The following is a 144,179-nucleotide window of genomic DNA, read 5'->3' as shown; positions in this document are numbered from 1 at the left end:
ACCTTTTGTCTGTGAAGGTCATTCTCTGGGAACATTTCCTCTGAATGACTTAGAGAATTTGGATCCTTCTCACAGCTTTGCCAGTGGCGCACTGGGTCTCCCTGAAAAGCCACCACCCCTTCTTTGGCCTTTGTGCCTTCCTTTGTCAAACAAGGGAGCTTCATTAGATCCCTTGTAAGGCCCCAGTGCAGTTCTGCCACCCAGTGTGTGGGCTGACCGTGCCCCAGGTCTCCAAGGGGTCTCTGGCTGATAAAAGACTGCCTGGTACTCAGGGTTGGAGCTCTGCCTGGGTGGAAAGTTCCCTTTCCAGGGAAGATTCTGAATTTATGCTCTGGACTGACAATGCTCACCTCCACCTCCACTCTTCTTCCCCTGCCCCAGGACACTTTTGCCTGAGAGAAACACTGGCTTAAGAACATCTCTGTGTGTTTTCTGCTTCTCCAAAGTCCCAAGATCCACTCTCAAGATGTGGCGGCTGCCCTCTGCGTGAATGAGGATCCAAATCTGTTGGGGGAGGCACCTCCCTGCTGGATCAGGACCTCCACATTCACAGTCATGACAAGTCTGGGACAGCAGAGGGTGCTGTGGGAGCAGCGGGGTGGTCCCCACAGCCCTCCTTTCCCTCCACAAGTCATCTCAGGCCACCCCGCCTTTAAACCAGACTCTGCCTCAGCCAGCCCGGTCTAGCCTCTGCTTTAAAAAAATATTGTCATCCCACAGTGCACTGTACATAGAAGGTACTTGTCAAATGAACGAATGATAGAAGAAAACAGGAATCTTTTCTTGGTTCCTACCTTCAATGGACCAAGGATAGATGCCCTGACCCCAGCTGGTCACCTGTGCCTCTTCAGCCTTGTTGACATACTGAGGTCTCTAAGCCCTGATGTTTCCAAGTGGCTAGAGATCATGGAAGCAGGCAGTGTTGAGTCCTGAATCACTGTTCTGGTTGTATGCAGGTCCTGTTCTTTATTTGACTAAGTCCCAGAGAACTCCATTCAACTTTAATAATATCCCTGAGAGGGAGACAAATAGAGAGAGGGGGCCAGAGAACCTCTGACCAGGACCATGCACTGGAGGGGAGGTGGAGATGCCCTCTTACTGTCTCTGATGGGCGAGTAACCAAGAAACTGAGGTCCTGGAAGATGGGGGGTCATGGGGCACCATGTCCTCCTCCTCTCTGGGTGGTTCTGGGGCTCAATGTTGGGGTGAGGCCTGATGTGGAGAAGGGTTGGTTAACGGCCTGAGCTCTGCAGTCTGGTCCCTTGGGGCAAGAACTCAGTCTGCTAAGAAGGAATGTGTCCAAGCAACAGTCATGTTCTGTTGTTAGGGGCACTGACACATCGGTTCTCTCAAGTCCATGCCCTCCTATTTGTCCTCATTGTCACTTCCTAAGGCCCAGCTTCTGTAACTTCTTTGTACCTCCTAGCTGGGCCTTGTCTCCAACCTTTTCGTCCCTCATAGTTTTGCTAGAATGATTTTGAAAAAGCATATCAAACCAGGCCTGCTTTTTTTTTACTTTAAAAATTCTTGTCGGCCCATTACCTGCAAGATGAAGTCTAAACTCTTAACATGGCATTAAAGCTGTAAAGAAAAAAATAGCCCCTTTTCAGAGAATTCTGAGAAAATGGGGCAGCTGTGACATATATTTAGAGTTTTTCTGAAACTCCACTTAAAAAACACAGTAACTAGATAGCAAAACCCCAGACCCGTGGACAACATTTACAACAAAACTAGGTGATAAGTATTCTTACAAACCCCAAAATACAAGGGGAGTGAGGGAAGGTCACCTACGGACACAAGAGTGTGTTACTGATGTCTAGAAGGGAGAGAGCAGAGACCAGTGACAGGGCCCTGAACCATATTTTCCTCTAAAAGTTCAGTGATACTAATTTCATGTAAAAATGAGCAAAAGAAAAGTAATGAGGTCAAATATAAATTACCTTTTACGAAAAAGAAAACAAAATGGAGTAGCATCCTTACAAAGAAAGCATGTCGATGACACATACCCACAGAACATATCAAATCTTTTATTTTATTTTTAATTAATTAATTAATTAATTTTTACAGGTCAAATCTTATAAGCTTTTATTTCAAAATAAGCTAAAAGGCATTAATAAAATGATGCAAGACACAGAAGAACACTATAAATAAGAATTATGAACTCATAAATGAGGTGACCAAGCTCAGGAAAGAATGAAAAATAAAAGGCAAAAATATTTTCAGAATGAGCTTAATGAGGAGGAATGCAAGAGAGAATTAACGAAGCAGATTATGCCTCAGGTAATGACAGTGAAAAGTAGGAAGAATTTAAAAATAAAAAGAAATTAAGAAAGATAGGATTCAAGAGGAAGTGGCAGATATTGAAAAGAGGCAAAGGAGAACCACATACACATAATAGAAGTCCCTAAAGGAGAAAGCCAAAGAGGGAGTAGGACAAACTAAAAACCATACTTCAAGAAAACTTTCCTTAAAGTAAAGGACATTATTGAGATTTTTTTTTTTTTTAAAGAAAACTTTCCTGAAGTTGGAAAGATACGAAGCTACAAATGGAAAGAGCATACTTGAAAATATCAGTCTGGAGTGACCAACATCAAGACAGAAAGTAATAAAGGTACTGGGCTTCTGAGTAAGATAAAAGCCTTTGGGCTGTAGGCAAAAACAGTAAGTTTTCCTTCAAAGGAGAAGAACATTAGATTATCATCAGACTTCTTTGACAGAAAGGCTTTGTGCAAGATGGAAATGAAGTAACATATTTAAGACTGCAAGGAAAGAAAATGTGATCCAAGGATTTTATATCTAGCAAAACTGATTTTAAATTATAAAGTCACACAATGTTATCAACCTGCTCTTACTGAGGAATCTAGAGAATGAGCTTCAGACAGTCAAAATGACAAGAGGGATATCACCATAAGGAATGGTGGCGAACATTAAAAATATAGTTACATGTAGAACTATAACTAAATGAGAGTTCAAAAGGAGAGGATAGCATGAAATGGTTATGTATTCAGCCAATCGAGATGTGAGGTTATGAGAATGAGGAAAGCGCATAGGCAATTAAGAGAGACTCTTCTGAGGTTCAGGGGTGGTAGTATTAATATTGTTATTTTCAGACTGTTGTATAATGCAGAATAATATAAATGACTAATTATGGGACTGTTCAATCATTCTGTGTTTTTAAGCACTAAGTTTATTTTCTCCAGGAGAAAAATACTTGCTGGGATTTTTATTGGGATAACATTGAATCTATAGATCAATTTGGTGATAGTAGACAGCTTAACAATATGGAATCTTTCCATCCCTGAATATGATCTATCCCTTAATTTATTAAGTTATTAATTAGTAATACAATATTAAAATTTTAAAGTCTTTACCCGAGGACAATTTTTTCATTGCTTCTAGAAAGAGAGAGAGAGAGGAAAGAGAGAAATATCAATGGGAGAGAGAATCATCATTTGGTTGCCTCCCATACACGCCCAGACCAGAGATTGAACCTAGGTATGTGCTACGACCACGGAGTATTTGTCTTTCTATGTCTGGCTTATTGATCATCTTTGGAGGATGATAGGAAATTAATTCATTATCTTTAAAACTAATAAGTAAAAGGAAAAACTCAAGCATTTATTCTTTCTATATGAACTGTACCACTGGGTAACCAAATAGTAGATAAAGGAAGTGTCTCAGTAAATACATTCCCCTGATAAATTTTAAAAAATGTTGGACTATCACCACCTTGCAACTCTCAATTAATTAATAGATTTAGACATTGGACATCAATAACTGCTAACATCACACAGCCAAAAGAAAGAATCAGATATTTTCTTCTCTTATTAAAAGAACATACCACACCTACGTAGTCTTAGTTTAAGTGTCAAACATCAGTCTGACCCAGGCTCTGGACTCAGCTGTCAGTTTTCTGAAAAGAGAAGAGAGAAACATATTGATCTGAGTCATGAATATGGAATCGACAATAATCTAGATTGTCAGAAACTATACAGGTCAAATGTCTATCTCCAAGTCAAAGGTTATCTTCAGCAGCTGTATCCAAAAGAAAAGCAAGGGATTGAGGGGAAACCTTTAGGTTAAATGGGATTTAAAAAGCACTAAATTTTTTTTACAAAAGGAATTTTAAACTATGGCAGACAGGGATGCACACATGGGTGACAACATCATAAACAAACACAAGCAAAATCTTATCAACATCAAGAATGTGGCCAACTTTCAACCTTCCAACTTTTGGTTGGAAGGAGGCAGTTGTGATTGGGATAAGACACTTGGATAGGTTTCTACTGTGGCCAGCAAAGTTCTATGATGTGTGTAGCGGGGTAAATGGGTGTTTTAAAAATAACTCAGTAAGCTATGCATTTATTTTGAGTGGTTTTCTGCATCTGCATTTTGTTTTATAATAAAAAGTTTCAAATAAGTCTAGTCCTTTTCTAGAAAGTTCTCCTCATATTCCAATCTCCTTGCACCCTTTGATTTCCCCATCCTGAGCGGTAATGTCTCTGAAAGGTCAGTGCCCTTTTCTCCTCTACCACTTTGCCTAGAATAACCCTTTCAGGTCGTTCAGCTAATAAATTGCAGAGTTGGCACTAAATCCCCAGCTGGCTGATTCTTAGTCCTCCTAAGGACTAAGCTCTCCTATAATAGACTATTCCTCTTTTGTTATTCAAATTGATTCAGAAATCTGTCATTACCACTTCTTAGGCAATAAGTCTCCTGGCCTTCGTAGAGTTCTTTCATACCTACTTAATTCTTGGGGACCCTCATCTTCTTTTAGTCTGGTTTTGGAACTTAGGACTACGTTCCTTCTACTGATTTCCTTATGAGTTTATGGTCTTTGGCATTGCTCTCCTTCCTCTTGGCAACCTGGGACATTCTAATCTTAGTCTTAACTTCAGATACGATTACACCACATATAACTTGGCCTCTTTTTCAGTCTTTAGTTTACTTATTTAGCACTTGAGAAGGCTAATGAATAAAAGAGAAGGTCAGTACTTGGCTTCTTGCATTAGAGAGGCAGCCAGTGTAGTGAATGAAGAGCCAGCACAACAGTAGTGCCAGGCTCAGGTGCAAGGTCATTGTTCTTTCTTTTGACCTCATGTCCTGTCCTTGTTCCTAAAACCCAAGCTAGAGTTTCTGGGTAAAAGGTTTTTTTTTTTTTAAATTTTACTTATTTATTTTTTTAGAGCAGGGAAGGGAGGGAGAAAGAGTGGGAAAGAAACATCAATGTGTGGTTGCCTCTCATGTGCCCCCTACTGGGGACCTGGGCAACTCAATTAAAATAACTATTTAGTGTTCCCTCCTGTAATAATGAAAATCTACTCAGAGTTGATTCTCTTTTCTTTAGATATAGAAGAGGCTGGTGAAATCTGATGTTTTGTATTACTAAGCATTCTATTACTTAAGTAATAATCAATTCCAGTATTTGTATTAACTAAGACACATAACTTGATTGATATAAGCTAATTAGAGTTGTCACATTGGTCTTATATAATTTAAAATAAAATGAGTGGTATATTTTACATTTTGTTTTCTATGTGTCATTAGTTACATGTGCACTAATTATTATTAGAATTATTGAAGGGCTGAAAATAGTTAGCGGCCCTACATCACCACCCTCATGGACCACCAGGGATCTGGGTAAGCCAGGCAGGGAATCTTCATTTTATATGACATAGGCCTAGAATATGCGCTGTCTCAGGACTTTCTAAAGGGTGCTGCACTGGGCCTGAAAGGACACATGTCCTGCTCTGCATGTTTGTTCATGTCTATCATGAGCTCTGCTGGGGTTTTCTTCCTAGATACACAAGCCCATGTGTGTTTATGTGTGTGCACACATGTGTGCATGCACATGTATCTCCACATGCCAGAAGGCTCATGAGAAGGGCATTACCCACATGGTTGAGGTGGCAGGGATTGTTAAAGATCCTCTGGAAACCAAGAGGCTCATGGATGAAGATTCTCTTTATTTCCCCATTTGTTTCTCCCACAAATGGTGTAAAATTATCGAGCTCCTACTATATACCAGACATTGACTTGGTCCTGGGGATTCAGAGAAAAAAAAAGACTTATTTTTTTATCTTAAGAGTCATAGTCTTAGTGGTGAAGACAGAGAAGAAAACTCATGGTCATAGTAGCACTCGAGAGACTAGTGGTAAGCTATTTAAACCACGTAGGTCTGCATCCTGGCTGTGCTACTTACCAGTTAGGCAACCTTAGACAATTACTTAATCTTCTTAATCATTATGCCGATGAGAAAAATATATATCATAGTTGCATGTACTTCTAAATGTTTATTTCCAAGAGTGGAATAAAATAATGTGAATAAAATACTTACCAGAGTACCTGGCACACAGTAGTGCTCAATAAATACTAGGTGTTATAATACATGCTAAGGTACAGCTAGGGTTATACAGGAGCGTTAAATTATGGGAAGTCAGGGAACATGTTTAAAGTGAGGCTATACTTGGTAATTCTTGAAATTCATTTGTTCATGGCCAAGTCATCTAACTTTAGCATCTCAGCCTTGTCATCTATAACATATAGGGAAGATGCCCATCCCATTAGTGGTGTTTTGCCACTTAAATGAGGTAATTAATGTTATATCTGGCCAAAGTAGGTGCTCAGTACATGTCAACTTTTTCCTATCCTGATCTCTTTTCTTCTCCTTCTTTTAGGAAGAGACTCCTGGAGTTTGTGGGGATGGGAACTGTGGAGGTGGGGGCAGGTGTCTTGAGGAGAGAGGTTTTCATCCACTGTAGCTCAGGTAGCAACAGCTCAGTAACCATAATGCAGGAATTATGGTACCTCTGACCATGTAGAAAATTCTGGAACTGTTGTGAATTTCTTCCTACTTACTACTATTATCTTTACTTCTATTTATTCATTGAGTAAAATCATTTAAAAAAGGGATTTAGGTGGCAGCAAAAAAATGGGTAGCTGGGGAGATGGGACCCCTTCCCAAGGCCAGAACTGGGGGAAGGAGACTAGGCCTGTGATGGTGCCTGGAGAAAGAGTCCTTGTGCCTGGAGGAGCCTGCAGAGTGTCAGGGACTAGACCAGAAGGAGGCCCATCATGTGGGTTCCCCACACTCCTTACCTCCCCAGGTTCCTGAATGGCATTTTGTTGGAGGAGAGGCCTGGCCGTAGGGATTCATGTGACTTGGAAGAAACCTTTATTATTCCCCAACCTGTGTCTCTACCACTGCCCACCCTCCCACACCAGGGCTGCTCTGACCTTGGCCACAGCCAACCACAGGACTGAGGGAATGCCAAGGTAAATACCAGACTGGTGCTGGTCTTGGGGCCTAGAAGATAACATACTTGGCAAAGAGCAAAATAAGTGCACTTGAGTCAGCAAGAGGTGAGTCAATGGATAATTTTGAGGGTGGTAGAGGTGGTGGGTGAGACATAGAGGAGAGGGAGGAAGGGAACAGCGGGGAGGGCTCCTGTGTCATCTGGTCGTTGTCCCTTCTGGTCAGCAACAAAGTCCCTGGGAAGATTCTCTCAGGCGTCTGAGGAACATTTGGTAATGAATGTGTGTGCTCACAGCAGGAAATGGTTGAAGGAACCAGGAGATAAAACATAAACAAGGTTTGGAGTGAGGGTGAGTGTCAAGAAGTGCGGATGGGCAGAAACATACAAAGAGCGAGACACCTGCAGAGAGAGAGAGAGAACAAGAAAGGCAAATGGATAAAATGAGTGAGACATGAGGTGATGGAAAGAGATGGGGAGCTCAGAGGCAGAGATTCAGCATGGAGAGGAGTAAAAGGAAGATCCTGAGAAACATCCACCACTTCAGGCTTGGCTTTGTGATGGGGATGTTGTAATTTGCCCCTAGGGTTTCAGTTGTCAAATGCTTCCTAAGTTCTCTGGAAATTAGGACAGAACTGGAGGATGGAAGAGATCTCATTCAAGGCTTTAGAGGCTGGAAGAGGGAAGACGGAGTTGGGGAGAGGTGAATCATTGCACTTAGGGTGAGGTCCTACTTCCCAGTCCCCAGGGGGACAACGTTAGAATAGAATGTGGTTTTAAGGAATATACTTCCTAAGTCCCTGGCTGGTGCAGCTCAGTGGATTGAGCATGGGCCTGTGAACCAAAGTGTCACTGGTTCAATTCCCAGTCAGGGCACATGCCTGGGTTGAGGACCAGGTCCCCAGTTGGGGGCATGTGAGGGGCAACCACACATTGATGTTTTTCTCCCTCTCTTTCTCCTTCCCTTCCCTTCTCTCTAAAAATAAATAAATAAAATCTTTAAAAAACAAACACACACAAAAAAATGCACTTTCTTGTGTTGATGACAGGGTGTCTATAGACCCTGATAGACCCTGGTGGTTGAAGGGGTGATGATAGCACTTGGGGTGGTGGTGGAGGTACTTAAAAAGTTGTTCTGTGTTTTCCCCCTTTTCTTTAGGCATTCTTGGGGACAGCTGACAATAACCAGTGATCACTGTGTATGTAATATGTGCCTATGCCTGTGTAATTTACCTGCCTGTGCCATTTGTAACCTGGATCTGTGTGTAACACAATTAGCAGGCCTCCTCACATTCTTGAGAGAGACAGACTGATGAGGCACCAAAGGGAAAAGAGCCTATTCCAGGGGAGTGCGGTGAAGTACTGGAGCCTGAGTCTCATTTTTTGCCCAGTCTTATACTTCAGGACAGTGCAAGCAGGGTTTAGCACTAGCTAGTAAGTCAGAAAGGCAGGCACGGCAGGCAGGGCAGAATTCTGGGCACCCTGGCTCTGCTCACAGTCTCCTTTCCACCCGAAGTACTGACCTGTCCTTCTTGGCTTTATTATGTATAAGAATGATCTATTCCACACTCTTATCTCAGAGGTCCTTGACATGTGGAACTCAGATCTATTTTAGTTACACCAGCAAGACAGATAATTAGCTTGTTCTTTTTTTTTTTTTTTTTAGCAGAGTTTGTGTTTTTGGAACCACAAGGTTATCTGACAAGTGGTGAACAAATTCCCAGACCTCACTTAAACCAATCCATTTGGGGTTTTAGTGAGGACGTGGGATTCATTTTGTGTTTGAATGGTTATAACCCACTGACTTCTTGGTCAATCCCCCAGGTTCATCAAAATCTTTAACATTTGGTTCAGAGTCTTCATCTGTATTCCTCTGAGGCCATTTTCCATTTGGATGTCCAATAATTGAGAAATGTGTTTCCCAATCCTCCTTCCCCACCCCCCCACACACATACTTAGTGGCCTCTGTTCCCATACTTTCTCCTCTCCCCCCACCCTCATCCTATCTCCCAAGTCTCTGAGGATAAAGCATTGTTCCAAAACCCTTGATTTTATTCCCATATTTTTTGCAACATTTTGAACTTATTCCTCTCCTAGCCGTTTCCTCTCAGCCCACATTTTTTTGCTTGTAGAGAAATCTTTTTTAATCCTGTGCTCTCCTCTACTTGCTCTGTCATTTTTTAATCTTTTACCCAAACATCTACACACTTTTATTCTCTCTCTCATCTCTCCATTTAACTCCTATATCAATTTATCTAGATTCTATTCCAACACTCCTTCAGGGGGGAAAAAAACCCTTAACTCTTTATTTGATATTTCTTTTATGAATTTAATTTTTCTGACTAGTTCTTTTTTTACAAATAAGATTATTCACTACTATTCATTATACATGTTCATTTAAAATATACAAGGATAAACAAAATAAAGAAAAAATGCATCTTTAAAAATATTTATTGAACTCTGGAGGAAGTACAGGGGGGAAGGTAGATTGAAATAATGAATTTGGTTTCCAAATGTTGAATTGAGCTGGCTGGGTTTTTTCCCACATACTATTTAGACAGTTAAATATGTAGGTATATAATCCTGGAGAGCATTTTGGGCTGGCAACATAGAGATGACAAAAATAATAAGATATGTATCAGATACTGTGCTAGAAGTTTTATAGTTATTTTTTTATCTAATCCTGTTAACATCTGTATGTTCTTACAAATTGAGAAATTAAAGCAAGACCATTTTGCAATTCGTCTAGGTTAATAAGTAGTATCAATGGCATTTGAGTCCAGGTTGCCTGTCTCCAGAGTTCACACTCTAAGCTCTCTATTGTACTTCCTTTCTCCATCTCTCTTCATTTCAGTCTCTCTTAGTCTTAATTTGGATATGAGGCTATTTTGGTTTATTTGTCTTAAGGGATGTTTATATATTGATTAATGCATGTTTTTCTAGCCCCTGCCCAGTCCATTAAGAGATTCAGTCATAGTCTTAATACCTCATTTGTTCTCTCCCTTCTGGACCTTTTGGCTTGACTCTTTCTCTATGGGCTTTCCAAAGACAAAAATAACAATTCCAATCACATTCCATTTAAACAAGAAAATAGTTCTTAGTCTTGATTGAAAGGAAACTTTAAACCTCAGGAATTCCCTGTGTATTGGGTGAGGACCATGTGCTAGGTGGTGTTCAGTAGACCATCTGGCCTCCCTGACACTCCTCTTCTGTGACTGCAGTAGTCAGTTTGGGAAGGACATCTGACCTCTGAAGTGTAGCCAAGAAGGGAAAATTAGAGGTTGGTGTTCTTCTGGTGAGTTGATAAAGGGGTCAATGGGAAATGAAGAAGTGAGGACAGTGATTAGAGGCACTTTTGAGAAATTTGGCCTGGGTGAGGACAGATCCATGTCCTCAGGGCTATGGTTTGGAGGGAGGATTTTTTCCAAAATGAGAGAGACTTGACTATATTTAAATGCTGATGGAAAAGAACTTGCAGATAAACACTGTTAATATTTCTTTTTTGCTTACCCATCTAGATATCTCAAATATTTTTCACATATATTATGGTAATTTTAGACAAATAGAAAAACATTAAAAAGTCAAAAGAGTTTTTTAAAAATCACTTGAAATGTGATACAGAGATGGCTGCTGTTAAACTTCTCAGTTTTTTATGGGTAGATACATATATATAACAATTCCAATTCCATGTGTATATATATATGGCAGGGCTCAATCTCCTCCAGTTTTGTTACCAGTACCACAAGGACTGTTTCTGTCTCTCTCCTCTCCCAGTCCATACCGAAGAAGACACAAAGATTTAAATCTCATTTTAAGTTCAAGACAGAAAGATTCAGATACACGCTTGCAGAGCTACGGTTTCCAGATCAGACAAGGCAGAGCTGGAGGGGAGAGGAGGAGTTGGAGTGGAGCTGGAGAGGAGGAGAGATCAGGGTCTCTGACTGACATGTAGAAGATCTTCCGTGTTTGGGACCTGGAAGTAGCCTGTAAAAACCCAGTGCTGAAGCAGTCCTTGAACATGGACCCCCGTATTCCACTGATCCTGTAGACAACTGTCCCCCCCAAAACCCTCGACTCTCAGAGCCACCCTGAGCAGAGAGTGGTAGACGTAATTATCTAGGACGAGGCTGAGCCTGAAGAGAAATCCTGGCCTGCAGTCCATGGGTGACTGTGCCAAACAGCCCAGAATTCTTCGGTGTGTTGGAGAGACAGAGGAATTGGCGCCACTGTTACGTGTATAAATGGTGTGTTGAATAAGTTGGACATTGTGGGAGGAAAGAAGAGAAACTTAATATTTTCTCACCGCCATCTTTGGAAACATGCTTTGTAAAACCATTCTTCCACCCAGTTTTTATACTGTTGCAAACACTGTCAGTCAATAAAAACTCCAGTTTAGTGTAATATCAAATTCTATAAACTTGCATCCATTTAAAACCTTTCCCTTCCCTTAGAGATTATTCTGTATTGGAAGCATATGGGGGGAAGGCGAGGCATGGACAATGTTAATCTCTCTTTTACCACCCGTCCTTCTACTCCTTCCCCATGCAGGAGCCTGCACCTGACTCTTCTGGAGTTGGAATAGAGTGGAGGAGAGGTATGGGAGGAATGGACTTCCCAGACTGGCACAGTTGTAATCTGGTGTTGGTAGCTCTAGATGTAGCAGATCCCCGTATGATTTCTTCCTGCAGCCTGTCTCCCCACATCACAGAGCATCTCTCACCTGTATACCTTTGGCTTGTCTGTCGATGCTCCCCTCTGTGCCCCTGACCCCCTCTCTCCTGTGTCACTCTATGGGATGTCCTCCTGGTAGAGTCCATCTCAGTGAGACTCAGTGGACCCCTCTCCCTAAGGCACCCTACCTTTGGCACTTGGGAAACTCGTGCAACATTCGCCGTGCCAGTTTCTGGGAAACACGGGTTGTAATGAACTCAGCCCTTTTTATCCCGCTGTTCAGAGTAGTGTGACAGGCACGGCTTCCTCCTTTTGGAATTTTCTGGAGAAAGGCTATTAGTCCCCATTCTTTCAACCCTGAAAGACATGTCATGCTCCCTAGATGCTCCATTGATGCCTCATTTAGCTTAATGTGAAGTGAGGAAGCACACTCTTCCTCTCAGCCCGCTGACATGCCTCTCCAACTGAATAACCAACAAATGTTCCATGAATGTTCCAGGTTCTCTCATAGAATCTGGAGATGGGTGGTGGTGATGGCAGAATCCTTTGCCCTATATTTGTGCTGCTATAGCAACTTTCCTGAGAAATGAGCGCCCTCGACACCTATCATTTGGGCTTCCTTCTTGGGGCCTTTTGCCAAAACACAGACAAAAAGGTCTCATTCAAACATCCAGTTACACATTGTACATGGGACACGTACATTCAAATATACTGCTTTTCTCAATAAATGCCATATTGTAATATTTTTCAATGTGAATAACTATACATCCATATGCTTACCTCAATGAAGTATATTTTTAATTTCAATTATTTAAAAATCCAAAGGCAATGTATGGTCTTGTAAAAATGTAGATAATATGGAAAAGTGAAAGTTCCCTTTTATTGTACTATTGAAATTCTGTCTATGGGAAGCCACTTCAGTTTCTTGTGTATCCTTCAAAATCTTTTACTACCAATTTATAAACATATAGAAACCTAAAAATTAAAGTGAGGATTTTATAATCATTTTTATATTCAGTTCAGTATCTTAATGATTTGACTTATCTTATGTATCTTTCTTATTTTATTAGTACATATAGCCTATTTCATTTCTTTATTAAACCATAATGAAGCAGGGTGCAGCCAAGAGGAGGGCCCCAAGAAGGGATTTGTAATGGGGTCCAGGACTCAGGGTGTCCAGGAAATATTAGAAAAATGTATGTAGGATGTCTTCACCCCCACAGGCCTGAGCCAGGGGGGATGGGACACATGGAACAGGGCCATTCAGAGCTGTTTTGGGTAGCAACAGCTTTGTAGCTAACCCCTGGCAGTCATTTAACATATCTATAACCTTTAACTGGTTTCATGGATATGTTAAATAGCTGTGGCCCTGCTTTGAGCCAGGGAGATGGGAGTGATTTCCATCCATGATGGGACTGGGAAGCAACTCCCCCTGGTTACAGGGCCTGCGTGAGAGCGTGGAGATGATTGGCTCCATGCCATGGGGCCACACCTGCCCAGACTTACTATGGCAGCCCAGTAAAGCTGGAAGAATACGGGGATGCTGGCAGGTGTAGCTGACTGTAGGAGGAGTCGGAAATGGGGCTGCAAAGGAAGATGGGTGCTGGGATTTAAACCTAGGCCCGGCAGCCATAGGAGGAGAGACCACGCGGCTCCAAAAGTAGTAGGGAGGACCACAAGGTTTTGGGGGAGAAAGAAGAGACCATGCGGCTCTGAAGTGAGAAGAGACCACGCGGCTCCAAAGTAGTAGGAGGAGGACCACAAGGTTTTGGGGAAGGAGAGGAAAAGGACCACGCGGTTCTGAAGGAGAGTAAAGAGGACCACGAGGTTTTGGAGTGCTTCTTCTTGCCACGCGGCTTAGGCAGCAGGAGAGACTTTGCAGCCATAGAGAAAGGGGAGAGAGGACTCTTGCTGCTGGGCCATGAGAAGGTGCCACATGGCTTTGGATTAACTGGAGATTGCAGCAGCCACACAGCTGATGGTGCCGGGAGCCTGAATCACGGACTTCTACATCTTTTCCTGAGACACGGTACCCCGGACTGGGCACGGGGAGAGGGAAGGACTGTGCATCTGTGGGTATTCTAGAGGACTTTAGTATCTTATTGAAGACATTAGGTCATTATTCTAAGCTTGTGTAACTTTTAAATAAACAATTCCTTTCCTTTTCACCAGTCTCTGGCATTGAGAGACGTCTTTCCTCTGGCGGCGGGCATTGCGAACCTAGCAGGTGGGCGTGGGGGGAAGGAACCTCCAGAGACAGAAAGGGGGAATCCTTTCTGTAATAATTTATCGTGAACCACCCCCCCTCTGCTCTGTAACAATAACATACTATATTTCAAAGAATAAATGCACTCATTTTGTTTAGCCACTTCCCTATTGGTGGCTTTTTTGGGGTTATTTACAATTTTTCCCTATTATAAGTAATGCTGAAGTAAAATTTTTGTGTAACTGTGAATATTTTTGAGGATAGATTCTTACAATTCAAATTGCTGGCTCAAAGGACACATTCACTGAAAATCTTGATAGGTATTTGCTAGACACTGTGTTCCTAAAAGTTGTTGCAGTTATGTTTCCACCAACAGTGTGTGAAAGTGCCTGTTTCCCATACTCTGATCACCACTGGATACTGTCAATTAAAATTTTGGCCAACTCAGTGAACAAAAAATAACATTTTGTTGTTACTTTAATTTGTATTTCCCAGATTCCCAGTGAGTTTGAACATTGTTTGATAGGATTATTAGTCTTTTGTGTTTTCTCTCTTGTGAATCACTTGTTTATACCCTTTAGCTTCTTTGCCATTGCTTTTTTTTTTTAACTTCATTATCTTTCTGAGAGTAGCTCCTTAAATACTTTTGTTATGAACCTTTTGTTTGTCATATGCTGTTAGAAGATTCATCAGTTTTCCCCCACTCATAATATTTCTTTTCAGGTTGAGAAAACTCCATGCATAACACTCATGGCTTCAGTTCACTTCTAAGTAAGAGTGATTTGAACTGAGTGGGGAGTTTGGAAGAAGAGAATGGGTGGGTGTGGCCTTGTTCTCTTCCTCTCCTTTAGACCTAATCTGCCCATAGAGAGCATGTGTTCTGCTGTTCTCCTCCACGCTAGGAACCTCCTGTGTGGGTGGTGTGTGGTGGTCCAGCCTGTCTGTGAGTAGATGGGCAACTGTGTTTAATCCTGAGATACAGTGATAGAAAGTTTCTTTCATAAAGATATGAGCCTTATTCTCTACAATCAAATTTATCAGTAGGGAAGATGACATCTTGATCAGCTTTTGCCATATTCTCTAAAAAAAAGGGTTAACTTTTAAATTTTGAAATACTTTCATACTTCAGGAAAACTTACACAAAGAACTTCTGTACATCCTTTACCCAGAATGCCCAATTATTAATAATGTCCTGCATTCACCTTATAATTCTCTTGTTATTTTCAGCAAATTGTACTTCCTAAAGATAAAGACATTCTTCTAAATAACCATAGTATATCCATCACAATCAGAAAAATAACACTGATACATTACCATATAATCCATATTCAGATATGTCAGTTGTCCCCATTATATCTCTTATAGCGAAACAAAGAAAAACCAAACCAACAACAACACACTTTTTTCTCTTTTATGCCTTGACTTTCTTTCCTGGATTAAATCCAGGATCATGCATGATATTTGGTCTTCATATCTCCTTAGCATCCTTCAATCTGGAAAAGTTCACTGCTGTATCTCCAGCAAAAATATTTGTTGAATGAATTAATACCAAAGTCTTTCCCAGTTAAAAAGCTAAAAGGAAAAGAGACTGTCTAGGACAAGGTGGTGGAGAAACTCAACCAGAGACAAAAGCAGAAGAGGGCAACTGCAGAAACCAGATCTGCTCTCCTCCCAGGAACCCTGGAGAGTCTTGAAGCCTGAGGAGAAACTGACCAATGGAATGATCTAAAGGTAAATAAACAAATGGCTCTTCTTGAATATCCAGGCTAGTCACTACCCCTCCCCCAACCAGTGCCTCATGTTTACATAATGATTGGCAGAACAGTTTGCCCTGGAGTGAGCAGAGGAGTGGACCAGGACCTGCGAGAACTCTGGGCCTTCAGATGGTTACAGAAGAGAAAAGAAAGGAAGGACTGTTCTTTGGAAGGAGACACCAGCTTGACTGTTGACTCCACTTTCTTAAACCCACATACCTTAAAGGAAAACCATGGTGTCAGCATCCTCATCCTGTTTGGCCCTTAAGGCCCTCCAACAGAATGAGAGAGAACTGATGTGGAGGCAGACATACAGAAAGTTGTAGAAACTTATCCCAGATATCTGTGGCATTATAACGTGCCAAGAGAGAAGGTCTAAAGGTATCTCATTTAAAACAATGAATTACCAAATATTTGAGGAAAATGAACAATTTGAAAAAGAAAAACCAAGATAAATAGACAACTGATTCACAAGGAAGCAAACTTTCTTTTCATTTAATATAAAAATTATAATCACTTAGAAAACATTGAGTGGATGGATATTAAATCCACAAAACTAGGGCAGCTTTTCATGAAAAAGAGGCAATAACTAAACAAGAAAGCTTCATCATTTTAAAAGATGATCATAAAAAGAAAGCAATAATAGGAGGACTGAATAACTGGAAGTACATGGCTAAAGAATAAACTGGTGATTTGGAAATTTTTTTGTAATGTTAAGCACAAAGACAATAGACATTATGAGACTAAAGTGAAGACATATAGAGGATATGCCCAGGAAAATAAATATTCATGTAAGGGGCATTAAAGGGAAAGAAAACAGAAGGGAGACATAAAATCAAAGAAATAAGAGAAAAAGATTTCCCTGAAGGTAACATATATCAAGAATTTGAATCCCAACTGCCCATTAATGACTTGGTAGGAGTATTGCAAGGAGACACTTACATGAAACACACCAAGGTGAAATTTCTGAATTTCAAGGATAAAGAAAAATCTTATCACTTTATGGAGATAAAAGACACTCCCAAAGGAAAGCAAGTCAGATTAGCACCAGGTGTCTTTTCTACTACACAGAAAGCTAATGGACAATGGATCACAGCCTGTCATGTTTTTAAGCTAGAGTTCCTTTTTATTGTTGTTCAAGTACACTTGTCTCCTAAGCTAGAGTTCTGTAGTCAGTTAAATATTGTGAAGGAACATAAAGAGCTGTAAAAGAATATCACTCCTTTCTGAGAAAAATTTTTATATAAAATACAATTTCAAGAAAGGAAAACATGATGTATAAGAAAAAGTGGTAAGCAGAGAAACACAAATGTAAAAAATTCTTATCATTGTGTTCAATACAATTATTAAAAATGATTTTAAAGTAGAACTATAGTCTCAATTATCTTGACAATTATATTATTATCTATTATATAGATGTTTTAATGTGTAACTATATATAAAATTATGCATCAACTAATGTATTACTATATGTTACATAGTACCAGAAAATTAACAAGATCTGAAATAAAATAATAGATAATTTTATTAAACCCTTGGAAGACTGAATGGTTAAGAAGGGGAAATTATACATAAAACAGGTCTCATCTTTTGGGAAGGAAAGTCATGGATATTAATTGTTGATACTGACACAAAAATAGATTTAAATAGTTTTGTTAGAAGTGTAAACATACTAGCAGAGTGAGTACAGTGTGTAGATTGTGGCAGAGTGTTACTTCTCTACTCAGTATCCATTGGCTTTTTTCCTTCGTAATAGAGTTCTGATTTCATTTAGGGAGGTACCATCTGTTGAAAAGACCACATGTCCCAGCCCCGCTTGCCATAAGTAGTGGCCATATTATTAAATGTGAATGGAAGTGCAGAGTGAAATGTGAGGAAAAGCTTCTTAAAAGGTGGTGACTCACTCGACACCTGCTCTTTATACCCTTTCTTCTTGCTGTTTGGAAATTGGCCATGATGGCTAAAGCCCTAGCAACTGCATTATGACTCTGAGGAATAGGAGTTATGTACAAAGAATGGTGGAGCAAAAAGAGAAAAGGGGCTGGATTCCTGAGGCCAGTGGAGCCTCCATACCAGTCCTGGACTTTATCTAGACTTTTTTTTTTTTGGCGGGGGCGGGGAGCAAAAAAGCTTATGTCTTTAAGCTGTTTATTTTGGAATTTCTATTCCATGCAGCTGAACTAAATCTTAACTGATTTATAGGTCTTCCAAGCAGGTAAAGGGGAAAGAGGAACAACAACAAAAAACTTGATCAATCCAGAAAAGGTAAAGAAAGCAAGGACAAAAAGAAATAAATAACAAGGAAAATAAGTAAATGCCAGGGTTAGAAAGTGAACTGAAGTTACAGATTTATTTTGAGACACACACACACACACACAAGTTGCAAATAAAGGGATGGCTAAAGAAATGTCAGGTGAATGGGATGGCAATGTCAATATCTGTCAAAATAGAATTCAAGGCCTAAATAAGTAAAGGAAGCATAAAATGCTATTTTAAATAACATAGATAGAAAAAAGGTAAAATTCTCCAGGAAAATAGAATAGCTACAAACCTTCATGTACTGAACTTGTATTGAAACAAAGCAAAAACTGTTATAAATGTGAGCATGCTCTAACAATACCACAGTCTCTGTAGGAGACATCGATCCATACGTCTTGGGAAGTGACAATTTATGTGGACCAAATGTAATTTTGTGCAGAGGATTTGAATAACACAATGGACAAGCTTGCTTTGAATGTTATATTCAATGAAAATAGAATACACGTTCTTTTCAATACCCACAGGGCTTTACAAAATCGATTAAATACTATGTACCAAAGAAGATCTGAAGCAATTCTCCAAAGAAGAAATAGGGCACATTCTCAGAAATTAAAAATGAAATGGAACTATTAATAATTTACAAAAAACTAATTACTGGGGAAAAAGAACAATCTTCTAAAACATTTTTGGGTCAAAAAGAAAACTGAACCATAAGTTATGACTGTTTGGAAATGGACATTATGTGAATGCTACACATCTTTACCTGGATTGCAGCCAGTGCAGTTCTTAGATGACCCCAGTTGTTTAGTTTATTTTATGAGGAAAGAACAACTAGCAAAAATAAACTCAAGTTTAGTAGCTAGAAAATGGCCAGCAGAATACCCTGATAAAAAGGGGAGAAGAGGGAATCAATAAATATAGAAACAGAAATTATTTGACTAAATTTAAAAAGAAGCAATCCCAACAGAAAGCATAGCTCTCCCCAGGCATCCCCCTTTCCCTCTGAAGTGTGGCACTCCCACGTTCCCACGGCTGTGCTCCTGAGGTCGGACAGTGGAGCACACAAACACGTTGATCACCTTGAACTCTACTGCAGTGTCCACTGACAACCTCTCCTCCAAGGACCTGTGGGTCATCTATGCACCCTCACTGTTTCATCTACTGAGCTCTCAGTTACTCCCCTTCCTTCATGGAAGACTGACTTCTGGACAGTGGCCTTCCCTTTTGTCTCATGATTCTGGACAACTTTGAGGATCATGAGAAGCAGTCTGGGTAGCCAGTTCCTCATCATGACTTCCACCCCAACTTCTATGGCCAATCACAGACCCAGTCATTACTTAGAGCTACTCCACTTCGAAAACTCTCACTCTCTGATCACAGCCTCCCATCCTTCCAGCTCTCTCAGTCTGATGGTTCCTTTATATTTATATCCCAAACTTCATTTGCCTGACCTTTTAATTCTCTCTATTTACGCTTCCTCCAGTCTTCTCTTGCTTCTCTGTGCAGGTTAAATCACATGGTCTACCTCTCACACAACTCTTGCCAACATACCCCAGACCCCGGCCATATTTTTACAAAGTATGGCAAAATTCTAACCCTTAACGAATCCAGTTATTTACTTTCTCTGGTATATTCCAGGTTTATTGAGCACATTTAGAAAAGAAAAGATACAAAATTGTAAAGATGATACATTTAAATTTCTGGACCATAACCTTAACTAGGCCCTCAGCTCTGCCCCAGCTAGCCAGTGCCGTCTCCCATTCTCCACTGGAGCCATAGCAGAGCTTCCTTTAGCTCCTTAAACCACCCATCCCACCACATCCTGCTTCAGCCACAGCAGGTAACCTCAGCAGCTTCACTGAAAAAAAAAAATAGAAGGGTTTTGATAAAGATTCCCTTTATTTCTTGGTCATGTCTACAATCTTACATGTATTTACATCCATCCTGTTTCCCTTTTCTATGGCTATGATGCGAGTTTTTTCTTCTGTTGTCTAAGACTTAACCCTTCATCCAGGCTCTGAATCCCATCTTTTGCCTTCTCAGAAACCTTGCCCTGTTGATTATCTCTAATCTTTCTTGCAGGTTAATTTTTCCTGTCACTTTAATAACAGCAATTAAACATGGCTGCAAGGTCCTTCACAATTTCGTCTCTTACCACCTCAATAGCTTTTAACTCTCCCACTTCTCACCTCCCAGCCTACATCCTAGCCATGTAGGTTTTCTTTCAGGTCCTTCAGCCTGCCTTGTTCTCACTTGCCCAGCGATTTTGCACACGCTGATCCTTACATCAGGAATGTTGCCTTCCCCTTCCCCTCCAATCTCCATGTTTGAGTAGTGCTTTTTACATCTTTCATTGTATATCACTTTTCTCTGGGAAATCTCCTATCCTTTACGTTTCGATTAGGCATAGTTCTAACAGACCTAACTTGTATTCTATAATAGCCTATCATAGCACTTACCATTTTTGAGATATTTATTTTTCTAAGAGATTTATTTTTCTGACCTTCCTCACTCTTATTTTTCTCCAACTAGACCAAGGCTATCTTATTTGGTGTTGAGTTCCTGGTGTCTTGAACATGTCTGGAATGTAAGAACCACTCATATATTTTTTTGTTGGAGTGATTCAATACTTTGACTGATTTTTTTTTTTTGGCTTCAATGCATAATGCAGAACTTTAGGAAGCTTCATTGGACCACATGGGAAATGCATTTTGTGCATTTAGAGTCCTAAATGGTGGCATTTGTTAAGCCCATATTTAAACATTAGAGTTTGTTAATCAGGAAATGAAATCCACAACCATCAAAGGAAAATGAGCCAGAGAGAGGTTTTCACTCTCTCACAAGTACATAGTTGTATTTATCCTGTCCTGCCTCCCACCCCACCTAGAAAATATGGCCCGAGGAGGGGCTGCAATCTGATCTGGCATCTTCCTCTGCTCATTCCTCTCCTTGAGAAAGAGTGAAGAAGGATCTTGAGCTTCTTTCCCTAGAGACTAATACAATGATATACTTCAGTGAAGAAGCTTAATCAGTGAAACTGAGAAATAGTATTTGAGCTCTATTAATGCTCTTCGGCTTGGGCTTCTTATCCAGTTTGGGTATCTTACACAGTTTGTGTACATTAACAAGTATCTTTTATTTGAATAGATTTTTTAAATTGAGGGGTTTGATTATTACTGTGGAATTTTATATTTTCCATGGTGGAAGCAGAGAGTATAAAATGCTGAAAGTGGGTATTGATTAGGGTGGCTATATGTCCTTCTTTGCCTGGGATAGTCTAGTCTAGGCCTGTGTTTTCCAGTCCAGTCTATGTTAGTAGGTCACCTGGATTTTTCATATTTTAACAAAGCATTAATATTATTATTAATGGCTACATTACAATAAACTGAGATAGTGTGGTAGAACTTCACTTTCTATTTTTGCCATGGTCTCATTAGTGATGTGAGAAACCCATGCTCTCACACCAACATATGGTTAAATTTGAAAGACAGCTAGTGATAACCTTTTCTCTACTTGAAGCGTTTTCTGGAGTTCTCTGAACCTTCCCTGTCCTTTCAAGTCTGGGTCAGAGATTTTGCCTGTGGGTTTTCATGGTACCCTATGGGGTGTGGCTTGTGTGAGGTTCCCTAGGATAGGCCCTGTGAGGTATGTCAGAGGGGGGTTATGTCACCATACGTGGCTTAGTGGAGAGTAGCCCTATGCATCTTGTAGGAGCTGGTATGCAAGAAGGGAGACCAGGTAGGTCTGCAGGAGACAGTAAGCTCAATATGAGGTAAAAATAAAGTGACCAGGAATTGAAGGGACTGGTGGTGGGGAGGTGGTAGTTTAGTTGGTTCTGTGATCAAGAAGAAGGACCTGGCCAGCTAGCCTAGTTGGTTGGATTGTCATTCAGATTCGCCAAGGTTGTGGGTTCTATTCCCAGTCAAGGTACATATAAGAAACAACAGATGAAAGCATAAAGAAGTGGAACAAGAAGTGATGTTTCTTTCTCTCTCTCTCTCTAGTAAAAAAAAGTGCTCAGAAGAGATTCCCGGTGGAGAGGGGTAGAGGGGGGAGATAGTGGGAGATGGGACAGGATAGGGAGGTGGTGGGTCCCACTTACACATCAGAAAAACTAAACATCAGGCACTAGTTATAGAGAGATGAATTTGGTAGATTCCTATACTCAGGGGAGTCACAGGCTTGGAATTGAATTTGAGATAAAGCATTTCACATTCCAAAAAGTTTTTGCACAGCAAAGGAAACCATCAACAAGACAAAAAGGCAACCTAATAAAAGAGAAAAGATATTCATCAATGATAGATCTGGTAAGAGGTTAATATACAAAATTTACAAAGAACTCATACAACCAAACACCAAATTAAAAAAAAAAAACAACCCAAAGAACAACAACAAAAACTCTAACAAACCAATTTAAAAAATGGACAGAGGACTTGAATAGACACTTCTCCAAAGAGGACATACAGATGGCCACTAGACATATGAAAAGATACTCAATGTCACTAATCTTCAGAGAAATGCAAATTAAAACCACAATGAGATACCATCTCACACCTGTCAGAATGGCTGTCATCAATAAATCAACAAACAACAAGTGTAGGTGAGGATATAGGGAAAAGGGAAACATCATGCACTGTTGGTGGGATTGCCAATTGATGCAGCCACTATTAAAACAGTATGGAGTTTCTTTAAAACATTAAAAATAAAACTACCTTATGATCCAGCAATTCCAATTCCGGGTATTTATCTGAAGAAATCTAAAACACTGATTTGAAAAGATATATGCTCCCAACAAACAAAAGCCCTGGACCAGATGGCTTCACAGGTGAATTTACCAAACATTCCGAGAAGAACTAACACCTCTCCTTTTCAAACTATTTCACAAAATTCAAGTGAGAAGAAGGCTCCTGAACTCATTTTTCAAGGCCAGCATTATCCTAATTCCAAAACCAGTTAAAGACACTACAAAGAAATGAAATTGTAAACCAATATCCCTGATTAACACAGATGCTAAAACCCTCAACAAAATATTAGCAAACCGAATACACGCATTAGCAATGCATCAAAAAAATCATACACTGTGATCAAGTGGGATTTATCCTGGGAATGCAAGGATGGTACAACATTCACAAATCCATAAATGTGATTCACCACATAAACAATATGAAGGATAAAAAACCACATGATCGTATCAATAGAAGCAGAAAAAGCATTTGGTAAAATCCAGCACCCATTTATGATAAAAACTCTTAGCAAAGTGGGAAGAGAGGGAACATACCTAAACATAATAAAGGCCATGTATGGCAAACTCACTGCCAGCATCATACTCAATGGGAAAACACGATAAGTGTTCTTCTTAAGATCAGGAACAAGACAGGGATGTCCACTTTCACCCCTCTTATTCAACATAATAGTGGAAGTCCTAGCAGCAGCAATCAGACAACAAGAAGAAATAAAAGGCATCCAAATTGGAAAGGAAGAAGTAAAACCATCTTTATTTGCAGATGACATGATACCATACATAGAGAACCCCAAAGATTACACCAAAAAACTACTAGAACTGATAAATAAATTCAGCAAAGTAGCAAGACACAAAACCAATATCCAGAAATCAGTTTCATTTTTATATGCCAATAATGAAGTAGCAGAAATGAAAATTAAGAAAATAATTCCATTCACAATTGTTTCAAAAAGAATAAAATACCTAGGAATAAACCTAACCAAGGATGTAAAAGACCTGCACATGGGAAATTATAAGACTCTAAAGAAGATACAAATAAGTGGAAGCATATACTGTGTTCATGAATAGGAAGAATTAACATCATTAAAATGTCCATATTACCCAAAGCAATCTATAGATTCAATGCAATTCCTATCAAAATTCTAATGATGTATTTCACAGAACTAGAACAAATATTTCAAAAATTTATATGAAACCACAACAGATCCCACAAAGCAAAAGCCATACTGAGAAAGAAGAACAAAATTGGAGGACTCACTCTACCTAGTATCAAACTATACTACAAGTCCATAGTAATCAAAGCAGCCTGATACTGGCATAAAAACAGACACATAGGTCAATGGAACAGAATAGAGAGCCCAGAAATAAACTTACACCTTCATTGTCAATTAATATATGACAGAGGAAGCAAGCACATACAGTGGGCTGAAGATAGTTTATTCAATAAATGGTGTTGGGAAAATTGGACAGATACATGCAGAAAAATGAAACTAGACCACCTTCTTACACCACATACAAGAATAAATACAAAATGGATCAAAGATTTAAATATTAGAAGTGAAACCATAAAAATCTTAGAAGCAAAATCTCAGACATTGCTCATAGAAATATTTTATTGGATATATCTCCCCAGGCAAGGGAAACAAAAGAAAAATAAACAAATGGGACTTCATCAAACTAAAAACGTTTTGCACAGTAGAGAAAACCATCAACAAAATCAAAAGACAACCCATAGAATGGGAGAACATATTCACCAATACATCTGATAAGGGATTAGTATCCAAAATTTATAAAGTACTTACAAAACTCAACACCAGAAAAACAAACAACCCAATTAAAGAGTGGGCAAAGGACCTGAATAGACACTTCTCCAAAGAGGACATACAGATGGCCAATAGACATATGAAAAGATACTCAATGTAACTAATCATCAGAGAAATGCAAATTGAAACCACAATGGGATATGATCTCATACCTGTCAGAATGGCTACCATCAATAAATCAAGAAACAGACAAGTGTTGAGGAGGATGTGGACAAATGGGAACACTTTTGCACTGTTGGTGGGAATGCAGACTGGTGCAGCCACTGTGGAAAGCAGTATTGAGATACCTCAAAAAATTAAAAATGGAACTGCCTTATGACCCGGCAATCCCATTTCTGACAATATATTCAAAGGAACCCAAAACACTAATTTGGAAGAACATAAGCACTCCTATGTTCATTGTAGCATTATTTACAATCGCCAAGATATGGAAGCAGCCCAAGTGTTCATCAGCAGATGAATGAATAAAACAACTATGGGATATTTACACAATGGAATTCTAATCAGCCATAAAAAGGAAGAAAAATTTACCCTTTGAAGAGTACGGATGGACCTGGAGAACATTATGCCAAGTGAAATAGCCAGTCAGAGAAAGACAAATACCATATGATTTCACTCACATGTGGAATCTAATGAACAAACTGAACTAATAAGCAAAATAGAGACATTCCTAGATAGAGAGAAGATGATAGGTAGTAGGTGGGGAGGTTAGGGGTTGGAGGAATTGAGCAAAAAGGAGAAAGGACTCATGGACATGGACAACAGTGTAGTGATTGCTGGGGGGGAGGGAGGGTATTAGGGGACTAAAAGGTAATGGAAAAAATATAATAACAATTAAATAAAAAAAGAAAAGATATGTGTACACCTATGTTCATTTGCAGTATTATTTACAATAGTCCATATATGGAAACAACCTGAGCACCCATCAATAGACGATTGGGTAAAGAAGATATGGTACATCTATAAATGGAATATTACTCAGGTTTTACAAAGAATAAAATCTTACCATTTGAGACACATGGATGAACCTAGAGGGTATTAAGCTAAGTGAAATAAATCAGACAGAAAAAGACAAATACCACATGATTCCATTTACATGTGGAATCTAAAGAAAAAAAATAAGTGATCAAACAAAACAGAAATAGCCTTATAGATACAGAGAACAGACTGATGGTTGCCAGATGAGAAAGGTGTTGGGGGATTGGCTGGAAAAGTTGAAGGGATTAAGGACTACAGATTGATAGTTAAAATATAGTCGGAGAGTTAAAGTACAGCACAGGGAATATGGTCAATAATATTGTAATTACTATGCATGGTGCCAGGTGTGTACTAGACTTATTGGGAGATCACTTCGTAAGTTATATAAATGTCTAACCATTACATCGTGTACTTCAAATTAATATAAAATAACAATATTTAATGTCAACTATAATTTAAACATTAAAAAAGTTTGCAATTCAGTTGGCTGCTAGTGGAATATATCTCAGAAAAGATAGAATGAACGTTGGATGTACTTTAGGGTCAGTGGATGAAGAAAGGAGGATGTGTTGGAAAAACACTGTGGTGCCTGCAAGGACAGGACTTGGCAGCTGACTGGACATGGAGTGAGGGAGAGGGAGAGATGTTGCCTGCCCAGGGGTCTCAGTGTCAGTGAGCAGGAGGGTAGCGTGGCATTGACAGCTGTGAGTGGAGGACAAGAGTCCAGGTGGTGTGCGTGGGTGCACATGTGAATGCGCATCTGTGTGTCTGGGGAATGTATAGACAGAGGTGGATACTCTCATTCTTCTCGATAGATGATTAAAAAACACAACAGGGGCAGGTTCTGCTATTTGCACCAGTTTTTTTCTCAGATGGAAAATGGCCCTTAGGGTTTCTGACTCTGAGGTTCAGGAATTGAAGGGAATGAACTCAGAGGAATGAAGGTGAAGGGCAGGGATATGGGTGGTAAAGGTTTTTAAAAAGATTTTTTAAATTTATTTTTATACAGAGGGGAAGGGAGGGAGGAAGAGGGAGAGAAACATTGATGTGGGAGAGAAACAGCAATTGGCTGCCTCTTGCACACCTGCAGCTGGGGACCTGGCCCACAACACAGGTGTGTGCCACGACTGGGAATTGAACCTGTGGCATCCTTTTGGTTTTCAGGATGATGCCCAATCACTGAGCCATACCAGTCAGGGTAAGACTCTTTTATTAATTAGAAAGAAGTGACCCAAATTTAATGTTAGTCCTAAATGGGGTCAGAATGGGAAGGCATAGGATGGGACAAGTAGGGGCTACTCAAGAGAGGTTTCTTTTTTCTCCTGAGATGGTTAAAACACATACCCCTTTGTGCCTGGGTGGCTTGAGAGGCTGTCCTCTATGGATGTCCTGTGGGGGGTCCTAATGATTGTATGTGTGTCTGACTGTCATCATGTCTGGTATGTTTTTTCTCTAGTTCTTGTACCTTTGTGCAGGGTCCTGTTCCAGAAAGTAGGGAATGGGGAATGCAGAATACAGTGGGAAGGGATGACCCAGATTCCTCTAGGGATTCCTGCCCCAATGGGGGAGACACCTTGCATACCCAAGACACCACTACAAAGTCTCCTTATGTGAGCCTTCTCGCACCGGGCACTTTAGCTGCACCCGTCTTTCTGTCAAGCACCTGTTGACACTGCAGTAACTAGTTGTTCTCCTGAGCGGATTCAAGCTGTCCAGTCACCTTGGTCAAGTGCACTAGGTATGAAGTTGCCTTACCAGAGATACACCTTAGAATAAATGTCCCAGGCTTTGAATGGTCTCAGTGTGATACATCATGGACCTTTGAAGGCTCTGTTGATATTTGGAAACAGTCAAATATCATTAAGATAAAATAGTTAGAAATATTAGGGGGGAGATTTAAGCTGAAAACAGGGTTTTCTAGTTTGTATGGGATAAAAAAAGAGATTCTAAAAGTCATTTAAAAAGGGAACTTTCCATAAATATTCTGAAATAAGTGCTTTGCCTCTCAGAGAGACCAGTATAAGGAAGATATTGGCCACCTAGATGTAAAAGTTCTGATTTATTCACCTTGTAATCACATATCTTGGACTCGGCCTTAACAAGGCCACCGACATATTTAGTGAAAGCTAAATTGCTTTGTACCAAAGGGATGGAAGGCTGAGGCTTGCTGAACCCTGGTAAATTGTGAGGGAAGCAATATATTTCAGGGGATTTCCCAAGGGAAGAAATCTAAGAGCCAGAGTTAGAAAGGAGGGAAGGTAAAAGAGTTGCCAAGCTAGAGACTGTTTATTGTGAGTGTTGGATGTAGAAGGTAAGAGGTAAAACCAGGACAAGTCAGCTTAGTGGAATTGATTTGGGGGACCCCTATAAATAAACCGCATAGATGTGAGGTGGAGGATGTTGTGTGAAGGCTGGATGGTTTTTATGGGAGACTGTGATAAGATGGAGTCCTAAACAGGAGGAGGGGGGCTACCTGTTTGACTCTGCATTTACCTACTTTTGGCAATTGGAGCCAGTTCTAAATTACTGATGGGGCCTGAATTGGATCTGGGTCCTCACCAACCCCTAGTCTTCCTGACTTACCCCTTTATTCCCTGGAGGCCCCAGGGACGCAAGCCCAGATAGGTGAATTGCCAATTCACTCATGGAACTGACTGGGACAAATAAGATCTTTATGTTCCTGTTAGTTCATGTGTGAGCAGAGATTGGGAAAAAGTTGCTGCCCAGTGGAGTATGAAGGACACAGGGTTCCTGTTCCCTGCTGAGATTCCAGGAACCTGAGGAGGCTGTTATGTCCTCAAATGCCCCAAATGGCCACAGTGCCTGGTTCCCTCTGGTTCTCTCTTGGGTAGAATTCCACTTTCTCCCTCACTTCCTGTTCTGAGTTGGCAATAAGGAAGGGGCTAGCAGGTTACACGAGGTACTTAACAATTTAGAATACTTACAGGGGAAGGGGTTTAAGTGGATGCCATTCCATCCAGATCTGTTAGACTGGCAGGAGGACGGGAGCAAACTATACCATGTGGACCTGGGGTGGGAGAAGAATTCTTTCTTCTGGCTTTGCCTTTTTTTTGTATGTAACTTTGCTCTATATGCTGTGGTTGTGTATTTATAAATATATCTGTCTCAAGGGTGGGAATTTCCTTGTTCTCCAACCTTCTTTAATACCTCCTTTTAACACATATGGGGGAAGTTCATTCCTCCAAGTACCAGTAGATCCCCAGGGGCTTCTATCCTCAGGATCATCTCTTCCTATGATTTCATTTTTATGCAGAACTGCCAGTCTCATAGGCATCTGGTTCCCTGTAGCCATTCTTGTGGCTTTGAATCTCCCCAAACACATGACTTAGACATCTTGGGGGGTGGATTCCCCCACGTACCACCAACATGAAGCTGCTGTATACGAGGCTTTTGCTGAGGGTTGGGGTTGACATCACAGGGTGACAATTTTGTGTCAACTATTCATTACCCACAATGCATGTTCATTGGCTATGGCTGACACAGTCTCTCCCTATCCAACCTTCTCTGCAGATCTCTGCCCTCCCACAGTGCTTCTCTTCCTGAATTTCACTGTTCCCTGGCTATTGTCTTTCTCTTCAGGCCTCCTCCTAATTATTTTCACTCATTCACTTATTCACGAATCAAGTTTTTTATTTTTTAAATTGGTTACCATGTGCCAGATACTGTTCTGCAGGTGGGTTAGTTTAGTTCTCCTTGTACAGGGGAATCTTATCTTTTCAACAAAAGTTCTTTCAGAGGTTCTCAGGATATACTTTGAGGCAAGAAAACAAAGACTATCTGGTCCTGGATGAAGTTGTCCCTCTTTTATAAAACAGGAGTCAGTTATTTTTGCTGTAGAGTTGTCTTTTTCTCTGGGGTCTATAATTAGAATAAAGTGTGAGTGCATGTGCGTGTGCATGAGAGTGTGTGTGTGTAAGGACTGGGGAGAACAGGGAGGATCCCATGGAAGGATGAGGTGATTAAATATGTCACTTCAGTGGCAGAGCCTCAGGCCCTGGCTCACCCTCCTTCCCTCCCTGGCTCCCTGTGGGCTCCCTGTACTCTGGCCAACTGCCTCACGGGGACCAGTGCTGTGTAGCTGGTCCTACGTGGGGAGACAAAGGAGTCTCTTGACAGTTGGAAGGTTGTGTCACTGTCAAGCTCCAGGGTGGAGGGGTGTGAGAATTCCCAGGCAGGAGTGGACCAGGATTGGGGAGATTCCTGCCCATCCTTTCAGGGCAGCTGGGAGCAGACATCCAGGGAGGCAGGAGGTAGAATGGGGCAGCCTGTGAGCTGCAGCGATGAGCTCCCCACGAGAAGTCAGGATCCTGCTTTTCAAGCAGCTTAGAAAAGGTTCCAAGGTTAGAGTGACTGGGTGTCAATCCCAGTTCTGCCCCTTATTTGTTCACAAACCTTATAGAGATCCTGGGCTCTGTTGTCTGAGAGATGGCTATGACAGGTTTCTAATCTAGTCCTGATTAAAGTGAGATAAAAGAATGGAGGTTAATCTAGCCTGTAATGTAAGAAAGAAGGCCAGAAGGGAGAGATTAAGGGTCTGATACGCTCTGAGGATGGCAGGTGTGCAAGGTGTGCAGAAGAGGGGATGTGTTAGGTAAATACTCCAGTGTCAGGACAGGACTTGGCATCTGACTGGGCGCGGGGAGACAGGGAGAAGGAGAGGCACTGCCAGCCTGAAGCCCTCAGTGCAAGAGCGTGTGAGGGAGGTGCTGTGTGTGCGTGTGGTATGGTCTTTCTGTGTGTGGTTTGTGTATATGTTGTACTTGCTTTGCCTCTCAGTTTGTGCACAAGTTGTATGTTTAATTTAAGTTATACTTTCCAGGGCCAGTCTTAGGGGAAGAAGTGTCTAAAGGAGCAGTACAGGTTTGGGAGCCTAAGTGAGGGTTGTAAACAGTCCCATGGTCCAGGGGGGCATGAAGAAAGGGCCAGGGACCGAACCCAAAGGCACATCATTCACATGGTTTCCCAACACTCCCCTGCCTCCTTTCTGACATTCAGGGATTAGGGCTGGAAGCCGTGTGGGTCATCTATTGAGGGGAGGGAGGCACCCAGGTGACCTGGGAGAAGCTTCTCTTACAAGATCCATGTCTCTACCACTGCCCCCCGCCTCCCCAGCCCACTTGCACTAAGACCTTGGGAGTGTGTCCTGCAGGGCAACAGCAATGCCACGATAAATACCAAGCTGGTGCTGGCACAGAATCCTGGGAAAACACTTGCAAAGAGCAGAGTAAAGGCCCTCAGGCAGCAAGAGGTGGATTAGTGGATTTGGAGACTGTTGAAGGATAGAGGGAGAAAGGTAACTGAAGGGGGATCCTTTTGTCAAAGTGGTCTGAGCCCTGTCTGGGTAACTGAGGATGGTCCCCCTGAATTTCCAGGATGAGGCCCTGGGTGGCATACTAAGGTTTCACAGTGAAGATTTTGGAAATGACAGTAATGCTTATAGCTAGGAATGTTTGAATCAGGAGAGAAGAAAGGGCAGGGTTTGGCGTGGATGGATGGGCAGAGACACACAGAGATGGAAACACATGCAAACATGCAAAGAAAGATAGAAAGAAAGAGACCAGTAGGGAGAGGGAGAGATAGAGATGATAGAGGTAGAGATAGAGATAGAGACAGAGATACGTAGATGATAGAAAAGACTATATTGAGAAACTCCTTCCTTCATGTTTGGGTTCATGGAGAGAAGATTGTGGTTTGCCCTGAAGGCTGCAGCTTGGAAAGGCTCCCGAAGGTCTCTGGGCATGAGGATAGAATGGCAGCCCACCAAATGCAGTGAGATTTATCTAGCTGGAGGAGAGGAGCTGGGGTTGGGTTGGGGTGGGGTGAGTCATTCTTCTGAGTCATGTTGCCCTGTTTCTCTACCTCCAGGAAGAGGTCTGAGGTTTCAGGGAGATAGCTCCCTACTTGGATGGCGGGGACGTGTGGGCTCAGGCAAGTGAGGGAGGCCATGGAGTCCTTTTCCTTGGCTCGTGTTGAAGTGGAGTTCTAGATGGTTTCTTCTTCTCTCAGGGTTGGTGAGGGATGGCTGAGCAATGATAACAAACACCTGTGCATGTGAGCACTTGTGTCTGCACACCTGCACCTGTCTGTGTGATCTGGAACTGAGGCTGAGTGTGGTGTATTCAGCAGGCCTCCTCCAGATCTGGAAGAGACACACAGTGTGGAAGAATGTAAATAACGCTACTGACATCCCACTTGGACCCCTGAGGGGGGCTGGCTCCTCCAAGGCTTTCTGTCCAGCTCCCTCCCTGTGAGCCATGGCCACAGCCCAGGGGCTAACTCACTGGCAACACCCATCCTCTCGGGTATTTTTACCTTCATCTTTCCCTCTCACTGTTCTGTGGGTGGTTTCTCAACTGCTTTCTCACCTGTGTAACTGTTCCCTGCTTTATATTCCCTGTGTTTGAAATAATCAGTACTCTCTCTGTGTGTCTCTCTCAGAAATACACATTCTAGCACTGTAAGAAGCCACTGTATATTTATAAAACACCATTGTTGTCATGGTAACTAAGTATCAAAGCCACTTGATCTCCTGCCACCTTCCTTGCTCTCTACCTGTACTTCTTCCCACATTACCATTAGTGATAATTCGACTAATATGATGCAGTGAGCTAAAAACACGGATTACTGGTGTCCCAGTTCCCCACAGCAAGGAAACCTATCCTGCCTTCTGCTGAGAAAACCACCAGCCCTGAGTGACCTTGCCAGTCCTGATGCACAAAACCTCAAAAGAGTGAGAAATAGACAAAACTCTAATTGGAATTCAGTGGGTGAGATATCGTAATAAATGATACAAGAATATTGGGCTTTTCGACTAGAAGAAAGTAGTTTCTTACCTTGCTGTATATATGAAGTATATGCCACATGATCTAAAAATCTAACCCCCCCAAAAAGTACATGACCATTAAAGAATATGAAAATACCTGGGGTGTGCAAAAGACCTTACGTGATAGATAAAAACAAGAAAACCTTAAAAAGAAAATAAATATTCATGATTACGTATAAATTTAAATGTTTATGTCAAAAGACATTACAAGTGTCAAAAGATAGAAGACAGGTCAGAAAATGTTTTTGTTATGCGTGCGACAGTCAGAGGGTTACTGTCTTTCTTATACAGAGAATTACAGAAAATGGCAAGAAGGGAAAGTAACAGCAACCACAAAAATGGCTAAGATTGTGAAGAAGTCTGTTGAAGGGAAATACAGATTGTCAATAAAAATTTAGAAATGTTCTCTACCTCGTTAGGGGAATGAAAATTAAAGCACCACTGAGGAACTATTTTCAACCATTCTATGGGCAAAAATTAGAAAATTATGGGAAAATGGGCACTCGTATCCTGTCATTGGGAACACGGCTTCCCATACCTTTTTTGAAAATAAGTTGACAATATCTGTTAGAATTAAAAAATATATAAATCATTTTCCTTAGTATTTGGAATTATGGGAATCTGTGCTATAGGAAAGAAGTGCCTGTACAGATAATGTATGGACACCAGTATTTATCAAGACTTGCCATAACAAAAATACATGCATATATACAAATATTTCATAAAAAAGAAAAACTAAAATGACACCAACAAAATGCCTTGTGACTGTCAGCAGAGAGGGTAGTTGTATAGATTATGGTACAATCTCAATATGGAATATTATGCAGTTGTTAGAAGAATGAATTTGACTGATATAATGGACCTGGAAGGATTTTATACCAAATTATTCAGTGGAAAAAACCCAGTTGTAAAGGCACCAGAGTAAGATTCTGTATTTGAAACAAAATGAAACAGCACATATTTTTGTATAATCTGAGAGAAATATGTGGGGAAAATATACTATTCTCATATATATATGTATGAGTGAAACTATTCTCATACATCACCTTAGGGAATGTGGGAGAGGAGGGCTGATGAGATGTTTCCATCTCTGTAGTGTTGACTTGTTACAATAAAGTGAGCGCCACAAGCACAGGAGTTTTTATCTTGTTCATTGATGCCTGTTCAGCACCTAAAAATATGACAGGTATATTAGATTATTCAATAAGGTTTATTGAGTAAATAAACACATATTATTTCTTTAATAATACAAAAGAAAGAATATGGAATCATGTAATGGAGAAATTAGGGTAGAAATAAAAACAACCTGGGAGAGCTGTGGAGAAGGCAGTTACAGAAATGAAAGCTCTTTGCAGAGGAACTTGAATGAGACTTTAAGTCAGGAATCAGAAAGTATAGGGAGAGAGAGCTGGCCACAGGGGTGATCATAGGGCATTCAAGCACATAACTCTCCCTAGAACTGCTGGGTCACTGTTCCCTCACTTGTTCACAGAGTGGCTGGTTCAAGGGTTTACTCTCAGGCCCATGTGACAGGATCAGCTGGTATCTCATCAGAGAGAGGCAAAACACAATCTGATGTAACTCTGGATCTCCAAAATGGTCACAGAAAAAAAAAAAAGGACTCTTATAAAGGAACCAGATATACTAAAGCCAGTTCCTTAGAGCAAATTCATCCCCAGGTTGTCTGCTGGTTCTCCATCCACACACCCTCTGCAACTATGCCATCCCTCATATCCTGAGACTGCAGTTAGTTAACTCCAGGGAGAGACAGTCCTCCTGTACGAATTCTGAAACATCCAATGGCTGGTGTCTGTAAATTCAACTTAGTCCATCATTTGAAGCAAAGCTTTAGCAAACATGTGAGGAAAATCAAATCAGCATTATAAAAACTAAGGGTCAAGAAGAATTAATGACATAACTAGCTAAGGATGAAACACAGAAAACTGAAAAAAATCTTCAGAAATTATAATTACTATGCAGCAGTATGAAAAGAAAGAATTCTTACTTTTTGTGACAGCATGGATGAAACTGGAGACTATTGTGCTAATTGAAATAAGCCAGTCAATGAAAGACAAATACCATATGATCTCACCTGTAAGTGGAATCTAATGAACAAAATAAACAAATGAGCAAAATAGAATCAGAGGCATGGAAACATGGGACAGACTGACAGCTGTAGGAGGGGAGGAGGAAGATGGGGACTGGTTGAAAGAAGGTGAAGGGTCTGGTCAGTATGGTGCATTGGTAAACATGGGTTGTCTCCTTGCATAACCACATCAAAATTACAACTAAAATACAGAGCAACCATCACTCAGAACTGTCAGAAATCGAGTTGACTGGAGGTCTGACAACTATGAAATTAAAGAAACCACATCCATCCAGACTGGTAGGAGGGGCAGAGATGCAGAATGGGTTGGTCCCACACCAACATGTGGTAGGTAAAATTCAGGAGTGATATCTCAGAAGTGAGGAGTCCCAGCCCCAAACTAGGCCACTGAGCCCAGGGTTCCAGAGCCAGGAAGATAAGTCCCCATAACTTCTGGCTGCAAAAACCAGTGGGGATTGAGTTGGTAGAAGAAACTTCTGAAGTCCCAAGCAGTTCCTCTTGAAGAATCCGCATGTGGACTTATACAGATGCACTCCCTCTGAGCTCCAGCACCACCGGGTAGCAGCTCGAAAGGCACCAGTAGCATACAGGGAGGAACTGAGGTGTCTGGCATCAAGGCAGGAGCTAGGAGACTGCTTTCTCTTAGACAGAAAGGCAGGCAGAGGCCATTGTCATTTTTCTGAGCCCTCCCTCCACAGATCCACAGACCTGGCAGGCAGGTGTCATATCTGAGACTCCATCAACCTGTCTAACACTGTTTCCCCTACCCATGAGATCCCCCAAAACTCTCTCCCACCCAATTAATGGGCCCATCCCAATTGTTAACCATGAATTTTCCCTATGAATGGCTGGTCTTGACTCATGCCGCACAACAACTTAAATCTTATCAAACAAGCAACAACTAAGTGTCCCCTGGATTGGCACTAGCAGCAGCCTGCCTAGATTCACAGCTTGACTTTGCCTGGGAATCTCCAAGCCCAGTACAAGTGGTAGCCATCTCAGATTACTTTATAGCTCATTCATGGTGGCTGTAAGCAGAACACAGTTGGGGGCTGACTTTGGCCTGCACTACTCAGGAAACCCAAGAGCCTGCTTATCCAGTGGAGAGCTACAGAACACATCAGAGCACCGCCGCCCTGTCACTGCACAGCTGATCCTCCACAGAGGACAGAGGTTGGTGGTCAGTGGTCACTGCCAGTCCTTGCAGCTGACAGGCCTGGGTACATCCCTTCCATTGATCTGCCAACAGCAATCAAGCCTCAACTACAAGAGGAGGGTATACTCAGCCCAAATGAAGGGCACACCTTGAGTACCTAGCTTGGGTGATAAGGGAGGCTGTGCCTCTGGACCCTACAAGACACCTACTACATTAGGCCACACTACCAAGACAGGGAGTCATAGAAGCTCTACCTACTACATAGAAACAAACATATTAGGAGGCTGCCAAAATGAGGAGACAAAGAAACATGGCCCAAATGAAAAAAACACATCAAAACTCTGGAAAAAGAACAAAATGACATGAAGATAAGCAATCTATCAGATGCAGAGTTCAAAACACTATTAGGAGGCTCATGGAACTTAGTGAGGACCTCAGCAGCATAAGAAAGATCCAGTAAGAAACAAAGGAAACACTAATTTAAATAAAGAACAACTTACAGGGAAACAACAGTACAGTGGATGAAGTCGAGAATCAAGTCAATGATTTGGAGCAAAAAGCAACCATGAAGAACAACAAGAAGAAAAAAGAATTAAAAAAATGAGAATAGTGTAAGCAGCCTCTGGAACAACTTGAAGTATTCCAACTAGAAGCATCGTAGAGGGGCCAGAAGGAGAAGAGAGAGAGCAAGAAATGGAAATCTATTTGAAAAAATGAGAGAAAACTTCCCTAATTTGGTGAAAGAAAAAGACATGCAAGTCCAGCAAGCACAGAGTCCCGAACAAGATGAATGCAAAGAGGCCCACTCCAAGCCACCTCATAATTAAAAGGTCAAAGGTTAAAGATAAAGAGAGACTCTTAAAAGCAGTGAGAGAAAAGCAGTTAGTTTCCTACAGGGGAATTCCCATAACACTGTCAGCAGATTTCTCAAAAGAAACTTTGCAGGCTAGAAGGGATTAGCAAGAAATATTCAGTCATGAAAAGCAGGGACCTACAGCCAAAATTGCTCTACCCAGCAAAGCTATCATTTAACATTGAAGGGCAAGAAAAAACTAAAGGAGTTCATCATCACCAAACCATTATTATATGAAATGTTAAAGGAACTTATTTAAGAAAAATAAGATAGAAAGTATGAACAATAAAGTGGCAATAAATGCTTATCTATCAACAATTGAATCTAAAAAACAAACTAAACAAATAAGAAGAACAGGATCATGGATACAGAGAGCGTTTTGATGGTTGCCAGAGGGAGGGGTGTGTGGGGGAATGGGTGAAGAGGTGAGGGGATTAAGAAGTACAAATAAGTAGTTACAGAATAGCCATGGGGATATAAGGTACAATATAGGAAACGGAGCAGCCAAAGACCCATGGACATGAACAATGGTGTGGAGATTGCTTGAGGGAGTGGGGGGTGCTGGGTGGAGGAGGGACAAAGGGGGAAAAATTGGGACAACTGTAATACCATAATCAATAAAATATAGTTGAAAGAAGAAAGAAGGCGAAGGGATTAGACAAGGAACAAATACATATAACCCATGGATGTGGACAATGGTGTGGGGATTGACTGTGGTAGTGGAAGCGTGGGATAGATGGAAGGGGCATAGGGGAAACATTGGGAAAACTGTACTAGTATAATCAATAAAAATTAAATAAAATGTAAAAAATTGTAATTACTATCACCAGAAAATGTTGAGAAGATATTATATTCAGAAATCAATGGCTCTTCATAAACCAAAAAATGTTCTTACAAATTAAAGAATGGCTTATCAAAAGACAGTTCCAAAATAATTGGAAGACATGACTGTAAAATGAACCACTGACTCAGAAATCAGAGTATGTCCCCATCACAGACCCAAAAGACAAGGAGGTGGAAATTATGAAGATAAAGATAAAAGACATGATGGATAGGTCCAGAAGATCAAATAAGTACTTAAGAGAAAGTTAAAAGATTATGAAGAAGAAGAAGAAGAAAAATTTCAGAAGTGAAAATATACTTCATGTTTCCTATCAAACTTCCTGCTGAGGGTAAGAAAGAACAGCTAGATATAATTTCTGGATTCTGAATTTCAGGGGGGCTGAACATAAATTACAAGTTTCCAGAAAGAAATTACATGCAAAGGAAAACTAACTGGAATGGCATAAGACCTGTTGTCTACAAGATTAAATGCCAGTGAACAGGAAGCAAGAGTTACTTGGTTTTGAGGGGAAAGAACTAAGAAACTGAATTTCTGTAGTTAGAAAATATCATACAAGAATTAGGTACGAATAACAGGACCACTCATATACCATTTCTGAAAAAGTTACTTTCAACAGATGAAAAATTCAAGGAAAAAAGATGATGTACATTACTATAATAGTTGGTAAGCAAAGAGAATATTATAATATAGTTAAATTTAACAATGATTTAATCAATTACTTTTAATATAACAGTTAATTTTACTAATCAAATAATTTAATTTAATGATTAATTGATTTAACATTTAATTGTTAATATTGTATTTTATACAATTATTAAGAATTGATTCCTATAATAACAGAGTATATACTATAATAATAATGGATCATAATTTGGAAGTTATATTTCACTATTATTTTGGAGGAATGATTGGGGAAGACAGGAAATTAAAGAAATGATATATATCTGCCCTGGCTGGCCTGGCTCAGTGGATTGAGTGTCAGCCTGCAAACCAGAGGGTTGCCGGTTCAATTCCCAGTCAGGGCACATGCCTGGGTTGCAGGCCAGGTCCCTAGTGGGGGCCACCACTTGAGAAGCAAGCACACATTGATGTTTCTCTCCCTCTTTCTCCCTCCCTTCCCCTCTCTCTAAAAATAAATAAATAAAATATTAAAAAAAGAAATGATATATATCTTATTTTGAAGGGAAATCATAGTAACTAATTATTCATTTTTGTTGAGAAATACTTGTTTAAATATCTTTGTTAATATTAAATGTAATAGCTAATAGAATGGCTAAGTATTTAGATTTTGGCAGAGATTTCATTTGCCTATTTAATATACTTTATTCTTTTCTTTAGAATAGCATGGGGTGGTGCTATACTCAGCTAAAAGGCCACATTTTCCAGCCACCCTTGCAGGTAGGTGTATATTATTATATACTAAGTAGATGCAGTGACATCTACAGACCATGTCCTGACCGATCATTTATTAGTGTGTGGAATTTCAGGGAAGGCTCTTCCAGGGGAATGGATTCAGCTGATACCGGCCCTGTTTTGCCTTCAGTCTTTATTCTTCCTACCGCATGGAACTTGGGCACCATGGCAGGAGCCCCGGCAGCCACCTAATTACTCTGGAAATGGGAATTACTCTTGATGAGTGGTGGGGCGGAAGGAAGTGGGAGTCTACACTCTGGACTGCCTTCCTGCAGACTTCTGCTATGTGCGAGAGAGTAAGTTCCTAAGCTCCTCTCTTTTAGGGTTTCTGCTTTATTTAGTGGAGTCAAATACTAACTGGTATATAGATTCCTGAAACCACTAGAAGAAAAATAGAAGCAGCAACTGAAAACTCAACTGGTTTTGGGAACATCAGTAAGAGAAAAACCCATACAAAAAACAAGGGAATGGTGCCCCCCCCAATAGATGAGAGTCAAAAAGTAAAATTTAGTTGTGTGCTTTTTATGAGAGATGCACCAAAAATGAATGGACACCAAAGGTTGATCAATAAATCTATGAATAAGCACATGTGAGGTAAATGCTAACCAAAAGAAAACAAGGTCAGCCATACAGGTATCAGACAAAGTAGAAACAAGGTCAACAAGATCTTTAAGTGGAATAAAGAATGCCTTTTATATAGGGGAAAAAAGGTACAATTTGCCAACAGTCACGAACTTTTATGTATCAAAACCACTTTGCACTGAGACAAATAAAACAAAATCTATCAAAAATATAAAGAAAAAACCAACAATCATAGTAAAAAACATTTAAAATTCCTGTCTCAAAAAATCCCACAGACATAGGAGATTTCAGTACCAGGACGAAGAAGTTTTATTATGGCTTTGCACACAGTGAACAAAGAATGAACATTATTTTCAATTCCCAGGGGGCATTAAATATGGGACATTGATCAATACTAGCTAGGCACTAAAGAAAAATTTCAACAAATCCTTAATGTTGAAAATGTACAGGTCACATTTTCTAAAATAATGCAATATAAGTAGAATTAAAAATGTTTTTAACCACTTGGAAATACTTTTCAAAAGCAGGTTTCTAAATATCTCATGGTCAAAAGGAAAACAGAATATTCAATTACTGGTTATTTGGGAGATAATTATGTGAGCTCTTCACATCTTAACATGGGTTGGAATCGAAATAGTTCTCAGAGAATTCTTAATTTTTAGTGACTTTTACTGCAAAATGAGACATATTAAAAGTAAAATATCAAAACATTTAACTTTAGAAACTAGAATATAGAAGCCAAATATAGAATATAGAAGCCAACAGAACGTTGGAGGGAATTAGTAGATACAAAAGCAGAAACTGTTTAAACTGAAAGCTGCACACAGAACAACCCATGGTCCTTAGGGCCCCCCCTTCCCAGGCAGGCAGCTGCAGGGCCGCCCGCTGTCTGTGGAGCCGGGAGACTTGCTGGCTCCTCCGTTTGCGTCTCCCGAAGTGTAGCTCACTAACATCCCTGCTCCCCTGAGGCTTCACAGATTCACCTCCTCATGACCCGCCCTTTCCTTCCTTTAAGACTTTGGCTCCTAGATCATAGTCTTGCTTTCCGTCCCACATCTTGCCACCATCCTAGATAATTTTCATTTTCTGGAGCCTCCTAGTTCTTTGACCTCCTCATTTCTAATGTGTTTCATCTCAACTGATTTGGCTGGACATGGACCTAATTCATTACCTAAATTAGCTCAATTTATGAAATTCTTAGTTGAAATAGCCCCCTTCCACTGACTTCCTATTCCTGTCTCTGACAGATATTTCCTTTTGTCTCTTCTTTCGTCTCCACCCTCCCAAGGGTCCACATTTTAATTCCCATAACCTGTGAATATTGTTACATGGCAAGGGGGAGTTAAGGTTGTAGACAGTTAAGTTTGCTCATCAGCTGATGTGGAGATGGGGTGGTTATCCTGGATTATCTGGGTGGACCCAGTGCAATCATGAGGGTCCTTAAAAGTGACAGAGGGAAGAGAGGAGTCAGAGTCAGAGAAGGAGATGGAGGCAAAGGTTGGAGCGATGTGATTGCTGGCTTTGAAGAAGGAAGAGGTCCACAAGCCAAGGAATGTGGGCAGCCCTGAGAAGCTGGGGAAGACAAGGAAATGATTCTCCTCTAGAGCTTCCAGAAGGAATTTGGCCCTGCTAAGGACTTGGTTTTACCCAGTGAGACCCATTTCAGACATTGGATTTCCAGAACTGTAAGATTTGTGTTGTTTTACATCACTAAATTTGCAGTAATTTGGCTCTGGCTGGCATGGCTCAGTTGGTTGGGCATCGTCCCACAAGGCAAAAAGGTCACCCGTTGGATCCTTACTTGGACCACATGCCTGGGTTACAGGCTAGTGCCTATTTGAGGGGCCTGCGAGAGGCGACCGATTGATGTTTCTCTCTCACATTGATGTTTCTCTCCCTCTCTTTCTCCTTACCCTCCCTCCTCTCTAAATAAATAAATAAAATCTTTAAAAAATTTGCAGTAATTTGTTATAGCAGTAAAAGGGAACACACATGAGGTATGTCTTTTTGGTGGACCACTTTGCCTCTCTTTTCTAGTGCAAAACCCTAAGAAGTTCTGAGTTTCCAGGTAATATGGGAGGACGATTCTGTTATAGCTCCATCATGCACATGAGGCTGGTGATGGTGAGGATGCTGGAAAAGGGAAGCATGTTAATCGACCTTGAGTGCAGAATCATGGAAATGGTAAGGGAGGTTGATTTCGGCTCATGCACAAGGAAAGAGTAGCATCATGTGCCTCCTTACCACTCTCCCCCAGTGCTCTTTTTCACACGGCTTGAAGTCACTGGGTGACCCAGGAAGAAATACCCTTCTTCTTTGAAGTCAAACTCCTCATTTGTAAATAAAGAGATTGGACCAAATGTCTCTCAGGCCATTGGAGCTGAGATTCCGGTCTTGACCTTCCCTCAGCTAGCGTCCCCAGCCCTATATTCTCTTGCCTTAGACACACTGACAGACACACAGAGGTCCTGAGCCAGGCTTCTTTCCAGGCACGTGTGTTGCACAGACAACTTACTCAAGCTCCTGGCTTCTCATTGGACTGGGAGAAACCCCCACATAGCATATTTTCCACAAACTGTATGTCTTTTCAATATTCTTTGGATCCCAGAACATGATAGTTCTGATGCAGAGGATGCTCCCTGCTGGAGTAGAAGTGGGGGAAATGCGTGGGGAACCTCTCTTGGCTTCAGAGTTGATTTTTGCTGCAAATTGTTGCCATAGACTATTTGGAACAGCAGAGGGCGCTGTTGCACAATTAATATTCATTTGTGACCTGAATGTCTGTGAGAATTTCACTTTGGATAATTCTGTTAGATATTCAAATCTGATTGTGGTTAATATAGTTTGTAAAATAATTCACATAAAAATAGGAGAATAGAATAACATAATTAACACCTATGTCACGTACCCACTATCCAGCTAGATCATGTTTTAATAACATAAGTATTTAATTAAAAAATTAAACAGTAAATACTGTTTAATTGCACCTGGATGCTTGCTCTCCCTTTCCACCCAAAACTAGCCACCGTTTTAATTTTTCATAAATGGTTTCACACTTTTGTTTCCTTATGGAAATTGTTTTTATCCCACTTCACATCACATTTTTGAGACTTATCTCTGATGATAAATGTACCCTTAGTTCATTATTTAAATCTCTGTCCAGGGTTCCACTGTATGAGCATATTTCTATTCCCTGTTGGTAGATGTTTGGCTTTCCATTTCTTTTTCTTATGAAGAACAAAAATACCATCAGGATATTTTTGTTCACGTCTTCTCGTAGACCTGGGTTGGAGCCGTAGGGTTTTGCAATGTGAGCGCCTTTCACGTGAGTGCGCACTGCCATGTAAGGAGCCGCAACCTTCAGCGGGCCAAATGCTCTGCAATGGTGGACCGCTCCGCCGAGTGCTCGCATTTGATTTTCTCCTTGCTCCAACACTCCACATTATCAGGCTTCTAAGATTGTGCAAATGTGTTAGATATAAAAGTGGCTTTTATTGTTTTAATTTGCATTTCTCTAATTATCAGTGAGGTTGAGCTTTTTTCATGTCTACTGGTCACTTGCCTTTCTTCTGTAAATTTTTCTAATTAAACTTTTTGTTGTAGTATGAGTGCGTAACATATCTACCCTCTTAACAAATTTTAAAGTGTATAATAAAGTATTGTTAACTAAAGGTGAAATATACAACAAAGTTTTAGAATTCATCATCTTATAATACCTGCTCATTTTATTTACATTTTCCAAGTCTCTGTTCAAAAGTCGTTCTCCAAGATCCTCGCCAACACTTGTTATCTCTTGTGTTGTTGATACTAGCCATTTCAGCAGGTGTGAGGTGATTTCCCAGGTTTTAATGTGCATTTCCCTGATGATTAGTCACTGGATGGGTTCCTGGGTGGGTAGGACTGACCCTGCGCTGTGACTGAGAGGGACTGGAATTGAGCCCCAGGCTGTTTCAGGTTCCACAGCCAGGACTGAGATCTTCAGACCTGGCTCTGGAGGCGCTGAAGCGCTTGTCTCCATCCAGGTCTCTGGGTGGGCTGGGCTTCCTCTTGACTATGGTTGGAGGGGTTGGAGCTGAGTCCCAAAACCTTTCAAGATCTCTGGTGATGTAGACAGGAGTGTCTCCTGCTGGGTCCCTGGGCTGGGAGGTCTGCTGACAAATTGGCTGGAGCCAAGTATAGGATCCTTTTGTGATTTCCAGGTGTGCAAATAGGTGTGTCTCCTGCAGGGTCCCTGGGCCAACGAGAATTCGGACTATGACTGGAACAGGCGGGAGCCCAGTTTTAGGACACTTTCTAAATTTACGGTCCAACCCAGTTTGGTGGGCTTACCTCTAGGGGCTTGCAGACCTTGGTGGAGAGGGGCTGGAGCTGGTTAATGGGCCACTTCAGGATCCATAGCCAGGTCTAGCTCTATGTGCTTATGACCTGACATATGAGTAAGTGTGACTCCTCTGGGGTCCCTTGGTGTATGATGCTGGTGACAAGACCAGGTCAAATGGGGCTGCAGCTGACTCCTCAGGGATATGAAGCTGTTTCTGTCTGGAGCTGGGACCATGGCTGGAAAGTCAGCCCCCCAGGTGTGGGCCTGAATGCTTAAAATGGCTCCCCTAGAGCTTGAACAGCACCGGAGATTCATAGCCTCCTACCTGGGTCCCAGAGCTCCCACAAAGGCGCTTGTATCCACAGATAGAGGCCAAGTTGTTTCTGAGAGGGGCTATGAGAGGGGGGTGTCTTATTTAGCCATGTTGTTGGTGTCACTTATAGACGGGCTTCGTCTTGACTCTAAGCCCCTGAACTCCCTTTTCTTAGAGTGTGATTTAGAAAATTGTAATTTTTACAATTATAAGTTCTTCTTCCACCTTTGAGATGTAAATATTTTAAATAAGTTTTTGTCAGTTTTATAAGCCAGGACTCTCAAGGACCTTGGAACCACCTCTTTGAAATGTAATCATTAAGGGAGATAGAGCCCCTACCTCCCTGTCTCTGGAAGGGAGGAGCCTTCGTGAAGACTTGAGAAGACGTACTTTTCTCTGGGCTAAGGTCAGGAAACGAACACATAGATGGCCTGCCAGCCCTTAAAAACTTTCCAGGCCTTTGTTTCAGTAGATTTGAGCTCAGGCTGAATGCTGGCCTTCCTACCATATTGCCTTAAATCAAGTCATCCTTGCCCATTTTACTTTGTCCAGGGTGGTTTTTAAATTGGTTACTTAAAAAAAAAAAAGATGACCAAATGAAAACTACATGATAGCCAATTTGTGAAGTTATACATGTATATATACATGTGCATAAATACATATATGAAATATGATTACAAAAATGAAAATAATAGCAATCTTAAATGGTGGGAATGGAATTTCTGTTGCTCTTTAATTTCTTATTCTTGCTCACGTTAATTGAAATTTTTACAATGAACATCTATTACTTATGCTACCTTGAAAATGGGTCAAATAAATAATACTGTTGCTTTATGGGCATGGGTTCTGAATCAATTAAGAGACAGACAAGACCAAAACAAAGTAAGCTTTATCACTGATAAAATCGATATTGGAGTATGTCACACACACACGCAGGCAGGTGGACTTCCTAATTTTGGTCTCCAGGGTTAGATCTACACCCAGTCAGAGGCAGTGTTGGACTCTCATGGGTCTCCCTGTTGTAGAATACTTTTACAAAATTTGGTACAGGAAGGGGCAGAGTTTATTGTGAATTTTATGCAAGCAACTTAATTTCAAAAGAGAGGTGAGAAGGAGGGGGTAGGTTAAGCATGCCCTGTTATACTGTTTAAACTCATGAATCCGATTAAATCGCTCTACCCACCCCTCAGGAGTGAGTGAGAGTGTTGTGAAAGGCCAAGAGTGTTGAACAAACAGAACCCCGTCCATACAAGAGAAGATAGCAAAACAGGAAAGAAACATTCCTCTTGTGCTAGATGTTCCCAATATCCATTCTTTCTTTCTTTGTTAGTATTAAAACTCCTAAATTTAGCTGAGTCCATGGCCACTCAGAAGAAAAGTTACATTTCTCAACCTCCCTTGCAGATACGGTTTGTCTACATGATTAATTGTGGCCAATGGGAGGTAAGTGGAAGAGGTATTGTGCAATTTGTAAAAAGTTTCCCTGAAAGATGGCCCATACCTTCCTCCTTTCTTTTCTTTTCTTCTTGCTGCTTGTAATATGGGCATGACAGCTGAGGCTGGACAGTCATTTAGGGACTGTAAGTTAGTCTCTAAATGCATGGTGAGGACCGCAGGGTCAAAACACCTTGGGTCTTTTACGATGAAGGATTGGTGATGAGAGAGAGAGAAAGGACATAAAGGTCATGTCTGCATGTTCAGGCCGCTGTTTATTTTTTATTTGTTTGTTTATTTCATGCTGGTCCCAGTCCTGACTAATTTACATTTTGGTACTTGGAGACGGGAAGATGGCTCAGGCAGAAACGTGACATTGGCTTGATGATTGACAGTGGGCAGCAAGGACCTAAATTTTGCAAGATGAAAGTCTGATGACTACTGTTACTTAGTGACAACAAATTTGAAAAGAAAAACTGCCACAGCTGGAAAGCTAACTGCCTGCCAACTAGGGCTGTGGTGTTGGGGACAATGACGGCAAATGCAGTGTTAGTGTGGGTTGGCTGCAGCTTGCCACTTCCATCCAAGTCCCAGGAGAGGGATGAATTCAGGCTAGAGCTCACCATTCTGCAAGCAGAGAGAGGAGGGGCTGCAATTCCCTGGGAGATGCTCTTTGCCTGAGGCTTTTAATTTAAATTGACTGAAGTCTGGAACTAGGAGTCTTGATGTTTGGAAAAGATAATCACTTGGTATCCCCAGATGAAGCAGTTACACGCCAGGGATGTGAAGAGACAGCCTAAGCAGGAGATAAAACCACAGCCCCAGGCCTTTATTAGCACCTCTCTTACACGCTTTCTGCTGGACCTTGGAGCCAGTGCAACAGCAAAGATCAGGTTAAGGATGCTGCCTTTATGCTAAAACTGTTGTGTGTGTGTGTGTTTTTTTTTTTCCTGAGGCCTGCACATAGTTGTCATTAGCTTGATAGAGAGAGGCATGGACAGAGAAGAGAGGCTAGTGGGTATAGACCAGAGTCTTCAGATTTAAAAACTATGTATAAATATGCTTGGTTGTGGGATTTTGGCATGTGAGATATGTGGAACCTACCAGATGCAAGCAGATCAGATCTCTACTAAGTTCTTGAAGGAATTATATTGATTAAAAAAAAACCTTGTAAAAGCCCATTATTGTTCCACCACAGAGCCCACAAAGAGTGGGAAGTGGTGTAGCTCCCAAGAAGGCAAGGCAGTAATGCGCAGCGGAATGGTGTTTAGGTCAGTAATGAACTGCACATCCCACGTGGTCCCATGAAATGATCACAGAGCAGGAAAAGTCCTATCACCTAGTGATGTCATTGCCATCACAGCATGTAGGGCACACATTACTCATGTGTGTGTGGTGATACTGGTGTAAACAAACCTATGGCACTGCCAGTCATATAAAAGTGTAACACTTACATTATGTACAGTACATAATACTTGATAATGATAATAAGTTACTAGTACTGGTTTATGTATTTACTACACTACACTTTATAGTTATCTTAGAGTGTACTCTTTCTACTAATACAAAATTTTTGCTGTGAAACTGTGCCGTGTTGTGCTGCCTCACACATCTCGTGCTTATTGTGTCTCTTGATGGCAGCATTTCCTCTTGTGCTTGATTGAAGCTTCTGTTGTTTTGTGCGGTAACATGCTGTGTAGGCTTGTAGCCTAGAAGCGATGGTCTGTACCATATAGCCAGGTGTGCACTCCACGATGTTCGCAGAAAGACAAAATCGCTTGAGCACTCAGTTCTCAGAAGATATCCCCTTCGTTAAACAGCGCATGGAGGTACTTTCGAACGTGTATCTTGGCTTTGGCTGGGGAAGATGATGAGTAAGGAAGAACAGACTGAATAGGACCGTGGACAGGGAGTTATTCCATAAGAGTAGAATTAGGGGAAGTCAGGTGATCAAAATAAGGACTTACTTTACTACCAAAGAACAATGGAAGTAGTTAATTGTTGGACTAGTGACTCTGCCTTTTTACCAAATCATAAATTTAATTGCAGTTAATCTATTTTTTAGATTAACTCCATTGCCCCCAAGGATGTTTGGAGGAGATGAGGTCCTGTAGTTTATAGGTCGCCCGATCACTGAGAACCACATCTAGCCTAAGTAAGAAAAAGTGCACCGCCCAGAAATCCTGGACTCTGATCTGGAAGCTTGTGCATGATTGGGGCTTGACTGTTGTCTTTTTTGAGGAGGGTGTGTGTGTGTGCCCTTTAGGGAGAGAAAGGGTGTACACAGGTAGTTGGGTGGTCAAACAGACAGATGGTGGTAGAGACTGCAAGTTACGTCCTAATATCCATTCTTCCCTCTTCCTCAGTCATAGAATCTTCAATGTTAGCTGGACACTTGGTGACTGGACCTAAAGATGATTTACCAGCTGCCATTGCTGCTGTTATGGCCACAAGACTAAGTTCTGGCCAAGAGTGTATACAGGGAAGTGGTTAGTGCATCTGCTGAGCAATGTCCTTCCAGGGGAGAGTGGGAGTCCCTCCTTTTCCCCCTTTCTCCTTCCTATTGGCCAAATGAAAGCATGTCAGCTGGAAGTGGGAGAGATATCTTCAACCAGGAGGGAATGTAGACTCCACAGGATGAGACAGTAGTGTAACAAGAGAGAAGGCAACGGGGTTGCTGGTAACTGTGGAGCCCTGCACAGTCACGCTTAGTTAGAGAAAAGTGTACTTTTGGATATAGTCCTGACTAATATACATTTCTCCTCAAATATATATAATTTTTTAAAAAATCCACTGCAGGATTTAAAAAAATTACCAAACAACCAACTACCAGCACCATCACCACCACCACCACCAGTGTTTAAAGGAACCAATTTGGAAAGGAGACAATTGAGGAGGTGAAAGTAAGGATTTTAGAGCCGTGTATGTTCAATTTGACTCTCAAGAGAGACAACAAAGCTGTGTTTTCTTTTCTCTCAGAGACCTTCTTATCTGAGTAAAGGCGCTTGGTTTATTGTTTGGGATTTGAGTTGCATTGCAACTTGACTGGCAATTGCAGAGCAGGTCCGTGTCCCTGGGGTTGGCTTGATCTGTCCCAAATAATACACATTTTCTCCAGTGTCTGATATTTATTGTAAGCAAGCTTTTCTTTTCCTCAACATCATGCATACATTGAATAGTTTGATTTGATGTTATATGGCAGCACATAATAATTTAAATGCCACATAAATGTCATGTAAAGTGTATTTTAAACACGTTGCAATTATTCATCCAATTATGATGTTATATAACAGTAGATGTCATAACAATATAATACTGGGTATTTTAATTACAGATGTGTCTAATATTTTGTGTATACTAGAAATTCTCTATGTAGAATACATTATTCAAATGAAATTACCATACCGCATTGAAAAGTCCAATGTTAAAAAAAAATTGAAGCATTTAGATGTCATAAACATTTTATTTTATTTTATTTTATTTTTTTATGCTATGCACTTAAGATGGGTTTGGGGTTTTATTTATTTATTTATTAACATTTTTTAAAAATTGTTGTTCAAGTACAGTTTTCTGCCTTTTCCCTCTACCCCTCCCTGTTATTCCAGCCCTCCCCACCTCCCTCCCCTGTTTCTACCCCTCTTGTTATTGTCCATGTGTCCTTTATAGTTGTTCCTGCAAACCCTTCACCCTTTTCCCCCATTATTCCCTCCCCTCTCCCCTCTGGTCACTGTCAGCCTGTTCTCAATTTCAGTGTCTTTGGTTATATTTTGCTTGTTTGTTTTGCTGATTAGATTCCTGTTAAAGGTGAGATCATATGGTATTTGTCTTTCACTGCCCGGCTTATTTCACTTAGCATAACGCTCTCCAGTTCTATCCATGCTGTCACAAGAAATAGGGGTTCCTTCTTTCTTTCTGCTGCATAGAATTCCATTGCGTAAATGTACCATAGTTTTTTGATCCACTCATTTACTGATGGGCACCTAGGTTGCTTCCAGCACTTGGCTATTATAAATTGTGCTGCTATGAACATTGGGGTGCATAGGTTCTTTTGGATTTGTGTTTCAGGATTCTTAGGATATAATCCTAGCAGTGGAATTTCTGGGTCAAAAGGCCGTTCCATTTTTAGCTTTTTGAGGAAATTCCATACTGTTTTCCATAGTGGTTGCACCAGTCTGCATTCCCACCAACAGTGCACTAGGGTTCCCTTTTCTCCACAACCTCTCCAACACTTGTTGTTTGTTGCTTTGTTTATGATGGCCATTCTGACCAGTGTGAAGTGGTATCTCATTGTGGTTTTAATTTGCATCTCTCTGATGGCTAGTGATGCTGAGCATCTTTTCATATGTCTCTGGGCCCTCTGTATGCCCTCCTTGGAGAAGTGTCTGTTCAAGTCCTTTGCACATTTTTTAATTGGGTTGCTTGTCTTCTTAGAGTGGAATTATGTGAGTTCTTTACATATTTCGGAGATCAGGCCCTTGTCTGAGGTATCATTGGCAAATATGTTTTCCCATATGGTTGGTTCTCTTTTCATTTTAATACTATTTTCTTTAGCCATGAAGAAGCTTTTTATTTTGATGAGATCCCATTTGTTTATTCTTTCCTTTATGTCCCTTGCTCTAGGGGACATATCAGTGAAAATATTGCTGTGTGAAATATCTGAGATTTTCCTGTCTATGTTTTCCTTTAGGACTTTTATGGTGTAGTGACTTATATTTAAATCTTTTATCCACCTTGAGTTTATTTTTGTGTGTGGCGTAAGTTGGTGATCGAGTTTCATTTTTTTGCACGTAGCTGTCCAGATCTCCCAACACCATCTGTTGAAGAGGCTGTTTTTGCTCCATTTTATGCTTCTGCCTCCTTTGTCAAATATTAATTGACCCTATAGACTTGAGTTTATTTCTGGGCTCTCTGTTCTGTTCCATTGGTCTATGTGCCTGTTTTTATGCCAGTACCAGGCTGTTTGATTACAGTGGCCTTTTAATACAGTTAGATATCAGGTATTGTGATCCCTCCTACTTTGCTCTTCTTTCTCAAAATTGCTGTAGCTATTTGGGGTCATTTATGGTTCCATATACATTTCTGAAATGTTTGTTCTATATCTGTGAAATATGCCATTGGTACTTTAATAGGCATTGCAGTGAATCTATAAATTGCTTTGGGTAGTATGGCCATTTTGATGATGTTAATTCTTCCAATCTATGAACACGGTATATGTTTCCATTTGTCTGTATCTTCCTTCATTTCTTTTTTCAGTGTTGTGTAGTTTTCTGAATACAGGTCTTTTACCTCCTGGGTTAGGTTTATTCCTAGGTATTCTATTTTTCTTGTTGCTATATCAAATGGGATTTTCTTCCTGATTTCTGCTTCTGATGTTTAATTGTTGGGATACAAAAATGCCTTTGATTTCTGAATATTGACTTTGTATCCTGCTGTTTAGATGTCATAAAAATTTAAAATATATATGTAAACAAACCCCATACCATCCTTTGTTTCAATTTAAATTTTACTCTGAAATGTGGTACATAAAGCAGTTGAAAGTTGAGCTCCTCTGTGAGGTCTGGTGGGTGAGGGACCCAGAGCTCTGCTCACACACCCAGTTCTGGCCTGTGCTCCTTCAGGGAGCCCACCAGATACCCCAGGGTCTGTGGGTGCAGTTAGGGAAACACCTCTCTAGTTCTATGTCCTCAGTTAACGTAGGAGGTGAATGCAGCCCAGAAAAGAAGTTGCGGTTTTTGGATTATGCCATCACTTTCTTTAATTTTCACTCCATTAGAGCCGTGAGAATCCTGACTGTGATTGTTAGGCCTCAGGAGCTCTGTAGTGTTATGACAGAAAGTGACTTTGTGCTGCTCTTCAGCTTGTTCAGCGGACTTTCTAGAGAGCTGAACATGGAGGATGGATGGAGAAGGGAGAGGAGAGGTAACAAAGGGGAGAGAAAGTGACAGGGTCATTCTTTACTGAAAGTTAGCTGACAAGAAAATTCCTTTCTTCCTCTTATGAAACTATACTTTTCAGAAAGTAAAAAAATAAACCCCATAACTCTCATACCATACACTATGAGAATGTACAATAGATTTGCTTAACTTATCAATGAAGGAAATAGCTAGATAGGAGGGACTAGGAGGTTTGGTAAATTAAAGTAAAAATGGTGGAACAAGATTACAAAATTAGGTATGAAACTGGTTAATGTCCTACAAGACTCAAGCTTTGGGGGTATCTTTACTATAGAATAGAAAAATCATTTACAATCTACCAATCTCCTGCAAATGAATATCCAGCATTACAGGGTCTGGCCCCCCTCAATAATAACCAGAAGTCAGACAACACTTATTCCCTAGAAAGTCAGGTGACCCTCGGGTGGACTTGTTAGACAATGTCCTAGTATGGCTTGGAAAGTGTACACAATAATTCTTGTGTCTTATTTCCAAGTTTCAGATAATTTTTCTTAATCCCTCCTTCCTAATTTCCAAATATTTTTAATTTCTTCTTCTTTGTTGTGGTTGTTTTAACCTGTGGTCCTTTATGAAAACTGCTATGAGCTCTGACCTGTGCTCTGGTCAAAAAGCACAGAGCTCTACACCACTTCCTTCTGCAGCTCACTCTCCGTGAGGGTGACAGCTCTCCCTCCTAAACCAACCTGCTGTCAGAGGTGAGGACAGTCTACTCTCCACTCTGATTCTTAAGTACTGCCCTCTCAGGATTTAATCTGCCTCATTCATTTGATGGGGATGCTCTGATGGCTCTTGGTAAACTGAGTGTCTGCTGTTACTCCTAGACCACCTCGGGGAAGAGGGATCGGCTTGTTATTTGCTGCTCAGGAGGCAGACCCACAATCCATGAGTGGAGTTCATGAGCATCACATAAATTTATCCAGATATTTACCATTTCCTTCTTCCACATTCATAAAGCATTTCAAAATACACATCTTCCAATACTGTGTTCATTATTCACTCCTCTGCCCTTTACCATTTCCACCTCCTCAGAGTTAGTCCTTGTCCTTTTAAAAACAAGCAAGTCTCTGTTCTGTTCCATTGATCTGTGTCTGTTCTTATGCCAGTACCATGCTGTTTTGATTACTGTTGACTTGTAGTATAGTTTGACATCAGGTAGCATGATTCCTCCAATTTTGTTTGTCTTAAGATTGCTGTGTCTATTCTGGGTCTTTTGTGGTTCCATACACATTTTTGGAATATTTGTTCTACTTCTGTGAAATACCCCATCAGTATCTTGATAGGAATTGCATTGAATCTATAGATTGCTTTGGGTAGTATATATGGACATTTTAATGACGTTAATTTTTCCTATCCATGAACACAGTATATGCTTCCACTTATTTGTATCTTCTTTAATTTCTTTCTTCAGTGTCTTATAATTATCCAAGTAAAGTCTTTTTATCCTTGGTTAAATTTATTCTTAGGTATTTTATTCTTTTTGAAGCAATTGTGAATGGGATTGTTTTCTTAGTTTCCCTTTCTGCTAGTTCATTTTTGGTGTATAGAGATGCAACTGATTTCAGTATATTTATTCTGTATCCTGCTGCTTTATTGAATTAATTTATCAGTTCAGTAGGTTTTTTTTAATGGAATCTTTAGGGTTCTCTATATACTGTATTATGTCATCTGCAAATATTGACAGTTTACTTCTTCCTTTTCAAATTAAATGCATTTTGTTTCTTCTTGTTGTCTGATTGTTGTAGCTAGAGCTTCCAGTACTATGTTAAATAGGAGTGGCGGAAACAAACATCTCTTCTTCCCGATCTTAAGGGAAACACTTTTAGTTTTTGCCCATTGAGTATGATGTTGGCTGTGGGTCAGAGAAAGACCAGAACTGTATGATTTCATTTATATGTGGAGTTTAATGGATAAAATAAACTAACAAACAAAAGAGAAGCAGACTCATAGACAGAGAACAGACTGTCAGCTGTCAGAGGGGGGAGGGCTTAGGAGACTGGGTGAAAAAGGTGAAGGGACTAAGAAAAAAACAACAACTTAGCCCTGACTGGTGTGGCTCAGTTGGTTGAACGTTGTCCCATAGAGCAAAAGGTCACTGGTTTGATTCCTGGTCTAGGAACATGCCTGGGTTGCAGGTTCAGTCCCTGGATGGGGTGTGTTTGAGAGGCAACTGACTGATGTTTCTCTCCTTCTATTTCTCCTTTCCTTCCCCACTCTCTAAAAATAAGTATGTAAAATCTTAAAAAAGAAAACAACTCATAGACACAGACAACTGTATGGTGATTACCAGAGGGAAGGGGGGGTCGAGGGAGGTATGAGAGGGTAAAGGGAGGATAAATGGGGATGGAGACTTGATTTGGAACACACAATACAATATACAGATGATGTATTATAGAATTGTACCCCTGAACCCTATATAATTTTATTAACCAGTATCACCCCAATAAACTCAATTAAAAATAAAAGCTATTATTATAGATGCAAAAAATTACGTTAGAGCTATTATTCCATTTGGTTTGAACATAATTACATGACAAAGAACGTCTAAAGTATCTCTTACAGCAGGTAGAAAAATAAAATAGTGAAAGTGGCGCATTATTTTCTCATTTTCAGACAGTAGTTTTAATCACACTGTGTTTTATTACTTTCTGGACAAACAATTGAGGGGCATGAACCAGACATGATGGTTATAATTGCATGAACTGCCTTACCACTTTTACAGTCTGTAAATATTTCTTCAGCCAACCTCACGACAGCTGGGTGAGACCCACAAACCTCTGAAAGCAAGTACGGAGAGCAAGAGGAACTTATCACAGATCCACCTTGCTGTCCAGGTGTCTGAGGCTGTCAGGCTCTGAAGCAGAACATTAAATAGCATCAGTCCAATAGAATTCAGTGACATGTTTTCTACAAAGAACTTTGTACCTAAAATCTAAAAATCATTCTTCAAAAACTGAAAATGGTTATCAGTCTATAGTAATAATTTCAATGACATTTTTACTCACATTTTTAACTTGGGCTTAAAGCATCATCTTCTTAAATTATTGTTGTAAAGCCTGTTAGTTTAAAGTTGGATAAGAGAGAGTACAATGTGTTTTTCCAGTATTTCACAAAAATATTCCTCCATCATTTTCCTGTTTTAGTCATGCCCTTTGTAGCTGCTATTAAAGGCTATTTTGTTTAATATCATGGATGTTGGTACATGAAACAATAGAAATATCGATCGGTCTTCCTTTTATTATTGTTTAAACTATATTTTATAGACATTTGTTGGCTCAAAAGAATATACTGTTATTTCTGTGTTCATCTAGTCAATGCCAGGTGCATGTAGTCTCTTCTTATTTGCATTAATTGGCAATCAATTTATTTAACTATTTAAAAGTCCTTAAGAATTATTTTCACACATAAAATCAGTGGCTGTTACAACTGTTATTGACCCATGCTGTGGCAGAGGCAGGTCCGATGACTTGTTAGCAGAACCCAGAAAAGATGCAAAGATGCTATGCTCATGGTTACAGTTTGTTAAAGCAATATTTTATAGATTAAAATCAGAAAAAAGGTTGCATCTGGCAGAATCCAGGATAAACCAGGCATGAGGCTCATGTTGACCTCATTCCCCAGCTGTGATATGTGGCAACATGCACGGACTCTTGCCGGCCAGGGAAGCTGACCTGAGCCTTGATGTCCAGGTTTTTACTGGTGGTCAGCCGTGTGGGCATGGCACATGCATGGGACTGACCTTAGCTATTCATCTCCAGCAGCCCCACAGGTTGAACTGATGCAGTTTTTATTGGGAGTCAGTCATGTAGGCACAGCGCCTGTGTGACTGACCTGAGACACTTAGTCTCTAGCTCCCGCTGAGACCAAACTGATACAGTGTAGCCTCAGGCCCCAGTGAAGAGAAACAGGCATTCCCATAAATCACATTGTTAACAAAAACTACTTGACATGGCAAGTTCCTAGGATATTTCAAGGTCTCGAAAGTTCTCTCCCAAGGGCCGGTCTCTTCTTTAAATTGTGCAATTTTGAACACCCCAAACTGAATTAACCTTTCATTACACACTTGCAGAATTTATTCTTTCAACAGAATGCTTATGTGAAGGTTAGCAATCTCTGATACGACACATATCATTTATATTACTGATGTTGTCAGGTCATTGGTCACGTGAGGTTCGGTAGTGTCAGAAATGGAAGTTGGTATTCAGACAAAAAAGGTTGTGGCTGAAGTCATAGTGGAAGAGCAGATTCAAAGACAGAGGGAGTCCTTAGTTTTTACAGACTCCACAGCTGCACCTCCCTCCTGCTCCTCAGTCCCAGTGCCAAGCCCTCAGGAGGTGTTTAAGTACTAAAGGCCCGTGTAAGTAAGTATTTAACAGACACACATACTCTTACACATGTACATCTACTGGAATATTTAAAATCCACTTCTCTTTCCCTTACATGAGTTGGCCTCCCAGGAATGGTGAAATAATGAGGCATTATTAACATGATATTATGTCAGGAGGACTCAGGACGCTCCTAAGTTAGGCAGCGTCACAGAGTTCATTCATCCACCACGCTTGCAATGAGTGCTGGCTAAGGAGCAAGCATTGTTCGACAGGATGGAGGTGTAGTTCATGCCACAAACAACAGCCCGCTAAGCAAGGAGACTGCATTTACTCAGGCTGCTACAAGAGAGCCCCCGCCCCCCGCGTCAGGCCGTTGGAGGGTGAGTGTCCGCAAGGTGGTTCTGCCTCAGATAATCCAGGGAGGAGAAAACAAGCTGCAGGTGAGTGACTTACAGTTTAAGTCGTTTGAAAGCAGGGAAGTCCACTCAGTTACCTGAGTTGAAAGTGTGTTCCTCTGTGTTTGGATGTCATGAGGGAATGCAGAGAAGCTGCAGATTCTGAGTCTGGCTTTGTCAGCAGGCTGGGCAAAAGCGGGAAGGCCTGGGCTGGGCCTTGGTGAGCGAACAAAGCCAAGCCCCTGCCTCGCAGAGCTGGCGTTCTCGGGGAGGAAGACAGACTAGTACACGTATAAATGATCAGACTAGTACACGTATAAATGTATAAATGTCGATACTTCAGATGGTTAGGCACTTTGAAGACAGGAGGAATCAGACACGACATGACATCTTTCCTTATGGCGGGACGCCTAGAGAAGGACTCTCTGAGGAGACGGCATTTAAGGGGTGATCTGACAGAAATGACAGAGTGGGCCGGGTGGGTGACTGAGCATGAGCGGTCCAGGCAGAAGGAACAGGAATGTCAATCCCCGGGGGCAAACTTGCCTTCTCTTCCGTGTGAACCAGAGCAAGGGGGCCACCATGGCCCCGGGCCAGGTGAGAAAGGGGTTCGGATAAGATCAGAGGAGTCGCTAGGGGCCAGATCATGTGGGGCTTGTGAGAGATGAGAAGCCAGTGGAGGTTTCTCAGGTGGGCTCTCCATAAGCTAAAGCCACATATTGAAAACTCTGATGATGTAAAACCACAGCCAAAATAGCCAGGAGAAACTGAACTAGTGGCACTTACCAGAAAAGGCCTGTTTATGTCCCATTTTTCTACCAGCTACTGGATCCAGTTAGCATCCTAAAATCTGACCAATCATAATCATATTCCTCCTTTTTGGGTGAGAGTAAAGAAGTGGGTGGAGAGTATTCACTTTTATTTTTTTTTCCTGGAGTTTAACAAACCTATGATTAGCTTACTGTGTGCTCAGGCAGTGTTCTAAACAACTTACATGTATGAATTAGCTTGATACCCAAACACACTCTAAATTAGGTGCTACTAGTAACCTCATTCTTCAGATGTGTAAATTGGGATTAAGAGAAATTAAATAACTCGCCTAACGTCTTCCAGCTGCCAAGTTGGTATTCAAATGCCAACAATGTGGTTGTAGGTTACTCCGTGGAAAATCAGTGATATATCATATATATGCCCACCTGAGACCATATAGCTTCTCTGATGTTGCCAGAAAAACTTATGGGTTGTGTCAGTGTAGAACTCAATCCAGTAAGTTACAGTGCAATGCAGTAAGGAGTCAGTCCTGCTTCTTTCCATTCCGTTTTTACATATGGGTGCAGTGTCTAAACTTTGGTCACTGCACAGTTTCACAGTTACCACCAGATGGCAGTATAACACAAATACAATGCCCGTAACTTAAAAAATGCCGCGTCAAACAATCTTGTTTTCCTTCAATTTTCATGCTTCCATACACAAATAATGTCTACAGAGATATTAATAGATATTAACTATCAATAATATTTACTTTCTTTTTCTCTCACATACATCCTCGTTAATCTTCCAGTTGCCTGGGTGGATCCTGTGGGGCTGTCTCAGGGCCTGGGCGACTTCCCCTGGTTATGTTTTCACGTCCAGTGCCTACATCAACTTATTGGTGAAATGCATCCAACTATTGGGAGAATACAATGTTTCATTTTCCAAAGAAATGAATCTGAAACACTAATATTATTTTCCCACCCCCAGGGATTTACTGAGGCCTCCTTTTTCCCAATTTTGGCTTTTCCCCTTTCCTTCAGTTCCAGCAATCCTGACAAGTGGATGCTGAAATTAATGTGGATGCCGTCTACGGGCACCACCTTGCTCCGACCTCACCCACAGTCTGTCCTGGTCATCTGTCTCTTCACTTCCGAAAGGACCTTGAAAATATTGAAGCTTGTCCTGTTATTTATGACAGCTGCCATAGCCTCTGAGGAGGTTTTCATGTCAGAGAAACCTAAGAATATCCAGCCTTGGTCAAGCAGAGCTCCTTAGGGAGATAAAACTACAAAAGAGTCAGTAAAAGCAAGAAACAAGGGTTTTGGCACGTGGTTAAGAAATTTCTTGAGTGACTAGACTATGGGTGGTGAACACACAATACAATATACAGATACGTATTATAGAATTGTACATTTGAAACCTATTTAATTAACCAAGATAACCCCAATAAATTCAATAAAAAGTGTATATATAAAGAAATTTTTTTGCGCTCAAGGCCTGTTTCCCCTGCTTTCTAGCCTTTCCTGAGACCTGGCTCTCTCTTGTGGATGCTTGTGTTTTTGGGGTCCTTGAAGTGCAGGCTGTTCATGACCCCACATTTCATGTTCAAAGGAAGGATCTTCACTTACCAGTACCAGCTTTCACAGTCCTCGTTTTGAGACTTCCCAGTCACACTGTGGGGACAGCAGTGCCTGCTCACAGTCATCCTCCCTAGTTTAAGTCTTCATGCCATCACCCAGTCTTCCAACCTCTATTTGTCCTTTTATAGCCTTTTAACTACCCAACCCTGGAAACACCCACACCATATCCTTCTTTGTTCTTTGTTGTACATTTTTACAACTTGTTACTTAGTAGTCAGTTATTAAGCAGGTATGAATTAGATCCATTGAAATGATTGTTATCTTGTATTTGTCTAGTAAATTAGAGATACCTAGTAAATAGGGTTAGACTAGTAATCTTAAAACTGGGGTACCGTAACTTAGAAGTATAGAGTAACAGATAGCGTAAAGGGAATGAATTTTTAGATTCTCAATTTTCACAAATTTGTTCCTAAAATTTATCTCCCCGAGAACCAGCCTGTGGTCAAGAAATCATGCTGGCTTGTTTTTCTCACCTCCCCTTTCACAAGTACATGTCTCCTACTTTAAAAAGAAAAGCATATTTCTCATCTATGCAGAATACATGCATTAACCTGATTTATAAAAATTTCTAGGTCTTCAAACAGAAGGATATTTGAGATATGGTTCCAGTGCTAAGAAGGTGAGTGACTTTAATAATGAAACAATCAATCATTTTTCAAATCAAATTGTTTCTAAATTTTTGTCATCTGATAGATTAATTTTTTGAGGATGTTTTTGTTGATTTTAGAGAGAGAGGAAACAGGAGAGAGAGAATGAGAGAAACATCGATGTGAAAGAAACATCGATTGGTGTCCTTGCATTTGCCCCGCCACCTGTGGATGGACCCCACAACCTGGGTATGTGTCCTGACTGGGGATCAAACCCACAGAGTTTTAGTGTATGGGACAACACTCCAACCAACTCAGCCACCTGGCCAGTGCTGCTACTTTTTCTTTCAAATTGCTAATTCACTCCTCTGCCTCATCCAACCTACTGTTTATTCCTTCTAGTGTATTCTTTTTTTATTTTTCAGAGGCTTTCCATTTGCTTTCATTGAGCCAGATTTAAGGATCTTTGAAGTCCTGCAGTATGTGGGGTATTCCTTACTTTATTTATTTATTCTCTCTCTCTTTTTTATTGTTCAAGTACAGTTGTCATCCCCCCCCCCACTCTCCCCACCCCAGCTATCCCCACCCCCCACCCTTGATCCTACCCCCTTTGGCTTTATTCATGTGTCCTTTATATTTGTTCCTTGACGACCCTTCCTCCTTTTCCCTCCATTATCCCCTCCCCTCTCTTCTCTGGTTACTGTCAGTTTGTTCTTAATGTCAATGTCTCTGGTTATATTTTGCTTGCTCGTTTGTTTTGTTGATTAGGTTCCACTTACAGGTGAGATCATATGGTATTTGTCTTTTACCATCTGGCTTACTTCACTTAGCATAATGCTCTCCAGTTCCATCCATGCTGTTATGAATATTCTTTATTTCTGACTGGCTTTTTTTTAAATCATTTTTTTATTGTTATTCTACTACAGCTGTTCCAATTTTTCCCCCCTTAGCCCTCCTCTGCCCATCCTGCCCCCATTCTCCCACAGTCAATTCCCGCACTGTTGTCCATGTCCATGGGTCATTGTCCCTGGGTCATTTATACATGTTCTTTGTCTAGTCCCCTTAAGAGGAATCTAATGAACAAAATAAGCTAATGAACAAAATAGGACTGCAGTCATGGAAACACGGAACAGATTAAAAGTGACCATAAGGGAGGAGGAAGGGGGATAATGGTGGAAAGAAGGGGAAGTAACTGGTTCTTTTTTATGGTTTCCATATCCTTTTTAATGCTTGCCATCTGTCTTTTTTAAAAAAAATTATATTTTATTGATTATACTATTATAGTTGTCCCAGTTTTTCCTCCTTTGCCCCCCTCCACTCAGTACCCCCAATTCCCTCAAGCAATCCGCACACCATTGTTCATGTCCATGGGTTATGCATGTAACTTCTTTGGTTAATCTATTTCCCATACTGCTCTTAACATCTCCATGGCTATTCTATGACTACCAGTTTGTATTTAATCCCCTCACCTCTTCACCTGTTTTTCCATGCTCCCCTCCCACCTGGCAACCATCAAAACACTCTCTGTATTAATAATTCTGTCTCTGTTCTTGTTTGCTTAGCTTGTTTTTTTGATTCAGTTGTTGATAGATATGTGTTAATTGCCATTTTATTGTTCATAGTTTTGCTTTTCTTCTTTTTCTGAAGTCCCTTTAACATTTCACATAATAATGGTTTGGTGATGATAAACTCCTTTAGTTTTTGCTTATCTGGGAAGCTCTTTATCTGACCTTCTATTCTAAATGATAGTTTTGCTGGGTAGAGCAATCTTGGCTGCGGTTCCCTGCTTTTCATGACTTTGAATATTTCTTGCCAATCCTTTCTAGCCTGCAAAGTTTCTTTTGAGAAGTCAGCTGACAGTTATGAGAACTCCCCTGTAGGTAACTAACTTATTTTCTCTTGGTGCTTTTAAGATTCTCTCTTTATCTTTCACCTTTGTCATTTTAATTATGATGTATCTTGCTGTGGACATGTTTGCATCCATCTTGTTTGGGACTGTCTGTGTTTGCTGGATTTGAATGTCTATTTCCTTCACCAAATTAAGAAGGTTTTCTTTCATAAATTTTCCAAATAGATATCTGATATCCTGTTCTTTCTCTTCTCTTTCTGGCACCCCTATGATGCGAATGTTGGTATGCTTGAAGTTGTCCCAAAGGCTCCTTACACTATTCTTGTTTTTTTGGATTCTTTTTTCTTTGCATTGTTCTGATTGATTGTTTTCTGCTTCCTTATGTTCCATATCATTGATTTGATTCTCAGCTTCATCCACTCTTCTGTTGATTCCCTGTTAATTGTTCTTTATTTCAATGAGTTTATCCTTTGTTTCTGACTGGATGTTTTTTTATGCTGCTGAGCTCCTAAGTTCCTTGAACATCCTTATAACCAGTGTTTTGAGTTCTGCATCTGATAGATTGCTCATCTCCATTTTGTTTAGTTCTTTTTCTGGAGTTTTGATGTGTTTTTTCATTTTGGCCATGTTTCTTTGTCTCCTGTTTTAGCAGCCTCCCTGTGTTTGTTTCTATGTATTAGGTAGACCTGCTATGACTCCTTGTCTTGGTAGCATGGCCTAATGTAGTAGGTGTTCTGTAGGGTCCTGTGGCAGAGGCTCCTCTGTCACCCAAGCTGGGTGTTCAAGGTGAACCCTCCATGTGGGCTGAGTACACCCTCCTCTTGTAGTTGAGCCTTGATTGCTGTTGTCAGGTCAACAGGAACAGTTTACCCAGGCCAGTCAGTGGTAAGGACTGTCTGTGATCACTGACCACCAACCTCTGCCCTCCGTGTAGGGTCATCTGTGTAGGGGCAGGGTGGTGGTGGACCGAAGTGGCTGTCCACTGGGTATGCAGGCTCTGGAGTTTCCTGGGTGGTGTAGGCCAGGGTCAGCCACCACCTGTGTATGTGTCTGGGGCCACCCAGCATGAGCTGCCAAGCAATCTACTACTTGTGGTGGGCTTTGAGGCTCCCAGGCAAAGCCAAACTGTGATCCAAAGCTGGCTGCTGCTAGTGCCAGGCCTGGGGATGCTCTCTGGAGGCTGGGAGTTCACTGATGCTGGCTGTTGCTTGTCTGAGAGGATTTAGGAAGATGTGAAGCCTGAGCTGAGACCAGCCATTTATGTGCAAAAGCCACTCTTAACATGTTGGGTGGGCCTGTGAGTTGGGTGAGGCAGAGCCTCAGGGATTCACCAGGGTGGATGAATGGATGGATAATGAATCCATTATCCATCCATTCATCCACCCTGGCTCACTATGTTAGCCAGATTGATGGAGTCTCAGATATGGCCCCTGCCTGTCAGCTCTGTGGCTTTGGTGGGGGAAGGCTCAGAAAAGGAGCAATGTCCAGGCCTGCCTGTCTGGGAGAAATCTGGCTTCCTGCTCTCGCCTTGATGTCAGACACTTCAGTTTCTCCCCGTATGCCACTGGTGTCTTTTAAACTGCCACCCTGGTGCTGGAGTTCAGAGGGAGTGAGTCTGAGTAAGTCTGTGTGTAATTCCTTCAAGAGGAACTGCTTGGGATTCTGGTAGTTTCTTTCATTAACTCCAGGGTTTAAAAACCCTGTTGGGTATTTAAATTTTTTTTTAAATTTATTTTTAGAGAGGGGAAGGGAGGAATAGAGGGAGAGAAATATCAATGTGTGGTTGCCTCTCAGGCCACCCCTACTGGGGACCTGGCCTGCAACCCAGGCATGTGTTTTGACTGGGAATTGAACCAGTGACCCTTTGGTTCATAGGTGGGCACTCAGTTCACTGAGTCACACCAGCCAGAGCTTTTTTTTTCCTGCTGGTTTTTATAGCCAGAAGTTATGGGAGCTTATCTTCCAGGCACTGGGACCCTGGGCTGGGTGGCCTGGTGTGGGACTGGGACGCTTTGTTCCCAAGCTATCCCTCCTGAATTTTTATGCACCAGATGTGGATGTGGTACCAGCCCCTTCCATGTCTCTGTGTCTCCTACCTGGATGGATATGGTTTCTTTAGTTCAATAGTTGTCAGACTTCCATTCAACTCTATTTCTGACAGTTCTAGCTGGTGGTTGTTCTATAGTTTAGTTGTGATTTTGATGGGGTTGTGCGAGGAGACGAGCCATGTTTGCCTGTGTCTCCATCTTGACCAGAAGTTGGATCTGCTTGCCATGTCTTTGTTGAAAATTTCCCTAAGTTCTTTGAGCATCCTTATTTTGAACTCTATATCTGGTAAATTGCTTGCCTCCATTTCATTTAGCACTTTTTCTGGAGATTTCTCCTCTTCTTTCATTTGGAGGTTGTTTCTTTCCCTCTTTGTGTTTATTTCTATGTATTAGGTAGAATTATTATTCCCAGTCTTCGTAGAGTGGTTTTATGTAGCAGGTGTCCTGTGGGACCTGGTGGTGCATTCTTCTTGATCACCTGGTCTGGGTACCCCAGGAATGTTCCTTGTGTGGATTATGTGGGCCCCACTATTGTAATTAAGTCTTAATTGCTATCAGACTGTTCATGTGTTGGTTGACTTTCAGACTGGATGATTGTGAGGCTCAGCCCTGACCACACTGTACAAGCTGCTGTGTAGATGATGACCACATGAAGCAGAATTCATTTCAATAGTGTCTCGAGACTGCCAAGTTCTCCCTTTGAATATGCCACCTGTGAAACTAACTGGATCTTGCCCTGATGTTGTCTGAAGCTGGCCACTGGGTGTGTTGGTTCTAGGGCATCTTGGGAGGGACTCTGGTGCATGCCAATGTTGGATGTTGTTTGTGAATGGCTCTTGGCAACCTGTTTGGAGCAGTCTCAATGTGGCTGCTTCTATAAATTCTTTGTTATAAGACTTCTATTCAGATAGTCTTTAGTTGGTTATTCAGATTGATTGTTCTTATTTAAGCTGTAATTCCAGTTTGGTCCTAAGAGGAGGTGAGTGTCACATCCACCTAGTCTGCCACCATCTTGATCTCAGTTAAGTGATGTTTTTAACATAACTTCCAAGAAGTCCAAAGAATTGAGTGACATTGTTAAAACAAAAGTTTATACTTTTCTACTAGCTAGTTTATTTGAAAACATTTTGTCAGTGCTCACAAATAAAATTAAAAAGAGAAATGGTATTGATGCTGAACCATTCTTGGATACACAAATTAACTGGGAAATTGTCCATCCATGAAATGCATTGCCAATTATATATTTTTATATTTGATATTTGTCAAGATTTATAATTTATGCGTACTACTTTGATCAAGAGAGATTAAATAAAATTTGTAATAATAACTAAATTCAGAAATAAATGTTTAGAAGTTGGGATTTTATGAGTACAGAAAATATTGAAATAATATACATACCCCTGTTGCAGAAAGATGTGATAAAGTAATCAATAAAATGCTTTCAAGCATAAAATATACTAAAATAAAGTTCTCTGGGGGAGTAGAGTATAAATATAGGTTAAGGAGCAGAAGAAACTTTGTAAAAATTTTAACTTTAGAAACAGCTTGTCTTTTAAAAAGGTTTGACAGTGGGTGTCAAATTGCTATGGCATTTAGATCTCATTGGATGCATTTTAAAAAGTGAAGTAACAGTTTTATTTAAAATGCCAATATTATAATGTGTTGCAAGTTATATCACTTGTAACTATTTAAACTTAAATAATTTCTTTTAAAATCTTAAATGTCAATTTAAAAGTGCATGAGAGGGTGTGTCCCTTTTCCCAAATCCTTTTAGGGTGCTTGTGAGTAAAATGTTGAGTGGTCATTTGACTAGACCACATGGGTATCTTCTTTGACTTCAGTCTTAAGTGGCCCAAGATTGAATCTTGGAAGTCTCGACTCAAATAAGATGAAGAGTTTATACCCACAAATATTAGAGGAGAAAGAGCCAAAGTGAAGATTTTCCCATTGCCTTTATCCATTAAAAACCCATCTTCACACTTGTTCTGAAGTCTGATCAAGTAGAGCAGCCTTCCTTCCCCCAGAGAAAAAACGAGGTGCTGGTGTTAAGAAAAATGGAAAGGTGTTTTGTACAGCTCCCAAATGATAGTGTGAAGTTAAGGAATAAAATAAATGAAACAGGAAATAACAAATTGGGATATTCTCATGGTAGCAAGTCATGGTATGTTTAACCTGTGTTCACCATTTGAACATTTGCCATCAAATTTAATATTTTGCAACACATCCACTCCCCCTTTGCCACCATCTTTTAGCCCTGGGAATCACTAATTCGTTCTCCATCTATAAAATTTTATTATTTTACATCACATTCTTTAGAATAATTTTCCTATTGTATGGAAGGTAAATAAAAAATTAAAGTAAATTTTGGCATACCTCATTTTATTGCACTTCGCAGATATTGCACTTTTTACAAATTGAAGGTTTGTGGTAGCCTTGAACTGGGCAAGTCTATTGGCATGATTTTTCTAGTAACGTTTCCTTACTTTGTGTCCCTGTGCCACACTTTGATAATTCTCACAGTATTTCAAACTTTGAATTATTATTATTATTTTTGGTGATCTGTAATCAGTGATCTTTGATGTTACTGTGGTCATTGTTTTGGGGTGCCATGAACTGTGCCCACATAAGATGGTGAACTTAATTGGTAAATCTTGTGTGTGTTCTGACTGCTCTGTCAACTGGCTGTTCCCCAGTCTCTCTTCCTCTCTTGGGGTCTCCCTATTCTCTGAGACAACATTAAAATTAGACCAACTAATAACCTTACAATGGCCTCTTTAAGTGTTTAAGTAAAAAGAAGAGTCATGTATATCTCACTTTAAATCAAAAGTGAGAAATGATTAAACTTAGTGAGGAAGGCATGTCAAAAGCTGAGATAAGCTGGAAGCTAGGACTCTTGCTCTAAACAGTTATCCAAGTTGTGAATGCAAAAGAAAAGCTCTTGAAGGAAATTAAAATGCTATTCCAGTGAGCACACTAATGATAAGAGAGTGAAATATGCAGAGTTTTATTGCTCTAGGCAGAAGATCAAAGCAGCCACAACATTTTCTTAAGCCAAATGCTAATCCAAAGCAAGGTCCTAACTCTCTTCAATTCTGTGAAGGCTGAGAGAGGTAAAGAAGCTGAAGAGGAAAAGTTTGAGGCTAATAGAGGTTGGTGCATGAGGTTTAAAAGAAGCTGTCTCCATAACAGAATAGCATTACGTGAAGCAGAAAGTGCTGAGTGATATAAGGTTGCAGCAAGTTATCCAGAAGATCTAGCTAAGAAAATTAATGAAGGTGGCTACAATAAACAACTTACTTTCAATGTAGATGAAACATTTATTGGAAGAGGATTCCATCTATGACTTTAATAGCTACTGAGGAAAAATCAATGCCTGGTTTCAAGGCTTCAAAGGACAGGCAGACTCTCTTGCTAGGGACTAATATAGCTGGTGACTTTAAATGGAAGCCAGTGCTCATTTTCCATTCTGAAAATCCTAGGGCCCTTAAGAATTATGCTAATTCTATTCTGCCTTTGTTTTATAAAAGGAACAATAAAGTCTGTATGACAGAACATCTGTTTATAATGATTTATTGACTATTTTAAGCCCACTGTTTAGATGTACTACTCAAAAAAAAATGATTTGTTTCAAAATATGACTGCTCTTTGACATACCACCTGGTTACCCAAGAGGTCTGATGGGAATGTACAGTGAGATTCATATTGTTTTCATGGTTACTAACCCAAAATTCACCCTGCAGCCCATGGATCAAGAAGCAATTTCGAATTTTAAGTTTTATTATATAAGAAATATACTCCATAAAGCTATAGCTGCCATAGATGGTGATTCCTCTGATGGATCTGTGCAAAATAAGTTGAAAACCTTTTGGAATAAATTCACCATTCTCAATGCCATGAAAAACACTTGTGATCGTGGGAAGAGGTCACTATATCAACGTTAACAGGAGTTGGGGAGAAGTTGACTACAACCCTTCAGTGGAGGAAGTAACTACAGATAGACTGAAAATAGCAAGAGAACCACAAGTAGGAGTGCAGCCTGAAGGTGTGACTGAACTGCCACAATCTCCTGATTAAACTTTAATGGATGAAGATTTGCTTCTTATCAATGAACAAAGAAAGTGGTTTCTTGAAATGGAATCTATTCCTGGTGAAGATGCTATGAAGACTGTTGAAATGGCAACAAAGGATTTAGAAGATTACATAAACTTTATTGATAAAGTTGTGGTTTGAAAGGATTGACTTCAGTTTTGAAAGATGTTCTATTATGGGTGGAATGCTATCAAACAGCATCACATGCAACAGAGAAATCATTCGTGAAAGGACGAGCCAATTGATTTGGCACACTTCATTGCTGTCTTATTTTAAGAAGTTGGCACAGCCACCCCAGTTTTCAGTAATTGCTATCCTGATCAGTCAGCAGCTGTCAACACTGAGGCCAGACCCTCCACCAGCGAAAAGATTGTGACTTTCTGAAGGCTCAGATGATGGCAAGCATTTTTAGCAGTATTTTAAAATTAAGCAATGTGTATATATATGACAAGAGGCTATTGCACACTGAACAGACCATAGCACACTGTAAACAGAAGTTGTATGTGCACTGGGAAACCATAACATTTGTGTGACTCACTTTGACATAATGTTTGCTTCAGTGCGGTGGTTTGGAACCAAACACACACTATATCCTCATATAGCTGTTACTCTAAGAGTCCTGCGAGACGATAAAAAATTGAGCATATTTAATTTGGACTAATAACCTCTTCATGTTTGGGTTCTTTTTATGCAGTAGTATTTACTATCCCTCCACAACCCCTAAAACGGCCTATGAGAGGTAGTACTGGAACCTTGCCCTTCTCTTTAGATGAGCATAGATTTTTCTTGCGGTTTAGAAAATGCCTTAACTTTTCCTTGTTATTCTTCATTTCTGACTCACATTGAACTTGGAACATCTTTTCATTTGCTGATTCCCCTAGTACAGTTCCTCCTTACAGTTGCAGATTCTGGGTCTTAATTTTCCTCTTCTACACATCCAGATTCTTGATAATTTATATTTGATGCTTTCAATTTCATTAAAATAAATAAATAAGGCACTTGGTACGATTTTTGTCCTTATTCCCAAGTCCACAGTTCGTTTGTATATTCCACTCCTCTGCATACTTTGATTGGCATCGACACCTGTGTTGATCTGCTCTGCTTCAGGTGTTGTCAAAAGGCGGGGATACGCAGGGTAGTAGTAAGTCAATGTATGTGGTCTTAGGAGAATGGCACTTGGTATCCTCTTCTGTCCACCTGTCTACTGCTTCATGTCCCAAGAGATTTTGTTGTGTCCTTCTCAGTATTGAATCAATGTAGACTGGGTCCCTAGAAGATATGGACTGAACAGGTGGAGGCTCAGGTATAATGAACAAATATTATGAGCAATACATATTGCTACTCACTGATTCTTCTACTGCTTAAAGAAAAGAATAAAATGTTATACTGTATTAAGGAAAAAGATGGTGAAAGTAACTACAATAGAAAGAAAAGAAAGATAGCAGGTACCAGTGTTAGCTGTGGTAAACAATTGTAGCTGTTGTGACAGGTAAATGCTTAAATCTCAGTAGCTTAACAATAAAAGTGTCATATATCGCTTATATCACAGGTCAGGAAAGAATGTAAATGGGGCATTTGTCAAGGAAGACAGTCTCCTTTCATCCAGCTACTTCAAGATTATCTGGGGAAAGTTGTATATTGGACACTGTCTCTGGTGAAAAGACACGAGAAGAGAGACTGTATGGAGAAAAGGCATTTACTCACCTTGGTCCAGAGGGGATACATCATTTCTACTCACACAATACTGATGAAAACTAGTCAGATGGCACACAGAGAAATGCAGACAATCTGTGCGGGAAAAGAGCAGAAGATACTGGGAAACGATCCCCTTATGGCAGGTAACATCTTCTGAAATGCATCCACATTGCCAGCTAATACGTCTACTGAATGGGCAAAAACATTTTACAGGTGCACCAATACCTCCTATAGCAAAACTTTGTTGAAACCTAGTTACCTGAATATAGTCTTTTGGCTGTGGACTACCATATGTAAAAGGAAGAACTTAAAGGAGGAAGAGTGAATGTTTTTTACTCTTGCTGCAAATACTTGGCTCTAGAGGCAGCTTCTTGACACCATGGTCCCTTTCTTCATTCCCGAAGCCACAGATTTTACTGAACCAGCATATTTTTAATAACTGTGACTCTTATAATCATTTACACACACATATCACTTCATTATGAAGTACTATATATGAAAATCTCTGGGAAAATTAATTATCTATGCAAACATTAGCCTTTCTATACAAATACATTTATATTAATTTTTTCTGCTTCTGATCAGCTATAATGTTATTTGAGGTATATGCCTGTGAAGACAAGAAATGATATTTACAAAGAAATAAATTAATATTGGTACCATGCTTTATTAAAACATTTAGGAATCCCAAAGCTGTTTCTTTTCTCCCAATTGTGTGTCTGAGACTCACAATTGATGACATTTCCGTCCCCCACCCCTACCCATTGAAACAGCACTGAAAATAGAGAACAGGTTGGTGGTTCCAAGAGATGAGGGTGGGCGAATGGGCGAAATGAGTGAAAAGGGTAAAAGGTAAAAACTTCCAGTTGTAAGACAAGTAAGTTCTAGGGTTGTAATGTACAACATGGTGATTATGGTTAATGACACTCTATAAAAGTTGCTAAGAGAGATCTTAGAAGTTTGCATCATGAGAAAAAAAAGAAATATATGTGAGGTGATGGTTGAATAAAATTATTGTAATCATTTCACAATGTATACACATACCAAATCATGTTGTATACCTTAAACTTATACAATGCAATATGTTAATTATATCTCAATAAAACCAGAAAAAAATAACACCAGATACTTCTACTAAGAAAAATTCATGTTGGATGGTTAGTTCTGAAAGCCCCTCACAGGTATAGGTATTGCTAGTTGATGATGGGAGCCCTTGAATCCTCCTGTGAGGTCACAGACATGTCACATAATATTTCTAATTTCATTTTCCTTTGTTTTGAAAAAAATGTGAAACTAATAAGGCCTAACTCACAATGTTGTTTGGAAAATCTCATTACATAAATGTAATTTATGGAAAACACTCTGAAATGCACAAAATGTCTTTGGAAAATATTTGCTAGTGTAGCTATGTAGCATGTAGTCCCCCTTTTCTTGGTAAAACTATCTGGATTTACATTTGAATATCCATCTGCTCCTTGTGCTTCTGGGGAAACTGAGGCTACCCAGGACTCTCGGGTGTGGAGCATGTGGCTGAAGCCTAAACAAATCAGCATATCTCAAATCCCCAGTCAAAGTTCATTGTTCAGGAGTGGAGGGATGAGTGAGTGGCAAGCGACCAGGTTGAAGAAATCAAACTGAGGTCCAAAGCTTTTGTATGACAGAGAAGGAAGGGATTCACTCTTCAAGTCATATGTATTCAAGGAAGCATTTAGCCCAGTGGCAGTAATTTTTGGATTATGAAAGGGAAAGCTACTGAATATAGAACCATCACTAAAGAAGCAAAGGTAATACATGGAAGAATAAACTGCTTTGGTAATATCATTTGAACTACAAGCTCAAGCCTCATCTAAAAACCTCTCTATATTTGAACTTCACAGGTATATGAGATAATGTTTTCATTATTATTTTAGACAGCTTGAAATTCCTCCCCTGACAATTAAAAGCATTCCTGCTAGCACAATTGTTAGTGTAGCTAGCTAGTTAGTATTAATAAAGGAAGGGAGCAAATGGAATCAGATATTAAACCTAATGAACTAGGGAGCTGAATTGGGCATTAATGCTAATTTACTAGGAAGCTATAACATTCACAGTCTCCCCAGGGGACAGCTGCATCCTCTGCCCTCTGGACTTAATCCCTGAGCAATCCCAGGGAAGGCAGGAAGAATTTCCCTGGGAAACAGCTGGCTTGGTACCAAGATCATGGGAGAGGGGGTGCAGGGGTAAATTCCTTTGGGCCCATGTGCAGTAGAAACCAAGATGGCATAGGGGGAGGTGAGTGCACACGCAGTAGAAACCAGATGACACAGCAAACCTTTGGGGCAGGTGCAGTAGGAGCCGAAATGGTGACATAAAGAAGTGGAGCCTAGCTTGGGAAAAGAATCAGATTAGATAAGGGCATGGAACTCTGAATGGTGCAGGAAAGGGGTTGGGTAGGGGGAGGGTCCAGTGAAAGCCTAAAAAAACCTCTGAAGTAGGTTGGATAGTTTGACAGCCTGCTCATTCCCCCAAACCAAGAAAATATATGGAGGATTATCAAGGACCTCGAAGCAGTTGCTACTAGAATTGCCCACATCTATGTCCTCAAGGGCTTATTATTTCCTTTCATGCCAATAAATCTTGCCACGGTGCTTAAAATTCTCCCACATATGTGCCCCTTGAAATTCCTTTCTTGTATCACTGCAAGGATCCATTTTCACTGGCAATACGATGCTGTATAAACATAAGACATCTGAAGAATTACTAACCTGCATGTAGATTAATGACTGGAACATGATAAGTGCATTTGTTTTACAAATGTTTTTGTATTAATAGTAATCGTTAATTATTTTATACATAATGAAGGAACCGATATCCTGCCATCCCGAAGCTGCTTTTTGTGGTATGGACTCAGAAAGAAGCTTCGACCCTTCACCACTTTCCTCCCCAAGAGACTGAGACAGAAACTACTTTAGGATGGAGAACCTCAGCTAATTTGCATTAAGTACAGCAAACCAGAGGGCTTGAGACAGATGCTCATTAGCTAGATACCCTCTGTGTCTCACTGTTTCTGAGTTGCCTGGCAATATTTTCCTGTCACGTGTGTTCACTCTTCCTCAACTACCTGTAAATCGCCCATTCTCACTTCTGAAATATAATGCCCTGTTCCCCTCCTCCCTCCTCTGCTCAAAATTGTCTTATATATCAAGTGTTGCCTTGCTGTCTTTGGAATTTTCATGAAATTATCATGCTTATTATGTGAATGCCCCATGCACATGTATTAAACTTCGATTTTTCTCTTGTTAAACTGTGTTAATGTGGTTATTATTCAAGCCTGGAAGATCTTAGAAGGTGGGAGGAAAGGTATTAATAGTTCTTTTCATCCCCACAATAACAAAGTAAAATATAGCAATAAAAATAATGATGACTTATATCATCATCTCCATCACCTACAAATGCACAGTTCATGTCTTAATAGGAAATGAATAGAGCCCTGACTCTTGAACTTGTTCCGTTTTACATTTAGAGAACCTATGCTTCTCTTATTCCTCATTTAAAACTTTCTCTCGTATTTCGGTTTCTTCGTAGGAACCCTAAAGGGGTGCAGCCACATTGGGGAAAATTGGTCATCTGGGCTTAATCACACATTTCTAATCCCAATACTTCTCCCTGTCTACCAGTACAGCCGTACCTCAGTACTTGTCGACTTCAGAACTCGTCAAACCCTGTACTCATTGCATTTTGATGAGAAAAAAATGTTTCAGTACTCTGCACTTGCTCCAGACTTGTTGCATTTGCTAGAACTTGTATGAGTCGCGCTGCTGCCTTGCAAGAAAAAATGCTGCATTGTTCAGTACTCATCAGTTTTGGCACTCAGCACTAGTTCCATACGATTAACGAGGAGTACTGAGGTACCATTGTATATATGATCTTTAATGGCATTTCTCAATTGCCATGAAACTTTAAAGTTTTTCTGAGCTCACAGCGATTTGAGTTCTATGGAGAATTTTTGCTTGTTTTTGTTTACAAGGGTTCCAAAGCAGAATTTTTTTGGAGCTTCTTGTTCAGTCATCTTTGCCATGTTGCTTTGTTTAAGTACCCCCTTGGGTTTAGTCATAACTGCTTCTGCTGAAATCTTAGCTCATTTCTCCTTCCCATCCTTTATCAGCGAAGAACAATTCTTGCCCATGCTCCGAAGGTAACAATGTAAGCACTGACTCAATTCTCACTCAGTCTGCTTTTACCTCAGCTGAATCATCCTAATGCCCACTGGACAGATTGAGACTGTCCAATCTATTTTTAAGGTACTTCTGGCAACAGAGAAGTTAAAAAAAAATAAGCTCTAATTCTAAGTAGGATCACTTCCTGCCAGGCAGAGCAATATTTTTTCTTCTTTTGAAGCACTAGAATTGTAGTAGGCATAAGATAGGCATGAGCAGAGCAAGGGCAATAGACCAGGCATAGAAGGTCGCCAGGGCAGAAAGCCCTGGGTGCCTAGCAATGGGCAACACTGGGGAAACAAGGACCTCACCCCAGGGTAAGTGTTCCTCCCTCAGCACATTGCTGGTCATGTGGTTTAGACCCCCTGACCTTTTATGTCACTTGTCGTGCAGTTTGGACCCTCCCCTGACCTTTCCTCCCCTAGCATGTTGCTAGCATGTGGCAGACCCCCTTAGAAGAGGAACAAAGGGGCCAGAGAATAGCTTCATATGACTCCCATACAAGCCCTTGCACAATCACTCCTTTAAGCATTAAGCCCTCAAGACAATAAGGCTCTGACCCAAATCAAATAATCTTAGGAACAAAGATCATTGTTGATCTCTGGGTCTGTTGATCACAGGCAGAGTTTTGGTCAAACTAGACATAACAACTAGGCCTCAGTTGCGTTTCATCTCCAGGCCCAGAAAAGCAGCCAAACCAGAGGGAATGATGCCATGGCTGACATCAGGACCAGCTGCAATGACTAATGACACCCTCCCCTAGCACCAACCAATCAGTAGAGACCAGAACCCTGAAAGGACACACCTGCAAAAGCTGATGAATATTATATTGAGTGCCTCCCCTGGGACCTACCTTAAGCTCCCCACCTTTAGAGAGGGGATAAAACCCTCAAGACAAAGGACCCAGCATGCATTCTCTCTCTCTCTGAGCCTGCCTGTGCCTCTCCCCCCTCTTCTTCCTCTAGGCATGTTACCTTTGCTTTTCTTTCTCTTACACTCCAAGTGTTTTTCTTTTACCTCTGTAACTTGTTTCCTGAGCCCATGCAGCCCAGCTGGCTCACTTCTTCCATGGCTCACTTCTCTGTGACTTTCTAAATAAACTGTTGCTTGTATCTGAGTCTTGACTCTAAATTCTTTCTTGGCGAGAACTCAAGTACTGAGGTTGCTGAACTGAGGTCCAATTGCTGGTAACATTCTGGTGCCGTTCATCACTAACAGAATCCCCAAAGAGAGGGAAGGAGTCCCAGGCTTCTCTCATACTGCTTCTTCAGATAGTCACTAAAGCCCTACTTTTAAATTATTTGCCTTCTTTCTTTGGGTATATAGATAAAGAGAAGGTCCCAGTGCCTGTCTTTTAGTAGTTTTAGTATACATTGGGAGATAAATTTTATTTAAATGGCATAAATTGGGAGCCATTTCAGGTGTAAGAGCTAACATAAATTTTATTTTAACTGTATGAGAAAGGCTTTATATCTAAACTGAATCTTTGATGCTATTGCCAAGTTCATGAGATAATGGAAGTATTTGTTATAGTTCACTGGGGGGGAGGATACAAAGTGGGATGAAACCAAAGGATGAATGTCTCATGACTATGTAAGACATCTGAGCTAGGGGTGAGATAAGATGTCTTGGGGCTTCAGAAGGTTATTGCAGGGAGAGCACATGATCAGCAATTAATAGTTATCTCCGAGAATCTTATTATGAGCAAGGCCTCTAATTCAAGTTCTGGGTAGTTAAGGGAGAGGCAGAAGTTTCTCTTGAGCCTGGCGCTAAAGTTGCCTTTAGCTATAAAATCCACATAACGCAGAGGCGCATCATGGAGTGACTTGCTCTGAACCCTCCTTATTCATAACAGACTTCTCTAGCCTTGAGGGTACATTGTAAGCAAAACAGACAAAAAGAGTCAACGAACCAATTACATAAGCAAACAGAATTTTAAATAGTATAAGTTCTATAGAAGAAGTTATAGCAGGAGAGGGAGATAGGAATTTCAGGGGCTGCTAAAAGTGTAACAGAAAGTGAATGAGGACCCAGAGGCTGGGAGATTGAGACTTGTCTGGGCTTGGGCAACAGGTTAGAACAAAGGCCCCTTTGTCCTGTGTTCCTTCTTTTCTTCCTTCTGCATGTCCCAAGGCTAGAAGTACCCTACAAAGGTCACTGCATCCTGACTTACAAGGATGAGAGTCAACAGGAAAAAACCCTGAACAATTTACTTTTCTTAAAATATTGATATATTTAGCTTGATTTTAATTATAGAATAAAATTAAATTTACAGGTAAATTTGAGGAGTGGTAGGATATGTAAAGAAAATAGCTGTGCCTTAAACTGCAACTTATAAAAAGAAGTGATGTAATGCTTATAATATATATGATTTATAATTCACAAGGCACTTCTATTCTTTTATCTGATTTTTAGGACAATCTGAAAATCAACTTTCTTTCACATTATTATCCCCATTTTTAATAAATGAAGAAACTGAGGCCCATAGAGAGTAAGTGATAAAATTGTCTACTGTGGGGGTCTCTCTCTCTCTCTCTCTCTCTCTATATATATATATACTCCCATATATATTATATACATTATATATTATACTCTCTCTCTATATATACTTCTATATATATTATATATAACACATATATAACATACACACATACACATATTCTCCCATCAAGTTCTTCTGACTGGGTTAATAATCAAATTAACAGAGATTAACAGAAGGAAATCAGTTTTAATACATATGCATGGGGAATCCACATAGGCATGAATATTCCAAAGCACTGAGGCAACATTGTGTATATAAGACATTTTTGGACAAAGCAGAAAGGATGGAGGAATGGAGTATTCATTTTCAGAAGTGAGAATGGGCAATTCACAAGTAGTTGAGGAAGAGTGAACACACCTGGCAGGAAAATCCTTGCTGGGTGACTCAGAAACAGTGGGACACAGGGGTACCTAGCTAACAGGCATCTGCCTGAAGCCCTCTATTTACCATATTTAATTCAAATTAGGCTAAGGTGACATGCTAAGATTTCCTTCTTGAAGCAGATTTCTCTGAATCTCTTGGGCAGGAAAGGCAGGTAGGTCTAAATTTCTTTTTGAGTCTCATTTCTTAATAAACAACTTAAAAGCAACATCCTATAAAGCAGCTTCAGGGTGGCAAAACTTTGGTTCCCTACACAAAGAAAGAAATGTCCAAGTCTGTAGGGAATTTTTATAAGATTTTATTTGCGCCAAATTGATGACATACCAGGAGCAAGATCTCAAATGCTCCAGAGAATAACAGTTTCTTTTATGCATTTGAAATTAAGGAGGAAATAAGGAAAATTACCCGAGGGTAGGATAAAACAGGGTGACGTTGCAGTACAGCGCAGTGAAGATTATTACTCTCCTGAGGGTGTCAGCTTTAGAAGGGGCCTGAAAGGGGGCATTGCAAAGGTGTGTTAACCTAGATGCACAGGGCTCTGCTTAAAGCAGAGATATGCTTGTATGAAAAATAGTTATATGCCTGGGGTGAGACAACTCAGCAAGACCTGCCCAGTTAGGACTTTATGATCAGATCACTCTGTGAGGTTACTTTCTATAGAACCCCCTTTTTTTATTCACAAAATTCATTCTGATAAAGTTCTCACAATAGTGAATGGCCTCTGTGGCTGGGAATAAGTCACTCTCCCCTAATCCGTGGCTGAGGTAGGATGTGTGCACAAGACTATGTACCTAAGGCTGTTAACTCACGCAGCCATGTTGCCTGTTTGCTCTCATGCACAGAAATCACCTGCTTGCATATGATGATTGATTGGTGACAAAGTACAGTCATAGTGTATGGAGGGAAAGGTTGTATTGGGGAATGGTAATGTTATCATGCACCCGAGAGAGAAATTTTCTTAGGACAGAAGATTGTTACAGAAGTTTCATTGGAATCGTTTGCAGTCTTTTGCCATCCAAGCTCAGGTCTCTTGTAATAAGAGCCCTGCATAGAAACATGTCCCTTGGAGACAGACAGGACTGAGGAAAGATGGATCAAGCAGAGGTGTCTTCCCTGGCCACCTGTCTGCTATTAATTCCCATCTTCATACCAACAAGGAGGTGGGTCTAGGGGAACCAGTCATGCCAATCAGCAGGTGATACAAGTCATTTGGGATTAGATTTCAACAAGCACCCAATGACAGTCTTCACCCCTGGAAGATTCATGTAATTAGCTTGGTTTGGTTTATAAAGACTATGAAGTCAGTTTATATTTCCTGAGACCGTCGGGCCCCTGCATGTTTTCAAACAGTCAGCAGAATATGTGCTGAGCAAGGGCAAGAAGGGGGCTGGAGATTGAAAGTTCACCTTGGAAAGCTGCCTAAATACAAACCGATGCCTAGGTAATTGACCGTTATCAGAGTTTCACGAGAAAATATTGTTTTCCTGCATTAAAGAATTAATGAACCTCAGAAATGGAAGAAATCTGAGACATCATTTGTAACATTCATAACTTTAAACCTTTCTCTAGTGATTATTAAGTGCAAGCGCTCTTTCCTGCTCTTTAAATAGAAGAATTCATTCAATGCTCACAGCAAGCTCATGAAATGAATATTATTATTGAACAAGTTTCCTCTTGTTCAATAATATCCTCTTCAAGTTAACTTTAGTTAGGCTGCTTTCTGACTCGAGCCCCTTGAGCTCCATTTTCATAGAGCATTTACTTTAGAAAACTTGCCATTGTACATTCTTCCTCTGCCCCCTTGAGATGTAAATCTCCCCCCAGACTCTTGCCAGTTTTACAACTCTAGGATCTCTCTCTCAAGGACAGAGCCATCAAGAAACATAACCCTCAAAGATTAGCCAAATTCTTTGGGATCGCTAGGAACCTAACATCTGAACATGCCTAGTTCCCAAGTTATAAAACTATCTCCTGTAATAAAGATGTGAGAGATATTTCCCCTTGGGATAAAGCCAATTAGCAAATACAGGTATGGCCTATGACCTCTCCTAAGGTCCTCCAGTACTTTTCCATGATTCCACTCCAGCTCTTAAAAATTCTATCCCCCCCTGCTTCAGCAGAGGTGACTTCAGACTTAATTCTGGCCTCTCTCCCCTATTGGATTAGCCATGTATGAAGTCTTTCTTGTCTGCTTAACTTTGGTGCAAGTTTTTACTTTGACATTATCCACAGTTTATTGCTTAAGCATCTGAGGCACAGAAAAATTGAACAAAATGCTGAAGATCACACGTTAGTGAGTGGGATTCTAGTCCTACCTCCTCACTTTAATGACAAGCGGATGCTGTCCGTCAGGGCTGTCTGTCTGCCTGCCTGAAATATTCCTGCATAAACATTACGCGTTAGAAGCAGTTTTGTGCCATTATTTTGTTTGATCCAACCCGATGTACTAGGCAGGACAGGTATTTTTATATCTTTACTTTATGGTTGAAAATTTAGGAAGCTTAAATACCTTGCCTAAACCACACAGTTGGCTAGTGAATGAGTCAGGCAAACATATTTGTTTCCTGAACATATTTGTTGAATTTAGGGCCCCAAGGTTTAGGGTTCAATCCTCACTGAACTCATGAGCTGTGAATATAACTAGAACCAGATACCACGGAAGGGCTAAGTCCCACTGAACTCTGGAAGCCCAGCCCTCTCCCAGTCAACTAATAACCTGTAATCCTTTCATCCGTGTTCCAATAGTCCCCCAACTCCGCTTGTCCACAACAGCCTCCTGAGGCCTTTCTGTAGATCAGAAAAGCCTTCTCCACCCACATCGCTTTGCTTTGAACCAGCTCCCTGTAATGATCCTGCCTTTGCCTGGCCTCTTGGAATTCACTTGGGAACTCTGATTTATATCGGACACCTGCCACTTTGCCCTCTGAGGCCACAAGTATGAGCTCCAGCCTGTTTCCTGTGGGTGCCCTGTCTCCCAAATTGGCTTCTCTTCTCTTAAGTAGAGCTAGCTTCCCAAATAACCCGGGATGGCAAGGGGGTGATGGGGCAGGTAGGAGTAGTCATGGTAGAGACAAACCAGCACTGAAAGGGTGTTGGTGCAGGAGGACTGAGTGTTGAAATGCTTGACAACAAGAGAAAGGATCTAGTAGAAAAAATTCCCCACTCAGGTCCAGGGACTTAACCTCTAGCTCTGGCTGCTGGCATGTGATTTTGGTCACGTTCATTTCCTTTCTCTGGGCCTTTTTTCCCTTTACAATCAGACCACTGGGCTAGTCCTTTCAAGATGTGATATTCTGGGATTTTCAGGCCTCGATTTTCTCAGTAGGAATGAAGGGATTTACCCCTTCCCTGCCGGGCTCACAGGGAACACGGTTGTACGGATGGGAGGCGGTTTGTCTTGCAAAGAACAGAAGACCCGGAATCTTGGAGCTTTAAGAGGACCGCAGTGGCTGCGCTGCGCTTCACTTAATGAGCACCGCCTTGCCAAGCATCTGATCTGTTTTTCTTAAATGCTGCACGTTCTGCCATCCCCCTCCCCCACCCACTGCCCAGCCGCCTGGGGACTGTTATCTGTGGTCCCGCTGCGACCTGCCGGGGAGCTCTGTCTCACACGGCCCGGACATGGCAGGGACAGCGGCTTGGAGGCTGGCAGAGGAGCCTGGCTCTCCTAGGGAGGAGGTCGAGCCCACGCTCGTGTTGGAGAACGGGGCTGGGAAGCTTTTGTTCCAGGGCTAATAATAGAACCTTCCGCAAATGATTCTGATTCAGCGTCAGGGTTCTTCAGAAGGTGCCTGGGCGGGGCCGCGGAGGCCGAAGGCATAGTCTCCTCTTCTCCGCCCTGGTGTAGCCCGGGCGAATCCATCAGTCACTCCTCTCGGGCTGTGCGCCGGGAGAAGGGAGCAATGGGGTATCCGGACCACACCCCACCCCCAGAAAGCAGTTCCCACCTCCCGCCAGACGAGCCGCCAGTCCTTCATCCCTGCATCTCACAGCAGTGCCCCGCGAAGCTGAACGTAGGGATTGCCTCATTCCGCAGCCCAGCCCGTTTGCTCCACCAGGGGGGGCAAATGTGCTGTGAGTCTCTGGGGCTCTTTAAACGACAAACGTCGCGGGTACTTCTGTTCCCTCTCATGACCAAGGTGGCCTTAACGTTCTCTCAGCAGGACGAAATTTCGGACAGGCTATTTCTAGACGCTAGCCCCTGACCTCTTTTTGGAGAATTTTATTATAAATCCTTTCTTTGTTGCTTTGAGGTGTAAATCTCCCGCCTGCATCATTCTGGCTGGACCCGAGAGCCCTGTCCTGCAATGTAAACATCGAGGAGGACAGTGCCCTATCTGCCAGTTTCTACGGAGGGGCAGGAGCCTCACTTCAGTGCTGGTGTCGGGGAGACCCTAGCTCCAAGTTGTAAAACTGCCCCCTTTCCCGAGGATACCAGAAAGTTTACTTTTTCTTTCGGGTAAGGCCCGTTACCAAACGCAGGTGTCTGTGATTCCCCCAGCCCGGCTCTTAAAAACCCGCAGCCTGTTGTTCCCACCCAGGTTTCGTCTATGCTTTCTCCCTCATTGCTGATGATAGTATCAGAATAAAATCACCCTCTGTCAGTTCGTGGTATCTGGGTTTTTTTGTTTTTGTTTTTGTTTTTTTTTAAAATTTAACACTCATCATGGTTATGATTTCCCTCCAATCCCTCTCTCCTAGTCTGTGCTGCAACCAAGTAATACATTCCCGGAAGTGTGTGTGTGTGTGTGTGCGCGTGTGCATGAGAGAGAGGTGCCCCTCTCTCACTCTACTAAAATTTCTTCGGGGGAGCAACGTATCTATAAGGTGTCTGCTCCGCGGGCGGCCTCGCAGAGCGCTGCAGGTGCTCAAACCCTGACTGTTTTTTTTCTCCCCTCCCCCTTTCTAAGACTCACAGTACAAGATATATTTACACCTGCTGGCTCTGTCGCGCATATCCCTCACACTAATTTTCAAATTTTTCCACTTTTAAAGTTGCTGTACTTCAGATAATATCTTTTTGGTTGATTTGTCAATCTTCTATCTTGCTAATTAACTAATTTTATCTTGTTGATAACCCAATCTTTTGCTAAATAGTTCCATTGAGTTTAATAAATTATATTTTTTGGCTCTAAAATGTTCATTATTTTCTGTTCTTTTCAATTCTCTGATGAAATTGTCCAACTTTCTATTTTCTCCATTTTCTTGTGCATTTTAACCATCATTTTTGTGTGCTCATCCCAAACTCATGGTCACCTGGGTATCTGCTTCTATTATGCCTTTTTACTGTTAGTTTCATCCTATAGTCCCATCTTTTGCTATTAATTATTTTTTTTATTGGATGGCAGGAATTGTGAATGCAAGACATAGAGCCCCCAGATTTTGTTATCTTCCTCATGTGAGTGATCCCCCTTTCCTCTGCTAGGCAGGTAAGGTGAAGAGGTTGATTACCTGAAGCAAATTAGGACTATTCTAAGTCAAGATGGGTTTGGCTTTTTGAAAGTTTTAATATACCTCTGGTTTGTCATGATCTCAGATTCAAGCCCTAATTGTTGACAAAACATTTTCCATTCAACACAAACCATGACTGTTAGTTCTCTAAAAACATGGGAAGGGTTTGAAATATTTTTATTTGTATTGTTTTCTGCCAGCAGAAAATATCATAAATTTTTGGCAACGGCCAAGAAGAGGGACCCTGAATCCCACTCATCTCCTTTTCTATAACGATACAAAATTTTGGATAGAGGGAGAAACTGGTTTTAAGGGAGAGGCTTCCAGAATGGAAGGCATTCTGGACTTTGATGGGGAGCACATACGGATGAGTAGAGGCTCAGAGGGAATCCCACTGCAGGTTGCACTGAGGTTTCACAGCCTCACTTTGGGATTTGTTGTTCCTCACTTTGCCTGAGCCCTTTGAGAGCATTCCAGTAGCACCCCTTGTTTCTCAAACTTCATCATCCTTAAATCCTCTGAGTGTCTTAGGCAGTGTTGGAGCTTGGAAGAAAATTAAGTCTTTGTCCAGTTCACCACTGTCTATGTAGCACGCATTCTGATACCCACATAGTAGAAAACTCAGTGCTCAGAGAAACGAAGGGATGCGCTGAAGGTCTTTCCCTGTGCATGCAGCTTGTGACAGCATCAGGATGTAGATTCCAAGTCTCTCAGCTGGGTCGCCTTTCCCGTGAACCATACTGCCTTCCTCCTACTGAGTTCAGGAGCATGTAGGGCCTGCAAGGAAGGGCTGAATGTTGGAGGCAGTTCCGCCTCCTGAGAGAAGGGGAGGGAGTTAGGCTCTTCTATGAAGCCACTGCTGTCTGAGCGCATGCTGTGGCGGTGGTGGAGAACGCCTGCCATGGGAAGGAAAAGGAAATGGGTCATGCATTTTTGAGGCAATTTTTGGGTATTGGCGTTGGTAGAAACTTTCACACCCCACCTGTGGAAGTGTTTCTCACTACTGTAAGAAATATTTAAAGTTATTCGCAGCAGCAGCAGCAGCACCACCACCAGCATCATATGACAGGCTTTCGGCTCTTCTCAGCAGGAAGTGAGATTTCTGGAAACATTCACATCTTATTTTTTATGCTTATAAAAGTACATCTATACTTTATTCTTTTCTTAAAAATTATTTATTTATTTTTAGAGAGAGGGGAAGGGAGGGAGAAAGAGGGAGAGAAACATCAATGTGTGCTTGCTTCTCAAGTGGTGGCCCCCACTAGGGACCTGGCCTGCAACCCAGGCATGTGCCCTGACTGGGAATTGAACCGGCGACCCTTTGGTTTGCAGCCCGCACTCAATCTACTGAGCTACACTGGCCAGGGATATTCTTATTTTTTGATATATATTGCTGTGCACTGTTGTGGAAAATTGCAAAACCATCGCCAACCCATGTTCTGCACCTTGCGCTGAGCTCCAACACTATTCATAATAGACACATAACACATGTTTCTGTTAACACATATTTCTCTTGTCCTTTCTCCATAGTGACTGTCTTTACTATCTTCCTGAAAGCCCCTGCACCACACTTTTAGTGATGGCACAAACAGAACAGGAGAGAACCCAAATAGGCAGCGATTTCTTGTCTTCCTCTTGAAATGACCAATGCAACTGTATTCACACCTGTCCTTTTTCCTTTCCTCTCATCCAGGACAAAAGTCTGCAGCTCTAGTTCGCGGCTAACTCACCCCACAGCGCTTTGGATCTCAACTCATTCTAATTCTCCAGCAACCTCAGTTCATCATTCTCCCTTCCCTCCTGAACCACGGCCTCTCCCACCCTATGGTTTCTTTCCCATCAGCAGATATATATGTTTTTGGCACAGGCTTAGTTTTGAGTTTCTATTTACAGGGCTATTTTGCTACCCTGTAGGGTCAGGGGTTACCTTGAAAATTTATGTTGGGTAGAGATGCAAATAATTTCTTTCCAGTGTGATGAGCATTCCTAGAAATTAAGTTATCGTATTGTTGGAAATGAACCAGTTTTGCAGCTAACTGGGCAATTTATTAGTTTGTCTGTTTATAACTAGCTTCTCAAATACTCTTTGGGTCAGTTCAAACATATTACTACTATTAACCTTATTCATTAATAAATAAACTCTTTGAACATTGTTTATATTATATTTTCATGAGAGTCATTATTTTGATGTTTGAAAACTGTACTTCAAAATGTTTGCCTTCCAACTTGTTACTACTGTATTCTGTTCTTATAAAAGGACATTAATATTCACTTAGTCACCCAAGAAAAAAACCTGGAAATTTTCTTTCTTTTCTTCACCTCTCACCTCCTAAACATGAGTCTGTTGGTTCTAGATTTAGCCACTGTATATATTAAAAATCTCAAAAATTCCACTCTTCTTCCCCTCCATTCCTAGTACCCTCATCTGATGATCACATTTCTTCTCAACCTTCTGTAACAGACTCCTGAATTATTCCCCCTCCTCCACTGGCTCCCTAATCTGCCTGTTTCTCACACCTCTGCCAGAGGATCTAAAAGATAAATCTAATCAGATCATTACTTTGTAAAATTTTAAGTGGCTCGCTATCTTCATAGACTAAATCAAAATACTTAAAATAACATAGAAAACTTTGTTTCATAATTTGATTTCTATTGATCTTTCCTAGTCTTAATTTTGATCTTCTCTCATGTATCCCCTTTCTCCCACTAGGCACAGGCATGGTTTCTGAAGATACTGTGGTATCCCCATTCCGCCCTGCCTTTGAACATGTTATTTCTCTAACTAGGATATCAACATCCTGCTTCTTCTATTTCCCTTCACAACCTTTACTCTTCTCTCCAGATTCACCTGGATATGCCATCCTCTGGGAAGTTCATTTTTATGTCCCCATGGCATCTAATGAAATTAAATCAAAGTAATGGTTGAATTTTCTGCCATGTCTTTCACTAAACTACGAGCTACAAGTGTTGCGGGAGGGTTCTTGTTTAATCTGCGTAACACCCTCTGCCCGTGAGTGCATAAGAAGGCAAGCAAACTCAGTGGTGACAGAGCTCAGGGAGTCAGGGCAACTCCGCGCACAGAAAGTGGGGCTCGCCCTGACCCCTGGCCGCAGGCTGGGCTCCTGCACACTCGGGGAAGCCTGACCTCATGAAAAGGGCATGGGTTCTGATTTTGAGATTAACTGACTAGTGACATGATCTTACTAAGTCATTTTCCTTCTCAAATAGTCTGTATGATTATAAGACTTAACACGGGGTAACATCTGTGAAAGTGCTGTATACTCACTAGAGGTAGTTTCTACCTGCAGGGAGTGCGGATGGAGCGGGGCCTCTGCTCTGGATGTCTCCAGCAGCAATGTTTATATTGCCGTCCACATGAGTGGTGACCTGCGGTTGCGTAGCCTGACAGCCAACAGCCTTGGGTATGGCCTTGGTAATCCATTGAAACATTTGAAATCAATAACTCAAAAAATAAGCATTATGTGATGCAGAGGCAGATTATCCTTCTGCTTTCCACAGTATAAAGAATGGGACTGTACAGATAAAGGTAAGGCCAAGGGGGGGGGGCAGGGTGAGAAGATACACAGAGGTGAACCAGCAAATACAAATACAAATTAAGCTTAATTTTCCCTGTTGTGAAAGAGGCTTCATCTCCTCCCCCACCCTTTTCTTAAGGTGCGTTTCTTTAGAAAACCTGCAAGTTCTTTTTTGTATGTAAATCTTTTAAAAAGGCTCACTGAGCCTCTCACCACCTTTATAAGCCAGAAGTGTCTTTCTCAAAGGAAGCTATAGCTTTGAAATGTAATCATCAAGGCCCATAGCACCCCTACCTCCCACTCATCATCTGAGGGCAGGAGTCAGACTTAGGTGCCTGGCTCCAACTTACAAAACTATCTTCTGCGGTAAAGACAGAGTAAATTTTATTATTCCTTTGGATGAAGGTAATTAGCTAACACAGTCGGCCACCCCACAACCAGGTGAACCTAGGATGAACCATGTGTGGCAAACGGTGCTGTCAAGTCCTCTCACTGGAGGGATGGTTATTGCTCACTCCGACACGTATGTAATGGGTTGTATTTGCCTGGCTGTATAAGAGGTGAGACTTCTTTCTGTGTGTCCAGGCTTGTTCCTGGATTGCCTGTGATGCACATCGTATTCTGGTGTAATGCTTATTTAAAAATAAAACTGTTTTCTTCCTCTTATAGCTTTTTGGAGAGGTTTTCTGGTGTGGAAGAAGATTTTGTTTTAAAGTGTATTTTCCCAGCAGGCACACAATAACCCTAGTAAGAATTATAAATGAGGCAGAAAAATAATGGTCACATTCTTACAATGTCCTCTCTCCTTCCCCTCTCCCTTTATCTAGCAGTTCCTCTTCAGAATTTATTTTGGTATAAAAATAACTGTCTGGTGCCATCATGTATAGAATGGGAAGTGATAAAAACATACGTCATTGGAGTAAATGATTTAATTCCCATAAAGTGCTAAGAATAGTAGTGAGCGCTGTATGTATGTATTTGTTATTGTTAATATTACCATATGGAAAAACCTTACATCAAAGAGCAAGCCTGTAGCTACCCGCCCCACAGAGGCTCCACCAGGTGCAAGCAGACCGCCCTTTGAGTAACCCCCTATGGGATTATGTCACACTAGTTTCTTCCTTTATCCTGTGCTCTGTACCAGCTGCCCCACCTAACCCTTCCTCTCTCTTCTCTCACTGCCACCAAAAGAGCTGACCATAAAATGAAACCTTCCATCTTCATATATGATCACTTCACAAACAGAATATCTGTTGGCCCCTGCTACCTCAGATCTGGTGAAAGAAACAAGCAACAAAAACTAAAAACCTTCTTGGCCCCGCCTTTTATAAATGTGGTAAAGGTCGAATGGTTTACATTCCAGCAATAGGGCACCAATAAAAGGGCTGTGAATTTGAAGTTCTTGAGCATGGTGCACGTGATGAGGGATAATGAGGGTCACCCTGTCCCAAGAACTTGGAGGGAAGAGTAAGACTTCTTTGGTAGCGACTACATGATAGAGTAGGAGAAAAGAAAGCTGTTAGCTGGGAACCAGATTCCCTTTTAACAGAAAAGGTGCCCTTGTGCTGATTACAGAAAAGCCCTCACTTAATGAAGATGAATTAGAAGGAAAGAAGGAACTCTGAGAAGATGAAGACCCTTGAGATTTTTGGTGGTAAGCTCCACAGAGCAGGATTTGAACCCATGGTTGCCTCTCTAAGGGGGTGTCTTTGTGCATTGTGAGGACTGCAGGCTGGACCCAGTGGCTGCTTGGGTGCTGCTGCCACTTCTTACCCGCGCTCACACCCCTCCGTGCCTGATAATCAGTAGGATGTTGACTTCTGGGACTTGATACAGAAATCCTGGGAGATAATTTACCTTTCAGAGATAATTACAGACCCTGGAAAAGGCAGATTGGGGCTGTTTTTCAGTAGATCTGCCCCACCTGTCTCTGCCTTTGATGGTGGTAGGTGAATCCCACCCTTCCCCATTTTTCTCACAGTCTTTAATGTCAGTAGTACTCAGCTGTTTTCATGGCTATTCCCCACTTCTTATGAGTTCTGAAAGGATGACAAAGGAGTGGACTGAGATAATTCCTAGCTTTGTGAGAAGATGATTAAACAAACTCAGAGAATTGGAAAGACTTGGGAACCGCTGTGATCCCTGTCTCAGCCAAAGACTGTGCCTGTGAAGAGGAGATCTCTCATTCTTCTGAGAAGCATGAAAGGAAAATCTACTAAATCACTGGAGAGACTAAGTGCATTTAATGTCTAAAGTTACAGTGTTTTATTGAATCTTATAAGCCATTATTTGTAAGACATAATTATTTCATATTCTACTAAGGAGGTCCAAAAATTAGACACTTAAGTTGGCTGACAATGCCAAACATTAAGATTTATTCTATTTGAGAGATTAAAATGTGGGAAAACGTATTCCTTAGAATACGTGAAATACAGCATTTCTAACTGCAATCTCTCTTGCTGTAATGAAATCACATTGCTATGGCAGAAAATGAAATCTAGTAACTTATTTGAAATACATAACTCCTAGAAATACTTCCCCCCGACCCCTCACCCCAGCATCATACAGTTTCTGTACACAGCCTGCTTGGCGGGGCATCTTGGTATTTTTTGTGCAAGACTGACATCTGCTGGACAAATAACACTTGAGCAAAGCTTTGTACAGTAGTCCCGTGTTATCTGTGGTTTGGCTTTCTACCAGTTCAGTTACTCACGGTAACAGCAGTCCGAAATATTAAGTGAACAATTCAGGAAATAAACAATCCATAAGTTTTAAACTGAATAGCATGCTGAACTGTCCCGCTGTCCTTCCCCGTCCCACTCGGGGTGTGAATCATCCCTTAGACCAGAATCTCCGTGCTTTAAACGGTCCCCACCCCTCAGTCACTTACTTAGTCATGGTCTCAGTTATCAGAGCGACTGTCAGGGAATCTCAGAGCTTGTCTTTGGGTCACCCTTACTTATTTAAAAATGCCACATTCCCATAACTTTCATTACAGTATATTGTTATAATTGTTCTATTTTATTATCTATTTTGTGGTTAATCTCTTACTGTGATTGATTTATAAGTTAAACTTTATCATAGGTATGTATTATCAGGAAAAGCATAGTATATGTAGGGTTTGGTACCAGCTGTGGGTTCAGGCATCCCACGCGGGTCTTGGAACGTAGCCTGTCTCCGCTGGGGGTGTGTATGTATTGATCTTCATTTTGTGGGACAAAACTCAAGTGATTTCTGCAAGAACTAGTATGAGGTAGGTCATTTGGCTCCGTATCCTAAACCTTTCCACTGCAGGTAACATAATGCTGCCTTCTGATATCTGCCTCTATTGTGCATGAGTAATTGTACACATACAGTCTGTGTACTTGGAGGTGGAGGTAATGGGTCAGAGAGAAAGCGGAGCCATTAGGGCTCTAAAACCCAGACAATTAGAATGAAAAGAGTTAGAATTGTAAAGATCGTTGTGACTCTGGACTAGTAACACTGAAATTGTGGAGTAGTAACCAAAAATCTATTGTGTTAGGAGGTGCAGTGACCAGTACTAAGACATGCAAAATGAAGGGAACTCTAAGCCAGATGAATCTTGACTGATTTATTTAATTCAAGAAAGGTTTCAATTTCTACTATCTTGGAAAAATCATTATCCCTGGTGCCATCTTCTCAGTGGTCCTAGGATACAGGTAATAAAAACTACAGGAGATTAATTTTCACTTAGTTTAAATAATACATCTTTAGTCAAAATGTTCAAAGGTACAGGGGATACTTTTGAAAGAGTTAATACGCAAAACTCACATCAAGAGGAAAGACAGTGTAGCAGCACTAACTACCCACGTACGATTCATTGTCTTTTGAGGAGAGGAAGGGGAGCTACGTACATCAAACCCTCGTTGCAGAAAGGAACTCAGAGCCTAAATAGACAAAGCTGTGAGATACACTGAGGAGTCTTCCCTGAGTCCTATGACGTGGGCCAATTAGAAAGTAGCAAAAAAAGTAAGTGCTGGCCTATAAATCTCCATGGTTGGTGCCTACCTGTTACAAAACTTCTGTAACAATGCTTCTCAAACTTCGATGTGCAAAAGAATCACTAAGAATCTCCATACAATGGTGATTCATCAGGTCTGCGGTAGGGGCTTGGGTCCCAAATTTCTAACAAAATCCCAAGTGATGTTAATGCTGCTGGCCTGCAGCGTACATTTTGCATGTTAAGGTTGTACAGAATTTCCCCTGGAACGGCACTTCTCAGACTGTGCATCAGACCAGCAGCATCAGCATTACCTGGGAACTTACTAGAAATTCACACTGTCAGGCCGTGTCCAGACCTATTTAATTAGAAACTCTGAGAGTTGGGGCCCAGCCATCTGATAGTTTAACAGGTTCTCCAAATGATTCTGATGCCAACATCTGAGAACCACTGCTTTAGAGAAGTATTTATCCAGCCATAACAGAGTTACCCTAGGAGCTTAAAAACAAAATATCAGCCACTGGTTTTCATGCCAACTCAATTAAATCAGAATTTTAGGATGTGGGACCCTTGATTGTGAGTATTTAAAAAAAAATTCCCAGGTGATTACAATGTGCAGGCAGGTTTGAGAACCATTGCCAGAGCGAGAGCGAGAGCAAGAGCAAGACTTACTTCTTGAGTCTTTGTCAGCAGAAGTCTGGTAGAGGTGAGGGAGTCTGGGTCTGCTGGCCTGGTGGATCTCCTCCTCCTCCTCACTGTTGCTTTGCACCTGTAACCAAGACCCCAGCAGAACCAGTCAGAGCCAGCGGTGGGGAAAGGTGCAGGGTGGCAGGCAGCTGTGCGGGAGGGAGGCTGAGTGTACGTGAGGGTCTTCTCCTGTGGCAGGAACCCAGCCGTGGGGAGGGCAGGAACTGAGGGTCAGCTCTACATTCAGTGACGGGTGACACGCGTGCAAATCATACTTTGAATCCTAACAGCTTCTCTTTGTGGCAAAGACTTGAGAGCTTTTCCAAGTCACCCTTGCACTTGGTGGCAGTACTATAGACCCAGGCAAGAGGAGTCCTGAGTTTTTCAGAGTCCGTGGGATAAAGAGTTAGTGGACCTAGGGGATGTGCTCACCTGGATCTTATGTTGCCCCTTCTAGACCACGCTCTGGTTACCCAGGACCCCAAACATGCTGCTCATATGGCTCCAAGCCTGGTTCAGTGAACTGCACTGGTTTTGCCTGGTATCTGTTCTCTCAAGGGCCATCTTCTCTACTAGTATGTGCACTCTCGGGCCTGAGTGAGGACCAATGAATGGCCATTTGTGTGGTAGGGGGCATGAGGCATTTGGATATGCAGGCTGGGCTGTTCACGCACTTGTGTAGTAAATCCCTGATGGTTCAGGATAGATCTCGGTACTAGAAGAGAAGGGGACAGGCCAGGGGCTGGGGAGTGGCTCTGCCTACACCGCCATGTTCTAGTACACAAGTCCTAAGAGTCTTCTAGATTTGAACCTAGACTTGCAGGTCTTTATGGTTACGTATTTGTCAAGGTAGAGCAGAAGCTACTTTATTTATAATAATAGTGTTCAGCTTATTGTATAGCTGACCTCTACTCTTATGTGGATCCCACAAATGATAGGGGTAGGTGTGCTTGATGAGAAACTTCAAGAAGATCAGATCAGATGAGGAATTAATTAGAAAAGCAGTTTTGGAAACCTAGATGCTTTTAAGAAACCAGACCTATTTCTTTTTCTCCTTTTATATTAACCCACTCCCAAAGGTTTCTGAATATAATTCAAGAATCGGTACATCTGATGAGGACAGAGAGTTAGGATTCCCTTTACCCAAGGACAAAAATTTAGAACCTTTCTCTGCCAGCCTCTCCCTCACCTCCACTCCACTCACCTCCTGGAAGTCAAAAGTGTCCCACAGCTGCTGGGATAGAGACCGGTGCAGTTCTGGCCTCTCTTGGCTCTGCTTCCATTTCTGCTGGATGATGGACAGGTCCAGTGATTTAACCTTCCTGCCTGTGGGATTCTTCTGAAACAGGCTCTTTCTCGCTCTGCTCTTCCTTTCCCAGGAAGTCTCGTCCTTGGCCAGATGGGCTTCCTTATTGGTGGCCTGCAGACCCCACAGCTCTCTCTTTACCTGTGCAGGGTCCGTGCTCCACTGCACAACTGCTCTGGGTAACGAATGTGTGTAACAGGGCATCTTGGGGTTAGAATGCAGAGTTTGTGATGGTGCATACACTGTGGACATCCCCTGCTGTGTCTCCCCTTTAGGGCAGAGGGCACACAAACAAGAAGAAGTAGGCAGCATTGTACCATTGATGCGGGATGCAGGACCTTCCTGTGAGCCTGGCTCGAACTCAGAGTCTCGCTGGAGACCCAGCTTGTCTCCTCTCACCCTGTCCATCACTTCCCACACCACTTGGTCCAGACTGTTCCTTATGGGGGTATTGTGGGGTGGTGGTAGCCGAACTCGGGGGCATGTGTACAGGCACATTTTGGAGATGGCTTTCCGCAGGCGCTCTCTGGGTGAGTGAGGTTCAGATTCTGGGGCCAGAATCTTGATGGACGGCACATCAGTTGGGTTGCAATTCCAGAACATGTGGGATGGTGTGAACTTCTGGACAGGTGTCTTAGACACATAGGAGTAGAGACAGAAGAAGGCATCGGCGGTGACAGCCAGTGTTTGCACCTGCTTAAACCTGCCTGGGTACAAGGGTTGAAGGTGGTGAGTCTGGCGGCTTATCAGCAGATTAGTCCTTGAATTTCTCCTGTCAACAGCCTTCCTCAACTTAAAATTGAGAAGGAAGGGGCCAATTTCCCCACTACTGTTTCCCCACTTAGATTTCTGACACTCAGGATCCCCTTCCTTGACTTTCTTGATTTATTTTTTTATTTTTATTACATTTATTGGGGTGACATTGGTTAATAAAACTATGTAGGTTTCAGGTATATGGTTCTATAATATACCATCTGTATATTGCACTGTGTGTTCACCACCAAGAGTTAAATGTCTTTCCACTTTCTTGATTTCTTGACTCCCCATCCCAAGTAGGTATTTTACTTAAGTGCAGAAATTAATTCTGTACAGATTAAGACATTTCTCTATCTTGAGTTAGCATATCTTTGCTGTCGGTATATTCTAAACAATGGCCTCCATCACTGTGTTTGCTTTAGATGACAAACATGATAAAAAACAACAAAATCAACATTATTTTCCTAGTAACAAAACTTTAGGGTTATAGAAGGCTTCCTGATAGCAACAAGTTTGAGGGATAGCGAAGACTAGGCAATGGACTGGATTAGAGAAATTTAGATGGAGTCCATCCTTTCTCTGAGACTTGTGCTTCTTAAAGTGTGGTCAGCAGTGAGGTAGCACCAGCACGGCACCTTGTTATGAATGCAGAATCTCAGACTGTACCCCAGTTTTAACGACATCCTTGGGTAATTCATGTGCACGTCCCTGTTTGAAAAGCACTGTGATCAACCATATATCTATTAAATTGTAACCTTCCTGAAGGCAAGAATCACATTCCTCTTGTCTAGCTATTGTTATTACAGAATTCAACAGCTAACGATGTAGCTGGCACATACAACAAATTCAACAAATTATCCTCAAGCAAGTGTGACTAAGAAGCACCTAAGGGGTGAAAATACTCCAACTCAAAATTCTTGTTTCATCAGGTGGCACTTGGGAGGCTGGCTTTACCAAGGTTTTAAGCTGAATCTGTTAACAAAGAATCTGAAACAACACTGTTGGAAACACTATTATGTTTTGGGTGTAGCAGAATAGAATTTGAAATGTATCTAACATATAGAATCAAATAGAGTCTTTTATACCTCATCAAGGTAGAGAAGCCCTCTCATATTTTTCCTTAGTATTAAATCAGTACAATTGAAATTTTTGTTGCCCTAAATGTGGTCTAAGGATTATGCGTAAGACTCATCTGTGTGTTTGTTTAAACTTAAACTGATATCCTTGAGCCCCTCTTTCTCTGGAGGAAAAACTTATAAATACAAATGCTTTGTAAACTCCTTGAGCAATTTAACATATTGAACTTTGAGAACCACTGTCTTAAAAGGAAATGATTTTAATGCAGTGGCTGTAAATAGGAGCATTCAATAATCCCAACTGAGAAGTAAAAAATGGGAATGAGATTTAATGATATTATTCTGCGTTGAGATGACCTATAAAAAGCAATGATGATATGACATCTCTTGAAGAGTATTTAAAAGACAGAAACAGACGTCAAAGTTCATCTTCACTGAAGACAATGTAAGAGAAAATAGCCACAAGAGACAAAGGATCAAGGGAAGCTAATCAAGAGAAAGTAGGATTTGGATCCATTGATCCCTGTCTGGAGCCTCGGGGAGAAGCAGAGCACGGATCTGTGGGAACACTCACTGGCTAGCATGAGGCAAGGGTCCTCCATCTCGATCCTCCGCACCTGGGCCTTCAGGAAGATCTGGAAATCAATGCCTCTGGCCTGGGAGGGGTTGGTGAAAAATCGGGCAGGAATCCGAGAAGTGTCTTTGTGGTCCTCTTGGCCAAAGCCCAGGCTGAAGAGGACATCTTCTGCATCTTCTTGCACTTTGTCCAGAATCTCAGAGATGCTAAAAAGAGGGGGTTTGGGTAAGAAGGGGCAATTTTGAGGCACAGGGTAACCCTTCTCAAACCCTTGACTTTGAGAAAAGCTTTCATTTCTCTGAACCTAAATTCTCTGCCTGAAACATGGGAATTATAATGTAGCTCTGGTTTAAAAATTGAATGAGATTCTATCATAGTACTTTGAATAACTGATTACAGGCGAATGAACTTTACTATCAGAGGATTTGCACAATCAAAAGCAGTACAGATGGAAATAAACCTGTAGTTGTATTATCAGCCAGTCAGTTCTACATGCACATATGTACTATGACGTGGCCGACTTCTGCCAAGTGCTGTGCATCTTGCCGTGCAGTTTGCCTTTAGGGTTGTGTGGGCCAACCAAAGAATGCACGTGTAGGGAGCATAAAGCTCATTTTATTCTCACTTTCAGGGTAAAAAAATTGCAATATGGTAGGTCCTCACTTAACATTGTTAATAGATTCTGTGACTTTAAGCAAAACAATATACAATGAAATCAGATTTACCATAGGCTAATTGTTATAAATAACTGTTAAGTTCCTATGGCATCTCATCAATGTTGTAACAAAATGGCATTGAATGGAACAGCGTTATTGGAGGATCTGATGTGTAGATGTGTCCAAAACCTGATTTTGAGGGGTAGACCCATTTGTAGCACCATCTTCAGTACAGAAGCCCTGCACTGGAGAAGGTCAATCCTCTTTCTTTATGGCAGAAGCACATAGCTACAAATGAATCTGTGTTCCACCAGGCTGGGAGACACAGAGCTCAATAACTATGCATCCCAAACAACAATGGGGGTAAGGAGTTGTGGATTACTTGAGAATTTGAATAATCACTGTTACTTTCTTTAGAAAAGATGCTAGGCTTTTGATCCAAATAGGCACCATCTTGTTTAATTAATAGCTGGATAATTAACTGGAATCCCTGGCTCTATTTTTATGTTTGTTACCTAAGTGCTGATTGTATTTCCATGGTCCTAGGTTTCCTTATATGAATTGTGGGTCTAAATCTGGATCACTGGTTCTCAATCATGGGCACATGTTAGAATCACTTTGGGAGTGGGATTTACAAAATGCAGACATCTGAGTCTTAAGAGATGCTGGTTTAATTGGAGTGCATTGGCCAGGCCTGGGGCTCTGTAAGGACACATCACTAAAGGTAGTTATATGGCTAAAAGTCTCAGAAGCACGTCTCAAATTCAAACTTTGACTCTAAATTCCAGGTACTTTTGATTACACCACACTAGTTTTCATGGCTTTCCATCTTGTTTTAAAGTTATTTGCATGCTATTTTGTTCACCGTGTCGGGTTCTTAAACTCCTGGGGTGAGCTCTTCATTTTCTTCATCTTTTAAAATTCTGTACAGTCACTGCCTGACCTGCGCTCAGGAATTCCAAATTGCCTGAATGAATCAATATTTTATTGCTTCATTCAACCAACAAATCAATCAATTAATCAATCAATCCATGTATGGGCTGCTTATTGAGCACTCAATACAAGTCCAGGAGTTGGGATGTTACCAGTGCTGTACCTCCTGGGGTACAAAGTTCAGTGCAAAGACAGCTGTTATTTTACACATAGCATCCAGCTCTGAGCAGTAGTCCTCTGTGTTCCCCACTATTCTTGAGGCAAATATGTCATAGTTTTCAAGTATGTGGCTGCATAAAAGCTTCAGTAAGATATCCCAGGAAAACTAGGCAGGGTTCTCGGTTCCATTCTCTTCATCTTCCCCATCCTTGTACCCCTGCCACACTTGGTACATACCTTGAACTAGTCTTGTTGGTCCCACCAGTCATGCTGCTGGAAGCCAAACTGCAGCCAAGATCTAGTAGCTGGCAGGGCCGGGCTGTCTCTAGGAAACGCCTGCAGGGATCAGAGATGATGTCATACTAATCCTGTAAGCAGTCTGCACCCTGGCTCCAAGACTGGCCTGCTGGGTATCGTCACTCCCTGATGGGTATGTTTGAACCATTTACTGTGAAAACTCATTCTATGACTTCATTCCTGATGGGAAAATCTCATTCTCCTGTGAATTTTCAGCTCTTTGTTTTTCATTTCTTTGACTTTGACACTTACCCTAGTTCTGTAGCTCCTGAAGGAGAGACCCCTTAGCCCAGCTGAACCTTACACGTACCTGGAGAAGAGTTTGCCATTGGCGGCCAACAGTGTGGCTGGACAAGGAACAGAAAGGCAAAGAGAAAGTTATAAGGGAAAATAAAAATCACCTAAGCTGCCCTGCCCCTCTGAACTTAGAACTCAGCCCCCTCTGTTCCTCTCTGCAACTACTTACAGGATCACTGAACCAAGTTCATGGGGGTATCTAAAGGTTCTCAAACACAGACCTGGAAGGGGGACAGATATGGAGAACAATGGACCCCAAGCCTCTGAACTTCTGGACCATGACTGGTTTCTAGGCAAGAATTCCTCTGTCCTCAGATGGACAGAGTCATTCAGCCCTCCAGGCCAGACTCCCTCTCCCACCATATGAATCTCTACAGGTCCCAGGAGACACTAATAGGTTGTTATACCTCCATCTTTTACTCAAGCCCTTATCTTTCTGCAATGCAGTCTCTCTCATGCCCACTACTGAGAGAGACTGCATTGGGTTTCCTACACAGAAAACCATTCCAAAGATGTCCAAGCAGCCAGTGTTGCTGTGTTTTATATGTTCTGTTCCCAGGGTCCAAAGGAAGACTCCACTGGTGGACCAGTAGACATCCTGACAGGCTGGTGCAGAAGTATTTCTGGGCACATGTTGCTTTCTGAGTTTCACATTAGATCCTATTAAGACTGCTCTTTCCCTGTGGATAAGACCCCAGGGATCCTTTTTCTGCAGTTATCCCCTTTCATTCTACCCTAATTAATCCAATGTATAGTTTCTTACTTGATCTCAACCTCACAAAGCTGTGCCACTTACCCTCTGCTCCAAGGGTCAAGTCATCTTCAAAGCTGGTTCCATGGCTGGGACACCCTGTCAAATGATAAGGCAAAGGTCACAGAAAATCAGGCTTGGACACACACACACACACACACACACAACCACACAGTCACAGCAGATATCCACATGTTTGCAAACCTACCCCCAGCTGTACATACATATACTACCTCAGAAATCAAACTCGTATTTTGACTCAGAAAGAATCACATGCACACTCATCTATAATTGAAACCTGTCCCCTACATCACACAGTCATGCACACAATCCTCTGCCAAATAGCACATGGGGGTGTGCACACACACACACATAAACACACATTTTATAAAGCTCTTTTCCTGTAGCAATGCTTGTTAGCTGAGTAACCACTAATGGAAGACAGCCTTTGAGTACTGTTGAGCCTGTGGGCTCTATGCTAATGCTTACTCTATCTTCTGGGCCTTTCCAACCGCCTGTGACCACTAATAGGTGTTCTGCAGGCAGTTACGAGAGAGTTGTTCTTCTGGTGGATGCACATGCTTGTGCATATACACACACACTCACACACACAGCCACGTCGCCGTCCAGGTAGATGAACAGTAGAAGGAAGAACAGAGCATATACTCACCATTATAGATCGACTGTCCCGCTTCCTCAAAAAACCCTTCTTCAGAGTATCTAAAAACCAAACACAACCTTATAGGTCCAAATCACCACATTTTCCAAGGGGCTTTCCTCAAATATGTCCCACAGGTTCATATAACTTTCCAATGAGAGTCATCAGTATTTAAGCTGATGTTATGCCAAAGAAAGCAAGACAGGGTGATAACCACCTTGTCAGTCAGGGTGGTTATCTGACTGACAAGCTCATGGAGGTAGTCAGGGGGAGCTGGGATTAGAGGGCCGTCATTGCACTGACCACATCGTCTAAAGTTAGCTAGGCAATAATTCTCCAGGTGAGTTCCTAGGTAAAATAGAAAATAAAGACTATAGGAACAAAACAGGAGAGAAATGCATTTACAGAAGCAGGGCTTCGGGTGTATAATTTTCACATTACAAAAGCAAATATAGAAATTAAAAAAAAAACCCTTTAGTAGGCCATCTTATCTACCCATACCCCTCTCCTTGTCTCTGAGCCATAGTTTTGCAGAACATCATGTCTCTCGGGAAGCAGCAGAAACTGCATCTTGGTTAGAGATTATATTTTTACATTTTGAGATATGGGCTTATCAAACATTTACCATCTCCAGAAGAAAAACAGATGGAAACCAGCATAATTGGTAGTGAGAAACAACCCAGTTTTATAAACAAGGAAGAGATTCTCTAAAACAGAGGAGTGAAATCATCTGTGAAAAAGCTTTGACTGGGACCAGAGCTCCTGGATTCTAGTCCTGGCTCCTTGGTGCTGCTATATGACATAGAGGATCGGATGACTAGATATTATTATTGGTTAAGTCTACTTCAAACACTGATGTGTTGTGAGTTTCACAAAGTTTGCTTCTCTGAGAGTTTGAAAAATGGAAGTTGCACATGATGCTTTGAATGTAGTCTCTTGTGGAGGCTGGAGCAGAGACTTGTTAAGTGAGTTATCAGGGAGAGGGACCTGAGTGTGTCACTGCAGTGATCCTAATCCAGCCTCCTCCTTTTTCAGTCTCCAGAGATGCAAATAAATCTCAGGCTATTGGAGCATTGTTCCATGAAATGTTTAATAATGGCAATGGGTTTACTAATTGAACATCTGTAGATTAGTTATGTTTAAATTTTACAAAATAAATTCTTATATATCGTATACAGACATCTTTTACTGGTACTTTGCTTTTAATAGTAAAAAAAATCCCTGTTTTCCAAATTCTGTATTTTTATATGTCCTTATGAAAAAAAGTAGACATTGAGGTGTGATATAAAATGTGAAATCAAACAAGACAAGTAATGGCAAGTATAGGAGAGGTTGTGCAGAAAAGGGAACCCTCATTCACTGCTGGTGGGAAGATGGACTGGGACAGCCACTATGGAAAACAGTCTGGCAGTCCCTCGAAAAGTTAAGAATGGAGTTACCACGTGACCCAACAATCCCTCTCCTAGGTACCTGCTTGAAAAACTTGAAAACATGTATTCGCAAAGACATATGCACCCCCTATGTTCATTGCAGCACTATTCATGGTGGCCAAGACATGGAGAAAACCGAAGTGTCCTTCGGTAGAGGACTGGATAAAGAAGATGTGGTGCATATGTACCATGGAATGCTCCTCAGCCATAAGAAAAGACAAAAAGCTGCCATCTGTGACAACACAGAGGGACCTTGAGAATATTATGCTCAGTGAAATAAGTCAGTCAGAAAAAGCTAACAACCATGATTTCACTCACATGTGGGGTATACAATAAAACTGAAACTCATGGACACAGACAGCAGTGTGGTGGTTACCAGAGGGGAGGGAGTCGGGGGTTGATGGGTGGCAGGGGCCTAATATGTGGTGACAGAAAATGGCTTGACTTTGGGTAGTGGGCACACAGTGCAATATATAGATCTTGTCTCATAGAAATGTACACTTGCAGCCTATATAATTCTATTAACCAATGCCACTCCAATAAAGTTAAAACATGTGAAATGGTATACCCAAGCTAATTAAGACCAGTAACTCTAATACTACAACTTGAACTACAAATATATACTTTTCTTTCTAGTATATAATATTATACCTAAAACATTATTTTATTGTACATATAACATTATGACACAAATACATTTTAATATCCTATAGATATGTTAGAATATATAATGTTACAAATATTAGTATAAATTAATACTTACTATTACTATTAAAACACTGGTAACTGATGTAATCAGCTACTAGAATACTGACATTTACTACTGCATTCCATGGTTGTGCTGCAGCTACTGAAGCCAGCTATTATCGTGACTACAATAAAAACACACTACTACTGCACTTCTGGGTGCGGGTTCAATGGAAACGCCTGTGTATTTTCACCAAAAGAAGTGATTTTCATAATAACTCACAGTTGTAAGACCCAAATTATTGTAAAATGGATAAATTGTAGGGTGAACCTACAATTTAATGCTACACAATAAAACGTATAACTATTGCTGCTTGTAAAACATGAACATCACAAACACAGGGCTGAACAAAAGAAACACATAAAACTGTCATGTTGTATGATTCTATCTATATAAAGTTAGAAAACTGCAAAACTCATCTATGATGTTGTAAGTCAGGTTGCTGGTTACCTTGGGAGCTGGGTAATGAATGGAAGGGGAGAGACAGGAGCTGCTGGAGTGTGAGTAACCTGCCTGCAGGTTTTATAGGTGTGTGACCTCTGAGAAAATTCCTTGAGGTATGTATTTAGTACTTTTTAATTTTTCAGTAAATACTTTATACCATACAATTTATATTATTGTTATTTTAGCAGTTTTATTGAGGTATGATTGATATAGTGGGTTAGCCAAAATGTCCACATGGTCTTTTCTGTAAAATAAAATACACATTTTTCATTTTCACCAATAACTATTGATTTGGATATTTTGAGTATGTTCTCAATTAATCTCTCAGTTTGATTGCTATCAACTTCAACTGGTCTACCCAACTGTGGAGCATCATCCAGTGAGAAATCTCCAGCACGAAACTTCACAAACCACTTCGGACATCTTCAATCAGTCACAGCACCTTCTCCATACACTGCAAAAATCTTTTTTTGCATTTCAGTTGTATTTTTACCTTTCTTGAAATAATAAAGCATAATATGCAGAAATGTTGCATATTTTCTTCCATCTTCAATGTTAAAATGGCTACACAAATATTCACCAATTTTGATGTTTTTTAAAAATGCACGCTGATATGACAGCTGTCACAATACAGTCTAATAAAACAGTTTCAAATGAAATTAAAGACAACTAAGTGCTACTAGCGCCATCTTATACAAAAACCCAAATGGACTTTTTGGCCAGCTCAATACAAAGAACTGCACACATTTCACATATACAATGTGATGAGTTTGGACATATACAGACACCCCTGACACTGTTACCAATCAAAGTAACACACACACCCAACAACTCCCAGTTTCCTTTTGTCCCTCTGTGTGTTTTTGAAGTAAGGACACTTAACCTGAGATCTACCCTTTGAACAAATTTCAAAGTGCACAAGGCCACATTGTTAACCATAAGCACTCTGCTGTACAGTAGATGTCCAGAACTTATCTAGCATAACCAAAATGTACACCCACTGACTTCTCCCACAATTTAGGTTAAAAAAAGCAATGCTACTAATATTTATGCTCTACTTCAATAAAATTTACATTAAAAATACCACTGATGAAATTGCTAGTCTTGCCAAAGGCAAACTTGCTGTTATTCATTAGACACAAGTTTTCGTTGGGTGTTCATCCTGTATTTCTCTCTCTAGTTGTGCCCTGGCAGGCATGTCTATATTCTCTGTATGAGGACCAGCCCAGGAAGTCCCTTGGGGCAGTAGACTTCTCTCTGTGCATGTGGGATCTTCCACAGTAGTATGGATGTGGGCCTGGATTTACCGGTGCCTTTTTATTGAGCAAGTTGATTTGAAACTTCATGTCTACCACCCAAGTCCCAGGCCTTTCATGGGTTATCGCTGAAGACATAATGTCAACGACTGAGGGCTGGATCCATAGCTGCACCTCTCTCCACCTTTTCATTGAAAGGTCCCTTAGCATCATTTCAAGTCTGAAGTACAAGAGCCAAGGTGCCATTCTCCAGTACACCCAATTCAAAAAGAAAGAGTAGGGAGGCGGACTGGATTATGAGAAGAAGCATGTGACTATTTTAGCTACTTCCAGCAACTTCCATAGTCTCTGTTTAAAGGGATTTTAAACTGAAGTCCACACAGATGGCTTTTGGGTTCCCAGCACCACCTCTGATGATTCACAAGTAACATATTCATGCCTCAGAAAATCCTCTGAGGGCTTAAGAAGGGAAAGAGAGAGGAGAGGTATAGTTTGTAAAGGTGTACACGATCTAAATCTGTAGCAAAAGGGTCTGCTACTAGATTCAGTTACCCGAGAAACACTGACACTAAATTACCAAGGAAGCTGGTGAACTTTCCTGGAAAGCTTGTCATGAAACAAAGCCCATTTGCTACCAAAGGGTGTTTGGCATTGGAAAGAAAATGGAAACTATATGGTCTTGAAATGAAATTTGAAAGGTGCCTCCCAGGGCACCTGCCAACAGAGTGGACCGACAACCAGTGAATGTGGGTTTCTTGCCCATCTTCTTTCCTCTGTGGTCTTTGCAGCTTAAGAATCAAAGACGATGGTAACTCAGAAGGTCATATTTGGAGTACAGTTCCTCTAAATCTACTTCATTGTGTATTATCAAAATCAAGTATTTTTTCACTACCATCAATCATCATTTTTTAATTATTATGATTTTTCCCATACAGTTAAAAATATTACATACTTATTTGGGAGGATTAGAAAATAGAGAAAATTGGAAATATTTTATGAACTTACTAATTCCTCTTCCAAAGACAAATGTAAGTATGCTAATAGATTTCCTTGTGGCCTTTTTGAAGTTTAAATATTGAATTTTTTTCAACACACAGAAAAGTAAAACATTTATGACAGATACTCTTGCACCTGTCACCCTATTTTCCCACATGTAAATATTTTGTCATTTTTGCTTCAGATAAAAATAAAAATGAATGAAACATTAAAGATATAACCGAAGTCTCATTTTACTCCCATTCTTCCTCCTTTCTTTCTTCCCAGAGATAAATACCGTCCTGGAGGTGGTGTGCATCACTACCTGACATATTTTTTGATAAAGTGGTAGATAGACAGGCAGAGAGATTGAGAGATGATAGACTTGTTTTGTGAAATTTTAAAGTAGCATAAAGCCCCTACTTTATAAACCTACAGAGTGTTACGGCGCTTGTACATACATCATAGCATTTAATTCTTTGAAAACTTTGGACACTTTTGAAACTATTATTCTAGTTCTCCATTTTATAGGTGAGAAATTTGAGATAGAATTTCAGTTGTTTACTTACAGTTTATACAGATAGATAGCAAAAGAATTAAGCTCAACTCTTGGAGTTTTTTCACTTACTGAGCTTCATTTTCAATGTATATTTTATATCAGGGATTATCTTTGTGGAATACAGGTGGGGAAAGGTGATTTCTGAAGTTTGCAATCTTATAGTGAATTTATTCTTTTCAACCAGAATGTAGTATGTTTAAAGCCCAGGAGCACATTTTAAACTATTTAGCACCTCTCTAGACCACTTAGACAATCAGACAGTTAGCAAATGCACAGTTAGCAATTGTTGATGTAAATTGATAAGACTCAAGAGTAGTTAATGAGATAAAGACATTAACTGAGACAGCTTGTTCTCTTGTACAAATCTGGTGAAACATTTTATTTTATTTTTATAATTTTTTAATTTTTATCTTTTACTGAATTTATTGGTGTGACATTGGTTAATAAAATTATATAGATTTTAGGCATACAATTCTATAAAACATCATCTGTATATTATATTGTGTGTTCACCACCCCAAGTCAAGTCTCCTTCTATTACCATTTATCTCCCCTGTACCTCTTCTCCCTCCTCCCAACCCCCCTTTCCTCTGGCAATGGTGAAGGGTTTAAAATTTCAGGGCAGTTTTCACACACCAAAACTTGCAAATGTTCCTTTCCCTACATTCCTTTACTTCTTTATATTTTGATTACCCTTAATTGACTTTGAAGTCATTGAGTTGTGAACCGGATTAGGACTATAAGGATAGTATGTTTTGTAAACAACAGAAACACAAAATAAATTCCTCCTGGCGTTACCTTCTGGATCATAGTTGAACTAAAACAACATTGGATTATTCAGTGCTATTTATTTCCCACCAAATAAGCGAGGGTGGGTTTATATATATGTTAATAGATGAGTTTAGATTAAAGGCTATATAAAGCTTGAACCATTCCTGGAGGGGAAATGAAGAGCAGGCAGGAGTTATAGCTTCTGAGAATTCATTATCACACAAACGATCAGGCTTAAATAGGTCACAGGAGCGCTCCCTCTGTGTCTGGGTAGACTGGCTCTAAAATGGTACAAGCTGTGGCGTGTATGGTCTCATATTTTAAAACGTTTCTGAGGAAAGACACTACATTTTGCCTTGAAGTAGCTGCTGAAATTCTTCACTACTTGGAATGACTGGAGTAAATCCTTAGCCCCTTGTCCTGTGTTCTGCAGTAGAAGTAAACAACACAGTGACGAATTACCCTGATCATTAGAACAATTAGGTTTCTGACCTCTTTTGTGACATAGCGTTAGGCTCTAGCCCGAAGGGAAAGGCAGTAGAGTAGGGATCTGGATCTCAGCCCAGCCATTCCCAGAGCCGCAGATTTCCATCATTCTTGGCTTCAGACTAGCTCCTGCCTGTATTTCCAGGCCTCCACACTAAATTAGTCCCATCCCAGAGTTGCCCTTGATTCGCAGTCACCATGCCCACACTCATCCCAACTCTTCCCTCCCCTCCCCATTTCAACCCCACTTCTAATCCTTAGGCCCAGTTCAAACCCATTTCCTTGCTTCTGAGTTCCCATGAGTCAGGGCCTGTTAGCATATCCCACCATCGACGCGTAGTCCCGCTGCCCCCCAGCACTTACCCACAGTCCTGCAGCCAGTCTTCAATCTTGGTGATCGGATTCCCTAGGAAAGTCGGACACCAGATCGCTGTGAGCGCTGAAGGAAGTCAGACTCCCTCCCTGCAGCTCACCCCATTTCCAAGCATATCCTTATACATGTCCTTATGAATCCTTCCCTCCCCCCATAAAACTTTTCTTTAAGATACAAGAGGAGTATACCCATGTACACAAATAATGGATATTTCTTCTCTCCTTTCCCCCTGTCCCTTTCTTCTGAGGCACCTGGAAAATGCCTAGGATGTTAAGCCCACTGCTCTCTTTCCCTCACAGTTTGGGAAAAGGAGTGGATCCTTTCCCTTACAAAAAAAGAAGGGAACAAACCCAAAATAAAACTAGAAAAGCACAGTATTGCATTTGTGATTTTTGTTTACTATTAAATAAGCAAAAATGTGTTTATTTATACGAGATTTCTCTCCACCCCTTATGGCTGGAGTCCCATTTGAACCTCAAAGAAGTTCTGAGAGGCCTATAGAAAAAGTACTACTATTATACAATTTAAATGAGACAAATATGTCTCTGAGAGGTGAGTGACTTGCCAAAGGATACATAGCCTGTTAGTGACAGAGCTGAGGCCAGAGTCCAGGCATTTGGGTTGTGATCTCGTTACACAGACAAAATTGAAACATCCCAACACATTCACAGGGCACTCTGACCCCACGCCCTACAGACAGCTTCTCAGGATGACACAAAAATACGCCTCTTTCTGTTTCCCAATCTTATGCCTGTCTTTTTCTCACATAGTTCATATTTTGTATTACTTTATCCTTCTTCCCTTAAACTCATTTAATGCAGGAGACCGTTCTGCGTGGCATGGACCCAGATCCCACTTGGAAAAGCCAGTGGGGAGCGAGGTCCCACGCCCTCGGGTCCCACAGGACCTAGGCCCACGGATAGGTTCTCCGGTGGGGAATCAGGCCCTCATTGTACCTAGGCCACTTTGAGACTTGCTTTTGCAAAAACTCACCCTGAATTGAGGCAGCAAACATTTACTGCATATCTTTAAAGTAACTTCCTAAAATCTATGCTAAACCTTCCAAGGACAAGTGCAACCAGTTCAACCACTTTTCCCTTTACAGTTGCAAATATCCTTCCTTTTTGATGTAATTAGCAACTTCCTCTCCTTTGTTTTCTGTAACCACCTAAACCTGTGCATAATAAATGAGGACCATCCTCAATGTAGTTTGCCCAGGAAAGCAATAAAAGCCTGTCAAGGCTAAGGTTAGGGCACTCTCCCCTTGGCGCCATCCCTTTTCCTCCACAGGACTCGGTAGTCCGTGTGAATTTGTCTCGTCTCAGCCATAATGCCGTGGACACTGTGGACCGGTGACCGGTGTCCCCATCAATTTAAACCAGTCAAAATGAGCCTCCCTGAGGGCCTAGCCTAGACAAGGGACCTACTGCCCACACGGAGCAGGTTTGTGCCTGCTGCCCCGTTTTCCCCACCAAAGATGACGTGGAAGTCTGTTTGGTGTCTAACTTCCTCTTACCTTCCTGGAACACGTCATCCAGGCTGGCTGGCTCAGGATCTGGGACATCCTGCAGGGCAGCTGCAGCCTCCTCTTCCAGGGCCTGGGTCTGCCAGTGACGGCTCTGACGGATCCAGGCCCGTCGCTTCTCCCAGGACGTGGGGCTCAGCACAGAGCCCTCCATGGCCCTGGTTCAGACTTCAAGGTCTCCTGCGACAGTGGTGCTGCCCTGAGAATTGAAGCACAGTGATACTCATCCTCTATTCGGACACTCCTGGGGTGCCCCTGACTCCCCCTCTTCCCGGATCCCCACAAAGGAGCATGACTCCTGTGCCCGTTTTTGGAGGTGGGGGGAGGACAGACATGTTTAGTCCTTCCTCCATCTTAAAGAAAAAAGAATGCTCTGAAGAATCCAAACACCAGGGCAAGGCTTTCAAGTCAGTAAGTCTGGAAACTTCAAACATCACAAGGTTTAAGGAGCTCAATTGGAAGAGCTCTTCCTAGTTAAAGAGGAGCTACTTCTCATGATTATGGAAGTGGCGTATTAGAAAACGTTTTTCTTTAATCCTTAAGGATTTTGTCTCAGAATCTTCCACTGACATCGAAATATCTGTAAATTTGCAATTTATAAAGTCCACTTTGTTTGATTCTCATAAAGGCATATGAAGAAGTCTCAGATCTCAAATGTTGAACAACTTTTCTAAGGTCCACAAACAGGAATTAATTTTAACTGCAGTCATTATGAGTTTGTTTAGTTTCCTCTTTTATGTACTAGGGGTCCACATGGGATTTTTTGGGGGGTGGGGGAACCTCACAATAAAAACAACAAGGAGACCTTGCCTTAAGCAATTGCAGCCACCGCCTTAAGGATCACCATTTTCCACGTTGTGACCGTGGCTTTCTCCTTAGCTATGAGTTCATTCCCTGGCTCATCCATGTGTTTGTATTTCTTTTAGCACTGCCTAATCAACACCTTTGTATTCTTCCAAGAGGTTCATCCTGATGGCACTAGCCATTTATTCAAAGAGGAAGATCATTTAATTGTCCAAACAGAGCTTTAAAAGACTCAAGGCGAGTGAACATTTATTGGTTTATGCTCTGTTCTATTGCCTCCTCCTCACATGCCGCACTCACAGCAGTGAGTCAGTGGAGGTGGGGCCATGTTCTCTACTGTCTTGTCCCTCTATGCCCTGGAGCTGCCATACCAGCCTCATCATCTTAGCTACACTTTTAACTGTTAGAATAAAGGGAAAGAACAATAAGGAGAATGCCAGTTTCCAGAGACTTCTGTTCCTCAAACATTTAAAAACAAAATCACTTGTGAGTCATTCAACAATTTAGGCACTAAAATAGCTATTTTTGAAGAGAACAAACTGAACATAAAACACATTCCTACGACAATAAAATTGTTTTGAATACCTCTGCTTGCTACAGAAAAACTTATCTGGAGAAAAATAATGCACGATTACTGTGGTCTGATCTAAATTTTTTACTTCGGGTCTAACCGAAGAATATTTTTCTCCAAGGAGCGACAACAGTTGGCGTGATGAAACTTTGTTAACTCTGGGCGCCTGACCTTTTGTCCACTGCCTGTGCCTTTTAGGGGAAATTAAATGGTTGAATTAAGCTTGTGACATAGGGAAGCCACAAAAAGGGGTAGCAGAGATAATTTGTCCTTTGGTCAGAGTTGTTGTGAAGTGATAAAAAGAGGATAAAATTGTAACTAGAAAGATTTTAGGAAAAGAATCTAAAAAGCCTTGATCAGAATTTATTTACCTCATTAGTTCTGCACCTCCAAAATATTTAATAGGTTGGCGTCAGTGAGCCCAGAAAAGAAAATGTCAGACACTGACATGCCTGTTGTCTTTAATTCCCAGAGCAAATGGACTTTCACCTAAATCTTTTGAATTCTTCTTTTCATAAGAAAAATGTTTTTGGTGATTTGGAGAATTTAAAAGGAAGGCAGAAAGACAGCAGGGCAGGAAGAGAGAAAGAGAGAAAGAAGGAAAGAAAGGAAGGAAGGAAGGAAGGAAGGAAGGAAGGAAGAAGAAAGAGAGAGAGAGAAAGAAAGAAAGAAAGAAAGAAAGAAAGAAAGAAAGAAAGAAAGAAAGAAAGAAAAAGGAAGAAAGCAGGCAGGCAGGCAGAAAGAGAGAGGGGAGAGGGAGGGAGGAATACTTGACTCCCACTCTTGATTCTGCCACTTGTTATTGGTATAGGTTGGAAAATTCAAGCCCTCTTTCTAGTCTCATTTTCTCAATAAGGACACTCTAGCTTAGCATAGTGCCAGAGTTTCACTCATTGAGATGGCAAATGGAGGCCTCTACTTGAGTTTCAACATACTCTGTGATATGAATCTATTCGATGTTCTTCCCACACATTTGAAAGTACATCATACTCATATAGGCTAATTTTTCCTCTGCCCCCTGAAAATGCTTATGTTTTTTATTAATCCTAGGTTTTTCTCATGTTCTTCACTCATTTCCCTTTCTGTCCCTCAGCCTTTGGCACAATTTAACCTGCAAAGCTCAGCTTGTAACCAATATTCACCGTGAAACCCGGCCTGACTTCTATAGCCCACAATAGTCACTTTTCACTGAGTTTATTTCCTGCTTAATTTTCTTCTTCATTGTTACTGCTAAAATACTTTATATTTTATTTATTAATCTAGTTTATTGTTTCCTCTTCTGTTTAGAATATAAGCTCCACGAGGACCGAGATTTTTGCCTGGTTTGTTCAGTGTTGTGTCCCTAATGTCTAATGCAGAACTTAACTCATCACAGTTGCTTAATAAATGCTCATTCTCTGCATGAATGGATAATTAGTAGGTGACTATTCCCCAGTGGGGGTCAGTGTCTTACAGTCATCATAGACACATGTAGGGAGATTGGCTTCAAAACTGTGACAATAAGCTTATAATTATGTGTTTGCTAAGCATGCAAAAATGTTTTGGGCCGGAAGTTGGAGAAAAGAGATGAATTTGAGGGTTATTCTATGACTTGTTTATAATCTTGGAGTTCCTATAATTGTAGGCAGGAGTTGTATTTTTTCTTAACTATTTCTATTTGTTGTTCTGCCCTATGAGGAAAAGTTTTACTTAATGTAAATATTTAAAGGAAAATTCCTATGGAAAGAGAATGCTTGAGAGTTCTCAATGCTTAAGAGTTCTAAAGAAAACCTTACAAATAAGTGATTATTATAGTTATGACAACAATAAGGCTGGACAAGTTAAGGACTCTACTGCCTATTGAGAATAGAAGTCTTTTTCTAAGCAATTTAGGTGAACATTGAATAATTCCTTTTCTTGAAAAAGTAACAATGGTCTCAAGTCTGCAATGAAAGATGCAAGAGATATCTAAACTAATCTTTTCAACTGTGGCAAACTGGACTTGGGATCAGGGAATTGAATAAGCTAATTTTCCTCAATTTCTGCCACACTTGGGTTGTAGAGACCTATTCATGGGGTATTATAAGTACAGTGATCTTATGAGGCAGGGAGAAATAGAATTGACTAGCTAATGGTAACAGGAGGAAGCTGTGCTACTGGGAGATAAGAAAGTGGGTATTCTTTGTGGAAATCTAGAGGAAATGGCAAATGATTATCAGGCAAGCACATCAGCGGTGAGAGTGTTAGAAAGAATTGAAGGATGGGGGTGCACACAGCTGTCCAGATGGCACCTTTGAAGGCATTGGCACCTCTTGTAATAGAGAGAAGGGCAAGGAGATATTTTCTCCAAGTAAACCATATGAAACATACACCTATACGCACAGTGGAATTTGATGCAGTGAAGAGAGCACTGACTGGGAATCAGGAAAGGTGGGCATCCTTCCAACCTTTGTGTCCAATTAATTGAGTTCTGGCACGTCAATTAGATTTTTTCTTCCTTCCTTCCTTCCTTTCTTCCTTCCTTTCTTTCTTCCTTTCTTTCTTTCTTTCTTTCTTTCTTTCTTTCTTTCTTTCTTTCTTTCTTTCTTTCTTTCTTTCTTTCTTCCTTCCTTCCTTCCTTCCTTCCTTCCTTCCTTCCTTCCTTCCTTCCTTCCTCCCTCCCTCCCTCCCTCCCCTCCCTCCCTCCCTTTCTTTCTTTCTTTCTTTCTTTCTTTCTTTCTTTCTTTCTTTCTTTCTTTCTTTCTTTCTTTCTTCTTTCTTTCTTTCTCTTCTCTCTCTCTCTCCCCCTCCCTCCCTTCCTTCTTTCCCCTCTCTCTCTTCCTCTCTTCCTTCTTTTCTTTCTTTCTTTTTCTTTCTTTCTTTCTTTCTTTCTTTCTTTCTTTCTTTCTTTCTTGAATGTAAAGCTCCTTTTAGTTATAGTATAGTTGACATATAATATTATATTAGTTTCAGGTGTATAACAGTAATTTGACATTTATGTACCTTAAAAGTGATCACCATGACAAGTCCAGTATCCATCTGTCACCAAGTTACAGTGATGTTGATGGTATTCCCTCTGCTGTGCTTTACATCCCTGTGACTTATTTGTGATATAAACATACATTTTTACCTCTTAAACCCCTTTACCTTTTTGCCCAACCCCTACCCCACTTGCAACTATCAGTTTTTCTGTATCTGTTATTCTGTTTGTTTTGTTTGGTTATTTTAGTTTTTTAGATTCCACATATAAGTCAAATGACATATCACATAACATAGTATCTTCTAGGTCTATCCATGTTGTTGCAATGGTAAGATTTCATTCCTTTTCATGGCTGTGTAATATTCTTGCACACACACACATCCAATTCTTTATACATCCATCTACTGATGAGCCCCTAGGCTGCTTCCATATCATGGCTATTGTAAATAATGCTGCAGTGAACATAGGGGTGCATATATATTTTCAAATTAGTGTTTCATTTTTCTTCAGATAAATGCTCAGAAATGAAATTGCTGGGTCCTTCTTTGTCTTTTGTTATAGCCTTTGTTTTAAAGTTATTTTATCTGATATTAGTATTATTATTCTAGCCTTTTGTTTTTCATTTCCATTTTCATGAAATATCTTTTTCCATGCCTCTCCTTTCAGTCTCTGTGTGTCTCCTGACCCAGTGTGAGTGTCATAGGCAGCACATGCAAGGCTCTTGTTTTTTTATCCACTCAGTCACCCTACGGCTTCTGAATGGATCACTTGGTCCATTTACATTTAATTATTGATAGGTATGTACTTATTGCAATGTTCATTATTTTCATATTAGATTTATAAGTGGTTGGTCTTCTACCTTCTACTAGTAAAAGTTTGCCTTTACTAGGGAGGTTACTTTTTTCCATATATTTTCTTATTTGTAGTTTTGGCCTTCTCTTTTCCAATTAAAGAATTCCCTTTAACATTTCTTGTAATCTTGTTTAATGATGATAAACTCCTTTAGCCTTTGCTTGTCCGGCAAAATCTTAATCTCTCCTTAATTCTGAATGATAACCTTGCAGGGTAAAGTATTCTTGGCTGTTGGTCATTGAATATGTCATGCCACCTCCTCTGGCCTGCGAGGTTTCTATTGAAAAGTCAACCTATAGTCTTGTGGGCATTCCCATGTATGTAACTAGTTGTTTTTCTCTTGCTGCTTTTAAGATTCTCTCTTTATCTTTAACTTTTAACAATTTAATTACAATGTTTCTTGGTGTGGGTCTCTGGGTTCATCTTGTTTGGGACTCCTTGTGCTTTATGGACTTGGATGTCTGTTTCCCAACCAGGTTAGGGGAGTTTTCAGCCATTATTTCTTCAAAGAGGTTTTTGTCCCTTTCTCTCTTTCTTGTTCTTCTAGGACCCCTATGCTTTTTTTAAAAATTATTTATTTATTTTTAGAGAGAGGGAAAAGGAGGGAGAAAGAGAGGCAGAGGAACACCATGTGAGAGAGAAACATTGATCAGTTGCTTCTCAAACACACCCCAACTGGGGACTGAACCTGCAACCCAAGCATGTGCCCTGACCAGGAATTGAACTAGTATAGTGACCTTTCACTTTGTGAGACAATACCCAAACAATTGGACCACATTGGTCAGGGCTAGGATCTCTATGATTTGAATGTTGGTATACTTGATGTTGATCCAGAGTTCCCTTATGCTATCCTCATTCTTACAAATTATTTTTTCTTTTTGATTTTTCAGTTGGGTTATTTCCACAATCCTCTCTTCCTAATTGCTGATCTATTCCTCTGTATCATCTATACTGCTGTTGTTTTCCTCCAGTGTATTTTTCATTCCAGTTGTTACATTCTTCACTTCTGATAGGTCCTTTTAAAATAATTTTTATCTCTTTATTGAAGTTTTCATTGAGTTTATCCACTTGTATGCAGAGTTTGATGAGAATTTTTTTAAAAGTTAGTCTTTACTTGAGGACATTTTTTTCCTTGCCTTTAGAGAGAGAGAAAGTGAGAGGGAGAAACATCAGTGCGAGAGAGAAGCATTAATTGGTTGTCTCTTGTACGTGCCCAGGCTGGGGATTGCATGTGCCCAGACAAGGAACTGCACACACCCACGACTGAGCCAGTGGTCGGACCAGGGATGGAATGCTCTACCTATGTATGTGTCCTGACTGGGAATCAAACCTGCGATCTTTCAGTTACAGGATGACACTCCAACCAACTGAGCCATTCTGTCCAGGGCTGATGGGTATCTTTATGTCTATTACTTTGAACTCTTTATGTAGTAGACAGCTTACCTCAGTTTCATTTAATTATTTTTCTTTTTATGGGATTTTGTCTTTTTTTTTTTTTAACATAGTCTTTTCTCTTCTCATTTTACCTGTTTGTTTCTATGTATTAGGTAGGTCAGCTATGTCTCCTGGTCTTGAAAAAGTGGCCTTATGTAGAAGGTGTCCTGTGGGGCCCAATGGTGAAATCCCCCTTGTCATCAAAGTCAGTGCTCCAGAGGTGTTCTCTGGGTGGACTAGTGTTGCCTCCTGCTGTGGTTGTACCTCAGCTTCTATGGGCACACTGGCAGGCGAGGCTGGTCACTGGTGCAGCTGGCTGTGAGGCCTGGCCATAACTGTTGCGGGCATACTGGTATGTGGGACAGGCCTTCAGTGGGGCTCAGCCATACTGTTGCAGACACACTGCTGTTGCAGACACACTGGTGCTGGCTGAGGCCGCCTGTGGGGTGTAGCAAGGCAGGAGCTAATTGGAAAGGTGACAGCCTGGATGAGTCCTCAGGGAAATGCCAGAGTGGGGTGCATAGTGTTAGCAAGGTTAATGGAGAGTGTCAGAAATGGCTCCTGCCAGCATCAGACCAGATAGGCGGAAGGAGAGTAGAGGAAGGGGAAAGAAAAATGGTGCCCACCAGCACTTCTGACTCGGGAGAAAGTTCCAACAGGTCCCTGTCCCTCCAGCATATGCTCTAAAATTAGTCAAAGTATCACCTTCATGTGTGACCTAGGTGCTTTTCAAACTGCTGCCTCTGTGCTGGGACTCAGAAAGAACAGTCCTTTGGCTTTCCCAGATGTAAGCCTCACTGGTTTTCAAAGCCAGATGTTATGGGGTTTCTCTCCCTGGTGCAGGTCCCTTAGGCCAGGGTTCAAATCTCTCACTCTTTAAGGATGACTTCTGCAGTTATGATATTCCTCCCACTTGTCAGTCACCATACTGGGGGTGGGAGGGTTGGGTGGGTCCTGATGAGACTTAGTCTCTTTCCCTCCTACCCATATCAATGTGGCTTTTTATTTATATCTGTAGTTTTAGAAACTCTATTCTGCTAGTCTTCAGGTTGTTCTCAGAGATAGTTGTTATGTATGTAGTTGTAGTTTTGGTGTCAACGAGAGGAGGTGAGCTCAGGATCTTCCTACTCTATCTTGAACTTGAAGCCAGGAGGCTTATGCTTGAATGCCAACTTAGCTTGTCCATGAAATGTCATTTCTTGTGGTTGGTGCACTGCCCCCACAAAAAACGTGGCTCCAGATGAGATCGCTGAGTTACTCTAGGTTTTCTGTTTGGGCATTGGTTTTATCCTCTTAAATATGAATTGATGGCCCTGGCTGGTGTGGTTCAGTGGATTGAACGTCAGCCTATGAACCAAAAGGTTGCTGGTTCAATTCCAAGTCTAGGCACATGCTTGGGTTGCAGGCTAGGTCCCCAGTTGGGAGTGTGCAAGAGGCAACCAGTTGATGTTTCTCTCGCATATCGATGTTTCTTTCCCTCTTTTTCTCCCTCCCTCCCTCTCTCTAAAATAAATAAGTAAAATCTTAAAAAAAAAAAATGAATTGATGGGACTCAATGTTTAAGTTTGCTGCCAATACCAATGCTTAAATGTTTATGAATTTAAGCATAAATTCATAAATTGTTAACTTTGAAATATTTGTAGGAATAATACCTGTAAAATGCATTTGTATAGTTTTCTCCATAAGAATTAGAAAATGGTCCATTAGCCTCTGAAGTTAGTTCCTATTTAGCAAATTCCCTTTCAAATTAACACTGACTTATTGGGTTTCTGGACTTCCAACTTTCACTGACCCAGGAAAGTAGGGAGCCTGAATGAGGGAGGCTGAGAAGGAACCCAAATGTATGTGATTCAGTCAGGTGTTGCTCACTGACCTCCAGCACTTGAATTTGTCTTTTTTTGTTTTGGTTTAGTTTATACAGATTCATCCACCTTCTTCTCTATCCAAAGAAATTCTGTTTACCCTTTGAAGGCTTACATAAGTCTTCTGCTTTCTATTACTTACCTCTAACAACTAGCACACATGTTATAACATATTCAACAAGAGATAAGTGGTTACCTCTCTCTTCATTATCCACCACTTCTTGTAGCTTGTCCCCTAAATCTTATTTTAGGGCATAGCAAGTACCTTGCAACACAAAAGTGCTCAATAACTACTGTACCTGCAGAGGAGCAAGAATAACACTGGTGCTGAAAAATTATCCTTAAATGTCACAAGACAGGTGCTCCTGACTTTCCCTATGGAAAAGTGGTCTCAACTCCAAATAGATATATTTTGTATACCTTGTAGTGAAGGGGAAAAAGGCTTGGGGCATAGTCATGCCAATCCTCTGCTGATATAATATAAGGTCACAATACTTTGACTACATTTATAAGCTTAAACTATTAAATACTCCTATCTTAAAAAATTTCCTAGAATTCCATTCAAAGTTTTCATTCCTTAGTCAAAAGTTCTTTCTGAAATCTGAGTACCATCTTTCTCAATGTATATGTTATAATATTATATTTAATCTGTCTCCTATGAGGATGGAAATCTGAAGCCTGCTTGTATCTTTTCTATGACATTCCCACTAACCACCCCCTTCACAAAACAACAAAACACTCTACAATGGATCTACAGCTAATTGCCTCAATCACCCCAAAGTCTTAATTTTTCCCTCTGCTATCATTACCAGCCCTTTCTTCTTCTCTACATTTCTCAAAAGACTCACTCTCTAAATATTTCTCCACAATCTGTCAAGTGCTCTGAAATCTAACCCCGACCGAGTAGAGTAGGAGAGAATTCTCTGTTCTGAGGATGTGATAGTTAAAAGCAGAAATTGCAGCAGACAGGGTTAGAAAAGAGAAATCACTTCTAGCGATTTAATATTAGGGCATGGTTTAAAAGCTTTGAAATGAAAAGTTTTGAACAAAAATCATCACCAGAAGTAGTAACTTTAGTAGCAAAGAAAACCTTTGTGGGTATGTTATTATTACTACATTGAGAACAGTATATACTTCCAGTCTCTGTTTTCTAAGGGATATAGTTAGAGCTTCCTTATATATTAACATGGGCAAGTCAAAGCAATAGGAACTCATAATAACTCATAATACATCATAATATGTATTGACTACCCTATATTTATTCCTAAAACTTTTCCACAAATGACCTCCCTTCCTCAGCCTTACGGAGTGGATTAGCAGCAAGGGCCCAACCAGGATCTAGTTGAGAGGGAAAGTCTGTTTGGAAATTTACTTGACTTGTAGATTGTTGAGACATTCAGAACATTTAACAATGCTGATAGGATGGCACAGACCAATCAGGGTTGGCACCAGCCACAGCCGTGTGGCTGAGCCCCAGCAGTACATGGCTGGTGTGGCACTGAGTTTTTGGTGCCAGTCTTGGGAACCTTGTGGGAAGCAGGGTTGGTCATGGGCACTCAGAGGGCTTGGAACAATGGGTATTTATCATAATTTGGTGTGGACATATTTCAATATTTAACAACTAATATGGGCCTACCAATTTGTACCTGCCAAAGATCAGCACTGCTTAGATATCTCACCGTGGGAATATTCCTAAGAGGCTTAGGAAGGATGGTCAGCCCTTGAGAAGAAAAACTGTGGAGAGAGCATGGGCCATGGAATCAGAATCAGCTTTGTTTGGAATCACAGTTCCATCTCCTTACTGCATGTGTCTTTAGTAAAATTACTTACTCCCTCTAAACCTAGGTTTCTTCATATATATATCAGATAAGATACCAAACGTGTTGGGTTATTGGGGGTTAATATTGTATAATATACAGAATGGGGCAAAAGTAAGTTTTTGGTTGTTCTTATGGAAAAAATACAAGAATTAATAAATAATAATAAAAGAATACATTCTGTGTTTCATACATTCACAACTGTAAACCCACTTTTGCCCTACCCTGTATATTAAGTCCCTGATGTATAAAGGATGTGCTTGATAAATGATAGCTATTATTTGTGGTAATCTTCTCTCCATATAAACCACTCTTACTAAGCTGGAACGTTTTCAGGCATAAGGAAAGAAGGAAAGCGTGGGCAGCGGTGTACAGTAGTGTGTGTGAAATCCAGATGGTAAGAAGGGGGTGCTACTGTTAAGCACAGATGAGAAGTATGCAGTGACTGCGTCCTTCATTCTTACTAATGTCCAAAGGGATCTGAGAGATCATCGAATTCTCATCACTTATTTTGCAGTGGAGGAAACTAAAAGAACAAGAAAAGAGATAGAGATAGAAATATTAAAAGAGAGAGGCTTATCTGAAGTCATGTAGAATATTAATGGTTATTAATGGAACTCACACAAGTTCTGAGTCCCCGGTATATGCCTTCTTCCTCTGTGTCAGATAGCCTTCCTCCTGCCACTCTTGGTTTCCAAGACTCTGCCCCAGGTTTTTGTTTAACACTCTGGGCCTCCTCCCACGGGCATGTATCGGACAGATCTCTCTTCTCCACTCTCTGTATTGTTCCTACACCCCAAGCAGTGTCTGCGAATTGGGACTGAGAGTGAAAACAAGTGTGGGAGGAGAGAGAAAGGAAACAGAGTTTCCATATTGGGGTCCATAAGACCTTCCACATCTTATCTGTATTTACAACCAAAACACACATCACCACCATTGCAACGGGCTGTAGGAAATCCCAGTACAGCCAACATTTGTTTGTGATGGGACAAACTCCACCTCAAGCTAGATTGACCCCCGCCCCCATTCTACATACCCCAACTGCGATGCCCTCTCATACAGCCTTCCAATATCGAATTCTCTTCTACACCACTGCAGTTTGTGAAATCATCAGAACAAAAATTACTCTGAGAATAGCATTTGAGCATTCTGAGACTTTGATGGTCTAAGACAGCAATTCAATCCATTTCAGGGAAAAAGGAAGATGTTATTTGATAATACCAAGAAAAATGCCAATTCATCAATATAACTTTTTCCATCCCTTTTCATCCTCTCCCTCCTAAAATAAGTTTAGCTGAATAAAGACTAAGAGAAGACTGTCTAAGACCTCTTTTTCTCTCCTTCCCTTTCTTTCTTACTTCTACTTCCAGGATGTAAATGAGTTTTAAGAAAGGCTTGTGAATTGCTACAGAAAATATTAAAGTTGTACATTTGCAAAAAAGCGATCCTGTGCTCTGAGTGTTGGGAGACACTACATTTTATTCATCTGGGTAGGCTCAAAAGACATCAAAAATAAGCAATCGAGTGTTGGAGAGGCTGTGGAGAGAAAGGAACCCACATTCACTGCTGGTGGGAATGTAAACTGGCACAGTCTCTATGGAAAGCAGTATGGAGGGAGGTTCCCCAAAAATTATGAATAGAGTTACCATATGACTCGGCAACCTCTTCTCTGTGTATCTATCCACAAAATCTGAAAACATTTATTTCCAAAAATATATGCAGCCCTGCATTCATTGCAGCATTCATTATTCACAAGGACCAAGACACGGAAACAACTGAAGTGCCCTTCAATACATGATTGAATAAAGAAGAAGCGGTACAGACATACCATGGAATAATACTCAGCTCTAAGAAAAGAGGAAATGATGCCATTTGTGACAACATGGATGGACCTTGAGAATATTATGGTAAAAGAAATAAGTCAGACACTAAAAGTTAAGAACTATATGATTTCACTCATGTCTGAAATAAAAAACTGAAAGTAACAAAAGAACAAATAAGAAAAACAAACAAACACAGACACAGAGAACAGCATGATGGTTACCAGAGGTGGGGAGCCATACAGAGTAAAGGGGGTCAAATATATGATGACAGAAGATGATTTGACTTTGGGTGGTGAGAGCACAATGCGATATACAGATCATGTATCAGAAATGAACACTTGAAACCTATATAATCTCATTAGCCAATGTCACTCCAATAAATTTAATAAATAAACACAAATACTTAAAGGAGGAAGCATCAGTTCATCTGGACTGGTTTACAGATACCTTAGCCTAAGATGTGGGAGACTGAGCAGATTTCATAATCATTTAGTTCTATGAATTCATATCTTGAATTCTTCATTTCTATTTTCTTGGTAATGAAGCACTTTCCCTCGTGTACTAATTTTTATTCTTCCTTTGTTTTCTTTCACGATATCTGAATCTTGTCCTCAGACTCTGTATTTAAGCTTTTTGCATTAGGCCTGGGCTTGTGCAGGGTACAGAGTACATGGGGTATTGGGATGCCCACTTTGTTCTCGTCCTTTAGGTGAAAAACAGAAGTTGTCAGCTGTAAAATGGAAATAAATGTCTGAGCTTTTCCCCTTGCTGCAGCCCAGAGTGGACCCTGTGAATCATGATACAAGCTGGGACCAAACTTTCTCTCCATTCTCTGTTAGAATGCTAATCCTGAACCTTGAATTAAAAACGGCTGTGTTGGTTCTCTATGGCCACTACATAATGCATCATCACTGGATTCCATTTAACTTTCAGAGAACCAACAGAGTTCTGAGAAAATGTTCTTAGTGTGATCGTAAAGAATTTGTAAACTCCCTGGGGTGCCAGAGAATAAGAAATCCTTTGTTAGAGCTCTTCCTGCCCCTTTGTTATATCTTCAGCTGGTAATTTTGGATAATACATGGAAATAGATAATGGCCCTGGCTTAGTCCTCCTAATAATGCTTCACATTACAGGAAAATCACACCAGATCTTTATCTCTACTCACTCAAGTCTAACAACTGTTAAGTCTGAAGCTTGAACATACAAGTTGAAAGCCTCCAACTTGGCTTCCAACCTCCAACCTCCTATCCTCGGCACTGCTGCGTACTGTCTAGAAAGCCCCTGCGCCTCTCCTCAGGGCCATCTGTGGCAGATGGAGTCACTATTACTTCTCTGGGCATCGCTTCCAAGTCCTCACGGTCTTGTCAAACCACTAATGTGGGACTCTTTTACCTTGTCCTTGTTCTGCATTGGGGACCCACCTCTTCTCTACCCATTGGTAAGCTTGGTAGCAGAGTAGGGGCACGGGAAAACCCCAGTATAGTAGATCTTTCCACTCCTCTACCCTCCCCAAAACTCATGTAGGTGGTGACAAGCTCAGCCTGGCTACCGCTGAGATAAGGATGTCGGAGAAGCACAGAATCCATCCCCCCTCCCCCCAGAATTATGTAGATCATTAGGTAGCCAACACATTCATCTCTTCCTCTCTCCATTTCTCCATCTCTGAGATGCACAGCTGAAAACCAACCCTGACAGGCAGTTATCTGTCTTGAGCCTTCCAGTTCATTTGGCCTGGTGTCGTCCCATTGTGTGGCTTCACATGTAGCCACAATCTCTCGTTGTTCCATGGCTTCTGAAGAAAGTTCATACCCACAAAAAGCAAAATTGATTTAGGCCAGGTAGTCTCCATCATCAGAGTTACAGACACTAGATGGGACCTGCAACGAAGCTGAGAAACTTTTCTCCTGAAGAATCTTTCAAAGTTAGAGTCACATTGAATTTACAGCAAAAGTGAGTTCAGCAAGACGGAGATAAACTACTCAGGCGAGAAAGGTAGAAAATTCCTAACTGATAATTTAGGCCATCAAAGGAACCCATGTTTTGTGACCCCAGAAAGAGTACCTGTCTGGTGGCGGGAAGGAAAAAAGAAAGTAAAGGGACCCCTTTCTTCTGAGAGGCGCAAGGATGAATTTTCTAAGATTGAAGTCAGGGGTGTGGGAGATTTTCTCTTGACTTTTTCCTTTTCTTCACAGCCTGATTTTTCTCTGACCTTTTTCTTCTTGTCTCCCAGAACCCCCCTAAATATGTACAGTCTTAAAATTGAAGTGGAAGTTGCACTCACCTGTCTGCTGGTGGAGAGCTGAGTTTGAGGCAAAGCAGTTACCACGGCTGGACCATCCCTTTCCCAGGTAGGGGGAAGGCAGTGAGAGCGGTGAGAAAGTATCATATTGCATATTGCACCTTTCTCTCTGTCCTCATTACACTGCTGTTGCCAGCTTGAAAGAGGAAGCGGAAATGAGAACACACACACGCACACATACACACAGAGGCACAGTCCCCGCCTCCAACGCGGCCACATCCTTTGCTCTAGCTCAGGAGGCTGACGGAAGAACAAAGTATCTGACACAGAACTGAGCTCACCACCAGTGAGCCTTTCCCGTCAGAGAGCTGCCTTGGTCTTTCCAAAACAAGAGACCTTTTCCTATTAAGGAAAGTCTTCTTGCCAGGTAACTAAGTCCCACGGCTGCAAATACAGCTTCCTGTCCCCAGGAGAAGAGATATCTCGAAATGATGATAAAACTCTCTGGAAAATTATCTCACATTTATCTCAGAGAAGATGCTTACAGCCCTATCACATACTTGAGAGGCTTGGAGCCAAAATGCATCTATTTTCATAACTCTTTCACACATTGGTACATTCCTCAGAAGTTTGTTTTCAAATACTGCAAATCATCATAAGCCACTTTTTTTTTTTCTGGATTGACTTCTTAGAGCTTTGTTTTTATGTTCAAATCACTTCAACGTTTTCTTTTCTCTTTTTAAATAAACAATTCCCTTCTTAAGGAACTTTTAAAGCTGGTTGAAAAAAAATCCGTCGCACCCTGGAGATGTCTTCAATTTATTGGCTTTCTGTTCCAAGAAGCCTTATTAAACTCCAAAAGATTTTCCCCAATCCTTGATCACTTCCTCCCTGACTAATCCAGCGGGAATGACCATCTTACTCCCCACTTCTCCAATATCCACCGATACAATCTCTTCTTTGTGTGAAGTGGCACCATTCCAACTATCTCCTCTCTCTCTTTCCCGATCCTGCTCTATTTCCTTCCCTGTACCATTTATTTACAGGTATTCATCACAATATTATTGTATAAGGCACACCTCCAGTATGCTAAATGTGGCTGATTTTCACGTGTTTATTCTTTTCTTTCTAATTTATTGGTTATAGCTACAGTTGGATGGATCTCTTTTTACCACGTCCCCAAATTCCATTTCTACCTGCTAATAGAAGAGTTTCATTGGAGATCCACACTGTAGCTCTGGTATGGTGGAAAGAAGCCTAAATAAAATTCCTGCACGGCAAGGTAAGTTTTATAAACATTATTTTCTTCAAGGATAACATAAGTAAAGTAATCATTCTTTGTCTTGTTCTCTAACACACACACACACACACCACATTCATTTACGTGTAGAGATGAAAATGTCTAACATATTTTCCAGTATACAGTAGGTGCTAAATCTATGCTTTTTGAGGGAGAATTACCTGAACGTCAACAAGTAAAAAACAAAACCTACTCCTTTCTTGGTGTCTTCATGTCTTCATTACTATTCTTTTCTGTACAAGTTAATTGCAAACACTAAATGAATGGAATGCTTAAAATTCTTTCAAACCCTAAGTTTTTGAAATTCAGTATTTTTCTTAAGTCATTTTCAGTGTGTTGGGGATAGGGAGAGTACTACCTCTAGAGGGAGTTTCTCAACATGTGAGGGCATTTTAGTTTTCAGAGTGTAGGAAGCTGCTCCTGCTATTTTGTGCTTGAGGGCCAGAGATACTGAACGTCTTTGCACGGGACTGTTCAGCATAAGAAGTGGTTGTTCTGGCCAAAATGCTAACATTCTGATAAACACAGGTAGGTTCATGGTTAGGGGAGTAGACTTCCAAGTCAGACGCTGGCGCTATGTGGCTCTGTAGTCCTAGACACATTAATCAACATCTCCAGGCCTTAACCTCCTTGTCTGCAGAATGGGGATAATCTACATGAAAGGAAGGGTTGAAAGCTATATTCTAAAGGAATTTTAACCCAGGGTCTAACTCATGGCAAATGCACACCAAATTGCAGCTGTGTTTAAGGCTCTTTAATACAATGCTTTCAATTTTTTTCTAGCATGCTATATACCAAACATGACCTCATTCAATAAAGAAGTCACTTCACAAGCAACTTTCTAGAGATTTTTTTGTTAATTAAAAAATTGCTGTTTTGATTTATGTTTTAAAAATAAATGAAATATTTTCTCTTTTATAAGTAGTTCCTGAAAGACGAGGATGAAGACTTTGTATGAATGATTCCTAGGAGGTGAAGGAAATCCAGGGGATTTTTTGGCTTCTTCCTCGGTTGTAAAGTATCTCTCTCTCTCTCCTTCCCTCCATCCCTCTCTTCCATCTACCCTTCTTTTACCCTTGGAAAATATTAGGTGCCTCTATATTGCTGATATGGTAAAATTCTCTGATCATATATTCTACATGCATCCTGAAAACTTAACCAATTGCCCTTGTTGTGCAAATGCAGTTCAGAATTTCAAAAGGTTTTCATGAGACTTTAATACCCATCCCCCCCAGTTAAAAATAAAAATCATGATGCTAAATGAGACGGTGAGTTGCCTCTCTCCTGCCTATATGATTCAGCAGCTTAGTGCCTCATCACATGACCAGTTTATCATTCTAGGGGGCCCTCCCATGCTTTATAGAACTTAAAAACCACTGAGCCTGTGACCTTAACACTCCATGTATGGTACTTAATATCACACTGGCTATCAGTTTCCTGTTCTGACAGAGAAATATTTTCTGAGAGTCTCTTGCTTCTAGAAGTCTATAACATGTAGAGACACTATTTTTCTCTTCTCTTATGTAACTATGTGCATTTTATTATGGAAAATGAAAATATCAAGTGACATGTTTGGTAAGGAATCATGATAAAGGTAATAAAGAATGCATTAGGAAAAAACTCTTGTCCTTTAAAAAGTCAAATAAAATTACGTTTGAATGATATTATCCTGCAGATGAGTAACCTGATAACACTGATAAGAAGAGTTTCTGAACATAGATGTGTCCATCAAACAGATGAGCTGGGTTGGGCATGTGTTCTGAAGCGGCAGAACTAAGAGCTGAGCTGGCAGGTTGCCCAGCGCAGCTGGGGCAGAGCCAGGACAGCTGCCCAGAGGGGCTGTCCCACGATGGAGAAGTAGCTGCTCACAGCCTCCGCTCTGAGCTGAGCAGCTGGGCCCGTCTGTCCAGGTCTAGACACAAGTGATCTACTTCCATTTCTGTTCTCAGCTTTCTCCTTTCACAGACCCTGGGTTTGCAAACCCCCATTTTTCATTGAGTCCGTTCCTTCAAATTGCTGCTGGGAAAGTTCAAGGGAGTTTGTTTCCTTCCTGTCTCAAAGGCTCAAATGTGGGGACAGAGAATGGATGGAATCCTAGGGAAGAGTTCAGTGGTGGTTTAATTAATCAAAGGTTTTCTCAACTTTCTTGACAGAGAATCATCCACCAAGATCACCCTGTTCTCTCTGCTTATTGTTCTGGAAGTAAATAATTCCAAGAAATAGGATTTGCTAAGTTTTCTAACACTCCCATTCTCTTGAATCACTCAACGCAATTGCTGGGAAGTTCTTCGTTCGGTTTTGCTGTATCTTCCTTATTTGCAAGCCCAGCAGAACTGAAAAACAGTCTGTCACAGGCCTCTGCCGAGGGTATCCCTTTAGAGGTCTGAAACTATAGTTCTATTCAAGTAGTATTTTATTGGGTACTGCCTAAGTGCCAGAGATAAGCTAGATCCAAGGGATATGAACAGAAACAATATAAAGTGATTTTAGAGGGCTTACTTTTAGTGTGATCGTACAGTTTTGGTAAATTCATGGTTAACAAAAGACACACCTGATTCTTTCTTTTCCCTATTTCACCAACTTTATTCCCCATGTTTGCTTACCCACCATTTGTTTCCAAACGTCTGTTTTCTTTTTTAAATTAAATTTATTGGGGTGACATTGATTAATAAGTGTTTATTTCTACGATACGTGATCTGTATGTTGCATTGTGTGCTCACCACCCAAAGTCGAATCATCTCTGTCACTGCATATTTGACCCCCTGCCCTTCACTACCGCTCACTCCCTTCCCTTTGGTAACCACCATATGGTTGTCTGGGCCCATGGGTTTTTGTTGGTTTGTTTTTTTGTTGCTTTCAGTTTTATATTGTACACAGGACTGAAATTATATGGTTCCTGTAATTTTCCATCTGACTTATCTCACTTGGCATGATAGTCTCAAGGTCCATCCATGTTGTCACAAGTGGCACTATTTTATCTTTTCTTATGGCTGAGTAATATTCCATTGTATGTCTGTACCGCGTCTTCTTTACTCAATCATCTATTGAAGGACACTTCAATTGTTTTCATGTCTTGGCCACAATGAAAATGCTGCAATGAACATAGGGGTGCATATATCTTTGCAAATAAATGTTTTCAAATTTTTTGGGTACATACCTAGAAGAGAGATTGCTAGGTCATACAGTAACCCTATTATTAATCTTTTGAGGAAACTCCATACTGTTTTCCACAGTGGCTGCACCAGTCTGCACTCCCACCAGCAGTGAATGAGGGTTCCTTTTCCTCCACAACCTCTCCAACACTTGTTATTACTTGTCTTGTTGATAACAGCCATTCTAATAAGAAGACACACCTGATTCTTTAAGGCACAACTTCTTGAAACTTTTAATAAACTGATGTGAATCATCACTCTTCTAGAAGGAGAGAGTTTTTATTCCACAAATTTATTAGTTATTTTTCTGAGGTGCATCTTGAGGAAATTACTTTTGGGAAAATGTCTCACACTACAGCCACTTCAGTTCTGTCTTTTCTATGTTAAATAATGGCTTTTCTGTCAGCATTCTCAGATGGTTTGAACACAGAAATTTTTGACTGCTGAGCCTATGTTCTTTCTTCTGATGAAGCCTGTTTAATTTAGAAACACAGTACCTTTTTGGGGTCTCAAAGTGAGTGCTCAGGGTTTTATACCACCACCGGAGTGGACAGAACCAGGGCCCCAGAGGATTTGAGGGTAAGTGCAGTGCAGGAGGAGGGATCTGGGGATTTAGTAGGGTGGGGCAAGGACAGCCCTATGGACTTGATCTAGGACAACCCCATGGACTTGGGGAACATGAAATATGGAACAATTTTTAGCTTAGTCATCATATCTAGGAGATAAGAGGGCTTCAGGTAGGGCTCCTCTTTGTAGTAGGCACCTGGTACAAAGCAGACACTCAGCAGTGGTATAACTGGTGGTGGGAAAGAACAAGGGGGATGACAGGAAAGCAATACAAGTTTTTGGAGGAAAGAGCATTTAAAGTGGGTTGAACCTGGAGAAACTATATAGCAGGTGCCAGGGGTGAGTGACCTCATGAATTTGGAAACAGTTTAAAAGTGGGGTCTTTAGGTAGGTCCAGCACTCTAAAGTCTTAAAAGGGCAGGCATTATAAGCATAACAGTAGGCAGAATTTGGAAGCTGATGTGGATTTGGCGTAAGGGGGAAAATACAGGGTGAGTGTGGGGTGAGGGTTTGGAGGCAGAGCATGAGAACATGGGTTGCAGTGAGAAAGGGCAGGAGGTAACAGATTGGAGGAAGGGATGGCTCTTTTCTAAGCCTTTGTCCCTCTCTTATTTCTACAAAAGGGGAGCCTTGAAGCTCTTAGGCCTTCCCACCAGACTGCATTCCCCAGCCAGGGTGAACTGGAGTTCCTGGCTGGCAGAGTGAACACAGGGACAGAAGATGGTGTGGGGCAGAACCCAGTGATGAACTGGGGAACAACAAACCAGGATTTCTGGAAAGCTATAAAACGTTTCATCAGTGTTGTGTCAGTTAAACCGAGGAAGTGGGGTAACTGTCACCTTCTGAGCAGATCGGAGGAAGCGTGGCAGCAGGGGAAGATGGTACGTGTGTCAGCCCAGCGCTTGGTCTGCACAGGAGACCCGGATCCAAGGGGAGTTCTCTTTGCTAGGTTTAGAGCATCAGAAGGAGGAAGAAATGGAAGAGAAGAAAGAAGAGAGACTGGATTAGAGCAACGCAGAGAGAGAAGCTGAAAGGAAGTGATTTATACGCAAGAAAAAGTGAAACTAGAGTGTAACCACCCAAACTATGAAAGGCAAATCGGTCTCCCTCACGGAGGAAACATCTCATTTTTTGCAGACACCTGTTCCTGCCATGGCCACCCCCCCGCCGCCCCCTTCACTGAGGGAATATTCTCCCCTCTGGAGTCCCCTCCTGCCCTTACCTATTTGGAACTGGTGGCTTGCCGGGGCTGCCTGAGACAGGAGCAGTAAATGGGAGGGTGGGTATGGGTGAGACATATGTGTTTTATGATTACACACTATTATTTTTGTCATACTCATAACGAACTTTTTTCTTCTGACATACATTCGGTAAAGGAATGAGGAGTCAAAAAGCCTGTCCTTTAGATCTTGCTTTATGTGTCTCTTGGATGTCAGGTTCCTTAACTATAAAATGACAAAATGAAAATAACTGGTCTGTAAGGTTCTTTCCAGGATAGTATTTCATGTTTCTAACAATACTAGCTACCATTTATTGAGTGAACATTCTGTAAAAACAATAATATATCTGAACTCTAGTCCTCAAAACCTTTTCTTTAATGGATATTATAACCTACAGATGAATTGATTGAGACTTTGAGCAGAATCTGTGTGTCCTTTTTTCATTCTGCAAACCCCTGTGCTCACAGATGCTCTTCAAATGAATATATTCCTGAAGACCACCAGGTGGCAGTTTACACCCATTCTCAGTCTGCTTGTTAGGCAAAATCTGAAAAGCCCAGGTCAGAAGGCTGACCTAACCCAAATTGATGAATAAAAGCCTGGATGGGTTTAGGGACTGAGTAAATGAGGGTTTCTTCCTTGGATTGGTTGAATTTTTATTAAGGATGGCCAGGGTTGAAAGGGATTTCAAAGGTTAAGGAATAAAACGAAGGCTGTCCTGGCCAAGGAGTTCTGAGTGAGCACAAACACCGTGGGGGAAGAGAGAGTGGGTATGTGGATGTTTGAGAAAAGCCAAGGAGCTCAATGTGGCTCTCGTGTGAGTTTTATGATAAAGAATAAGTGGAACAGAGGATTGTTAACACAGTTTGATCTAAGAAATCCTTGAATGTCACATTTCAGGGTTTGAACTTTTTTTAGTTTGTAAATTCTTGTTTTGAAGTAATTCCATACTTATGAAAGAATTGTAAGAAGAATAAAGAGAACTCTGGTACACCTGTCACTCTGACTTACAACTGTTAATATTTTGTTTTATGACACTGTCTTTTTCTTTCTGAACCCTTCACTGAAAAACAAGGGCAATCATTTTTACAGTTACAGTGCGATCATAAAAATCAGAAAAATTGATGTTGATACAGTATTGTTATCTAATCTACAGACCTTATTAAAATCTCATTATTTTCCCATTAATGCACAGAATCATACTCTACACATGGATTTCATGTCTCTTGTCTCCTTCAATCTGGAAATGCTACTCAGATTTTCATTCTCTTTTCAGATTGACATTTAAAAAAATTCCTCACCCAAGGATATGCTTATTGATTTTGGACAGAGAGGAAGGAAGGGAGAGAAGGAAACAGCAACGTGAGATTGATCGGTTGATCCCGGACGTGGCTGACCAGGTATCAAGCCCACAAACCTTGGGTGTAGGAGAGGGCGCTTCAACCACCTGAACCACCTGGCTGGGCGAGATTGACAGTTTTGAAGACCACAGTCCTTCTCTTCTGTGAAATGTCCCTCAGGGTGGTTTGTTGGCAGTTCCATGTGACTAAGTCTGGGTTAGGCGATGTTTTCAAGCTGGTAAATGGGGCACTGTACTCACCCTAGTGCGTCACATCAGGCAGCACATGGTGTCAGCTTTCCCCACCATGAGTTACATAAGGTGGTGTTCTTTTTTTACTGTAAATTTATCATTTTTTCTTTTATTTCTTTAAATTTAATCTTCATTGTATTTTTTCCATTACCATTTAGTCCCCTCAGCAATCCTCCCCCCAGCCATCACCACACTGTTGTTCGTGTCCATGAGTCCTTTTTCCTTTATCCTCAATCCCTCTAACCCCTAACTTCCTCCCCACTAGGCTGTCCCCATTTTCCTTGTTACTTCAGTTTGTTCATTAGATTCCACATGTGAGTGAAATCACATGGTACTTGTCTTTCTCTGACTGGCTTATTTCACTTAGCATAATGTTCTCCAGATCCATCCATACTGTTGCAAAGGATAAAATTTTCTTCTTTTTCTACGGCCGAGTAGAATTCCATTGTGTAAATGTCACATAGTTGTTTTATTCACTTATCTATTGATGGACACTTGGTCTGCTTCTATATGTTGGCGATTGAAAATAAAGCTGCAATGAACATAGGGGTGCTTATGTTCTTTTGAATTAGTGTTTTGGGTTCCTTCAGATATGTTCCCAGAATTGGGATCGTTGGGTCGAAAGGCAGATCCATTTATAATTTTTTGAAGTATCTCCACACTGCTTTCCACTGTGGCTGCACCAGCCTGCAATCCCACCAACAGTGCAAAAGGGTTCCCCTTTCTCTACACCCTTCCCAGCACTTGTTTGTCTATTTAATGATGATAGCCATTTTGACAGATGTGAGATGATATCTCATTGTGGTTTTAATTTGCATCTCTCTGATGATTAGTGATGTTGAGCATCTTTTCATATGTCTATTGGCCATCTGTATGTCCTCTTTGGAGAAGTGTCTATTCAGGTCCTTTGCCCATTTTTAAAATTATGTTGTTTTTATTTTTGGTGTCGAGTTTTGTAAGTTCTTTATAAATTTTGTATATTTATCATATGTATTGGCAAAAATGTTCTCCCATTCTGTGGGTTGTCTTTTATTTTGTTGATGATTTTCTCTACTGTGCAAAAATTTTTTAGTTTGATGTAGTCCCATTTGTTTATTTTTTCTTTTGTATCCCTTGCCTGGGGAGATATATCCAATAAAAAATTTCTAAGAGAAGTGTCTGAGGTTTTGCTGCCTATGCTTTCTTCTAGGATTTTTATGGTTTCAGGTCTAGCATTTAAGTTTTGATCCATTTTGGATTTATTCTTGTGTGTGTTGTAAGAAGGTGGTCTAGTTTGATTTTTCTGTATGTATCCATCTAATTTTCCCAACACCATTTATTGAATAAACTACCTTCAGCCCACTGTATGTGCTTACTTCCTCTGTCATATATTAATTGACTATGAAGGTGAAAATTTATTTATGGGCTCTCTATTCTGTTCCATTGACCAATGTGTCTGTTTTTATGCCAGTACCAGGCTGTTTTGATTACTATGGACTTGTAGTATAGTTTGATACGAGGTAGCGTGATTCCTCCAACTTTGTTCTTCTTTCTCAGTATAGCCATATACTGAGTCGCTGTTGCTATGTGGGACTTGTTGTGGTTCCATATAAACTTTTGAAATATTTGTTCTGGTTCTGTGAAATACATCACTAGAATCTTGATAGGAATTGCATTGAATCTGTAGATTGATTTGGGTAATATGGACATTTTAATGATGTTAATTCTTCCTATCCATGAACATGGTGTGTACTTCCACTTATTTGTATCTTCTTTAATTTTTTTCTTCACTGTCTTATAATTTTCAAAGTACAGGTCTTTTATATCCTTGGTAGCTTTATTCCTAGGTATTTTATTCTTTTTGTAGCATTTGTGAATGGGATTATTTTCTTAATTTCCATTTATGTTAGTTCATTATTGACATATAAAAATGATACTGATTTCTGGATACTAATTTTGTATCCTGTTTCTTTGCTGAAAGCAGGATTCATATATCAGTTCTAGCAGTTTCTTGGTGGAATCTTTGGGGTCTTCTATGTACAGTATCATGTCATCTGCAAACAAAGTCAGTTTTACTTCTTCCTTTCCAATTTGCATGTCTTTTATTTCTTCTTGTTGTCTGATTGCTGCTGCTAGGACTTCCACTATTATGCTGAATAAGAGAGTGAAAGCAGACATCCCTGTCTTGTTCTTGATCTTAAGGGGAGCGCTTGTAGTTTTTGCCTGTTGACTATGTTGCTGGCAGTGGGTTTGTCATATATGACCTTTATTATGTTTAGGTATGTTTCCTCTATTCCCACTTTGCTGAGAGTTTTTGTCAAAAATGGGTGTTGGCTATTATCTAATGCTTTTTCTGCATCTATTGATATGATCATGTGGTTTTTTATCCTTCATTTTGTTTATGTGGTGAATTACATTTATTGATTTGCAAATGTTGTACCAACCTTGCATTTCCAAAATAAATCCCATTTGATCATGGTGTATGATCTTTTTGATGCATTACTTTTTTGGGTTTGCTAATATTTTGTTGAGGACTTTAGCATTTATTCATCTGGGGTATGAGACCTATAATTTTCTTTCTTTGCATTGTCTTTATCTGGTTTTGGAATTAGGATAATGCTGGCCTCATAAAGTGAGTTTGGGAGACTTCCCTCCTCTTGAGTTTTATAAAATAGTTTGAGAAGGAGAAGTTCTCATTACCCACCTACATCCTTTTCAGGTATTTCACTATACATCCCCTCCCTTAAATCTACAGCAACCCTTCCAGGCAGGCCTCAGTATTCCCAATATACAGATGAGGAAAACGAGTTCCAGCAGTCTCAGCAGAAGGCCAAGCTTTCACCCCGATCTGTCTGATTCCGATTCTGAAACCTGTATCTCGTCTGCTACTTTCTAGCTCCATTCACTGTGTTGACAGTACTGAGAGCAAGCCTTGTCATTGCCTCAGTGAATGACATTACCAGATTCTTGATATACATTTTCCTCTAATTCTCACAACTTTGTTAGAAATATAGAGCAGAAATTGTCTCACTTTGTAGATGAAGATATTGCTCACATAGCTAGTGGCAAAACCAAACTTCTGGGTTTCCAATCAAAAGCTCTTTCAATTATAGCATGCACACTATCCTGAGGAGAGAGGGGAGGATTTGGGGGAGTGAGGGAGAAGACATAAGGAATAGGCTATAGGGCTGGAGGAGGTTAGAGGTAGGGAACCTGTGAAATCAAGGCACCTCTTCTGGCTTCCTGGCCCTGGCTGTGGAGCCACTCAGTGGTGTCTGCAGGCTCCAGGATGCAGGGCACATCTGTGCTCTTTTTGGCTCCTTTGGCCAGGGCCTGAGATTGGTAGAGGCCCTAGAGAATACCCACTTGTGGGTATAGCCATATGCTGACCAGCTGAGTAATCAGGGCTAGGCAGGCAGGGAGGGCCAGCTCCTCCAGCTCACTTGATTTTCCAGAGGCCCTGTGAGCATAGTCTCTCTCTCTCAAATTCCTCTCGGAGGAGAAAGTTGGCTTCCCTCTCTTCTTATTCACAGTGGCTCTCCAGGTTCCAGAGGGAGGACTTTGCCTGAGAAAAAGAGAGCTGAAGAAGTAACAAAACCTCATAGTACAAAAGAAGAGGAAGAACCAGGCTTGTTCTCTGTCTTTCTTTTAAGACAAGAAGCCCCTGGGATAGGACAGAGAACAAATAATTTTGCAAGGGAGGGGAAAGGTTAAAAGCCACAAGGAAAGGTGACTCTGAGGGTAAAGGACACGATCCCCAGTATATAGTTATATATCTTCCAATATCCCAATTGACAAGCTGAAATTTGAGGTAGACTGGCTTTGGCTTGAAAGAAAGATTTCTGTGGCTCTTTAAGTTTTATGTCACTTCATGGGGTGGATAAAACTCACAGATCCATCTTGGACCCGGCAGGAAGGGTGCCGTGCTACCTGAAGGAGCAGCGTGCTTCACAGGTAGACAGGGATTAAGAGATGGGCTGCCAGGATCAGAATCCCTGCTCTGTCTTTAACCAGGTGTTTGAGTTTGGGAAAACTGTATAGCCCTGTCGTCTCATTCTTCTCACCTGACAGGGGACAGTAATAGTGCCCATCTCAAGATGTTGTCGTGGGAGTGTGGGTAAGGCTGTGTCACCTAGAACATAGTAAGTGAGCAAAAATACCTTTATTCTCATCATGCTTCTTATAGTGAAAAGAGCACTGGGTTGAGTGAGAGGAAAACTGGTTTTTATTCCTGTTTCTTTCAAGATATCCAGTTTTTATTCTGGCAAATAAATTTTCTTCTTTCCCTTACATGCTCTCTATGCAGATAGGCAGTATTGTGTGAGATCCAAGTTCTATTTCCAGTTGTGATATTTACTCACATTTTGAGCTAATGCAAGTATGTCACTACTCAGAGCCTCAGTTTCCCCTGTATGTGAATGGAGAGGATAATGCCTATTTTGGGTTGCTGGATAATAGCATAGTGTTTAGAATCAGACAGGCCTGATCTGAATCATACCTTCAACACTTACTAGCTATATGACTGTGGACATCATATTTAATCTCTATGAGCCTCAGTTTCCTCACTTGTTAAGGAATTCATAAGGAGTACTTAAAACAACAAAGTATAAGCTACTTAACACAGAGCCTAGCACAGAGTAAGCACCCTGGAAGTAAAATTAGTAACTGGTGGCTTTCGAGTATAAATGAAGGAAGTATCCCCTTAATCATATTTCTTTGCTATGACAAAAAGGAGAGAATGACTGTGCAAATTAAAAAATCTTATTCTGCTTTCCCCTTTTAGACAGACCCACTAAACAAGTATCTAGGAATATTTGTCCAGAATTCAGCTCTAACCTGCCCCAACACCCCCTCACCCTTCCTTCCACAGTAACCAACAAGGCCCATCCATCAACTCGCAAGCTCACCTTTGTCATGCAGAGTGGACTAGCCCCTAGCCACAAAGCCCTCTCTCCCCAAACACATCAACATAACACGCACAAACCCACTCTGCACATCACACACATAATTTCTCAAAAGCCAAATTAAAGTCACCTTCCATCCACTGACAGAAGCCTTTTTCTTATTCTCTTCTCCCAGGGGAATCTCGATGTCCATTGACATCAGCCTCCCCCATACCCCAACCTCCAACACAGGCACAAACCAGTCACCATCCCACTTCTCCTCCCCTTCTTCATTGCTCCGTAATTGTATTCTCCGCCTCCCAGTGTCATGCTAATACAGGCTCCTGGCACAGCTGCCCAGATTAAATTAGAGCCCAAACCAGCAGGCTGACTAATTATATTTTCTGGCCTGGAATTCTCTTCCCCCACCTTTGAGGTACTGGGCCAATGCAGAGTAAATGAGCATGGCCAATATTTGCAGAGGGTATTTGACTCTTCTTGCCTGGGTGGTATTGTCCAACCCAGTAAATTTGGGCCTCTTGAATTAGATTAGACTAGAATGAGAGAAGAGAGTTTCACTCAAAGGACCTTCCTAAATCCCACCCGTTCTCCTGCCGGCTAGCTTAGCTGTGCCTGGTCACCGTCCTCAGGCCAAGAAATACAGAACAACATGGGGCTCTTCCTCAGGAATGGGATTCTACTACCTTTGAGGGTCTGTCCACTCTTCCCAACTCCAAAGTATTTCCTCCAAATATTAATTGCCACTTGTCCTGCAATGATTGTTGCTGAATTCTTTAACTTCTGACTCATGTGAAAAAGAATGGTACTCCCCTTACATAAATAACACTGTTTCAAAGGCTATATTCCCACTTTTGTGTTATTCATGATTGAAACATAGTAAATCTTTCAATTTGCCTAGAAACAAAGTTTGCCAGTCTTTAGTTTCTTTATTTCACTAACATTTATTGTGCACTTACTGTATGCCTCACAGTGAGATGGATGTTAAAGAATGTAAGGGTATATAATTCCTGCTCTCAGAAAGATCAGGGCCTCATGACTGGTCTACATAGAGGCTCTGGCAGAAGTGATGTCTGCATGAGTGTGGATGGCAGGGTAATAATATGGGTGTAATAATGTATAGTTTTAATTTGAACATTTCACCTGAAATGCCAAATGGTGTGCTTGAGTGTGATATTGTTATGTTACAGAATTACATGCTTATGATTTTGTAATAAAAAAGTGTGTAATAAAAAGGGGCATTATTTGTGCCAGACCCTGTATGTACAGATGTGCAGATTGGTCCTTCAAGACATCTATGCAGAATATGGTGCTGGCACCAGAGGTTGAGAGTAGGACTCAGAAAAGGCATCATTGAAGAGGTGAGTGAAGTTTTGAAAAATTGTTCAGAAAAACGTTAAAGTTAGGATAGGAACTCTGGGAAGAGAGAGCAGAGATAGGGAGGCAAGGAAGGCACAGTAATCTCATGACCGCCAAGCATAAGGGTAAGGCAAAAGATGTAGCTGGAAGGATGAGTCTTGACATCAGGGAATTGCTTTATTTCTGGATATTTCTGGGCCCTAAATCATGTCTTCCTAGCTCAGGGAGAACAACTCTGCTTCTCGAAGACCCAAATTACCCCAGTTAGGGCTCTTTCCTTTGCTATCCACTTTCCTCCTTAAATTTGCTTGCAATAATTCCACAAATAATTGTCCTTTTCTTATGTTACTATTTCCTTTGGAGGTTCATTTACACAGGAAACTAATATTTTAAAGAATTTAAGGGAAATATTCTGGCAGTAGAATTGCTAAAAATAAAATTAAACAAAAATAAGGCAAAACAAAAACATCTGACTTGATCTTGAATATTTTCCCATATAGTCACCAATCTCTTCTACTTCCTCATTCATTATTTGTTAGCCCAGCACATATTTTTTTCAGGCCCTTTTCAATATCTAGAGATAATCCAGCCTAAATGAATAAGAGAGTCCTTCCCTTTGAGGAATTCAGTCTAGAGGAGAATAGACTAATACATAGATTATTGAAAAGATGGCACACGAGAGCACAGAGGAGCACTGTATTGGTTTCCTTGGGCAGCTGTAACAAAATATGGAAAACTGGGTGCATTAGTATAACAGAAATTTATTGTCTCACAGTTGTGGAAGCTGGAAGTCCAAATCAAGAAGGCAGCTAGGTCATGTTCTCCTGAGGCCAACAGGAGAACCCTTCGTTTCCTCTTCTGACCTTCCAGCAGTAGTTTGCCAGCATCTTTGGCATTCCTGGGCCCGCACCAGCATTACTCCAATCCTCTCTGTTCACATGGCATTCTCCCTGTGTGTCAGTCCTCCTATAGTTGCCCTCCTATAAGGACACCGGTCATATCGGATATGGGCCCAGCCCCCCTCCAGTATGACCTCATTTTAACTTAGCTAATTACATTGTCAATAACCCTATTTCCCATAGGATCATATTCTAGGTACTAGGGCTTATGAAAATGCATCTTATTTGGAGGGGACACAATTCAACTTGTATCAGGTACCTAACTCTTCCTAAGATTTGATTCCAGAAAATCAAACAAGAATTAACTGAAAAAGTCATTTAGGGGAAGATGTTCTTGAGAAGAAATAATATTGAAAGAGGCGTGAAGATATGGAAAGGGTATGTGTGCTGAATTTCCCGCAGCTATAGAAAAGAATATTCAGAAATAAAATAGCGAATGATGGGCATGGGAGGTACGCTTGGGTCACAGAGTGACAGGCAGTAAGGTGTGCAAAGTTTATCCTGGTGTCACAAGATGCTGTGTGCTTAGCTTTAGACTGGTGACGTACTCCTCTGACTGCAGAAATATGGGGGCCTGAGTTGTTGGTAAGTGTGACATGGGAAAAGGGAAGTGGTCGATGGCTCTTGCGGAGTGGCTGCAATGGCCCTCCTGCCCTCCTGGAGCTGGCATGAACATCACTTCTGGACCTCCCTATGAAATATCAATCCCAAAGGAAAAGGCCTCTGTCTTACACATCTTTATGGTCTCAGGTCTCTGCACAACAGCTGACACGGTGTGCGTGCTGAATTTAGATGGGCTGAATGAATAGGTAGAAAAGTACATTTAGAGCATCAAAGCTTTTAGCAGGTTGTGTTGGCAAGGTAATGTGCCTAAGCTCATATAATTTACCCATCCTCATTCCCACTTCTCTCCCCTCTGCTTAGCTATCCTTAAAGTTGTTTCATGGAGGTGTAAAGAAGCACTCACAGACATCTTCTTTAGTAACCCATACTGTAAGGCTATGTGGGAAGTAAAGTAGCATGAAAGCACAGAGCATCAGCCATCCAATTATTCTGAGTCCCAGAAATGCCAGGACAGTTATGCACAGAGAAGGAGAAGAAGATAAGGAAGCAAACTGAACCCCACTAACTCATCTTCTATGTGTACCTAAGTTTACACTTCCTGAGAGAGGATCTGCTTACGTCTCCTCACCAACAATGAAATGAAGTGGTTTCCTTCACATATAACCTGCACAAGGTCTGCCTCTGATCCTTGACCCAACTGGCCTCAGTGTTGGGTTTCAATTTCTAGATATAGCCTGAATTATAAAACTAGAAATAATAAACTACTATTCTCAGAAAAGGATAGCCAAACAAACACTTGTTTTTAAGACCCACCTTCAGAATAAGCAATTGCCTATCAGATCTGGGCCAGAAATTTCACAGTCCTTGAGGATTCTGCCACTTTCTCAACATGTACCTTGTATGGACTTATTCATGTTTTATATGCTGCCTTTCTTACTTTCCCTCACATGTGGGCCTTATCTATCCCCCAAACACTCCGAGTAATCAAAAGTCTCTCTTTTGTGTCTCTCTATTCAGTTAAGTAATCAAAAGATTATGAACTTTGCAGTGAGGTAAGTGTGGATTAGAGTACATGGCATTTAACAGACATGCACATCATTTGGTTATATACTGTCCTCTTCACTCCTCAGTCCTTATCTGCAAAAGACAAAATAATGTTTCTTCACAATTTTTTGAATATTGTACCAGTCAAGGTTCTCCAGAGAAACAAAGCCAATATGTTGTCTATCTATGTATTTATGTATCTATCTATGTATCTATCTATCATCTATCTATCTGCCTATCTATTTACCTATCATCTATCTATCATCTATTATAGGAATTGGCTTACATGATTATGGAAGTTGAGAAGTTCTACCATCTGCAAGCTGGAGAACCAGGAAAACCGATGGTGTAATTCAGTCTAAGTCCAAAGGCCTGAGAACAAGGGGAGCTGATGAGCTAAGTCTGAGTCCAATTCCAAAGACTCAAGAACCAGGAGCTGGTATTTGAGGGCAGAAGGAGGTGGATATCCCAGCTCAGGTAGAGAGAGCACATTTGCCCTTCCTATACCTCTTTGTTCTATTCAGATGCTCAACAGACTGGGTGATGCCCAGCTGCACTGGTGAGGGCTGTCTTCTTCACTCAGTCTACTGATTCAAAGGCTAATCTTTTCCAGAAACATCCTCACAGTCACACCCCAAACTAATGTTTTACAGGCTACCTGGGCATCCCTTAGCCCAGTCAGGTTGACACGTAAAATTAACCATCACAAATGTTAAATTAGAAAATGAGGGACATGCCAGTTTTCTTTCTCATTTCTTTTAGAGCCAAGATGATGCATAAGAGTTCTTTGTAACTATTTCTTTTCCTGGGACCTGAGTCAGATCAGGCATGCAGCAGTGTGCTCGCAGATAGGCTAAAAGCAATTTAAATATATTTCCACAAGAAGATGTCTTACAAAGTGCTAATGAATATTACAGCTACTTAGCAACATTGGGAAAAAATTGCAAAACCATACAATCTATTAAGTGTTCAGTTAACGGCACTGCCTTCAGAATATGAGAGAGGAACACAGAATTTGTTTCTTCCTGACTTTGAAAATGCTGCAGACCTCCGTGGTTTACTAGACATGTTCCTTTGTCAGTGGTCCTTTGTATCTCTCCCCCCGGCCAAAGAATGAGTTACCCCAGAGCAAGGTGTGGAGGGAAACAGCAATATAGAATGTGAGTCTCATCCTGGCCTGGTCCCACGCCACCTTCCTGTTAGACCTGCTGCATTACCTTGATGGCGAAGCCTGCCTTCGTAACACAACTTATATTTAAAAAATATCTTTATTCAGTGTCCTCATAATGTGATCTTAGAAAGTAAAATTTGATATGGGAGAATAGTGATCATCTAGTTTATGGCCCTTAATTCATAGTTGAGGCTCAGAGAGGTCACAGGGTGAGTTACTGACAAATTCAGACCTAAAACCTAAGCTTTTTGACTTCCAGTTAGTGCATTTTTTAAAAACACTTCAACTTTGTTGATGTTGTTTTGCTTATGTTTGCTTGGTTCTTTCTCCTATCAAATTGGGAATCCTTTGAAAACAAACATTGCCTCTCTCTGTTCTTCTCCTGCTGTTCCTCAAGTGCTCCTCACAAAAAGTAGGGTAATTATATACGTATTGTCCAAACTGAGACACTTTTGAGAATGGAAAGGAGGCATTGCCAGTAATTAAGCCAGGATGTGATCCAGATAAATACTGGTGAATGAGTTTATATTACTGAAGTTCTGTTTTCCTTTTATAAATTTATATCTAAGGTGTTCCAATCACCATGACCTTAGTGAATAGGAATAGGAACTCTTTCGGGACAAAGTTCTTCTGTACACACACATTGTCATTCTTTTTCTCTCCCCCTTACCCCACACATATTCTGCACATACGCACAATCCTGTTGTGGAGCGCGCCTTGGGTACCGGAGAGCTACCCATATCTTGGACTAATTTGATTCAGAGAAGAAAACATCTAGGAAAGCAAGGAAGACTGGATGGAGTGATTCTGGATAAGGGCAGAGGGGGAAAGGTTCACTTCACCTCCTCTTTTACATCTTTCTTCCGTATTTAAGCCATTCTGCCTTTTCCTTTTTACGTTCAAAACTAACTCCTTGGGTGGATTCTTTAACGTCTCACTTCACTATTTCCTCTTGCCATGTATGTGTACACTTTACAACACATTTGGTCCAATCACTTATACAGTGTTTTAAGCATTTTATACTCATAAGGTCCTAGAAGTCTGGAACAAGATATTTGTTTTGAGTAGAGAATTTTCAACAAGGACTACTCATTGGAAAAGTGAAATAAGATTTCTCTCATAGCTGGAGGACTCTAGGATGGTTGAAAACAGGTAGAGCATCCTGCCTTTAAACATCAGGAGATTATTCCTGAGAAGACTTGTGAAGTTACATTTTCTGGTCTGTATTTAAAAACAAATACTATCATGTAAAGGAAAAGAGACTTGTCACTCTAATTCTCCACTGGATCCCTTGTGCCCGGACCAGTACCTGGCAGACACAGGTGTGCAGTGGAAATTTATGCAGTGACATCGGGTTGTTCTGTCCATATTGCATGATTCTTGAGCTAACCTCTTCCACTTCTGTTCAACAAAAGTAATCAGTGTCCTATGTTTTGTGTTGCGGAGATGACACTGAAAAGTAAGACAATTTTTCACATGAGGAGAGTAGGTGTTATATTAGAGAAATGAACAAACAACAAATTATGATAATGTAGCATATGATAATAAATACATGTTTAGGCATCATCACTTTTTCCAAAGGTGGCTTTAGAGTATAATCATATAAAGTTAGATGCAGAAGGTTAGTATTAGAAGAGCTAGTATAGAGTCAGAAAAATAATTACAGAATTACAAAAGAAAGATAGAAAGCATTGGGATTTCAAAATCTGTTCTCTGAGCCACCTTATTGGACTGCTTTCAAAATAATTTAAACAACAACAAAAAACCCAAAATGATTTTGTATTATGGTACTCTAATGGTGTGAATGCATATTAAGAAACCCACAGGGACTTCTTTATAACTATACATTTGACTACTGACTTATTTTAAACTGGTAAAACATATTTTTTTACTATAAAAATTAAGAAAATAAAAAATCAAGCATAGCTTCCTGCCTAAGTGACAACCATTAGAAGGGATTGAACAAAAAACAAAAACAAAAACTAAAACTAAACAAACTCATAGGCATAGACGATAGCATGGTGATTAACCAGAGGGGCAAAGAGGACGAGGGAGGTAAAAGAGGGTGTAGGAAGATAAATGGTGATGAAGGAGACTTGACTTGGGGTAGTGAACACACAATACAGTGTACAGATGACGTATTATAGAATTGTACACCTGAAATCTATATAATTTTATTAACCAATGTCACCTCAATAAATCCAGTAAAAAAGTCTGTTGTATTTCTTAACTGCCTTTTTTCCTTGAATATTTGAAAATGCTGGATTCCTAAAGACTTCTACTCAAATAACCTCTTTATAAGACAGAGCTTAGTTTCTTGTTTTCCACGGCAAGAAAGATCACTGTCTTGCCACAGTTGTAAGAGTGTTTTTTTTTCTTTTTTGGAGGGATGGGGTTGGGATATTATAAAGAGCAGGTATAGTGTAAGAAGGACCTTTCAATGTGAAGAGTGAGGAGGAATGGGTAAAAACAATGGTATAATAATTTAGGACTGGGAAACAAAGCAAGGCAATGGTTATGAGGTGAGGATTTTAAAGATTCTTGGGTGGTCAACAGTACATCCAAGACTCTGTTTTTAAAATTATTTTTATTTTTTAAGCAAAATTCCTGAAATAAACAGTAATGTTATTTAAAAGCTCCTGGGCAAGAGCTTCCTGAGTAGGGAAGGCGGGTTAGCATGGACAGTAAACTGTATCGGCGTAGAAAAACTTCAGTTCTTAGTACACATTGTAGGTAATTGAGATCATGATATATACAAAATTTTGTATATTTTGTTTTTAAAATTTACTTTATGTCATTTTTTTATATCTTAGAAATCTGCTGTAAATGTAAAAGCTGCAAAGTTTGAATCTCAAGAGCTCACCTAAATCGAATTAATTATTCTAGAGCCCATTTCAGTTATTTACTATTTTAACAATATTTACCTATTATATAGATAACGAAAGGATGAATTTGACTTGATTCCCTTTAGATAGATCATTTGATGTGAAATTATGTGATCAAAGGATTGAAGTTACATCTTAACACTGAAGTGGCCGTAAGTGCTTTTTGGCTTCATTTTGGTTGTTTCCGGATGAGCTCCAGTCACTAAGTCAAGCCGTCTCAGTGGGTAGCCTCATTCAAACCACTCTCCCTTTGAGTATTTTCTTTTTCTTTTTTTTCCATGTACAAAATAATTCAGGCTTTCTGTCCAAGGGAAGAAAAATAAGGCAGATTTTTAGAGCACTGAAAATATGGGCTTCCTATCCTCGATGGCTCCAAACTGTCAGAATCTTAAAAGCTAGCACTGTCATGCAACACACCTCCTGAAAACTAGTTACTGAACTAACCGCAGTCTAAAGATGGTAAGATGAGTAAATCTGCTGATTCTCCTTAGCCCTCACAAAGAAACAGAACACCCTAGGCTTTTCACCTTCAACACAAACCCCTGTGAGTTCACGTACACACAGAATATAAAATGGAGTACTGTGAAGCTTGAGAGAAAAATGCACGTACATGCCCAGTTTCCATTTGGTGCTGAGTTAATAGGAACACACTGAAAAGCCACGTTTGTCTCGAGGCACAGCTCAAATTTCACCTCCTACTGGAACTATTCCCTAGCAAGGAGACACCTTCTCCTGGAGCCCTGGAACACAGTTTGCACTCGCCACTGATTTCCTGGTTAAAGTCGTTCATATCTGTGAATAGCCTCCGTTAGACTTTGAGTCCCTGGAATCCCTGGAGGGCTTCCTATTTTATTTATGTTTGTGTCTCCAGCGCCTCATAGGATCTGAACAAATAGGTATCTGTTGAATGGGGTCTAATTTTGGATTATCTGCAGTTTGCGATTTTCTGCACAATTACTCCTTATTGTAAGTGTGTCTAATCCTGAATTTACCGATAACCCAATATACTGTTAGTTCAGCAAGTGTTAATTATATAGCACTGGGCATCCCCATAGGAGAGAGGGCACACAGAGGCTCCACTGGACTGTATACTCTCATTCACTTCCGTGACCTCAAAACCTCTCCTTGAGGGGGCAGCAGGAATCGAGTGAGAGTGGGGAAAGCAGGGAAAAGAAAATCCTCAAGGGAGGGTTGAGGTGGGAAGAAAAAGGGTAAAGAGAGTTTGCCTAAATCTTTCACAGCTCCTTCAGTAACTGCCCAGGGAAGTAAGTGCAAGGGGAGGGGCGATGGCTGGAGGCCGCAGAGGGAGGGTGAAAGGCTGACAGATGGAGTGCTCCCTTTGAGGGCTCTCTAAGGACCAGCCGTTGCAAAGCTACACAATGTACAGAAGTAAATCAAATTGAGGAACATGTGCACTAAAGAAGGGGAAAATGGGAGGGGAAGTTGGGAGGGGGCTGAGAGAGGGAGATGGAGACCCCCTTTGAGCCTGAAGAAGAGAGACCACAGGGAGTTAGGGAGAGAAAAAGGAAAAGGAAGCCACCTCTTGGGCAGTGGGTATTTTCCTTTTTTTTCTGGAACAGTTAGGGAGTAAGGGCACCGATACGGACCGAGAGGGTCAGAGAGTCATAATATCCCAAGGCCTCAGGGAACTTCGATAGGCATTTCAATCATTCTCAAATCTAGGCAAGACTAAATTCTCCACACCACAAATAAGTACCTGTCTGTGGGGAGAAACAAAAAACACCAATATGTGGGAAAAGACTTCACCAGAACTCTTAACAATAGGTGGCAAATCTCCCCACAGATTACTGTAGAAGGTCCTAGAGGATAACGCAGTGGTTTTAGCCTGGCCTCAGCTGGTACCCACAGAAAATATTCAGAGCCTTAATTTAGCCTTTAAAGACATTAAATCCCTTCTAGCCTGGGGGAATAAATAGCTCCCACCCTTAAAGCTGGATTTGTGTTTCTACCTCCTGGGTTCAGCTGGGGGAGGGTGGAAGGACTGGGGGCCTAACGTCAGGAGGCTGAGTGCAGGGATAATTTTTCACAGGGTCTCAGGAAGGGGTGGAGAGAGGTTCTGTGTTTCTGCCTTTCAACCTCTCCTCCCTCACCTTACATTTCCCAATTCCCATTTAATCATCTTTTATTTATAAAGCCCTGCCTCACAATATCTCCGAATCTCTCCAGCTCCCTTCATCACGACCTTTTTTGGCCTGAGGGAGGTGTGGCAGCCTTTTCCACTTCAGTAGTGGAGTGAACTAGTGTGCACGTGAAAGAGCTCAGGTCCCAGAGTCCCAGAATGGGCAAGTTTGGAACTTCACTGAGTGAGTGGGGTGACCATACCATGTGCATTAAGTCAGACATTTTTACAGTGAAAGGGGTTCTCAAAATAATCAGCAGGCATTAATTGATTTACAACATGTACAAACTGTGACTGTGTTAAGCAAACCAGAACTTAGGGTCACCTTGGATATGAGTAAATAGGCATACAACCTATAGTTGTGTATTGTCTCTGTGAGAGTGTGTGTATACCCACTTGTTTCTTTGGGAGGAGAGTAGGGGTGGGATGTGGAGACTTCAATTTGCAACCAAAATCCATCTTTATGGTGACTAATTAGGACCATCACTTGTTCCTATTTCACCACTGTGATTTCTTGGAGGAGGTGGGACATTAATTTCTTTCATTTTTATTCAAATTTATCCTTCAAGTGCAGAAGGATGAAAAGAATAGAATAATCATCCAAATAAGTAAAAGAGACATAACAAGAAGCAGGCTTTCGAAGTACAGCATTAATTTCCTGGCTGTGTGATCTTGGGCAAGTTACGTGTCCTTTCTGATTTGCTCTCTGATATATCCCCAGTTCCTATTGCACATAGGAAGAGGTCAACTATTTATTGCATGTATGGACCTTATTCTCCTCATCTATTAAAAAAAAGTGATAATAATGGCACCCATCCCAAAGAGTTGTTGAGGCAATGAAATGAAGCAATGTGGGCAAAGCTCTCAATTCAATACAAAAATTCGGAAAATGCTGGCTGTGTTTCTAAAGGAGATGATTTATGCAGACTACTGATGTGTGGTATAGATGTGCAACTATGTGGTACGGACACTTTGCCGATGTCAATTTCCTCTGCTATCTCATCCTTTCCCCACAAGGTGATTCTCGTACCTTAAAATACTCACCTTCGAACCCCAAAGGGCCAGTGTAGCTTAGCATTCTCTGTGTTGCCTGATACCCTGCCTTCCTAGCTCATACCAGGAGTTAAAGTATCTATCTAGCTGAGAGGATGGGAGAGCAAGGAGAAGGGGAAAATGTCTGAGAGTTCAACCAGCCCCTTGAGGTTGAGAAATCATTTGTTCTAGAAGCAGAACACTAGAGTTTGTGAACTGGGTTATATGGATGATTTTTGTATTCTTTTGGTATTTGTGTTCCATTAAAATCAGTGACAGAAAGAGAAAACCTCACCTGGAAGATACATCTCTGGCTGGAGAACAGCGGCTCCCACAAAGAAGACATTTCAGCACTCTGCTTG

At 40.9% G+C, this 144,179-nt stretch overlaps 1 protein-coding gene across 3 annotated transcripts; it reads right to left on the bottom strand.

Annotated features, from left to right (window-relative positions):
- Positions 1-68,264: 68,264 nt before the first annotated feature.
- Positions 68,265-120,211, bottom strand: TESPA1 (thymocyte expressed, positive selection associated 1). Of its 3 annotated transcripts, XM_045184266.2 has the most exons (12): positions 120,056-120,211; positions 105,665-105,872; positions 104,139-104,181; positions 97,120-97,169; positions 96,495-96,548; positions 95,712-95,748; positions 95,342-95,440; positions 93,354-93,562; positions 90,846-91,654; positions 89,627-89,723; positions 68,897-68,980; positions 68,265-68,475 (listed from the first exon to the last, which is right to left on the bottom strand). In XM_045184266.2, the coding sequence occupies exons 2-12, from the start codon at positions 105,825-105,827 to the stop codon at positions 68,462-68,464; spliced, it is 1,659 nt and encodes a 552-aa protein (XP_045040201.2). In that variant the 5' UTR covers positions 105,828-105,872; positions 120,056-120,211; the 3' UTR covers positions 68,265-68,461. The 3 variants fall into 3 exon arrangements, with proteins under 3 accessions (XP_045040201.2, XP_024431622.2, XP_045040202.2); XM_024575854.3 differs by lacking the exons at positions 68,265-68,475; positions 68,897-68,980 and adding an exon at positions 81,602-82,353; XM_045184267.2 differs by lacking the exons at positions 68,265-68,475; positions 68,897-68,980 and adding an exon at positions 81,602-82,234.
- Positions 120,212-144,179: the final 23,968 nt, after the last annotated feature.

This window comes from Desmodus rotundus, chromosome 3 (genome assembly GCF_022682495.2).
Source record: "Desmodus rotundus isolate HL8 chromosome 3, HLdesRot8A.1, whole genome shotgun sequence".
NCBI lineage: Eukaryota > Metazoa > Chordata > Mammalia > Chiroptera > Phyllostomidae > Desmodus > Desmodus rotundus.
Note: the sequence above shows the minus strand (reverse complement) of the source record. Positions and strands in the feature narration are given on the sequence as shown.

Excerpts from the sequence above, each read along its gene's own strand:
- TESPA1 (XM_024575854.3), bottom strand. The coding sequence starts at position 105,827 with ATGGAGGGCTCTGTGCTGAGCCCCACGTCCTGGGAGAAGCGACGGGCC. Across the intron at positions 93,563-95,341 it reads ACCAACAAGACTAGTTCAAG|CATCTCTGAGATTCTGGACA; the intron begins GTATGTACCAAG and ends CCCTCTTTTTAG. Across the intron at positions 91,655-93,353 it reads CCCTTGCCTCATGCTAGCCA|GCAGGTTTAAGCAGGTGCAA; the intron begins GTGAGTGTTCCC and ends CCTTGTACCCAG.